Source organism: Vulpes vulpes, chromosome 5 (assembly GCF_048418805.1).
Source record: "Vulpes vulpes isolate BD-2025 chromosome 5, VulVul3, whole genome shotgun sequence".
NCBI lineage: Eukaryota > Metazoa > Chordata > Mammalia > Carnivora > Canidae > Vulpes > Vulpes vulpes.
This window is the reverse complement of record NC_132784.1, coordinates 53,903,884-54,048,062: the sequence shown is the minus strand read 5'-3', so window position 1 is coordinate 54,048,062 and position 144,179 is coordinate 53,903,884. Positions and strand designations below refer to the sequence as shown.

The window sequence follows — 144,179 nt, the reverse complement described above, 5'->3', positions numbered from 1 at the left end:
TCCTAACATACCCAGATATTTAAACAAACAAGAAGGTTAAGGTAAAGATGTCAATTAAGTAAAAAGAAACATAAAAAGGCAAGCGATTTTGAGGAAGTATTTTGTCTGGAAAGCTGTGAGAACTGAGATGTGTTTTTGATTTTCCTTAAGAACGATGCTAACAGGATGCTTCCTGGTGATAACGACCGCTGCAGAGAGAGCAGTTCACCAGAAATGAATGCTGACAGCAGAAGTCTTGGATACATTTGGCGACTTCCTTCCACAACTGAAAAAGAGTTTGCTTTGCCTACGATCACCACGCACAGCTTGTTGGTGCTGGAGCACCAACCACCTGCGAGCACCAGCTTCTCTGGGCTGCCCTGTGTCATGATTCCTGGAGGGGTTCCCTGCCTTGTTTCTTTGTGTCTCTTTTTGTCACCCACAGACACCCAGGCATGTGCTCTTTGTCTCTTCTTATCAACACATCATCCACTGGGTCTGCCTCTCCCTGGGTCCCTGGATAATTTCTCTTCATATATTAAAGGGCTGACTTGACAATCAGCCACATCCAGGTCATGGAAAATTCTCTCAGAACTCAATGTCTTCAACAACTAGGTGGCATGAAGATGATACTGGATAATCAGGCTCTTGCTTTATGTTTTGCTGGAGATGATAATGGTATCATTCTGGACTGTGAGACATGTGTACTGAAGTGTGTTTACAACGTGTTTTAGTATTTTCTTGCCGAAAAGTATGGGGGAGCACGGAGTAGGGGGGTGAAATAACAATCATGAGCCCCAGGCAGTGCAGTGTGGGTGGGGCTGTGCTCACCGTGTCTGCTGCCTGTGTTTCTAGGAGCCGCCCCTCAGGAACTAGGCCCCCCTGCCCTGTACAGGTCTGCCCATGATGCTCGTTGCTCTTGACCTCACCTCCTGTCTCTCTTCTTTCTCACCCAGGCACAGGCCAGGCCTTCTCCTTCTAGGATTTCCTGAAGTGCCCGAGGGTGCAAACTGCTTGTTCTTACTTTGTAGGTGGGCTGACATTTGGTGATCTAAAAGATATTTTTGACATTATTTTTTTAGCAAGTGGTTAATGAATAGCTTCCTTTTTTCTTTCTTTCTTTCTTTCTTTCTTTCTTTCTTTCTTTCTTTCTTTCTTTCTTTCTTCCTTCCTTCCTTCCTTCCTTCCTTCCTTCCTTCCTCCTTCCTTCCTTCCTTCCTTCCTTCCTTCCTTTCTTTCTTTCTTTCTTTCTTTCTTTCTTTCTTTCTTTCTTTCCATTTAAGAGTGAGCTGCTTCTTATGCGGAGAGGGGAAACTCTTACACTGTTGGTGGGAATGCAAGCTGGTGCAGTCACTCTGGAAAAGTGTGGAGGTTCTTCAAAAAGTTTAAAATAGAGCTACCCTACGACCCAGCAATTGCACTACTAGGTATTTACCCAAAGGATACAAACATAGGGATTCGAAGGGGCACCCGCACCCCAATGTTTATAGCCACCCTGCGGCTGGGTGATGATATTTACCTGTCAGAAGACTTGACGGTACCTAAGTCTGTGTAGACGGGCCCGGGGTTCCTAACCTTACTCTGGCAGAGTAGACATTGTCAGGGCCCCATGCGTGTCCCTCCAACCTGTCCAGGAAGTCATTCTGGGGCAGTTCCCATCAGAGCCATTGGCTTCTTGTGTCTCTGTGTGAGGCATTCTCTGGCTTGGCCTGGGACCGTGACTGGCCTGCTAGTGTGCAGGCGTGATGTGCCTGAGAGGTAATGTTCCAGGAGTGACTCAATCAATGGGGACAATGGGTAAATGGTGAATGGGTAAATACTTGGTTTCCTCTCCTCTCTGGGGGTAATGCTGAGACGGACTCTTTGCCCTCTCTGGAGTCACCTGCTAGGACCAAGCCCCAGTTACCTGTGACTATATCCCTGCCTCATTATCACCACCTTCATGGTGTCTCTTCCCTTCCCTGTCTCACTTCCCCACTCTGGGGTCACCTGTCACATAAACTATTTGTACTTGTAGCCTCGTCTGAGGGTCGACTTTCAGGGGACACCTGTCTGGGACCTACAGACTTCTCATCTTTATAGCTGTAAGAATTGTCTATTTCCAGAAAGTATAATGATTGATCATTGCCTTTTACTCATCTGTGCATTCATTTATTGAGCAAGTATTTATCGAATGCTGCTGTGTGCTAGAACCATGACTTAGAGATACAGAGCTGCAAGGACCTAGTGGGTGGTCAGCAATTGCTTGGAGGAAGCGATGGAATGGGAAGGGTGAGGGACACCTCTGTCACAGCACATTCAGGGAGCCCAGAATGACAGGCAGACAAAATATAAAGTAAATGTACTTGGAAGGTAGTATTAAAAATAGAATGAGGTTTCTTTCCAAATAAGCACTGGAGTTGTACAAAGTCTGACTTTCCCTCAAACAAAATTTTCACTTGCAGTACAATCTGTTGCAATTATAATTGATATTTTGAGCCATGTCGCAACACAGGTTGGATTGGTACAATCATGGCAGGACTGATTGACCTCAGCAGGCATTTAGAAGGCAGCACACTATTGCCCCATCTCAATTCCCTGCACCACAAATGTGAGTATACCCTTTGTTCTTGGTGGCCACCACCAGTTGATTCAGAAGGAGCGTTGAGTTTGGAGTTGGAAATGGGCCTTAAGTTTGTGAGTGGCCTTTAACTGACCGTGACCTTGGGCAGTAAGTCCTGCAACTTTTCTCAGTCCAGATTTCTTGTAAATTATAAATTATAAAACCGTAAGATAATGGGCCAGGGATGAGCAGCATTGTGCTGCACAGAAGCCAATTTGAGATGAACGTGGTTTCACCTTCAAGAGCAAAGTGGTAACTTGTAAAATCAGGAGTTGCAACCCTGTGTCTGCAGTATTTGTGATTTCTTTCTCCTGAAATCAGATAGTGTGTTGGGTGTGGTGGCCTCGAAGACCTCTTGCAGCTTTAGAGGCTTGGCTATCATTATTCTAGCCTCAGATAATAACTAGAGTTTAATTTGACATCTTTTGAGATACTTGATATGTCTTGAAAATGATATATACAGGGTTACAAAAGAGATGTTTGGTTTTTTTTAAAAGCTTTTTTTTTTTTTTTTCTATTTGAGAGCTAGGGAGTGAGTGAACAAGAAAGAGCAAACATGAGTCAGGGCAAGGGGCAGAGAGGGAGAAGCAGACTTCCCACTGAGCTGGGAGCCCGACACAGGGATCATGACCTGAGCTGGAGGCAGACACTTAACTGGATGAGCCACCTGGGTGCCCCAAAAGTGATGTTTTTAATCTGTGACCTATATGTACCTTCAAATAGTTCTGAATATATCTGTGAACTTGGAGATGTCTCAGGTGGGTGCCAGGGCAAGTGAGCGATTCTTCTAGACACTGTCCCAGCTACACAGAGCAAGGGGTGCTCGTCTCCGTATGTATCACAGGGATCCACTGTGCCCACAACATCACGTTGGGAGTGATGAACTCCTTATCAGGCAGAAATATTTGCTTGTTTGATTTTTCCTACATCATACTTTCTTTCCTCTGGTTGTTGATTCACACTCAGTCCTATTTATAAGTCACGAGAGTTCATTCAAATGCATCACCTCAAGTCCCAAGGACCCATGCACACCAGAGCTCACTTTTTTTTTTTTAAATTTATTTACTTATTTTAAGAGAGACAGACACAACAAGCAAGAGGGACAGAGAGAGGGGAAGAGAATCTCAAGTAGACTCCCCACTGAGCACAGAGCCCACCTCGGGGCTTGATCTCACCACCCTGAGATCAAGACCTGAGCCAAAACCAAGAGTCAGGGATTTAACCAACTATGCTACCCACACGCCCCCAGAGCTCACTGTTTTTGAACACCACCTGCTTTAGGAATGTGTATTCTAGTCATTCCAAGTCAGCCAGGCAGGGTGCATGAACTCGGCAGTTTTACATTCAAATCTATTCCTCACGTGTCCCCTGCCCTCCCTGTGCCCTGTTGCACAAGAGCACCCATACTGCGTGTGCTTCCTCAACTCCTGAGGCACCGGCCCTGGCTGAGTTCTGTGAGCAGGGGCACCAGGCAGGAGAGCAGGGGAGGAGCAGGTGGCTTTGCAGTGGCCCGAGCTCTGCTGATGAAGCCCACGACGATCCCAGTTAGGCCTATAGCTTCCCCACCCTTCCATGCATCCATCTGTTCCTCCCTCTGTCAGCTTGCATGCCCTGTCTGGCCTCCTTGACCCCTGCTCTGCTTCTCGGTCCTTTGATCAACAGCTTAGCAAATCCACCAGCACTGATTTGATCTCAGATACTTTGCATGGTTTCTGTTCTCCTGATTGGACCCTGACTGATGTGGGGGTGGTGGTGGTGGGGTGAATTAGGGCTTCATTCTACACTTGAAGAAACAAAGGCAGAGATCACATATTTAAGGTGTAAGAAAGGTCAGACCTAGGGCTTCTGGCCCCAATGCCAGAGATATCCTGCAGCCCAGACCAGCTCAAGTCCAGTTGGACTGAAAGTTGGACAGGAACCATGCAATGTCACATGTCCTGTAATATTAGAATTCCAATGTATTGGTTTAGACACTTAGAATGATCTTTTTAAAAGTCAAAGTGAGAGAAATGTAGAAAGTACCTTGCTTTAGTTACGTATTTGATACATATCCCTCATTATCAGCAAAAGTGGGCTTTGAAATCATATTTTTGAAAAGGTCATGGGACGATGAAATGCATATAGGCTGTGAGATATAATCACTTCTTGAAGTAGCTTTTGAGCATTTCATCTCATGCCATCCTCCATTCTGGGAACAAGGCCGTGGTCACCACCCCCACCCCCTACCCTGGCAGCGTCCCGTCCCGGGCTGGGCTGTCCCACATCTGGTGGCCCAGTGTTCTTAAAAATGATCATTTCCTCACTAACTAGGACTTTCAGCAATACCACCATGATGCAAGAACCATGATGCTCCTTTTACTTTTTTTTTTTTTTTAATTCTTTTTGCTCACTGTTTGGTTAAGATACTGGAGACCAGGGCAGCTGGCTGTTTTAGTTGGAGAGGCATGCAAATCCTGATCTTGGGGTCATAAATTTGAGTCCCATGTGGGACACAGCAATTACTTAAACAGAGGACTTAAAAAAAGAAAAAGAAAAGGAAAAGATACTAGAAATAATTTAATGCCCCAAAAGTATTAATAATTTTCTTTCCCTCTCTATACAAAAAAAAAAGAGCTTTACTAAATTAAAGTTTCAGAGCAAGAGATCAAGACAAGATCCAGAAGAAAAGAGAGGGTTTCCTTCTGGCACGGGTGTGTGTGTGTGTGTCTACAGTGCATGTATGTGTGTATTTTAAATGCAGTCTGTAAAGGTAGCAAAAAGACCAGTGTCTTATTAAATTCTGCTGATAAGAAAGTTGATTTTTGCTCTGTCTTTGTAATATTTGCAGGCTTGTGAATTGGCAATGAAACAGTTTCTGTGTGGATGGATAGATTACAGAGGCATTCAACGTGTCCCCAAATTCAAGTCTTAGAAATTCATTCCATGTTGTCTTAGAAACCTTTTATTTTATAAGACAGTATTTCAAATTTTCATTTTTGGCAACCAAGAAGGTTTGAAGCTGGGGTAATGCTACATTTTGATCACTTAGGGGGAAAGATTGAAATTAGATAAACTATTAATAAATCTTAGCATGAAAAGATTTGAGATTTTATTTATCCATGGGAGACACACACACAGAGGCAGAGATACAGGCAGAGGGAAAAGTAGGCTCCCTGGTGGGGAGCCTTATGTAGGGGCTCACTCCTGGGACTGGATCCTGGGGGCCTGAGCCAAAGGCAGATGCTCCACCACTGAGCCACCCACATGTCCCACATGAAATGATTTGAATGTAAAAGAGAAAACAGTAGTTCAGTGCAGCAGCCGGACATTTAGGGCAGAAAGGGGGAAGAAGGTGGGGGTCTTAAAAATTGATTTGTGTTGTTTTACATTATGATTTTGAAAGAGGCTCAGGACTAGTTAGGGATTTCTCTACTGGCTAAACTGGGACCCAGTCCATAACCTCTCTAGAAAAAGTTTTCACCCAACCCAGAGACACACAGCAGGACCATGTGAATACTCAAGTCTTTAGGGAGGAGTGTCAACAGAGAAGAATACATAGAGTAACATCTTGAATCATTCTCTGGGGTCCAGGAAAGGAAGGGAGCAGGCCCTGCTTCCACCCTCCGGGCCCCGGGAGAGTGTTTGGAGGGGACAGGAGGACAGCTGGAGGCTCTCTCATTCAGGCAGCCTGTGGTAGGGCCACTGTAGCACCCGCCGTCAGGCAGTCCTGCCTTGCTCCGTGTGGTCTCCAGAGTCCTTGGTCTGAATTCACCTCTTCAGGGGGATCTGACTCACATCAACCCCGGAAGGAAGGAAGTCCATGGAGTTCCCAGGGCTGTCTGATGTTAGTGAAGGCAGTGCTGGGATGTGTCCTAGTGGTCCTGTGGGACAACCCCAGTATTTTATAGCTGCTTTGTTCTAGGGCCTCTTATTCTAACTCCTGGTTCAGTGTCCTTCCATGGCATTTTTATGGTGGTATAGGGATGTGGCCAGAGGTCCACTTGAGGGGCATCTGCATGGGCTCTGATTGGGTGATGGAGCAAGCTTAGGCATTGGCATCTGGTTCTGTGCTAACCTGGACTGGCACCAGATGTCTGCTCTTGGAGCCATACTGCCAGAGTGGGGACGCTGGCTGTGTCCCTCACTCACCCTGGGTGAACTTAGGCAATTTGTACAAACTCTTCATGTCTTAGTTTCCTCTTTCATGTAATAAAATAATGGCACCTACATTTTAAGGTAATTGTGAAAATTCAGTGAGTTTATGAAAAGGGTTTGGAGCATTTCATGGTATTTAGTAAGCGTTCAACGAATGCTAGCTAGTCTCAGAGATTTGATAGTAAGGTAATGTTTGTCTAGGCACATGTTCTGTGCTAGAATTTTGATGAACTTATGCTGGTAAAGCCTAAATAATGAGCCACGGTTTCTGGAATACTCCCTGAAGCCATCCATGCTGTATCCACAATTGTACATGCCTTATGTTGTTGTTGAACAGCTTCATTGAGATACAGTTCACATACCGATACATGCTCTATTCTGAGAGTGGAAAATATTCTAAATCTGGAATTCTGGCCAAGACTGAAATAATATGACTATTATTGGACATGCAAATCTAAAAATAAGATTTCTTTTATATATTATTTCTCACAGTTAGAACCATGTCTGGTTACCTTGATACAGAATTATATACTCAAAAAGGAATATGAATTATGAAGCAGGCATTAGCTCGAATTAAACGTTTTTTAAAATTTTTATTTATTCATTCATGAGAGACACAGAGAGAGAGAGAGAGAGGGAGAGAGCAAAGATACAGGCAGAGGGAGAAGCAGGCTCCATGCAGGGAGCCCGACGTGGGACTCGATCCCAGGTCTCCAGGATCAAGCCCTGGGCTGAAGGCATCGCTAAACCGCTGAGCCACCTGCGCTGCCCCACGAATTAAACATTTTGTAATAATTCTGTTAATGTGACTTAAGTCTCTCTGCGGATCTTGAATTCTGAGTATATGCAGCATAAGGCAATTATATCACCTTACTGATGAATGTTTACAAGGAACTAAATAAAATTATTGGGAAGCACCCAGCATTGTTTTCATCGAATGCTTATTCTCATAAGCTGCTTTGGGGTCTAGCACTGACTTGAGCAGGCGTGAGCAGGAGCAATTCTAGTATCCCTGTTGACCAAATGGAACAGGCGGGCCTCGTCTTTCCCAGGCTTTTTCACTTCTACTGTTGGAATGACATGGTATTCTCTTTTGGTTATGTGTCACGGACTCATAAATAATATTTCCATATCACACAAATCATGGGGATTTTCTGGTAGAATGCCATTTCTCATTCTTCCATACTGGTTTGTTTTTGGTTGACAACACTCAAGATCTTCAAACATTTGCTCTTTGGAAAAGAAAAACTAAGTGACTCACCACTGGACATCTGCTGGTATCGCCCTGGTGTAAATGTCTGCACGAAACACGGCTGTCCACTGCATTCTACTCCCACCACCCCCATCATTGCTGCCATATATGCAGTAGAATTTTCCAGAAGAGATTCCTGAGTGCTCAGAGTCAATGAAAGACACAATTCCTACTAATTTCATGTCTGAGAGAAAGTGAGTTAGTCACTCCCAGGTCATGTAAGTATGTCAGCTTTTCATCTCTGAGAAGTTAAAAAATGCTCCTAAAATCTGACAGCCATGACCAAGTTCTTCTTATTAAGTTTTGACTAAAAAATTAACATATTTCAGTAAGGCCAAAGTCTACCTCATTGTACCTCATATGGAGTTTCTTATACATGAATAACATTATTCACATTAAAAAACTTGACAATATTTAAAACCTTACTTAAAACTGTCATTTCTTTAACTTCATTTCCAAAAGGCTTAATTTTTCTTGTCCTACTATTTTCACAGGAACTCTCGAATTATGTAAAATAACTGAGGCATGGTATTTTTGATTAACTATTAGCTGATTTAATTAGAACTGAGACTGTCCCAAACCGTCAAACACATTTCAAACGTTGTTTGAATTTATAGCAACTCATTATTATAAACTTAATATTGTAGAAAACGGACAGTAAACAATATTTCCCACAATTGGATTTCTGAAATGCAAATAAATCAGAGCAATGCATGTTTAACATCAGAAAGTGAATAGAACATAATGAATCTTGGACATTTTAGAGAGTGCTGGGTGCTATCCCGTATGTTTCTCTTATTACCGTGGGGATGGTAGGTACTAATTATCTCAATTATTCTGATGATAAGACTGAGCTTCTAGGGGGCTCAGTAATTCACTGGGTGACAGTTGAAGAAGGCTCCCTAGGAAGGAACAAGTCTTTCTGATCCCTGGGTCCTCAGCACTTGTTACAACACCTGAAGCCACGCTGTCAGAAGCTGTTGAGGGAAAGGTGTTTCTGCATAGCTGGTCTCAAGGGGCAGTGTTCTTGATTAAATTGCAAGAAAGACTGAGTTATGTATGTTCTGACCCCAGGGTGTTGTCTTTAAAAAGAAAACACAAAACAAAAGCCCAAAAACAAACCTCTCAAATCAGCTTATCTGTCATTTGGATACTAAATAAACACCGAGTTTCTCATATTGTTGGTACCGAAGTGAAATTGGGAGAACATGACCCTATTTTGGTTATAATGTGATAGGCAAGACTCAAAGCCAGAGTTTGGTGTTGGCAGAGTTGGTGTTAAATTCCTTGACAGTCGTATCCTTATCCAGGGTCTACAGTCTTAGTACTTGAGGCCTGTGGCTTCACTAACTGCCTCCAGGAAGCTGGTTGCGCCTTGGAGAAGTGACTCCTGATACCTACCGTGGGTGTGATGGAGGTCTGTGTGCTCCGTGAGAACCGCCCCCCTCCTCCTTGCCCCCCACCTGCTAACTTGCCCCTTATCTAGCAGATGACTCCCCTTGCCCCTGTCAATCCCGACTCCATCTTCATGGCCCTGGTGAATCAATGGATTCCTAAGACTGTGGTGAGTGGTCTGGGGGTGGTTATCTCCAAGGACTTTGCATAGCAGAGCTGAGGGGAGCCCTCCCCTGAGCTCCAAGGCCGTGTGGGCTGAGGGCCCAGAGTGTTGCAGCTGTTCTTGAGAAAGGAAGGGAGCCAGCTGCATTGAGAGAGAACAGAGCCAACTCACAGATAGAAGATTCCTGGAAGTGTCAAGGCCTGTCTCCACATCTCCTTGAGGCCCACCTCCATCTATGGCCTTCCTAACATTTAGATTCCAGGGGCCGTTATTATTTTCTTTAATGTCTAAACTTGCTTGCACTGATTTCTGATGCTGGATGCTCAATAAAAGACCTGACCCACACAAGATGAATTTCTCAGTCACAATGTCAGCTTATTCCTAGATAGCATCCAGATACCCGAGAAACTGAATTAGCAACTAGAAGGTGAGTGGGTGCCGGTGAGAAGGGATCTGGGTGCTGGGGGGGGGGGGGCGGGTCCCCTGGTAACTATGGTTCTCATGCCTGCGGGACATAGACGACAGAGCCTCACCTTCCGGTCCCCCTTCCTCCCTCCATGTGCCACATCACCACCCCTGCCCTGACACATTTCTTAGTGCAGCAACATCCTTCTTTGTGTAGACATCTTTTGAAAACACATTTTTTAAATTTCAACTTTATTGAGGTAAAATCGACATATAAAATTGTAAGCTATTTGAAGTGTCCGTTGAGGTGATTTGACATACACACACATTGTGAAAAGGAAAGGGGTCCCCCTCGAACTAGCCATCACCTCCCATGTTTCTCTTTAGTATTTTTGTGTTTTTTTTTTCTCTTTAGTATTTTTGGAGAGAACATTTAAGTTCTACTCTCTTAACAAATTTCAATCATACAATACAGCGTCACCAACCATGTTTTACATTAGATCCTCAGGCCTTCTTCATCTTATAGTGGAAAGTTATGTCTCCTCATTTCTCCTGGCCACCACTTTCCTGCCCTCTGTTCTCTTAAGTCTAACTCTTTTGTAGAGTCCACAGGTAAGTGACACCATGCAGTATTTGTCTTTCTCCATCTGACTTATCCCACTCAGCATAATACTCTCAATGTCCATCGATGTTATTGCCAACACAATATGTGAAAGATGCTCCACATCACTCCTCATCAGGAAAATGCAAATCAAAACCATGATGAGATAGTACCTCACACCTGTCAGAATGGCTAAAATCCAAAACACAAGAAATAACAAATGTTGGCAAGGATATGGAGAAAAGAGAAGCCTTGTGCACCATTGTGGGAATGGAAATTGGTGTAGCCACTGTGGGAAACAGTAGGGAATTTACTCAAAAAATTAAAAATAGAAATATGATATGATCCAGCAACCAACTTCTGGTGTATACCCAAAGGAAGTGAAATCAGGATATGGAAGGATCATCTGCACTCCCATGTTCACTGCAGCATTATCCACAATAACCAAGACATGGAAACAGCCTAATGTCCGTCAACAGACGAGTAGATGAGGAAAATGTGATATATATATACTGGAATATTATTTAGCCATGAGAAAGAAGGAAATCCTGCCATTGGCAAAAACACTTATTTTTATACTCATCAACTGTTCAATTACATTTTAAGATGCACTGTTTTCTGAAGATCCATAAGAAGTTTAAACTTCTCTTTCTCCAATAGTTCACTTTTTTTTTTCCTTTGGCCAAACAAAATTTTTATTAATAGTACTACACAAGGAATATGTAAACTCTTCTGGGAAAAATTAAAACATTGCATTTGAGTCAAGTTCTATTTTTCTATACTCTAGCCCATCTTCTTTTCCCTTTTGAGAGTTAATCAAATAGTTCACTTTTAGAAATATTCTCAGAATGTACTTGATCTTTTTTCCTGGTATGTAGATTCATGCTAACATTCTTATCAGACTGATATTTGATTAAACCATTTCAAAGCTTAGAGGGATCTGGGGCATGTGGCTGGCTCAGTTGGAAGAGCATACAACTCTTGATCTCAGGGTTGTGAGTTCACGTCCCATGATCCGTATAGAGCCTATACATTTGTATATATATACACACACACATATACACACACACACACATATATGTATATATATATGTATCTATTTCTCAAAGCTTTGAGGGACATAAACTCCAACTTATTTGGGTATATTCTTTATTTTTTAATGAAAACTCAATATAAGAACTCTTTCCCCTCAGCAATGCATGGAATCCATAAAGCGAAGGCGCCCTATTTGGGAACATGTCTGTTGCCAGAATTTCATTGACTGAATGGTGCATTAACTCTCACGACTCTTGTTCATGAGAGAAACTCTTTTTGGGAGCCTTTCACCATTATAAATGCTTTAATGGTTCGATTATAACAAACTATAATTATTTCTTGATACATTAACTTGCTTTCACTAGTACCTTCTATATCTGGGTATGTTTGCATTTTTAAATAAGTTGGATACTTTTCTCTCAGAACTTAGGGGTCAATGCAGATGGCTCTTGAGCATCCTGTGAGCGAATGACTGAAGTGCATGCAATAATATTGATTTCAAGTAGAAGCTACACTTGAGTTCTTGAAGCAAAGCTTTCAATGGGGAACTCTCCCTGTTTTGCAAGTGCGGTGCCCCCCACATTTGCTCAGCCATGCCAGCTGTGGTGGTCAGCTCTACTCTGGGCTCTGCCTCTTGTATCCTGGAGCTCTCTACTGTCTTGGCTTTCCCCAGTGTTGATCGATTGTATTAGGTGCTTAGGCACAACACACTTGCAGCAACCCTATTTGAGAGTGATGGTGGAAATGCACAGTAGTCACTTGGTTTTGCTTTCTCAGCCTTGATTTTCCCAAGGATTCCCTCCATGGCTGCTAATGCCCCCAACCTTGGCTTTGCTACTAGGACCACAATGGTGTGGCTCTTGCTGGAACTTGCCAGAGAAGTCAAGGCCTCCTCCAGTCCCACGGCTGTGAGTGTGCACAGAGCCTGTGGGGCGCCGACCCCCAAGCTCCGCACTCTCACATCTCCCGGGCCCAGCCTGACCATATCTCCTGCTTTTGCACCATCATGATTGGAATGATGCTGCATCGGCTCCCTGGGGCTGCTGGGACACAGAATCTCAGCCTGGGCGGCTCAAACTACAGGAATCTCCTCTCCCAGGAGGCTAGAAATGTGAGAGAAAGGTGTCAGCAGGCCTGGTTCCTTCAAGGGCTAGGAGGGAGAATCTGTGCCAGGGCTCTCTCAGCCTCTGGGCTTTGCTGACAGTCTCTGCAGTTCCCTGGTCTCAGCATCAATCTCATTTCTGCCCTCATGATAACCTGGTGTTCTCCCTGAGTGTGTGTTTGTGTCCAAATGTCTCCTCTGTAAGGACAGTCATGTTGAATTACGAGCCCACCCCACTCCAGGATGACCTAGTCTTAGTACATTAAGTCTGTAACAACCCTATAAATATAGTCACATTCTGCATCCCCCCAGATGAATTTGGGGGACATACAATTCAAGACTGAACAGATTTCCTATTCCTGGGACTCCACCTGAGGCCAGAGGCTTCTCTCCACGGTGACCTGTCGACTTTGAACTGATTTCACTGGCCCTAATCTTCCCTCTCTGAGGATGAACTTCTGTGTTCCGGAGGCTTCTCCTTTCCCCTACGGCAGGTCCACATCAGAGTCCAGGGCTAGGCTCCAGCTGGACTATCAGCTGGAGTGACAGGGACAGGTCACTGCTGCTCATCTTGAAGGGTCCACAGGAAGGGAGGTGGAGGCTCCGTAAGGGCCTTCTCCCTCAGTCTGTTCAAACCTTGACTTCATTTCTGGTGGACTGGAGCTTCAGTGGATCTTTGACAAATAGAGTAAATAATTTTCAGCAGATGAGGAGCTCTCTAGGTAGAATTGGGTGGCAAATATAAACACGGTTTTGAGATGTTCTCGTGGGAACAGCACCACCTGTAATGTGGCACCACCTTGGGGTTGGTCTTCAGGTGTTCCTGGATCCCACGTCATGGAATTTAGGATGCTAGAGCTCAGGGAGGTCTTGGGGATTGTCTGGCCCGTGAGAGTCACCAGAGGGCTGGGAGGAGGCTGGTGGCACATCCCTCTGCCATCTCTGATCAGGATGCTTGGTGGGCCATTGCCTTCTGCTCATCACCAGACTTCAGGGCCAAATTGGATGGGACGGGCCAGCAGAGGTATCCAGTCCCCAGTTCAGACCTAGACGTAGAGGAGAAGCGGACTGCAGCCTGTGGAATTGGGCTGTGCTTCTAAAATCAGATTGGTCAACACCCAGCTGCGCTCACCTTTGGGTTTCAGATGACAGTGTGGCTATCAAACCCTTTTATGAACTCACTTATGTTCCCACTCCCTGGGGGCAGAGGAAGGAAGGGGATGATATCTAACACTTAATAAGCATTTACTTATATAATCTCGTTTAATCCCCACAGCCAGCTCATGAACCAGAATTTATTACTGCCTGAGTTTCTCAGGGCTGCCCTTACAAAATGTCCCAGATGGGTGTTGAAAACAGCAGAGACTCATCCTCTCATCATTCCGGAAGACACAATTCCCAAATCGAGGTGTTAGCAGGGCCTGGCTCCTCCCAAGGCTCTGGGGGGAGGATCCTTCCTTGTTGCTTCGAGCTCATGGTGTTGCTGGAGTTCCTGTGAGTTTCTTGGCTCCCTCCAACCCCTGCCTTTTCTTCTCTATGCGTCTTCTCCTCACAGGGAGGCGAGTCCTACCTAATCCAGCGTGCCTACCTTAATTTACTTATTAATTACATCTGTAAAGACTCTAAGTCCAAATAAGACCACACTCACATATCTTTGAGTGGGGACAGAACTAACCCCCGGCAATGATCATCATTTTACAAATATACAAATAAGCTCAAGTTTGAAGCAGTGAGGTCGGTTTTCAGGTTTTAGTTTGCAAGACTGTAGAACCAGGACCCAAAGCCCACTCCGTCCTGGTTAGAGCCGCCCACCTGCACCACCGTGGTCTGCCTCTGTTCATGCAGCACACACCTATGCGTTCCTCCACGGCCAGCTCGGAACAGCATCCACCGCGGTCTGTTGCAAGGGGAGGTGCCAACACACCCTCCGTGGGAAGGCCAAGCCCAGGGGGCATCTTGTGAATACAGGATGGTGAGGGCAGCTTGCCCTGTGGTGCCCAGCCCAAGATGGGCAAAGCCCGTTCACAGAGGGGCGACGGAGCCTCAGGACCGGGCACGCTCGTAGAGCAGAGAGTAAACAGGGCCCAGGGCCTGGGCATCTATCGCTCACCTGGGCTTGCCACTTAACACTCAGGCTGATTTTAAATTCTTGGAACGGAAAGAGAAATTCTGCTTTGTGGGTGAGGGATAGAAGAACAAAAGGAGACTCATATCCAAGAGCCTTTTACTTCGTGTGTGTGCTGTTCAGCAAAGCAAGGGGGGAACATGAAGACATGCAATGGTTTAGACTCATTTAGTAAATGTCTCAGCAAATGCCTGAGCAGCTGTTCTGACCTGCATGGCACCTGTGGCCTCTAGAATAGGTTCCATCCTAAGGTGACAGGAAGTGGAGACGTTCTGATGAGCTTCCCATTCCCCTTCTCTGTTTCTTGCATCAGACATTTGGGTAATGCACACACCCCAAATTTCAATTGTTGTTTTCCCATAGATTTTTTTTAAGTAATATTTTTTATTTCTTCCCCATGGATGTTGGCTAAATTGAGTACTCTGTAACACCAGGCACTTAAGGAGAAAATAAGGAGATCTGTGCATTTGAATTCTATGGACAAAGATAGAAGTGGCACTTTCTGCCCCTGCCCTACCACCCCACACCCCAGGGAAGACCACGCAAGCATCATGCTTCCCTTGGGGAGAATGTGGCTGGTGGCCCACGCACAGCAAGCCTGGCCGCTGGACCAAGTGCGGAAGGTGGCAGTGGGCAGGGCTCCACCCCACCAGCTGAGTGTCCACTGCGTCTATAGAGCCCCCTCCTTGCTCCTGTCCTACAGACCTGCTTCTCTCGTATCTTCTCACAACATCAGGGGCTTGTGCCCTTAGCCCAAGTACCAGTGGCAGAAAACGTGATGGTGGTGAAATAAGATTATTATACCGAAACATGTTTTTCTTACCTGGCTATGCTGACTGTTGCAAAGTCATTTATTAATTGCATGTTTGATTTGACTTCTCTTCCCAGGGCGCAGATAATAATCACAGTGGTAAACATTTGTTGAGCCGTCCCCATGGACCAGGCACCGGCCGAGTGCTGTAGGTCTTGCTACCTCATCTTTATCCTTCCCATAAGATCTTGAGGAAGGGACTGTAAATATCCCTGTTTATAGACAGGCACCAGGGCTAGCCAGAGATTAAGGAACATCTTCCAAGTGTCACAGTTAAGGACTCTGGGCTTCGTGCTTTCAGATGCCATGAGGCTGCTTATACAGAGAGCTTTTTGGAGTACAAGGCGGCATCTCTTTCCTTCTCGTCATCCAAGCTAACATAATCACAACTGAATCTTTGGAAAGTTTCTATGACTCTCTGCATTGTCTGTTGGCCTCCAGACTAGCGTGTCAGTCTGGCTGGTCATCCTCAGCCTTCCTCCTCTTCTTGTGTCTCTGGATCTCCTTTCCAGACAATAAGGACCTGCAGTCACAGACTCTGGAAGGGATGATCCGCCCTCCTCCCTTGTCCCTTATGGTAGAGAGGCCCATCATCAACAGGTCATTAGCTCTGACATCGGTGGCCTGCGTAACTGTGTCTGGTGTGGGGAGTGTGCAGAACAGACACGTAGAAGGTGGGAGCTCAGGGCCCTTTTACCACTTCTGGACGCTCTTTGCCTCATGACAGACCGAAAATCTCCACACTTGACCCTGTAAGGCTGCTCCAACTGTACTCTGTGCTTTCTAACATTTGAAATATTTGGGGGATGTGAGCCTCTTCTTGGGACTTGACTACACCAAAATAGATGAAATTCAAAATCAGAGAGGAAAAGTACTGCAGGAACGAGGATCCCATCTTCACAGAAGAATAAGGAGGCTGTCTCTAACCGTGGGGTGCAAGCTCCAACCATCTCCGTCTTTGCCTCCCGGGCGGTGCACTAACTTTTCTTCTCTGGCAGCCCTTTGCATCTCCTTTATTATGATGCCCGTTGGATATTAGCAAAGTCTCAGCCTTCGTGAACTTGTTCAGACCCGGCAAGCTACCCTGAGCTTTCTGCAGCAAAATTTCCCTGTGTTGACGGAACAGGGTAGAGGTGTCAACACAATTTCAAAAATGTTTCTAAACACGGAGGTGACAGTGTTTCCAGGGCCCAAAAAATGATTCTTAGCTGGTGTGCAGCTCACTGGTCATGCTTGTGTGCTCATCAGCTCCAGCCCCGCTCTCCCGGGCTGCAGGGCCTAATCGCGGTCACACTGGGCCGGTGGTAGTCACATGCCATGTGTGCTGGACATGCATTATCTTCAGGCCTTTTACTGGGTCATATCGGCTTCCACCTTAACCCTCCTGGTCCTCTGAAGACACAGCCTATTGGTTTTACTACCCGAATGCATCTTCTCTCGATGGCAGATCCCCAGCCCGTGGCCCCCACTCAGCCCTGCTGCCTCAGCAAGCAGCCTGCCCCGGACCCCCCGAAGAACAGCAGTCCCTTCCCCTTGGCTCCAGGCGCTGCGCTGACCATGGAGGGTCAGAGGGACACTCTGTGAACACAAGAGGCCTGCCTTTAAGGGACTTACAGGGTCAACTTATCCTTTCCACTGTGGCCACAGAACTCTCCCTATGACAATGCAACTGGGCCTTGCTGGCCCCCTTCCTGTCCCCTGCCCCCCATCAGTCTGGGGGCTCCAGCTCCCCATCTGCCGGTCCCCTGCAGTGGCGGGCAGGGTCTCAGAGGCAGTCTGGGGTATCAGGTGGGAGCCCTTCCTTGCCAGCGGCCTCCCCTCCTGACGGGCTCTGTGGGCAGCAAGCCACCTACACCTGCTCGGGTGCCACCGTCTGCCAGGCCGTGTGACCCCACTGTGGCCAGGGCAGCTCTCTCCACTGCACCCCCAGGGCCACAGCCTGTCCTCCGAGGCCCTGGGCCGTGCAGCTGGGCTGGGTTCCGAGGGGCTGGGAAACCACTGTGTCTGTGTTACTGCCATCATCTGAGCAACCATGCCACCCCAGGCTCGGCTCCCAGAGACCCTGGGTTTTGGGCCTCACAAGTGGGTCTGGAGGGGGCTCACCCAACAGGTGTACCCTTCAGGTCCGCCTTCCCTCTGGGGGCCCTCATCCTATCTCATCCTCATTATCCTCTTCTGCTTACACTTCCACGGGTACCTCTTACCCTGACCACGGGCCCTTCCGGCCTAAGTGCTGAGCCCCGCGCTCCCCGAGGAGCATCTGCTTGGTCCCTCACTCTCATGGGTGATAGTGACCATCAGTTGGTGTCAGACATTTGTTTTCAGGTGGATGCCTACATCCAGTTGACTTGTGCCACTCGTTTACAATCCTGGGAGCTCCTGGGGACAGAGGGGCTGGCCCAAGGCCTTGGAGCTCAGATGTCCGGGGCGGGCCGCTTGCTCTTTGATCTGAGCTGGCCCAGGGCCCAGGGCCTAGGTAAATGGGATAAAAGGGAGTGTTCTGACCTTTGAATCGGCAGGAACTTTCCAGGCAGGCTCTGGTCTTGTTTGGTAATTCTTTCAGCTATCTGTTGTGCAAAACAGAAGACTTACCCTGTGGCACTAAGTAGGAAGAGCCCCACTGGCCACCCAGGCTTGCAGGGGCTCCTCAAAGGCAAGGAGTATTCCCAGACCCAGATACACAGCGGGGCTTTTGGGGAAGATAGATTTTTCTTTTACCCTTTTTAAAATAAAAAAATATCTTTTAAAGGGGCGCCTGGGTGGCTCAGTTGGTTTAAGCATCTGCCTTGGCTCAGGTCATGGGCCCGGGGTCCTGGTGATATAGTTTTGGAATGTAGGTGGGATTCGGTGGGGTGATGACCAAAAAAGAATTCTTGAGACATCTCTGGTGCAAAAGGGTGGTTTTATGAAAGCCCTTGGACAGGACCTGTGAGCTTGTGAGGGGAGGCTGATTCTACACTGGGGAGCTGGGGGAGGCAAGGAAGAGGGAGGTCTCCAAAGGATTTTCATATCTAAAGAAGACGCCCAGGATACCCGAGGCCTTGCCATTATCAAGTTAAGGTTGTTTTTCCCTCTAGCCAGGCATTCGCAGAAGACAGTTGGGAGCTTCCTGAGGAACAGGACACCCTGCCCACCTCAAGTCTCTGTCAGTGGGCTGCAGGTTATGAGGACATTTCATTGTATCTACATTTCCTTCCGGAAGCTAGGTTATTGATAAAAATGCTTTGTTCTCAGAAACTCCTAAGACATTTGTAAACTGAGGGAGACTCGTGTCTTGCAGATTGTGATCTCCATAAGTTAACTATTTGTTTTTCCTTTCCTTAGCTTTGGGGCAGCAAGGGGTACCTGGGGAATGTCCCACATGTCCCCCGGGGAGGGGGGGCTGGGGGGCTGCGGGGTGTTAGCCTCTGCTTTGTCCTCAGCTAGCCTGCTCCCTCATTGCTGGGATGGAGCCTCCCCCCATGCCCTGCTCAGCGGGGAGCCTGTTGCTCCCTCTCCCTCTGCCCCTCCCCCAGCTCATGCTCTCTCTCTTTCTCTTTCTCAAAGAAATAAAATCTTTAAAAAAATCTTTTAAAGGGATTTTAAAAGTTAAGGTCCTTATAGGGGAAAAACATCACAGTGGCATTTGGTAGGAAACTTTAGGTATCTTGGGTAGTCAGGTTTGGGGCATTTGCCCTGTGTTTTTGTTTTTTCGATGAATCCAATGGTGAACAAAAATCTTCTCTTTAGGAGAGGATGGGAGTGACTTGGGACTTCCTAAAGCTCAAGCAATCAACGCTTGAAGGGTAGACACTTTCCTACACACGCCACTTGCTCTTTCCTACACACTCACTTTCCTACACACCCCGCATGCTCCGTGGCTTCAGCTGACCCCTCAGCCCGAAATGCTGAGCAGTCTTGCCAGCGCCTGTCCTCACGCCTGTTCCCTGTTCCCACGCTTACCACCCTGTTCGCCATGAACTATTCATGCTTCTAATTTGTCCATTCTTAAAGACAAGGATTGAGTCTTTCTCGATGTGTTGGCCTCACCATCTGGCACAGACTCTTCTGGAGCAGAATGCTCCAGTTAGAAACAGTTAGATATTGTTCCATTCATGTAAATAGCTTTTTACTTTAAATTTCACTGGAATTACTAAGTGATCTTAAAATTTAAATAAACCCTATACAAATGAATGCTAAAGAAATGAATATCCTAGGAGGCCTGGGTGGCCTAGTGGTTGAACATCTGCCTTTGGCTCAGGGCGTGATCCCAGGGTCCCGGGATGGAGTCCCACTTCTGGCTCCCTGCAGGGAGCTTGCTTCTCCCTCTGCCTGTGTCTCTGACTCTCTGTGTGTCTCTCATGAATAAATAAATAAATTATTTTTAAAAACGAGTATCTTTAAAAGCCTATCCTAAAGAAACTGTCTTAAAAGGTCTTGGTAAATAATTACCAACTTATCCAACTTCTGGAGTCTGAAATTCGTTATAGTGGATGTCCATGGCCCCCTAGTGGCCCCAAAGAGTTAAAGCATGAATTTTAAAGCTCCGGAAACACTGAACTTTTCCGGAGATGACCACCCACCCGCTCAGCAGAGGGTTAGAAACCTACTATGTGGGGCCGAGCGAAACCACTTGGGGACCCGGACAGAACAAAGGCAGAAGACAAGGGCTTCGCGCAGCAGTGGTGTAAGCAACTCAGACAGTCACTTGGCCTGTTGTACAGTATCCTTAATACTATTCCTCTGTTTACAAAACAAAGAAAGGAAGCCCCCGAAGCCTGAGTGCTGGGGAGACAAAACTAAAACCAAGAGCTCCCCCTTCTGACCCAATGAGGTTCTGAACACGTTTGGTGACAGTTCCCGAAAAGTCAGACACTTAGGAACAGAGTGAGTCCTGTCTTCATCTTCATTGCTCATCTCTCCTTGGGATCAATGGAAAAGACAAGGATAAGAGTCGTTGCCCTGCATGTTTCAGAATATTATGAGCTGTTTTGGTTCCCTTTCCTCACCTTCTTTCAGATGGAATCGTTTTATTATTTTAGGCAGCTTATTCATCTGGATCTGGGAAAGGTGTTTGTATATGTAGGTTCCCATAAATGGCAGCTAGCACTGTCCTCTTTTCTCTCTGGGCCATGGGGGGAGAGTGATACTATTTCCCTGAAATAGTTTTAGAAATCAAAATTAATTGAAAATATCCATAATAATCAAAATATCACCATTTTCAGGGAAGGCAGTGTCATAAGACTGATTTTTCTTTTTGCTCTGCTTTCCAATTGGCTCAACGTGGCACCTGTTTTCTCTTCACCCCAAATGAGTTTTGTTGGGGATGCATTATCTTGGAGCAGCTAAGGGCCCAGCCGAGGTAGCTGAAACACCTGAGTTTCAAACCAGTTGCTCCTACTTACTAGCCACCTGACACTGGACACAGCTCATCACGTGAGTCCTTGAAAATAGACTCCTTACCCGCTGGGTCAGATGGAGCATTTGGAAGGAGTCCAGATTCAAAGGGGGAAAGGGTTCTGACCCACCCTCTCTTGCTGGCTTTGAGGATGGAGGCTGGGATCCAAGGAATGGGAGGGACTCCAGGAAGCTGGGAGTGGCCCCCGAGTGATAATGAGCAAGGGAACAGTGACCTTGGTCCTGTAACCTCAAGGATCTGAATTTGCCTATATCCCAAATGATCAGGGCCTCAGCAATCAGACAACAACAACAACAACAAAATGAAAGGCATCCAAATCGGCAAGGGAGAAGTCAAATTTTCAGTATTCACAGAAGACATGATACTCTGTAGAAAAGCCAAAAGACTCCCCCTCTACAAAAACGGCTACAGCTGATGCATGGACACAGTAAAGCCACTGATACAAAATCAATGTATAGAAATCTGTTGCATTTCTATACACCAAAAATGAAGCAGCAGGAAGAGAAATCAAGGAATCCATCCCATTTACAATGGCACTGAAAACCGTAAAATTCCTTGGAATAGACCTCACCAAAGAGGTAAAAAGATCTATACTCTGAAAACTATGGAACACTGATGAAAGAAATTACAGATGACACAAGGAAATGGAAAAACATTCCATGCTCATGGTGGGCAGAACAAATATTGTCAAAATATCTAGCATTGCTGACACCTTGATTTTAACCAGATGAGACTCATGTTGGGCTAATGATGAATACAGAACCGTAAGATAAAAGATTTGGGTTCTTTTAAACCATTATGCTTGTGGTAATTTGTTAGGATCACCAGGTGTAGAATTACCAGGTGTAGAAAACACAGTTTCCTAATGCTGGAAGCAAGGGTGCTGCTCAGAAACCATCGCCCATGGCTTGCCAACACCCACAGGTGCTGGTAGGTAATACTGGGAAGTGGCACTAAGTGGGAGTGAGGGGATATGGGTGGGCACCAATATTGTCTGCCAGTGTTCTTGTGAAAATGGGAACACACACACATGTGCACACACAAGGTAGGGAGGGACATGACAGCAGCAATCAGACATAGTCTTCATTTTTGGAGACCAACTAGGTTTGATTCCAGGATCCACTAGGGAATAACATAAACTGGACTTACTGTCCAAACTGTAGGATGTGTGTTGAGGGCTGTTTCAGTAGCAGATGGGAAATGGGTTGTCTCACGGACATCGTCTTACACTTTCGTTTGGACCGAATTTCAAATTGTCACTGATAAAGGACATGTGTAGTGATGCTGCCTAATTTCATAATGGTTTCTCTCTTTCTGTCTTTAGTTGGGGAGTTGGATCTATTGCAAAGAGTTAAATGAAACTGATGAAAAATGCAAGAGCAAAAAGTTCTAACAAACGTGAGACAGGTGGCGCCAGACTGTCTGCTTGGAAAGAAAACTTGAAGTAGCGCCACAACGCAAGCAGCTGCTTCCTGAATCCAGAAAGAAGCTTCAAGTAATCAAGTATGCTTATTAATCAAGTAATCATGCTCCTTATTTACAGCACCTCTTTCCCCTTCTCTTTTTGATCTTTTTTCTCTTTTCATTCTGTCATTTCCCTGGATAGTCTCAACCACTCCCATGACTTTAATATTTATTTGCCTTTTTCAAATCTTCATCCAATCTTTATATTATTTTTAATTCAATATTCCATAGTTATCTTAAAATGTTGTACATCCCAAATAGACTTAATTATCTCCCACCCCCAAATCCTGCTAGACTTAGCTCTCATCCTCTCTCACACGATCTCAGTCTCTCTTTTCTCCTGTGATGGAGGACTTGAGTCAGTTCATAAAAATCTGTGGCAATATCAAAGAGCAAAATGAACACTCGAATGTGGTCTGGCCAGAGGAGAAATATGAAAAGCCAGCACATAAGATGAGCCCAGAAACAGATGTTAAGTGGTCCTTTAAAATGGTAAGTGGGTCTCAGATTTAACTGTAAGCTTCCTAGTGCCCAAAGGGAATCTGGACCCACATTCAGGTAGGTGACTATTAGGTGCACCAGAATGCAACTAACTCAATTTCCAACACAGTTTCCTGTTGCAACCTGGGTGAAGTTTTCCCTGACCAAAGGGAGCCTTTTATACTGTGGCCCCTGCTGTCCTTGACCCTCATTCATTGAAACATTCAATTTCTTAGACCCTTTTTCAATCAGAGTGATGGTCTGACACTGGATGATGTTTTACAGGTAGATGGAGCTTTTTGAGATACAGGCAGAAGGGCCTGTCGAAGGCTTCTCTTTCCAAATAACAAGACGATGTTTTTAAGGAGAAGGCACCCCTGCATCCCCTCTGCTTGGGGCCATGTTGTGCCTCACGGTTACAACGACAGAGCAGGAAGATAGAAGGATCCTAGATCAGCAAGGCAACTAGAAATTTTGTGATTGTCCCTGATTGTTGACTTTAAACCTCTTTATTATGTGTGAGAATCACCTTGTTTAAGCCACATTTTCCCCCCAGGTTTTTCTTTTTTTTTTTTTTTAAGATTTATTTATGAGAGATACAGAGAGAGAAGCAGAGACACAGGCACAGGGAGAAGCAGGCTCCATGCTGGGAGCCCAACATGGGACTTGATCCTGGGTCTCCAGGATCAGGCTCTGGGCTTAAGGCAGTGCTAAGCCACTGGGGCTGCCCCAGGTTTTCCTTAAAATCAGGTTAGAAGAGAAGCAGAGACACAGGCACAGGGAGAAGCAGGCTCCATGCTGGGAGCCCAACATGGGACTTGATCCTGGGTCTCCAGGATCAGGCTCTGGGCTTAAGGCAGTGCTGAGCCACCGGGGCTGCCCCAGGTTTTCCTTAAAATCAGGTTAATTAACGTATAGTGTAGTATTGGTTTCGGGAGTAGAGTTTAGTGATTCATCACTTACATATGACACCCAGTGCTCATCACAACAAGTGCCCTCCTTAATGCCCATCACCCATCAAGCCTATCCCCCTGCCTACTTCCCCTCCCGCTACCCTCGATTTTTTTCTCTCTAGTTAAGAGTCTCTTATGGTTTGCCTCTCTCTGTTTTTACTTTATTTTATATTTCCTTCCTTTCCTGTACTTTCATCTGTTCTGTTTCTTAAATTCCACATATGAGTGAAATCATACAGTATTTTCTTTCTCTCACTTTTCCCCTTAGTGTAATACACTTTAGCTCCATCCTCGTTGTTGGAAATGGCAAGATTTCATTGTTTTTGATGGCTGAGTAATATTCCATTGTATATATAGACCACATCTTCTTTAGCCATTTATCAGTGAATGGACACTTGGGCTCTTTCCATGGTTTTAAGCCACATTTTTAAGGGTTTCTGGTCCTTGCAGCTGAGCATAACCCTAAATGATAAAATACCCCATGATAAATACTGTATTCGTTCCCCAGGGCTACCATTACAAATGACCATAAACTTGGTGGCTGAAAACAACAGATGTTTATTCTCTCAAGGTTCTGGAGGCAAGAAGTCTGAGGGGGAGGCATTGGCAGGCCATGCTTCTTTTCTTCCTCTGAAGGTTCTAGGGGCAAATCCTGCCTTGCCTCATCCCACTCCCAGTCATTCCAGGCTTCCCTTGGTGTTCCTTGGCTTGCATCCCTTTCACTCCCATCCCTGTTTCCATGTTCATGTGGCCATTTCTCTGTGTGTCATGAATCCTCTCCCTTTCTTACAAGGACACCAGTCATTTGATTTAGGGCCTACCTAATCCACTATGACCTCATCTTAATTAACTATATCTGCAAAAACCTTATTTCTGAATAAGATCACTGGCTGAGGTTCTGGCTGGACATGAATATTTGGAAGACACCAACCCACTGCAAATACCACATCAAACTTTGTGTGGATCCCAGACTTTTTGACTGCTGCCCATATAGGCAGGATAAAAGACTGTGGATCCTGCACACCACTCAATTTCCAATACTCATTGGAAAAAATAACTAGAGGAGAAAATTGGCAAACTGCAGTTGCCTCACTGAGGTCTATTTCACCCTCTGCGTGACTTGGGGACCATGCTGTTTGAGTTGATATAGACTCAAGCCCAGTTGTAGTTGTGAGCACTAACCACACAGTGATTGTTCAGGAAGCAGTAAGAATCTCTCCGTAAGCCATTCAGTGTGATGCCTTCCCCGGGGCCGTAAGGATTCAGGAGGGTGAATGGTCTGAACGGGGCTGTGGAAGTACAGCTTGGAGGGCAGGGGCAAGAGATGTTCTTTGTCTGTCTGTCTGTAAATAGGGAGGCAGGTGTCTCTGATACTGTTGACAGACATCTTCCAGGCTGGAGAAGGTCAGCCATGGGATCAGGTGACCACCTTGGGGGCCGAGGGAAGAGACTGGAAAATGCTGGGTCGCTGTTGACATTGGACTCTTGGATTCCACCCCACCTGCTGCCTGATATACCCCTGGGCCTTTCTGTTGGGTGAGCCAAGAATTTCCCCTTATTAAGCCAGTTTAATTCAGACTTTAAATTACTCACAATGAAAAGTATCCAAGCAGACATACTACCCCAGCAAGTTTGGGGGGGATTTAAGGTCTCAGAGCCGGGACCCAGTGGCCCATGACACACTAGATTTCCTGCTTCAAGGACTAATGACCTCCCTAAAATAAATCTAATCATGCATTTCCTCTGCGAACGAGTCCCCCATTTCCCAGAAGACAAAATCCAACATTATCCTGGTAGGTAAGGACATTCGCCAACTATCTTCAACGCCTGTCCTGCCAAGCTCCAGCCCCCCTGTCTCTAGATCCTGCCTCACTGAATTTCTCCCTATTCTCAGAACTTCTGGGGACTGTCCCTGGAATAGGCCTTTCATTCCAGTCACACAGGACTTTGTCTCTCCCTCTTCTGTTCCTAATCTGCTACTGTGCTGATCCCTGCACCATTGGATTGTGAGCCATTTCTCAGAAATACAGTATTCTTGAGAATGGTCTCCTTCTTTTTCTCTTACTTTCATTCTTTGTCTGCTCTCTGTGTCTCTGTGTCTGGTTTGTGCCCTACTTTAGCTTGGGTTGGGATAGGGGTCACAGACTTCACTCTAGTTGTCTCTTAGGAAATAGCTTCCAGGTCATACACCAGCCCACAACCTCCCACCATCGGGCAGGAGCTTCAGAGTTCAGACCACTCTCCCTTCCCATAGAGGAGATGCAGATACTGCAAGAGCCCCAGAAGGATCTACTTAAGGAATTATTCTTTCATATTTTGAAGAACATTATTATTTCTTCTTATATTTAAAAAATTCTCTTCAAAATAATTGTTTTTGGATTGGGGCTTTCAACTGTGGGAGGAGGCAAAGAGTGTAGATAGTCTTAAAACCCCCCCAGAGATTCTCAGTCAAATTTGTTGGCAGAAGAGAGGGCAGCTCTGTCCCTTCTCAGCAACTCCTTGTTTGGAAAGAGTACATACGCACTTGTATTTGCAAAGAACACCTCCTGGAGGATAGAGAGAAAATGCTGGATGGGGCTGTTGGAGGGGCAGGATGAGGGGCTGAAGCCTTTCCTGATTCTGAGAGTCCTCTGGCAACCTGTTCCCACTCCCATCCCCAAGCCCAATTTGGGGTCCTTGCCCTCAACCCCCATATATCCTTTTACATTTTACCAAGGCAGCAGGAGATTCAAAGTTGCTGAAAAATTAAAAGCTTTTTAAATGTCACTTCCTGCTTTTTTCATTTTTATTGCATACGCATTTGGCATAAAATGCCATGCCCGATATGAATACGTAATATTCATTTAATGAACAGCTGTTGCTTTTTCTTTTACTATCCTCATGTGTTAAGGTATTTTTTCTTTTTGTGAAGAGCTAAAGCAAATAAAGCCTTCAATTTATTTTATATGCCTGTTAAAAGCTAAATTAACAGTTGTTTGCACACTTGAAACTCTGTGATGGCCCCGTGTGTCAGCCCTTGGGCTGCCCCCAGGCCATAGAGCATGGCTGTGAGAGTTAGGGAAAAAAAAGATCATTCTCCAATTTAAAAAGTTTAATTTGGGATACTACATTTTCTCAACAGTAACAATTGAAAACACAAAATCATTCCATGCCAGTGATATAAATCAGATTGTTGAACCTAATTAAAAGTAGAAAAAATGAATCAAAATAATTAGGAACGCAGAGTCACTAGGATATAATAATCTGATGTATTTTTGTCTGTTTTTTTCTTTTTCTGACATTTCATGAAATTTGTACAGCACAGTGGGCAAGGAAGTAGCTGATAGTAAATTCAACCTCATGCTTTGCTGTTGTGATGATGATGTGACATGCATTTTCCTGACACTTCATTTATTATCCCCCAAATATATTTGATAGCATTTTTTTCATTTTCTTCTCTAATAGCTTTCAGTTTTTCATTTTCTGATCCTGAGTTTTGTCTTCTGACACCTGGCAAGTATTTTATCTTAGAAATTGTGACAATATAAGAATAGGCAACATGCTTCTAAATTTTAGCAGCACTTTATTATCATCTTGGTGAAATTTCCGTAACAATAAATAATTGCCATATTTAGTACATTATTATATATCTAATTTATATATAATACTTGCCTTATGGGTAATCATAGCAAACAGGGATGCTACTATGTAGTAATGAGCATCACAAGGAAAATGATAGGAGATTGATGTTGGCATCTCAGTGATGTCATTCTGGTAAGTATCCATAAGAAGTATGATATGCAGGGACGCCTGGGTGGCTCAGTGGTTGAGGGTCTGCCTTCTACTCAGGGCGTGATCCTTGGGTCCCGGAATCGAGTCCCACATGCAGGCTTCCTGCATGGAGCCTGCTTCTCCCTCTGCCTGTGTCTCTGCCTCTCTGTGTGTCTCTCATGAATAAATAAAATCTTAAAAGAAAGGAAGTATGATATGCAGCCTTATATCTGTCCATCCATCTTATAGCAATAGGAGGTGCATTTTAATCTTAAAATGTTCACTAATCAGTGTATCAGCTAGAATAGCAGCTCTTGTTTATCAATAAAATCTTTTGATCAATGTATTCTCTTCTGTAAAATGAAGTGTATATATATATATATATATATATATATATATATATATATATATAAACTGTAGGGTGTAAAATGAAGTGTGTGTGTGTATATATATATATATATATATATATATATATATATATATATAAACTGTAGAGTGCCTGGTGGCTGAGTTGGTTAAGTGTCTACCCTTGGCTTGGGTCATGATCTCAGAATCCTGGGATCATGTCCCTACATTGGGCTCCTTGCTCAGTGAGGAGTCTGCTTCTCCCCCTGCTCATGCTCTTTCTCACTCTCTCTCTCAAATAAATAAATAAAATATTTTTAAAAACCTGTAGATATATTTAGTGTTAAAATAATGTACTTTATTTCTATTAACAGATAGCTGTCATAATGCATTAATTTATGCATTTATGCATTTATGTTTTGTTAGAACAAGACATTTTACTGCTATCACCAGAAAATAGTTAGAAATAGAAAACATGCCCATTTTCAGATTAGCAAAATTATAATAAAGATGTAAGAAATTTCAAATAATGAACATATCCACAATGGGAATGGTAGCCCTTGGTGTGGCAGGCTTGTGGAGCTCACGGTGGACTCCTGTGACCTGCAGCCTGCCTGCAGCCACCCTGAGCTGCTTGCACCAAGCTCCCCTCCACCAGGACCTTTGCAGGAGCTGCACCTGTCCCTCCCATCTCAAATGCCCTCTTCCCACCCACCCCATATGGTCCCATCATTCTTTTGTCCTTGGCTTAAGGACAAAAGTAACAGTGCCCTTTAGGCTGAAATCTCCCTGCCCCAATGGGAAAAGTTCTTATACTCTGGTGATGGCCATTTTCTGGAATGTCTTTCCCCCCCTGGAATGTGCAGTTTCCTCCTGGACAGACATGGATTTCTTCTCATCTCTCTATTCCCAGGCGTTTGCCCAAAACATGGCGTGAAGTAGCAACCCAATGCGGAATGAATGAAAGAAGACTTTAGTCTACAACTTCCCTAGAAAAGTCTTGACTTTCATATTGATAATGACTTTTACTACTGGCTATTTTCAGCATTGATTTTGGATATTGCTGTTGAGCCTCTGAGTTTTCTCTGATTTTGAGGTATCCTCCATAGTTTTGACTGTAAGAATGGAAACTATAGTTTTTTTATTAAAAAGTCACTTAAGCAAGATGAATCAAACAATGAGATGCTTTTGCTAAATGCTCTGTGGATATACTTTAAAAAAAATTAAAGCTGTACATAGTGTATGAGAGAGAGCATGGGATGTGGGGAGCCAGTACCTGTGCTATCAGCTGAGACCTGGAGCCTCCTCTATAAGATGGAGACATGGTGTCAGGGGCCACTGTGATGATAAAGATGCTCTAAAGTAACGTGGAAATGCTAGTCGTTAGGATTTCTGTGACTCCTCCTCCTATCATTGTGATGAGTTAAATAGCACTGAATGATTACTTAGTAATTGTTACCACATTAAACATTCAGTGATCTTGGAAGAAGTGTTGTTTCCCTCAGCTTCAGATGATTAATGATTCACTTTTGTGGTGGTGTGTGTATTTGTTTCAGATCTTGGAGATCTGTGTGTGTGTGTGTGTGTGTGTTTATGAGAGAGAGAGGGGTGGCGGGGAGAGGAAATTCTTGCAAGTGTGTATGCTGAAATTCTTGCTGGATTCCTAGCAAGAGGGATCAACCAGGGAAGGCACTTTTTTAAAAAAAAGACTTGAAACTTGGACAATGATTATTTTTAAAATACTAAGAAAGTGGTCAGCATAGTTTGCATTGTGGGTACAGTGCCTGAGAAGACAGCATTCTGGGAAGGGAGAGAGATGTGCGTGGATGGAGTGATTTGAGTGTGGCTGACTCTGGGACTGGGCAATGTGGGACATGGGCATGAAAGGAAAAGTTAAAGTGTCTTAGAAGTATGAGCTAAAGTTCTGACATTTGACTTTGAAAGGCAATTTGGAACTACGGCTTATTTCTGAGCACAGTAATGACATTTCCTGAGGGATAATAATCAAGTTTTTAAATATTTTATGAACTACTGGAAAATATTTACATAATTTTATAGATTCAAGTCCAACCATGCTGAAAGTTTTCAGCTCCTTAGACTCAATAAAAAAAAAAAAGACTGAATCTAAGAGTATCTTTTCAAGGTAAATCTCTATTTACAGGAAAGACTTTGTTTTATCAGATACAAACACAAACTCAGGAGTTGGTCTATCACTGGGAAATAAAATATTACGGAGAATTTATAGAATCTGCCGTTGAGTGTTTGACTTGCCAGTGGCTGCAGTGGGAATCAGGGTTGCACCAACTTAATTTTTACCCAAGGAAAAACCTATTAGGGACTCCTCACAAAAATAAGGAGACACACTGTACATTTTAAAGGAGACTCTTGGGCTGGACTGACAATTAGGACACAGGGCTGTTACTGAGTCATCACCCAAGGGCTTCTGTCTAAGGATTTAAAATTCTTGCCAGAGGCTTACCAGAGGGGCATACACACCGTGATTGCTTTAGTTTCTTCTTATTTCAGAGTTTTAAGGGGAGAGGATGATCTGATTTGCACTTTAAATGCTCCCACTCCATATTGAGGGGAATAGATGGGAGAGAGAGGAGAGACAGGAGCTGGTGGATGAACTGCAGGCAAAGGGGATGAGTCGTGTTTATCCAAGAGGACACAGTGGAGATGGAGAGAAGGAAAGATACTTGGGGTATTCGGAAGGGACAGCTGGTAGCAATTACTGAAAAGTTAGATGGAGGTACAAACAAGGAAGGTGATGATGCCTTTTACCAAGATGGGGAAGGCTGGAGAAGATTTTTTGAGTGGTAGCAATTCAGTGCATTGCTTTGGACATATTACATTCAAGGTTCCTATTAGTTAGATACCCAAGAGGAGATGTCATAGAATCAGTCGCTGAAAGCATCCTCAGTGCAGAAGATAAACAAGATTCAGATATAAATGTTATTAAAAGCCATGGGACCAGAGGCAATCAACTAAGGAGAGAGCGTGCAGATGAGGAAGAGATGAGGGCTGCAGGCCAAGGCATGAGATTTTTTTTACCTTTAAAGGTTGAAGAGAAGAGGACAAACCAGCAGAGGGGATGAAGAGGGATAGCAGAGAGGTTGAAGGAAGACGCCCAAGAACAGCTTTGTGGAGGATGAGAGGAATTGTCACTGGCCACTGTGGCTGTGGCAGGTCATGTATATTAGCAGGCCAACAGAGGATGACTCGATTAGCCACAGGGAGGGGTTGGTGACCTTCACAAGAGCAGTTTTGGGAATTACAAGGAAAGAAAACTGAATGGAGTAGGTCAAGGTGAGGAGGAGCTGAGGAATCACTTTATTGCTTGTGCTAGATGATGGGCTCATCGGTGTCTTTATAACATTTTCCTATATGCCTGAAGAAATTTCATAATGAAATCATTTGACAATGAACAGTGTGTTATTTATTCTAATTTTTTTTCTTGAATTGCAAAATTCTAAGAGCTAAAATTAATTTAAAGGTATGCTGTAGGTTTTTGCCAATGAGACCTTAAGGTAAGTTGAAGAGGGAAAGAGGTGGGAGGAGCAATGTGGAGAGGGAGAGAGCAGAACAGGTGAGGATTGTCAAAGGTTATCATTGCGTACTGTATGGTAATATTCTGTCAGAGTATTACTATAGTAGCAGCAGGTATTGTCAACTCTGGAAGCAGAAAAATAAGCCTGAGGCCTAGACTTATAAACCCATATATATATTTTTTTTCTATGAATGCAAATGTTTTTTTTTTTTTTAAAGATTTTATTTATTTATTCATAGAGACACACACAAAGAGAGAGAGAGGCAGAGACACAGACAGAGGGAGAAGCAGACTCCATGCAGGGAGCCCCACATGGGACTCAATCCCGGGTCTCCAGGATCACACCCCGGGCTGCAGGTGGCGCTAAACCGCTGCACCACCAGGGCTGCCCCCATAATTTTTTTTTTTTTAACATAAATATATGGGCATCTAGGTGGCTCTGTTGGTCAAGCATCTGTCTTTGGCTCAGTTCATGTTTCCTGTGGTCCTGGGATCAAGACCCACATTGGGCTCCCCGCTTCTCCCTCTCCCTCTCCCCCTCTCCTTGCTGTGATCTCTCTCAAATAAGTAAATAAAATCTTTAATAAAAATTTTAAAATAAGCATAAACATTCAGAGGTAGAATAGGCTAAGGAACAGGATATCTTATTAAGAATTTTGATATGTATAACCAGATTCTCTTTCTTGAAGGGTGTCAGTTGTGATTCTCACCTGCAGAGAATTGGTGTATTTGTTTTGTCATACACCTTTGACAGCCTTCGGCGAATTCTTTAAAAAAAAGTCCAAATAATCCCAGAGAGGCAGAAAAGAAGAAACATAGGAATGAAAAAGAGACGAGACAGAGAAGGTCAGAGTGGATATACTAACGTGAAAAAGTAAATATCAAAGCAAAATGTATTCCTAGAGATAAATAAAGGTACTTCATGGTGATAAAAGGGTCAATTCAACAGGAAGACATGCCAGTTATAAATGTGTATATGCTCAATAATCAGTGAGGGTACAATTGACAGAGGTCACAGAAGAAGTAGATAATTCCGTAATATACTCTAAGATTTTAACATTTCTCTGTCAAACAGTTGATGGAGCAACTAGGCAAAAACCCAGGGAAGACATATGTAGAAGATCTGAGCAACACTATCAGCACGTGGGCTTCTTCGGTATCTCCATCAGTCGTCAGAGCTACAAGGATGGGTCCTAGCCTTCATGCTATAGGCTTCCTAAGATCCTGGGCACTAACCTACAATTGCTGTCCCTGTGACTTTCTGCAAGGTACTTCATCGCCCTGGGTCTTGCTTTCCTTGTTTGTAAGGGAAGGATAATAACAGTACTTACAGCACTTATACTTTATGTATTTAATGAGCTAATGGATAAGAAGCAAGGTAGCAGAATGCTTGGCGTATATAAAGTGTTTGATATATGCCAGTTATTAGTGTAAAATCAAACAGACTGCGTTTGGCTGCCTGGCCAAATCTTAGGGGATTTGTTCTGTTTTATTGTTGTTTTGTTATCATTCCCTGGAAATCAATCTGCCATGGAAACTGTCCTGGTCAATGCCTCACTCAGAGTTGCTCCTATATTGTTCCTGTGCCTTCTCGTTTCAGCTTCCCTCAGCAAGTCAAGGTGAGCTCACAGGTGTTTAAATATTTCAAAGAGGCCCTGGGTGCCCCATGCAAACCTCGAAACTTCCAAATTGCCTACATTTAATGTGCCACATAGGAAGGCACACGTTTTTACCTTTCCCGCATCACCCTGTTCTCACAGGCCTGGATGATGATGACATCAACTAATGGAAGAAGTCAAACTTGCATTCTTCACATTTTTGTGCTATTAGGCCTTTTAAAATGAACGTTGCTCCTCTAAATGGCTATTAATAGTATTCCATGGTATAGAGATCATCTCTAAGCTTAGTCCAAGGTCTTGCTTTTTAAAAGGAACTAAGTTGAAATGCTTGTAAACAGAAGAGTCCTTCTGTGTTGCACATCATCCCTCCTAAATTGGCAATTTGTATTTCTTCAGAGAAGAATAGCCAATAAAAGAAGTAAATAAAATAAAACAAATTATCCCTTTCAAGTCTGCCAGCTGTCACACTTTGAGAAGAACAATTTCCTCTTATTCTTCTAAGAATCAAGGCTCATTTATTTATAGGTATGCGTTAAAGAGTAATGAGGCAAGTTGAAAAGGATCTTCCCAAATACTCTGAGTGAAATGTAATGCATCATTGTTACCAAGGACTTGTAAAAATGTAAAGCCATTTCCTTTCATATGAGCAGTGAGACCAGCTACACTAGCTTTGCAGAAACCAGAGGAAAGAGCCTTGCTCTACATTCCTGCGAAATAGGAAATACCTGGTGGATGAGCCTCATGGTGTTGGGGGTGAGGGTGGGCCCAAGGTATTTCCAAAATGGCAGCTGTAGAGGGATAATCCTTAAGCCTCTTGTGGTGGAGGGTCTTTGGAAATTGGGAAGGGCCAATTCTCCTACAAAAAGCTCCGCCCATCTGGCTTGTGTTCTACAGTATGTCTCCCATACTTGGTTTCAGATTTTAATTCCATAAACATAAGTACAACGGGCTTCTTGAATGGAACCGTCAATATGTGGACTACAGCATGGTGGTTAACAAGTAGTGTGGAGCTTATTAAAGGGAAGGATGTTTACATGAATATAGTACTGGAGAGGTACTCTAATCTCTCCTCCTTGTAATTTGTAAATACAAATTACAATAGTCCTCTTCCAGGGACGGCGTCTGTAGGCGTTCAGAGTGGTTCAGCGTTTGACATACCGTCGTAGACTGTCCTACAATACAGCCTCTAACAAAACTAGGCTGTCCCGAACTCCTGGCAATAGAATCGTTTACCTTTATACCAAGAAGGTTGGGAAAGCGCCAAAGTCTGCATGTGGCGTGTGTCCTGGCCGACTTCGAGGAGTTCGTGTGGTGAGACCTAAAGTCCTTATGAGATTGTCTAAAATGAAAAACACGTCAGCAGGGCCTATGGTGGTTCCATGTGTGCTAAGTGTGTTTGTGACAGGATCATGCGTGCTTTCCTTATTGAGGAGCAGAAAACTGTTGTGAAAGTGTTGAAGGCACAAGCACAGAGTCAGAAAGCTAAATAAAAAAATGAGGATTTTTTTGAGTAATAAAAATCAAAAAGCTTGATCTGTTAAAAAAATAATAAAAAAATAAAAATTACAATAGATGTGTTTTAGAAGAAATAAAATAGAAACCGACATTTTAAAAATTTAATTAAATTAAACTAATTTATTTTTAATTGCTTTGATTAAAATTGAATGAAATTTAAATTAATTTAAAATTATGACTTAAGGGGCACCTGGGTGGCCCAGTCGGTGAAGTGTCTGACTCTTGGTTTCAGCTTAGGTCATGATCTCAGGGTTGTGGGATCGAGCCCCATGTCAGGCTCCGAGGTGAGTGTGGAGCCTTCTTGAGATTCTCTCTCTCCCTCTCCCTCTGCCCCTCCCCATCTCTCTCGTTCCCTCTAAAAAAAAATAAAGATAAAAATAAATAAAATTAAATAACAACTTGAAAGAAATATTTTCTCCAGTTTCATCATAAAAAGTGGCCCAGCAAGGGCAACACGACCATCACTTCTGTCCCAGAGTGATGGGACACCCAAATGTCATGTGTGTACCCAGTGCCCAGATTATGGTCTCTAATATTATTCCCCCACAACCAATGTTCCCAGAAAGTAATATATTCCATTGCGGGGGTCTCAGTGGTATCAAGACAAAAGTAGCACAAAGGGCTTTCTGCTAATCTAACTACAACACTGTGAGTGTCAAAAAGAAAATGACATCCTGAAATTTAAATGAAATAAAATGTGAAGTTCTGTGAATTTATAATGATGCTCAGAAAAGGAAAGTCAATATGAAATGCACCCAAAACTACTGCGGCTCTGATAGGGCATGTTTGGTTTGTATTGGTCTTAAAAAGTAGGGACACGTTTGTGTATATATGCACATGTGTGGTTATTGTCTTAGGGCTGGATGTACTTATGACGTGCAGAGGCATGTTCTTGTTTGGGAGCGTGGCCTAGGTGAGTGAAGCAGTGAAGCTCTAAACATAGCTTATTGTGTGATAGGCGGGATCCCTTGACAGCACATTTCAACTAGGATTACAGTATTGTCACTGGGTCAGAGGGACCTGAAGAAAGTAGGGAGTAGGGTTTAGTGTGAAGGCTGCCAGCAATCCCTAGAAGGACAAAGGTGAGTGAAGCAGGTGGTGGTGTTTGGGATGGCCTGGTCTTCCTAGGCCTTCCTGTCTGTGAGGCGAGGGACTCCTGCTTGGTGGCCCTGTGGGACGTTAATCCTAGCGTGCAGTCAGGCATCACCCTGTGTAGAAACGCATCTTTGGGACACAGAGGGGAGATTTATCTAGAATTAAGAGGAGTAGCTGGTGGAATCTGACGGACACTGAAACAGCAATGCTGTTTCAAGTTCTTTATCTGGAGAACATAGAGACACTTGCTCCCCATGGGGACTGGTCTCCCTCTGCTGGGTTTCGTGCTCCAATTCCTGCCTTCTAGTGTTTAAGTCTTTATTACTCTGCACCATCTGTTCCCAGAAGCCGAAGAGCGTTTGTGTACAGATGAGTGTGTTCCTCAAGTGAGGAGAACAGACAGCGGGCTGTAAATATTTTATACTTTCCAGGATCATTTTCTTTCAGAATATTAAGAATTCATGCCAACATTTGATAACGGGTTATCTGAAGGATGCTCTGCTTAGTCAAACATTTATCTTGGTAAAGGATGGGGAAAAAACTTGAATAAATGCAGAGCTGAGAATTCAAAGTGCTGTAGCCTCATGTCATTCTCGTAGAATTGCAACCTAGTAACAGAACTTTAAATGCCCCTTATGGCTGCTTTCCTTTAATATTTTTCAGAAATAATCTCCAACTTACAGAAAAGTTGCAAGTAAGTGCAATTGCAAATAACTCTTTTTTTTTTTAACACTTTCTGAGAATAAGCTGCTGCCCAGATGTCACCTTATTTCCAAGTTCTTCCGTGTGTATTTCCTACAAACAAGGATTTTCCCTCATTTGGGGGCTGAATTGTGTCCCCTTCAAATTCACGTATTAAAGTCCCAACACCTAGAACCTTGGAAGGTGACCTTATTTGAAGACACGGTCCTTGGAGGTAAATGAGTTAAATGGGCCTTAATCCAAAGCACTGGCGTCCCCAGGAGAAGAGAAGATCAGAAAGGACACACACAGAGGGATGACCACGTGAAGACGGGGGAAGAAGGCCATCAGCCAGCCTTGGAGAGAGGCCCTGGGAGGAACCGATGCCCCGACAGCCTGGTCTTGGGGTCCTGGCATCAGGACTGTGAGGACACAGAGGTCTGTGGTGTCAGCTGCAGCCAGGGCCATGTCTCCCACCTCCAGCCACAGTGCCCAAGGCCAGGAGAGCTGCCAGAGGCAGAGCACTGGCACCCAGGCCTTGCCACCATGTGGCCCTCAGGTCCCTTCCGAGTCCCAGCACATCCCACGTCCCTGGAGGGGGGTGGGCAGCATCAGTTCGGGGGCTCGGGCCACACTCAGCTGTCTCCTCTCTTCGCCAGGTGTTGGGCTGGAATAAGCTGCTGCCCAGATGTCACCTTATTTCCAAGTTCTTCCAAGTTCTTCCAAGATGATCTTGGACATCACAGGCCAGCTGTGTGGCTGGAGGTCTCCCAGTCCTGGTGTGGCTAACGTCATGGAAGGGGAGCCGTGTTCTCCTGCCTCTTCTCAGGGACGCGAATCTGCTTGTTCCTGGTGCTGTTCCCTGCAGCCGTGGGGTGAAGGTGGCACCTGCCAGGCTTCTCCCCGGAAAGTCACCCCTTCCCACTGCCGATGAACAACACAGAGTTGTGTGCGTGGGGGGTACCTCAGGCTGGGTAACTGTTTCCTTCCTCATGAAACATTTCTTCACTTATTTATTGGTGTCACTATGGACCCAGAGGCCCATTTGCTCAGTGGCTTGTCCTCCATTGTAATTCACTTTGATGTGCAAATGGTCCCAGGTGTGTCCCCAGCAGTCAGGCCATGAGGCACGAGGTGCTTTAGGTGTATTCAAGGCTCACCTGGCCTGTCCTGGAGCCGCCCATTTCTCCAGAGGCCCCTGCTGCCTCTTAGTGGGAACTGGACACCTGCGGTGGCAGTTGGGGTGTACACATATAGACACGGGGGCACACGCACAGGCTCACGTCTATATTTCTTTCCATATCCACCATGTGAATGGGCAGCCCAGGTTCTCATCGCTACCTCCACCCAGGGCCACCAGCACCGGCTCATTCCTGGCCTCCTCCTTTCTGTACCTGCTGCTCGCTGCTCTCTCCTGTGCTCAGAACCTGGCTCCCTTCCATTGCGTATGTGACAGCTGGACCATCTCCCCATATGTGACACCTCCTGACCCACCTGAGCTCCAACACCTCCCCAGAGGCCAGCCTGAGCTCCAACCCTGAGGCAGCACCACCCCTGCACTGGCCCCCTCCTGCCTGGAGCTCTGACACCTGCAGGCCCCTCATCCCTCACCCCTGCTCACCATATGCAGGGTCTGGCCCCCAACCCCAGGCCCCTTGTGGGCACCCTGTTCACCTTCACCCTGCCCCGGGCTCCCCATTCTACTTTCCGTACCCCGGTCTATGGAGACACCTGTCGTGTTTGGTCACAACGCATGGCTTTTTCTTCCATTCTCTTCCGTGAATAAGAATTAGATGCTTGCTCAAGGAGTTTCCCTTGTCACATCTCATTCAAAACCAGGGCATCCAGAGTCCTGTGACTCTGGTCTGGGTTATAAGACATCCATAAAACATGCTGGAGCAATGCCGCATCCCAGGGGTGACGAGCACCTGTAATGTCCTTGTCCTCTGTGGGCCACTGATGAAAGGAAAGAGCCACTAACACTTCCTGGGCACCTGGCCTTAATGAGATGTGAGCAGCATATGGGCAGCTCCTCAGGAGGCGAGTGCATGTGCCCAGCTGAGGGGCTGAATTCTTGGTTTTGTGCGATGTGGCATGATGTGACAGGGATGAGGTGCCAGTGGATTATTGCTTCCCTGATGTGCCACCTGGCGCCCGGTTCCATGGTGGCTACAATGCTCAGAGCGAGGACTCTGCATGTCCTTTGCAGCTGTCCTACGGAGCAGGTCTGCTCTCCCTCAAATGCCCCTTCCTGCCCCCGTCTCCACTGCAGCTGTGTTCTATCCCTCTAGCTCCTCCTCTTGTCACCTTATGTGTCTGGCCTGAGGCCCTACATCAGCTGATTTGAACTTCCCACCCAGCATCCCTTCTAGGATGCCTCTAGGATGCTCTCCTTCCACGTGCTTCCTTGAAAGTGTCCAGTAACATCCCTCTCGGTCCTTCTCTCCTTGACACTCCTGAAGGACATGCCACAGCTCCCCATCTGCTCCCTGGAGAGCACCCCTGTTTTGGCTTCTGGAATAGTTTCCTGGGGCCACCATCACAAATCACCACAAACTGGGTGGCTTGACGCATCAAGAGTCTTCTCTCGCTGCTCTGGAGACCAGAAGTCCCAAACCAAGGAGTGGACAGGGTTGTCCTCCCTCCACGGGCCCAGGGAAGGGTCCTTCTTCACCCCTTGCAGGTTCTGGGGGCTCTAGGTGCCCTTGGCTTGCAGCATCATCTCTCCGATCTCTGCCTCTGCTTCACACGACCGTCCTCCCATGTGTCCTTTTCTGTTTCTTATAAGGAGGCTGTCATTGGATTTAGGGCCCACGCTAGTCCAGTATGATATCATCTCCATCCTTACCTTAATTACATCTGCAAAGACACTAATTCCATAAGGTCACATTCTGAGATTCCATGTGAGCATGAATTTTGAAGGACATTCTAGCTCGCTACAAGGGCTGAACTGGGCTTGTCTTTGCTTCCCACGTCCATCCTGATCATGGTGTCTGTCAGACCATAGTTCTCCACCCCCAGACATCCCCTCAGAAAGATGGCCATGTTCATCCTGAGATCAGGGCCCGTAGAATACTCGGTGTATGCATATGAATGGCCTGTGGTTCTAGTCTCCAGGCCTGAAACCTGCAGAAGAGCAGTAGGCACAGCTGCCGGGCCCCTACCCCAGCACAGCTGACACTTAATCCAGCATGTCTAGTAGGATTCATTCTTGCACCATCCCTCTGTCTGCCACTGCCATTCAGGTCCACCTCCCAGCTCCTCTGGTGTGTCAGAGGCATCTGAGTCTTATAATTATCAAGGCTAAACTTATTAGGCCCATCTATGGTGTAGCAATTTGAGAATTTATGGCAATGAAAGAGAAGCCAGATAGCTCACTATAGGCTTACCGAGGAAGGAAACTACAGGGGATACTTTCCTTTTACGGTATATTACTTTTGGGTAAATTATGAAGTAAGCTCAGAGGAGCTAAATAATGTATTATTGTAAATTATTATGTTGTTCACAGCTGCAGTTAGAAAAAATTAAAAATTTTCTACTTTCCAAGTATTTGAAACCCAGGATGAATGGCTGTCACTAACTAGAGGGAAGGTCGTTTATATAGGACAAGTAATAAGAAAACAAGATAGCTTTTTTTAAAATGTTGTTTGATAAAGTAGGAGGGGGAGAGAGGACCCACTTTAAAAAAATAGTTACGTATTGTTGTGGTGGTGTTGAGATTTCTCTCCCATGTTCTCATTTCTGCAGGATTCTTTTGCATTTTGACATTGCATTCCTGCATTACATGCATTAAACTGTCCTTGGAAAATAACACTGAATTCTTGTTCTCACACATTCCCACTAGATAGAAAAATATGACATTGGTTTTAAAACATCTAGCCTTAGGAGTGCCTGGTGGCTCAGTCGGTTGAGCATCCGACTCTTGATTTCTGCTCAGTTCTTGATGTCAGTGTTGTGAGACTGAGCCCCCCCACCATTGGGCTCCACGCTCGGTGTCGAGTCTGCTTGTTCCTCTCTCTGCTCCTCCTCCTGCTCAAAATAAATGGATAAATAGAATCTTTAAAAAAAAAAAAAAAAACCTTCTGGGATCCCTGGGTGGCGCAGCGGTTTAGCCCCTGCCTTTGGCCCAGGGCGCGATCCTGGAGACCCAGGATAGAATCCCACGTCGGGCTCCCGGTGCATGGAGCCTGCTTCTCCCTCTGCCTGTGTCTCTGCCTCTCTCTCTCTCTCTGTGTGACTATCATAAATAAATTAAAAAAAAAAAAAACCTTCTAGTCCTAGTCAATGAGAATAGTTATCTTTTGGCAAAGGCAAGTTGTTAGAAGTGGTAATAGCAGATTATGTTTGAGCTGTGAGCTTCCCATATTCCAGACCCCATGGTCAGCTGGACATGTGTGTTTTGCCTCTGACCCTCATGCTTCTGGGTCTCAGGATCATCTGGAGGTAAATTGAGACTCAGAGAGATTAAGTGACATCACCCATGATGCTCAGCCAAGTGAGTGACGGGACAAAGATTTCATTCCTGTGTCTGGCTAGCTCTAAAGCCCATACCCCTAACTACTTGACCGTAATTAATTTACTAGTGTCCGAATCATAGTTTAACAATATCTTGATTTTTACAGTGCTGTCAGGATTTCTCAGAAGACTTCTTTCCCTAACAAGTGGGAGTGTAGGTTGTCTGATACTTGATTTCTACAATGTTCCTGCAGCTGTGTGTAGAAGGAAAACCACACAGAGGAGCGGTTTTCTGTGTCCTGTCACCTGGAGGGCCCCGTGCTCCTCATTCCGCACCCTGAGTGGGCGTGTGAGACCGGGGCCCTGTGCCTCACGCCTTGTGCTCCTGGATGGGAGCTCCTGTCCTCGCGCACACACGCAATCATAGGGCAGGAAAACAGGACTGCTATGACTTAAATCATCACGCACAAGAGTCATGGAAGAGAATGATGGCAGGAGGGATGTTATATGCAGAGTGCTGTGTGTACAGAAGGATTTCATGGCATAAAAAACCATACCTCCCATTCAGGCTGTAAGTTTTGGAACATACTTGAACCCTACGACAAGGCTTTAAAGCAGGCATACGAAACGGATTCAGCACTTCTTCAAATTATTCCGTTCAATATAATCTCAAACAAGGACTCTGAGTGGCATATTAAAAATGCTTCAGAGCTAAGAACTTATTTCCTTTCTGCTATGTAAATTATTTTGACCAAAAGACAGAATCTAATTAAGCTAAAGCCTTTATGCACATTAAACTAGTCAATCTTCCTCCTCATTCTGCAAATATGCTCAAATCCAAAGGCTGGTCTCCTATGAATTGTAACGTGCTGTTAGTTTCTATGCAACTTCATACTGTTGCAGTTTCCATAAAGAGCCAAGGGTGTTTTTAAAGTCCATTACAGGTAAGCAGAGAAATCACACCCGTGACTTCCCTCCGGCAGCCAGGCCACGAGGACTTCAGGGTTACATCTGTAAAAGGCATTAAGGTGGACAAAGGCCTGAACTGTTTTTTTCTGAACTCAAAAATTCCACCGCGGTTTTAACCTTGAGCAGATGGGTGATGGGGGCTGTCATCTGCTGTTGAATCCCTCTGGTTATTTCTGACCAAGGCTCCCTCTGTCACCTTGTCATGCTACAGGCACTGTCACTGTGGAGTGGAATCAGTGTGGTTTTTCGGGAGAGAAAAGATGCACCTCTATTAAAGTAAAAATTTCTTTTGGGGGGGGGTGTTAACTTGTGAGTTATATAGTTCATTACACACTATCACTTTTTGACACTTGGCTCTGAGTGGCTTTTTCAGTGCCTGGGGCACAGCAAGGCTCAGCTGGTGGAAAAGAGGTTCTGGAAACCTCTCCTGGCCCACAGTGTGCTACTTCTTCCTGGGGGCGCCAGGGGCCCCATGGAAGCTGCGTTCATGGCAACTTGTATTGCTCTCACCAGGTGAAGTAATTTACCTCTGTGGCAGGTTAAATGTCCTTCTTAAACGGAGTTACCTTCTGCATGCTGGTTTTTATTAAATTACCGCAGATGTCGTGTGAACAGATGGGAGCAGAGACCCGTGCAGCATGCTCCGCAGGGAGTAGGACCCCCATGTCCCAGTTCTTGGGAAAGAGCTGCTTAAATGTGACCCTGGTCCTCATCTCTCAGAGATGCGCATCTCACCATGGGTATTTATGCAGTCCCAGCTTGAGTCCTACCCCAGTAGGAAGATGCCCAATTTGAGAGACAAAACCAACACAGAAACCCAAAGAAACATAGAGCTGGCTAAGCTCTGAGAGCCAGGGGTGGCGTGCTCTTGGCCAACTGTTTCTAATTCACCCATATTACCTAGGGAACCCATTACAAATGAGATTCTTGGGTCCCCTAGCCGATTAAATGATGACCCCTCAAAAAAGATGCCAGTGTTCTAATATATGGACCATGTGATTGTGACTTTATTTGGGAAGGCTCTTGCAAATGTGATTAAGTTAAGGATCTTGAGATGGGGCCTCCTAGATGATACAGATGGGCTCTAAATCCAGTGACAGTGTTCTTCTAAGAGAAGAGAAGGGGACAGGCACCCAGGGAGGAGGCCGCATGACAAGGGAGGTAGAGACAGGACTGCTGCATGCAGAAGCCAAGGACGTGCACCACCGGGGACTTGCACCACTGAGGACGAGCACCACTGTCACAGGTAGAAAGAGACAAGGTAGGATTTTCCCGCTGGAGCCTCCGAGAGGCACGGCCCTGCCCAGCCTGGATGTCATGTTGCAGGTCTCGGTGTCCATAGCCGCAAGCCAAGTTGTGATCATTTGTTTCAGCGGCCGCAGGAGTCAGGTAGGGCCCACCCCAGGCCCCCTGAAAGCCATCCAGTTTCAAAAAGCTCTAAAGCTATTCTGATGAGTAGGTGATTTGTGGAAAAACCATAGGAGTCATTGGTCTGGCTCTGAGGTGCTCGAGCCCTATTGCACACTAAGCCCTCGGAGCACCTAACGTCGGGGATGCCCAGGCCACACTGCAGATGCAGATGCTGAGTCAGGTGGCCTGGCATGGACCCGGGCGTGCCCTCCCATGACTGTGATGTGCAGTAAGGTGCCAGCCTCTGGCTGCCCGGCCGCTGCAGGTGGAGACGCAGGTTCCTGTTGGACGTTCACCAGAGCCCTCCAGCAGCTGGCCTTGGAAACGGCCCAGTGCTGGGTCCTCCCGGCTCTGGCCACACTGCTTACCTGCTCCTTCCTGCCCTTTCTCCCCCTGCTTACCCCTTTGAACAGAGGTATTATTGACATACAGAGTGTGCAATTGGTAAGAACGCCTGAGATTTGCAGTTGCCTATATCTGCACAATGGTTACCCCAGAATGTTCTGAATCCCCTTGGGGCCAGTTCTCTCAGCCCCTAGAGTTACCCCCGCGCTATCACCTCTAGCAGTGAGATTGTGTCTCTGTTCCCCTCATGTAACCTGTCTTCGTTCCCCTGACTCTTCTAAATGGTTCCCTTTACTTGGTTTCCATTAATTCGAGCCCGACATACCTACGTGTAGTTTTTCTCCCCCCAAGATTTTACTTATTTATTTTAAAGAGAGAGAGGAAAGAGGAGAGAGAGAGAGAGAGAGAGCAGGGGAGGGGCAGGAGGAAAAAGAGAGAGAGAATCTCCAGCAGACTCCCCACTGAGAGTGGAGCCAGACCGGGGCTCGATCCTAGGACCCCAGGTCATGACCTGAGCTGAAACCAAGAGTCAGACACTCAACCTACTGAGCCACCCAGGTGCCCTCCACCCCATGTGTTGTGTTCTTGGTCTTTTGTCTCTCCTCGAGCTTCTTGGATTTGCGGGCTGTTGCTTTTCATGAAATGCAGAATTGTTTTTGGCCATTGTGTCTTCAGGTATTTTTATTCTTTTCTCTGTTCAGTCTCACCTCCCCCTCTGGGTTTCTCAGCTTCCATCCTTAAAGAATCATCTCAATGTGGACAAGTCCCAGAGCTGTGTCTGCATCCCCGACCTTTCTCCCAAGGTCTGAATTTGTGGCTGAATGCTGGGCGACTGTGTATCAGTGGCATTTCAGATTCTAAAACTGAACTTCTAATTTTACTTCCCCAACCTTTTATCCCTGTGTTCCAACATTTACATCCACTTTGATACCATCCTCCTCCTCAGATGTAAGGTTAGACACTTCAAGGCTGTGTTCCTTGAGCTGTACACATGTGCATATTCCACGTGTCCATGTGGTGTGTGTGTGTGTGTCTGTTGGGGGAGGTTCTGTTGTCGAATACATTTGCCTTCATTCTAACTTTCCCTTAGATGCTACCATTATAAATTGCCACATAAATGCCCTTACAAGTCCCGCAGCAAAGTTAAATTATCATTCAGCATTTTTCAAAATAAGTTAACCATAAACTCCTCTTTTCAAATAAGATAGAAAATCTGCTAAAATCCATGGAAGTGAATTTTGAGAAATATTACCACATGGCCATCTTTTGTTAATCTTTGTCCTATGAATGCTCCAGACTCACGAATTCTGCTTCCTGGTATCCCCGGTCTTTTTCTGCCTCAATATCCCCACTTTCATCACCTCTCATGATGACTGTACAGTCTCTGAGCAAGAGCCTCCCTCCTTTTAATGTTTTGCCTCTTTAATCCACTCTTCTCTTGGCTTCCAGAATAGTCTTCTTCAACACCAATCTCTTTCTTAAAAGTTTTGAATGGCTACCCTTTACTTGGAGAAGAGGGTCCAGGGTCCTCAGTCAAGGAGCAAATACTTTTCCTCATGGGCAGCCCTCCCAGCTTTTACCCAAGCTCCATCCCCAGGCTGTTATGGGCCAAGGTGGGGGCTTCTGAGGGAATGCAAGTGGGGCAGCAGGTTTCCGGGTAGGGGTGAGTTGGGCAGGATGATGGGGGTGGCGGTTGTGCCTGGGAGAGCAGCCTTGCGGGGACAAAGCCGAGCGGAGAAAGGACAGGACAGCCTGAGATTAGAACCAGCAGCAGGTGTGGAGAGAACAGGAGGATGGGGGGTGGAAGGCAGGGTAGGAAGGAGGGAGGAGCTGGGCGGAGAGGCGGCCCCAGAAGGGCTGACACAAGGCGGTGACTGAGACCATCACCAGGCGCTCCTTGGTGCAGACTCTGACCATCTCAGCAGGTGCAGCAGGGTGCTGGCTGGGCAGACGTTCCTCCCCCACCTGCAGCGCTTCCCTCCACTGAGCTTGTGGTCTGGCCCACCCATGGCTCCCCGTCACTTCATTTCTTCCCCAGGCCCTGGCCGATGGACGCAGTGTGAAGCCTTCCCCAATCCCAGCCCCGAGATGCTGGATGGTAAAGCTGCACTGCTTCTCTTAAGCAAAGTGGATCAAGTCCCTGGTCCTATTCACGGCACATGGACAATAAACATTTAAGGAACTGGTCTGAGAATGAGATGGGATCTTGGTGTTGGCATCAGAGGATCCATGGGATGCTCCGGATCGCTTAGGTGACTTCATGAAGTGGCTTGTTTCTAATTCTGTGCTACTTCCCACTGGTGAGATGCATCTTTACCTCTCCCGATCCAGTGAGACCCACAACATTGATCTTGCCTGATGTAAATCAACAAGAAGGGACGTAAATGTTTGTCAAGAGGGAAGGTGGCTAGACATAAGTCTCTAGTATAGTCTGTTAAGGAGAGAATAGGGAGAAGACGAGGAGGAGGCGGAGGAGGTAGGAGATGAAAGAGATGGAAAGTCAGAGGTGGTGTTGGAGAGAAGGGGATACAGCAGGAGAAACCGGGGGACCTGTGGCTTGATGGATTTTAAACGAGAGCAATCGTGTCCTGCTATTTCCTTGGGGCCTGAGCTGCTGTTTGAAGTCACACGGATAATGAGGTATTTGGCTCCTGTTTATTTTTCAGAGCTCCGTGCACACTGGAATCCTGACTCTAGCTGAGACTCAATAAATCTGGAGGTGCCCTTTGTATGGGAAGAACCCTGCAGCCCACTTCAGAAGCGTCCCCAGGATTGCCACCACAGGAACCAAATCAAGAATGCTTCAAAGACGGTTGCAATCGAGCCAGGCGCTGCACTTGCTCCCTTGGTCAGATGCCCCCATGTTATCCCCTGACGTGAGCGCTGAAAATCGCAGCCTCCAGGTGGCCCAGTTAATGAGAAACAAGTCCTTAGCAAACACAAGTCCTTAGCGAACACAAGTCCTTAGCAAACACACCGGCATTCCTGGATTAAGTAAATTGCGATAAAGTAAGTCAGTATTAATAACACAAATGATGATGCAGTTGCATTTGCTAAGGACAAAACTGAACACATTAACAATACTTTGAAATGAAAAATAATGAGCCTGTTACAATCTGTATATTATTTGAAACTATTGAAATGGCATACATCATTTTTACATATTTATGTCCATTTCATATATCTATAGGCTGAACACAAACTTATATCAATGACTGTGACATCTAGCTTAATTACACTTATCATTTTTATCCCAACTGTTGCTGAGGAAAAATAACAGCATTTCCTGGTGGTCTGTCACAACAGCAGCCGGCAGCTTCCAAGAAAAACAGTTGACTTTCATCATCTGTGCCAAAGACAAGGGGTCCTGTTTGGTTCATCGAGAAATCAATATACTCCTTTAGAGTCTCCTCTCCCGACAGAAAGCCCTGTGCCTCCCCCAGCATTTACTTGTTGATAGCAGTTACTTATCTCCAAAACAATACTGACAATTTTGCCTAAATAAATGAATGTTCCCACTGCTGCATTCCCGTGTGGCAGGAACAGTAAGTGAACATGAACAATGAGTTCCCATAAGGGAGACCCCTCTTGGGGCTAGAGCATCATTAGCATCAGACAAACATCATTATGGTCCTGCTCTTCGCTCATCATGCCGCCCCCCTCCCGTGACTTGATGGCACAGCTCATGCCAAATAACAGTCAGGGTGCAGTCAGCACAGGGCTGGATACCCAGGGCCAGGGATGAAGTCTGGGTTCTCCATTTGATGAATTTGACCTTGTCAACTTCATGGTTTTTAAAAAAAATTTTTTTTAAAAAGATTTTATTTATTTATCTGGGAGAGAGAGAGCACAAGTGAGAGGGGAGAGAGAGAAGGAGAGTCTTAAGCCAACTCCGTACTGACCTTGGAGCCTGATATGGGGTTTGATCCCAGGACCCTGACACCATGTCCTGAGCTGAAACTAAGAGTCAGAAGTTTAACCAACTGGGCCACCCAGGCAACCTAACTTTTTTTTTTTTTTTTTTTTACCTTTTTAATCCCTCAGATATCAATAAATAGAAACCATCCATGTTAAACATTGTTTCATTCATTCACATTTCCGTTAACTGTTTTTAATAAAAGCTCATCACAGATTCTGGGAATAAGGGGAGAGGATGGAAAAAGAAGAAGAAGGGGAGGCGTTTTATAATTTATCAGAGATCTTAGTATTATGATTATAAACCAGAGAAGAGTGGACTAATAGTTTTCTAGGTTGGGTGGGGGATCTGGAAATAGGATATTTGGTGGAAAAGGGGACACGGTGCCCCCAGCAAGGCATCTGGGTGTCAGGGAAATTCGGGGAGAGAGAACCTTCCCTGCGAGCTACACAGAAGCAACTGTGGCATCAGGGCCATGCAGTGAAAGGCCGGGTGGGGTCAGGCTGCCGCTCTGGACAGTCAACAGATTAATTGCAGCACATCCACCACATCTGATGAACACAAGTGGTTCTTTTGAGCTGCTTCTGCAGGAATTTTTAAGTAAATGGTCACAGCATTGGCACTGCAGTCAAAGAAATGTTTTACCACGAAAATAGTCTTTTATAAAAGAATGGAACTCTCTTTGGTCAAATCAACAGATGTGAATGCAGCCACTTACTGTGATTCTCGTAACTATTTGATCAGAACATTACTTTTCTTTGCATTTTCGTTCTGTCATATTGTGAAGCAAGTGGTCTCACAAGTTGGTTTTTCCATAAACCATTTTTTGCTGCCTTAAATATATATCTACCCCAATGAGCAGTGTGTTTTCCTTCCGCCAACCCCACTCCTGGGGGTATATCCACCTTCTAGAGGCATCAATTTGATGTTATTTTGGTTGTTATTGTATTTTACTGATGCAGGGTGGCTCGTGAACATTTGGGGACCGCATCCACAGATTTCGTGGCTTTCTGTTCCTTAGATTTGGCTTACCAGGAATTTTGCAGCTTTTCAGTTGCCTTCCAAGTCATGTGCTGCATTAGAATGATGGATGTTTCTAAGGCTTGGTTTTCACAAACATTTTGGGAGGACCTACTATTGTCAAATAACCCTCAAACTGGAGGTCCAAAAACGGAAGCGATGCCTTCTCTAACTGCAGTCTGAAGGGAAGACGAGACACACACTGGTAGCTGCCCTGGGTGGGAGCACCTTCCTCACGGCCTCACAGAATCCTTACAACAACCAAAGGCAGTTGTATTGTCCTCACTGGAGAGATGAGGAGGCTGAGCTGTGGAGAGACCAAGGGGCATGAACCTTGGCATGAAACAATGTTGAAACATCCAGGCTTCAGACTGCTGGTTCCAAGGTCACACAAAGCAGGTGGCTCCAGTCCATGCATTTGGTGGCCTCCAGAATGGTGAGTGGGTCCCAAAAGATAGGTCCACGTTCTAATCCCCAGAACCCGTGAATGTCACCCTATAGGGCAAAAGATGTGATTAAGATGAAGCTCTTGAGGCTGTGGGTTATTGAGTTCAGCCAGGGTCTCCATGGGAGGGAGCACTGCGGCCCTGGGCTTCATGCTCCTGCTCTGGACTTTTTTTTTTTTTTTCTTTTTAAAAGATTTTATTTATTCATGAGAGACACAGAGAGAGGCAGAGACACAAGCAGAGGGAGAAACAGGCTCCCCGCGGGGAACCCCATGCAGGACTCGATCCCAGGACCCTGGGATCATGACCTGAGTCGAAGGCAGACGCTCAACCACTGAGCCCCCAGGTGGCCCTGCTCTGGACGTTTCGTCATGACGTCTTGCAGGCAGGGAGCCCAGCATTGACCAGCTTCATGCCAGCCCATGGAGCAGGAAGGAAAGCGTTATTTCCTAGGCGGATCTCCCTCTGCGTGTCACCCACCCATTTCCAGGGGGTTCCGTCTGCATGTGGCGTCTGCACAGGACGAGGGCCGGGGGGGCAGCAGGAGGTGAACCGGGGTCTGGGACTCACCGCGGGTGGTTCCAAGCCCCTGGTGGTAGCAGCCCCTCTCCTTGCTCGGCACAGGGGGACCCAGGAGCGCGGGCGGGGTGAGTGAGGCACCCTGTTTCCGCTCCCGGGACTAACAAGGCCCCATGCTCCCCGTTGGTGGTGGTGGTGGGGGGCCTGCTCAGCCCCTGTGGCGAGAGGCTCACAGCAGGCAGTGCCCCAGGAGGAGCTCTCGGCCACGCGACCTTGTGGCCTGGGCTGGGGGGGACTTGGCTTTTCTGCCCCATAAGGGCCAGGGCCATAGGATAGGCCCGTGACCTGCTTCTTGGGTGGAACCTTACGGTCAGGAGATGGTTTTGGAAATGTCACCGGGGGAAGGAGACCTCTTGCCCATAAAAGCATAGCTTCTGGGGCTGCTTGGGTGAGAAAGGAATGAGCCCAGGGCCCACTGGGAAGCATTATGAAAATTCGAAGTAGCTGAGAATATTTACTAGGAAGACATAACGCAGGTCCTAAACCACCTGTTAGCAAAGCTTTTGGATGTCAGGGTATGAGGAGGTGAGCCGCTGGAGGGGGGGTGGAGCAGGGCGGGGGCGACCTGGGGAAGGACCTCTGTGGGGAGCTGCAGAGATCAGTGGGGGGGGATTGGTTTAGAGGGAGGAGGACCTAGGGGCACAGACGGAGGTCGAGGGGTGAGTCGGGGGGCTGGTTTAGAGGAAGGGGGATGTAGGGGTACAGATGGAGGTCGAGGGGAGACTTGGGGTTGGTTTAGAGGGAGGGGGACCTAGGGGTGCAGACAGAGGTCGAGGGGAGACTTGGGGGGCTGGTTTAGAGGGAGGGGGACCTAGGGGCACAGACAGAGGTCGAGGGGAGACTCAGGGCTGGTTTAGAGGTAGGGGGACCTAGGGGCACAGATGGAGGTCAAGGGGAGACTCGGGGGGCTGGTTTCGAGGGAGGGGGTACTAGGAGCACAAACCGAGGTTGAGGGGAGGATTCCGACCTCCCAGCTACAGCAGCTCTGAGCATCTGCCAGGCGAGGGGGCTGTGGGGACAGGGTAGGACGTGGATAAATCCTACAGAGACCGGGCACCTGGGGGGCTCAGCAGGTTAAGCAGCTGAGTCTTGGTTGGGGCTCAGGTTGTGGGCTCGAGCTCCGCGTGGGGCTCAGCGCGGTGTCTGCTCGCACACCCTCGCACAAATACACACCAGTCTTTAAAAAAAAATGAGGAAGAACAGGTAAGTAGCCAAACTCGTAACAGGGCTACAGTTCAGGCTACAGAGAGGACGAGAGACACAAGCAGAGGTGTGAGAGCGGAGAAGAATGGGAAAGTGGGGTTTGGTGCCTGCGGCCCGGAGACACTGACAGGGTGAGCGGGTCCATGGCCGAGACCAGGCCGCAGGACCCACGTGGCAGGTGGGGCACTCGGTGTCCACCCTGAATCAAGTCCTCGAAGACGGGGAATAATCCCCAGGGCAGTGCTGGGCTGGGGGGTCTGTGACACCGGGGCACCCTGTGCTTAATTAGGCTTCATCCGTGTAAATTTGTGGAGCGTGGTGGCAGGTGACCAGCCCGTCGGCACCGGGCCTGAGATGCGTCCTCCTCGCGGTGTCCTCAGGGCCAGAGGCCCTGTCGGTGAAGCGTCTGCCTGCGGCTCAGCTCATGGTCCCCGGGGCCTGGGTTGAGCCCCTGCTCAGCGGGGAGTCTGTCTCCCTCTCCTACTGCCCCTCGCCGCTGCTTCTGCACTTTCTCTGTCTCTGTCTCAAAATCTTATTTTTTTTTTTTTAAATTTATTTATGATAGTCACAGAGAGAGAGAGAGAGAGAGAGAGGCAGAGACACAGGCGGAGGGAGAAGCAGGCTCCATGCACCGGGAGCCTGATGTGGGATTCGATCCCGGGTCTCCAGGATCGCGCCCTGGGCCAAAGGCAGGCGCCAAACCGCTGCGCCACCCAGGGATCCCTCTGTCTCAAAATCTTAAAACAAGAACACTAACCCCATGCGTGGGGCCCACACCCTTACAGCCCAGTGGCCTCCCAAAGGCCCCAGGGCCCAACATCATCACCTTTGGGGGTTAGGGCTTCAGCATATGAATTTGGGGGGGGGGTACAAACATTTGGACATAACACATGGTGACTGAAGTTGTGGATCACAGTGTCCTCCTCCAGGCTCTGGTCCAAACTTGACAGTGTTTGGCTCTCGCATATCTTGCTCTGGGTTCGGGGCCTGTGCGCGTGAGGCGTCCTAGGCACCTGATGGGAGGAAATCCTGGTTGGGGACGTCGTGCATTTATTTTCAACTTTTTTGAGCAGTGTCCAGTGCGCTGTCCAGCAAGTGCCACTGGCTCCCCCCCCAAACCTTTAAGCAGTGGGTAAGGGCTCCCTGTCCATTCTCTTTTCTTCGTTTTTTTCTTTCTTAACATTTAAACAGAATGTTTTATTGACTTTAAGTCAGCTGGGGACAAAAACCTGTGTTTATGTTCTAAGACCATTCACTTCTTTACTGATTTCAAAGCGTTCACCCGTCTGGCAGATGGAAACGAGGAGCCCACGCTGCACGTTCCTGATTTCAGTGAGGCTGAGGGTTTTCTCAGAAGCTCCTCAGCTCCATGTGCCCTCCCTTTACTGTTAACTGTTCTGGGATGTTAACATGCCCACTTTCGCCCTGAGTTGCTGCTTCTAGCTCACTGGTTGTCTCCAAGCTCTTTGCAAGTAATCCTTCCTTTGCTATAGGTGCTGTAAAGTGTTCTCATTAGTGGCTTAATTTTTTTCTAAGTTTTTTTTTTCAAGATATTATATACTTATTTTAGAGGTGGAGAGAGTTTGAGTGGGGGGAGGAACAGAGGGAGAGGAACAAGCAGACTCCACGCCGAGTGCGAACCCTGCCTGTGGCTCAATCCTGGGACCCTGAGATCATGACCTGAGCCAAAATCGAGTCAGACGCTCAACTGACTGAGCCCCCCAGGTGCCCCTCTGTAATCTTTAAAAAAATTTATTTATTTATTTATCCATGAGAGACGTAGAGAGGGAGAGGCAGAGACACAGGCAGAGGGAGAAGCAGGCTCCATGCAGGGCGCCCAATGTGGGACTCGATCCTGGACCCCAGGATCACTCCCTGAACCGAAGGCAGATGCTCAGTCGCTGAGCCACTCTGGCGTCCCCTGAAGTTCCTAATCTTAAGACCAATCTTTTTCTTCATGATTTCTCATTCTGTGTCTTACAAGATCCTTCCCACAAAGGTCACAGGATGACCGAAGTTGTAAGGTGTTAATCTATGTGGGACAGACACTTGTGTGTTGTGGGGCAGATTCCACTCCCTTCCTCCCCACCTGGTACCTGACGCCCAGCGCCATTGTTGGAGCCTGTGACCGACCTCCGCATGGGTAGGTGTGTCCCGGTCTGCGACTGTCTGTCCCCTCCCCTCCAGTGAGCACGGCCATCTGGGCGGCAGGGCCCTCTGTGAGGGCGCGTGGTCTCCAGGGACACAAGCCCCCTCTTCCTGCGGCACAGGGGCCTCACTCACCTGAACCCAACCACCTGCCTCATCTGTTCTGTCCCTGTGACAGCGGTCACACAGCCGTGCCACTTTCTGGGCCTGCTATCACCCTGGCCACCACTCCCCCGTCTCCCCTCTTGTCCTTCGGAGACTATCCCACACCTAACCCCACTCGGAGCGTCTTCTTGGCTCATGACACACTCAGGCGAAGCAGCTGGGGACGACTCTGAACTTGTCCCCTCCCCCTCCCCCTGCAGACTTCTCTGCCCTTGTGCCCCTCCCCCCTGCCTCCCTGGGTTCTGCCCTGAATCCAGTCCCCTGGAACCTGGCTCTGTCCTTGTTCCTTTTCTTCCCTGCATTTCAGCATCTCCTCTCTTGCCTCCTTTTCTTTTGCATGTCTCCAGATTTCTTTCATATTTAGGAATCCTAGAAAAAAGACAAAACCAGTTCAAAGTGCAAACACACTGATACTTTACTTAGTGTCTGTGAACCACTATAGAGAATTGGGGAGGGGGGCAGGTGACGTGCCCTCCCCGCGCCGCCCGTGCCCGTGCGTGCTCCACTGGATAGCTCACCTCTGTCAGCCTCAGCTGCTTCCTCCGTGTGGGGCTTTCTGAGCTCCTTCTCTAGGCCACGTAGTGTCCTGAGCACCAGACTCGACTGTCCGGTTGCTCCTAGACCCACCACGTGGCTGACTCGGGGGCTCGTTTACCTAGATGCTCAACTTAGCATCTCCACTCCCTCTCCTAGTTACTATGCTCACTCCAGGTGGACCCGAGGGCTCTCCTGGGCTATTCCCTCTGCACCCACTTGGCCTCTACCCCCTAAACATGCTTCCACGGTACACCTTCTCTCGCTTCATCAGTGTCTGAACTGTCCTAATGGCCTTCATGCTGGCCTCCTCCCTGGCTCTCGTCCCTCCTGCAGCTACCAGTCCTTTTTTTTTTTTTAAGGTTTTATTTATTTACTCACGAGAGGGAGAGAGGAGAGAGAGAGAGAGAGAGAGAGAGAGAGAGGGGCAGAGACACAGGCAGAGGGAGAAGCAGGCTCCATGCAGGGAGACTGACCTGTGACTCAATCCCGGGTCTCCAGAATCAGGCCCTGGGCTGAAGGCGGCGCTAAACCACTGAGCCACTGGGGCTGCCCACCAGTCCTTTTCTGTTACCATAGACACAGTAGCTTCTGCTCCTGCTCAGTTTCTCATGTTCTCCGTTGCTACTGGAGAACCTTAACCCTCTTGTCATGTGATATAGTACCCCCCACCCCCCGCCCCACCGCAGCACTCCCGGGCCCCACAGAAAAGGACATTTCTAGTGCACAGGCACTTTACAGTCACATGACTGCACTCTTGGAAGTTAGGATCAGTTTTCTCCAGATCGCCCGTAGATACTTGGGATGGTGGTCCTGTCCCACAAATACTGGCACCAGGCTGTCTCCACGTTCCTTCAGCAGTGAGGAGGGACTTGTGTTCTCCAGGGGGTGGGGACACTCGGTGATGCCAATTTGTGGTTGGTGCTTGCACCTTACTGCTTGTTCAGCTGGACAGTGAGGTCAGACATGTGAGGTGTGGTATCTATACAGGCCTCTGCCCTGGTTGAAGATCCAATGGCCCCCGATGAGTGGGCGTGGGCTTCTCCCACTGCAGCCAGTGTTCCCACTTGCAGAGCTGGAAGTACGAGACACACTACAGTGCTACAAACTGTGGTGTATACAGCCTTTCTACAGGTGTGCTGAAGCATACATTTAACATTTGCATTTGTCACTTGAACTTCCTACAGTTCTCAAATGTTCTCACATGTTCAAGTCAGATTCCCAAGTGTGTGGAAGCAAGCAGCTTCTGACATCTGTTACTTCTGACTTTATTTCACAGATTTTACAGTTATACAGCATGAAACATAAAATATTGAACTTTTTGCTTATTTACATGGTGTAGTTTTTAATAACACAGATTTCTTATCATGAAAGATATTAACTAGAACAGAAATACTGCCCATGATCGATTCAGAGATACCATAAAGTATGTTCTTTTTCATGATTTGCCCTCTGTAAGAAATTCTCCACGTACGTGTATCTAAATGTAACTACTACCCAGTTACATTCACTTTTATGTGCTACACACTCTTTCCTATCTTATTCTACAGCCTTGGGAGGAGAGTGGGGAAGGGCAGAGCTGTGTGCCCGCACCACTCCACGTGTGCTTGGAAACCGTGCTTGCTGGGGTCCTGCAGTCAGCTCAGGATCGATTGTCTTCGATGATGATAGTTCTTCTAGGGTGGGGCTCAAGTTCAACAAATATGTATCGAAATTCATATTCGCCACTTTCTGGGTTCTGAAAAATAAACATATTTCTTGGTGTAACTTCTGTCCCCAGAGCTTATGACCTGCTGCATCAGAGCCCTTGATCCTCCTAAGGCCCCCTAAAGTTCCCACATGATCCCCACAAAGTCCACAAGGTCCCACAAGGTCCCCATACCTCCTTCACTTCAAGATGCACTGTTCCTTGCTTCCCAGGCTCGGAGCCCTCGATGTAGAACTTCACACGCATGTGTTTCAGCCCATCCTTTACATATTCAATAAAACTGCCAAGAAAATGGAAGAGCGCGGCTTAAACTTCTGTCACTTAAACAAGCGCCCGAGCTTCCTGAACACATGTGAATGGGTACCTGACGTGCTGTCTCCGTCCACGGCGTGTCGCCTCCCCGTAGCCCTTCACGGGCTCCCCAAAGATGCTGATGACCTGGTGGGACAGACTCGGTGAGGCCTCCACCCTTCAAGCTTCCCAGGGAAATATGTTCTGACAAATCAAGTGATTTTTTTAAAGAAAACAAATCATTAAGCCTGGGACCCTTTCAAAATGACAACTCCACTGATGAGAAAATGGACCAAAAAAAGAACTAGGCGAAAACCCTCACACAAGGATATATTTCCTGCAGACAATGGGGTAGGTGATTCTGCGGTGTGAGCTACAGCTTCAGGACAGGTGACTCCACTTCCCTCACAAAGACCGGGCACAACAATGGGGGCAAATGCTTAAATATACATTTGAATGTTTTTAGTGTTTTAGTGTATCTAATGGGGTCTAATACTCAAAGCTACAATAATAAGACAACTTTCTGAGTCACTAGAGACCGTGAAATAGAAGAACAAGTACAGGTTTCTCCAGCTATCCAAAAGTTGGCTTGACCACGTTGCTTTTAAGAAGCACCTACGCTAATACCTGTTTCTGCTAACTGAACAAAATCCAAATGCTTCTTGCTTCCATGAAATGGTGGCTGCGCCCTCGCTTTACGCTTCTGACTTATGAGAACTTTCGTGGGAGCGCACCACTTCCAGATGGCAGTGGAACCTGCAACAATCAACTGCTTAGAATAAGCCAGATCTAGAGGTATGAACCCGATTCCTAAGGGAAAACTCACAATGACATGGACATGCAGTTCTTCCTGAATTTAAAATGCAAATACCATGGAGCCCAGGGAAAGCGGTCAGGGACCTGCGCCTACTGAGGGCACCTGCAGCCTCATGCCTCCCCCTCATAGGGTGCTGTAGCACTCCTGGGTCTGGGTGAGAAGCCACCCGCCTGGTTTTTGGTGTTGTCTGCTGTTTTCCTTCAAGATAGAGGGATTGAGATTTCAGAGTTTCCACTCTGGCACTACAATGGCTGCGCTGGCTTTCTACCTGTGACTGGAAAGCATCACGGAAAGCCCCCCTTCTGGACAGGACTCGTAACAGAACATGGGCAGCTTTCCCATATGTCAGCCTCCTCCCAGGGGATGCTCTGGGCAGGCCGTGCTTCAGAGCATAAGCTTTGGAGTCACACTAACTTGGCCTCAGGTCCTGGCTGTACCATTCACAGCTCAGCAATCTCAGTTGTTACCCAATCTCTAAAGTGTCAGTCTCCCCTTCTGCAAATGGCACAGTCAGTAGTATTTAACACAAATGGCTTTCATGAGATCCAAGAAAGAGGATGTGCTGAGTGCAATGCCTGGTGCATAATGTGCCTTCAGTGTCAAGAACTACCATTATGATCATGGGGTCACTAAACTTTTTTATAAGACTAGAAACTTACCGCACGAGTTTAAAACTCTGGGAAGATCTAAGCATTTAACATCTATGACGATAAGTGACTCTCTTGTATAATAGAATGGAAACATCGCTACACAGACCTTTAGGTGGTCTTAAGGCATTGCAAGTACAGAACAAAGAGCTAATAACATAATCACAATCCAACCGTTATGACTTTATTATCCTATAAACGTCACTAGTCTCAGAACCAATATGTGAGTTCTGTCCTCCGACCCTGGCATCTTCTCTGGATCTTCACAGTGTGTGTGACTGCATCTGGAAGACTCACCTCGGGGTGTGATCTGCATTTTTCTAAGGCTTTCCCATAGATCTTATTAGGACTGGATGAAGAAAAAAGTTCTTTGAAAATTGTGTAAAACAAGCCACCTGCGAATTATAGAAAAAGAAGATCAAGCAAATCAAGAGCAAGACAAATGCTTAAACAGATTTTAGGGACAGACATTATACTTGCTGTGATCAACCTGTGACGGTGATTCCAATAAGCACCACTATCAAGTAGGTAAAATCTCTTCCAGCTTCTTTCACTGTAAAAAGAAAACACCGCTGAGTTAGAGGTGTGCCAGATGGGCAGGAACGCTCATGGCTTCAGCACTTCTGGAGGGTGAGATGTGGACCCAGGACCCTATGAGGAGGTCTGCATGCATGCTGGAACAGCTGCTCTCAAGCCTCCCCACAATTCAGAACCACCTGAAGAAAGTTTTCAAAAGAATCTCAGCAGAATTCTGGGCCAAGGAATTTGTATTTTAATTTTATTTAGTAGTATAACTTTAATACTTCTTTACTTTCTAAGATGACAAAACACTTGAAACAAGTGCCCCAGGCCCTCGGCGTGAAAACATGTTACAGATTTGGCAGTGCCGGTCACATTCTGTTCACAGATGAAGTGTTTGCTTTGTTAACTGTAGTCCAAGGGATCAGCATAGGCCTCAGCTCTTCCAGTCACCTTCCCACCAGGCTGCCTCCACTGGCAGAATGGAATTCAGAACAGGAATCTGCTTGGCCAGACAGAGCTGATAATCGGATGAACTTAGAATACGAAGCACCTGCTACCAACAGGTAGCGCTTGTTCGAACACAAAATGACAACAACATCTATGTAGTCTCACTTAGGATTTGTTAGGTATGTGTTACAATGTGATTGTTAGGGACCTGAGCCTTCTGGACTTTGGCTGTCCTGTAGAGTAACCACACACCATACACGGCTATGTGAGTGTTATTTTAAAGTTACGCTAACTTAAATACTCAGTCCCTCAATCACACTAGCAACATTTCAAGTGCTGAACAGCCACATGTAGAGACCTCATATGTATAGAACATCTCTGTCTCTGCGAAAAGTTTTATTTGGACAATGCTGTTGTGGACATTTTGCAAGACGTCACATTTGTCCATTCTATTTATGCCATCATATTCGTCAGAGCCCAAAGTAACAAGTGGCATGTGTGTCAGGAAGCTTGGTAAACACAGGTACACCAAATGTGGGGGATGAGGCCAAAAAACAGATCCAGAGCTCATCAATCACATGAGCAAAACCCTTAGGGGTATACTGCATGGGGCATGCTAAGGCGCTCCATCTCAAATAAAAGAAACTACTGCATCCTGTATACCCTAGTGTGGTGTGTGATAGGTTCCTTTGGACGCTGTGGGCAGCATATCCCACATTTGAGAATACTGCTCCCACTCATTCGCTGAGTCACCAGGAAGGCCGTCGCCTTTGAATGGGGTCCAGATCAGGACAGGACTCTGCAGCAGGACCCGTCTGCAGCGTAAGCAGCCCTGTTGCTGGAGCGACGACCTGACACACGCTGTTTGACAGTCTCTGCCTCTGCCCTCTGCATACAGGTTGTTCATTCATGCTGAACTTTTAATCATCCCTCACAGCCCTGTTCAGGCTATTGTGAATGAATGATCATGTATTTTACATATTCAACAGATTACAAAACAATTGCTAGGATACAGTTTTTTTTGTTAATGTTAAAAAGTATATATGCACTAAAAAAAAAAGTATATGCACTGAAATGACATAGAGCAAAATATTAACAAAAGTCATCTCTGCATGGTAAAATCAAGGTGTCTGAACTCTTTGCTTCCTTTTTACTTATTTTTCCACAAATTACTGTGAAATGAAGAAATAAACAATAAATGTTAAATTCATCATCTCATCTGTGAAAACCTGACTTTCCCTGACATAAAGACTTGTGCCTTCCGTATTACATATGTTCTATCACTTCCCGTGTCACTTGGAGGTAAACGGTTTTGAACACCTTTAATTCTGTAGCGTGAAGAGTCTAACTCAACATCTGGGCGCGGCAGTCATTCAAGAGCAGTGTTGGGCTGACCTACGTTGAGTAGGTCCCCAAGGATTATGCCTCAATAGTATTTCTTCTATTTATTCCACCCAATTACTCTGTATCTATTTTGTGTTCTCTGGTACTCTTTGCAGCAAACTACCATGTTTTCATTGTTTCACACTGTACCTACCTCCTCCTCATTAAGTGCATCTGTTTGTATACAGGAACTCTCTGGCACACCCGTTAGCATCTGCTCAAGTGTACGCAGAGGAAATGGAAGCTCAAGAACTACTGGTGAACGGCTGTTCTAAAGAGCACTGACCTGGGTACTAGGAAATTAAGATTAGAAGATGTGGCTTTAATTATCCGTTGTGTGAAACTGGGGAAGTGTGCCTCACACACAGAATTTTAATGTTTGAGGGAGGGAACAGGAAACTCAACTGTGGTAAACCACATCTGTGAAGTCTACTAACTTACTATCAAGTACTCAACAACGGTTAAGTTGTAATAAAAGCTGGGAAACATTTTCTCGCCACAACTCAACAAAGTCACCCAAAAAGCAACTTTGAAATCCGAGTTCAAGTCTGTGAAGAAAACTGTGGGTCTACAGTCTCAAACTCTGAACTGTGTTGAACGGTCCTACCTTTTAATTTGTGTGAGCCGTTTTTCTACCTTTAGCCCTGAACTTGTGCGAAGGGACCCTGCTCGCTCTCGCCACGTTTGCCGATAGACTGATCACTCCCGGTACCTTTCTGTGACGTTGAGACGACGGTTTCCCCTCTCTGGCTGTGCACGGACACTTGTTTGCTGCCGTCGTCTCCTGCCCTCTGGGGGCTCTGCCTCTGCGTCCAGATGGTTTTCCGGGTGACTCCAAGGATACTCTGAGGTCGTACCGCTTTCTTTGGCTCTCGCAGACCCCAGCTCAAGCCCGACGCGGTCTTCCAGCAAGCTCTGTTAAGCACTAAGTGTGGCGGAAACAACGGCTTCCCTGACGACCTGCACAGCTTCTCCGCACACCGCGCAGCTCGTAACAAAGTACAAATCATGATCACAGAAAGCCGCTCCGCTTTACAAAGGTGCCAGCGGGGAACCGCAGTGCTTCACTACCCAGTACACACCCAGCCAGAGTGTACTCAGCGCTACAGTCACATCGGTGATTCTGCACGGCTTGTTCGGCAAAAAAGTTAGCTCCCGAAAGAAGCCGTGTCCACCTCTTCTTCCCTTCTGTGCTCTTTCTACTAGAATTAAAGTGATTTAATTACCTGCCGTATTGACATTCACACACTACCCGCCATGCCTCTGCAAAGTAACCTGGGAAACCTCGGGGAGTCCTGGGAACAGTAGTCCGAGGCCCTCACTCCTCGCAGAGCTACCACAGCGGGAAAGGCATCAGGACTACATCTCCCACAGTGCAAGGCGGCCAGACAGCGCGTGGCCTTTCCGCCACCTTCCAGAGTTCCTTGCGCATGCGCTCCACCTATTTGGCGCCAGGGTGGGCGAGGTGATCGCTCAACGGGCGGCAATCAAATTAGCGATTACGAACTGGGTGTTCTTGCAGCCCTTTGAGAGGGCTGTAAACTGCGAAATTCCCAGTGTGACTATGGCTCTGCTGTTGCTTGTGGGGAAATGATGTAGCCTGTGCGTTTCAGTTTCCTCCCAAGGCCACCAGACGGGAGGCAGCACAAACTTCCCCAAAGCCAGCAGCTGGGGAGAGACGAGGTTGCTGCAGTGCCCCCACCAGGGACCGAAGCTCAGCGGCCCGCTTGGCACGCGGCGACCTCGACATCAGGCCGCGGGGCGTGGGAAGAAGCAGGGCCCGGAAGTTTCCAGAACCGCTCCTCGAGCCGGCGGAAGGGCGGGGCGGAGGCCGACCCGCCCCTGCGCACGCGCGCCGGCGTCGAGTGGGCGTGGCGTGGGGCGGCGCGCTCCTGCCTCCGTCGTCGCTCCGCCTTGGGCGCTCCCGCCGGGTCTCCATGGCGACGGGACGCGGCCGACTCCTGCTGCAGCACTGGCGCGGCCTCCAGGCGCTGCATTGGCCGCCGGGCGGCGTCGGCGCGGCCCCGGGGCTGGCCGGGGAGGCCCCCGGGCCCGCGGGGTTCAGGTGACTGTCGGGGGGCCGCGGGGCAGGGCGGTACCCGGCACCTTTCCCCCTCTAATTTCACTCTCGGCTGTTCTTAGTGCAGGAGAGGTCCAGAGAACCGCGGGAGGACGTCCCCTCAACTTGGAAACGTGCGGAGACCCCAAGTCCTGATACAAGTAGCCTAGCTCCCCCCGGGGAACAGGCTTCCTCCTTCCCTTCATTCAGTTGTAGGCGCCGTGGGGAGCTGGGAGCCCTGGAGCAGCGCCTCCTGCGGGAAGCGCTCCACCTGCGAGGGCAGGTGCACATCCCTGGTCTGCACCTGCGGGTCGCCACAGGGGCACCCGTTCAGAGCTCATCCCTAAAGTAGCTTGTCTCTTCTGGGGCCGGAAATCACCTTTCATTCTTTTTATTAGGCTCTGGAATCTACTCATCAAAAGGTTACCGATTTTCTCTCCCGCCCATGGTTCCTGAACCTCTAAGCAGATAATTCTGGTGGGCGGGTTGGTCTGGGAGTTTGTTTTCCTGGGGCAGAGCTTTCTGAATTTCGGATTTCGAGGCCTCCAGTGCCTTTCGTTTGGTTTCTTTTTACTCTTTCTTTTCTTCCTTCCATGGAGTTGGGGGGGGGGGGGAGAGTGAGGGAGAGATGGGGAGGGCAGAGGAATAGGGAGAGAGAGAATCTTAAGTAGGCTCCACTGTGAGACTTCATCTCACAACCCTGAGATCATGGTGGAAGCTGAAATCAGGAGTCCACTGCTTAGTAACTGAGCCACCCAGAAGCCCCATAGGTCTGCTAGGCAAACCCTGAAGGGATGCTTATTGATAGCCACTCCTTGGTATTCAGGCCCCTGATCCCCTTCTGCCTCTCTTCCTTGGCCACCTTGCGGCTGAAGGGTGGTCCTCTTGTTAAGTGAGAGAAGGCAACTTGGAGGAGATGGGGAAGGGGCAAGAAGCAGGATGCTGCAGCTATAATCCAGAAGGCTCTTTAGCTTAACTCCAAAGGTTGGTTGGTTTCAGAGTGAATGATCCAGTTTGTCAGAGGTGCTGTCATGGTCCCTTATGGTGAGTGGTCCCTAACTTTACAGCCATCATCTCGGTTAGTGTGCCAAGTGTAGCGACAGTATGAAGAGCAGTTTGCAACCTTGATGATTCTCTTTGCTTGCACGTCCTTGTGATTTGTAAGATACAAAGAACTCATGTGTATCATGCCTTCTAATAAACCAAATGTCTGTGTTTATGTAGAAAAAACAATTGTTATTTAACAATCGACAACTTGAATTTTGTTTTCCCGAATCTCCAGGACTACGTCCCATGTTCATCCAAGGGTCCATAACCCCGTCATGCTGGTTTTGGAAGTGGTGCTCTGCACCTTTGTATTATGGCAGTAGTTGGTTCTTGAGTGTAGCTGCAGTGCTGGATATACCGCAGGACTTGTGACAACTAAAATGGTGACAATACCTTCAAAACTTCTGTAGGAGCATTTAAATTTGAGGTCTGAACTTTAGATCAATTTGCCACTAACACTAAAATTAGTCTTTATATATAGAGCTCTGTCAGTGGGGAGCAGAATGATTTTTATGTGATGAATCTTCTATTACTTTGTAAGTTGAGTGAACATCCTGGTGATGACGTATTTAGAGTGCCTGGTAAGGGAGCCTGCTTGTCATCCTGTGATTTGGTGAGGTCTGCATTCTTTATGGGAAGGAAAATAAGCCGCTAAAAATGATTGCAGATGGTCTAAGTGGGTGGTGATTTTTATTGTTTCACTACAGAAAAATTAGATTTTAATAAGGAATCCATGGTTCCCTTTTTAATGAAAGATGTGAATATGTGTAAATATCATGAACTGAGAAAAATGGCAGCATATTAGGTTGGCTTAATTTCGACTTGATTTAATTTCTTTGGTTTATCATATATCAAAAATCAGGCTCAGAAGATAATTTTTTAAGGTAAACTTAAAAAATATTGAATATATTCAAGGCTATCAGGCAAAATGTATTACTCAAAAACATTGTTTTCAAACAAAATGTCATCTTACTAATTATGTCAGCTAAGTATGCGCTTAATTTTGTAGATCCATAAATCTACATGAGGACATGCATGCAACTTACTGATTTGTTAATTGTGTGGCCCTTGAAAATATGCAGTTGGTTTATTTTATGGAGAAATGGAAATGTACTTTCAATATACTGAAAACCATACTAATAGGATATAGAATATAATACGGTGAGAAGAGCTCTGGAAGGACAGTCAGGAGATGAGTCTCTTGGGCTCTGGGCCTCTGTCTTGGGACCTCAAATGAATCCCTGTGATTGCCTTGTTAGAACTTCGGTAATCTTTGATTTGTCAAATATGGACATATGAAATCTATTTTAGTTATGGAAAAGCAAAACAGCAACAGATAGGCTGTATTTCTCAAACAGGTGCCAGTGGGCAGGTAATGCATGGGGCATTCTCCTGCGATGTAAAATTAATGCAGTGGCTTTGGGGAAAAATGTTAAGTAGTTCAACTGTAGGTAATATAATCCATTTGTTATATTAGCACAGCCACCAACAAATTATCCAGTAAAGTGCATCATTTGTATTAATTTTTAAAAATTTTTATTTATTTATGATAGTCACAGAGAGAGAGACAGAGACAGAGACAGAGACACAGGTAGAGGGAGAAACAGGCTCCATGCACCGGGAGCCCGACGTGGGATTCGATCCTGGGTCTCCAGGATTGCACCCTGGGCCAAAGGCAGGCGCCAAACCACTGCGCCACCCAGGGATCCCTGTATTAATTTTTAAGATAAAGTAAGAGACTTCAAAGAACTTTTGAGCTCTCTGCAGGCTGTGCCCCCCAGATTTCAGAGCAGCTGGCACTCCACTGCACCTGCCTAAAGAAAGGATTGTGCTATCAAACTGTGAATCCAAACCTTGTGTATGGGATTTTCAGTTTTGAAATTAAAACAACAAAAATCCCACAGTTTATTCCATATTCAATATATTAAGAAATAATAGAAAACACATGGAGTTCTGTCCTTTCAGCTCTCCAGCCCCCATTTAAAAACAGCCACCCAAAAACCTCATAGCTTTTTGCAGCCACCACCCAAAAACCTCATAGCTTTTTGCATACATACAAAAATGTATATGGTCTTTTTTCCATACCTTCTTTCTTTGTGTGTGTGTTTACTTCTTCTCGTAAGGGACAAATTAAAAAATATTATGTGATATATCTTGATATAACCTGATTTTTTTCAATTCATAGGTTATTAATTTAGCAGGTATTTATCAATTGCCTCTCTATGCCAGGCATGTTGTGGGTGAACAAAACTCATGCAAAAGACCTGCCAGTGTGGAGCTTATAATTCCAGTGATAGCAAGCAGAGGAGATAAGATGTGTATGTAGTGAAGGATGGTGATATGTGCTGAGGAGAGAAATAAGGAGAGGGCCTAGAGTGTGTGTGGGTAGTATGGATTGGAGTTTTAGAGAACATGGCCAAAGGAATTGTCAGTGAGTTAGTGACATTTGCATGAATACCTGAAGGAGATGGAGGCATGAGCCATGCAGACACAAAGACGTAATGAGCTTGTTTCTATCTCAGACACTTTTTTCTGTGCTGAAAATGTCCATTTTAATTGGCTGAGCATTGTTCACTGTATGTAGCCACACTGTTGAACCAATCCCTATACCGACTCTGGAAGTTTGTCAGTGTAGGCAAGTCTGAGATGGACTTTCTCCAGCAACATTTTTGGGCTCATTTTCTTGCTTTGGGATATATTTGTACAAGTGAGATTCCTGGCTTAAAAAAAAATACATGTGCCTTTTAAGGATCTTGATAAACACTACCAGATTTGGCTTTCCTTACTGTTTATACCAATTTATGCTCCCAGCAGTGAATGAGATGTTCTTTATGTGGTCTTTGCCAGTTTGCTAGATTGAAACTGATCGATACAGTGTATTAATTTACTTTTCTTCGACTCCTGTGGAAAGGACTTAGGGTAATAGATTTTATTTCTTTTGACAATTTTTGATTGCGGAAACATGTATGGCAAAAAGCTGTTGTCAATTTACTAATGCTTTTAAACAAATTTATATTTGAGTGATCCCAGCAGTATTCATTTAGGTTAAAGAAGCCTTCCTCAGTCTTCATACAATGTGTAATACAGACTCTGGGAGTTCTTAGCATGACCATTCATACTGGCAGGGGTCTAAGGGTCACTGTATGGAAAATCCAGGCAGACAGTGGATTTGATGGAGGAGTTATAGGAATGCCTTTTACTTAAAACTTATATGTTAGAAACCTCTATGAACTAAAGATATTTGATCTTTGAGTATGTAATATAGGTTGGTATAGAATTTACAACAAGTAAACCAGTTAAAATAAGGAGTGCTCTTAAATCATTTAAAAATGTATATTGTTTAACAGTTGTGTTAAATGGTGCCCTCCCCCCCATTCACGTCTACTCAGAAGCTTAGGGTATGATTTTATTTGAAAATAGGGTGTTTGTAGATGTAGTTACAATGAAGTCACACTTGGTTAGGGTGGATCCTAAATCAAATGTGACTGATGTCCTTAGAAGAAGAGATGAAGACACACACCGGGAAGATGGCTGGGCAAAGATGGGGCAGAGATAAGAGTTAGTCATCTTAGTTGCCACAAGCTAAGGAAAAGCAAGGATTGTCAGCAACCACCAGAAACTGGAAGAGACAAGGAAGGGTTCTTCCGTAGAGACTTTGTGGAGGGAGCATGACTGTCCCAACACCTTGACTTTGGACTTGTGGCCTCTAGGACTCTGAGACAATACATTTCTGTTGTTCTTAGCTACCTAGTTTAAGTCAGTTTGTTAAGAGATTCCTAGGACACTAATACAATTAGGAAATTGTATTTTACTTCTTATTACTGTGTTAGAGCCAGGTCAGTGGAGTTGAAGATTTTCTCTTGTGGAAATCTTTGCTTAAATAATACTTTCAACAGAAATACAAAGATCTACTGCATAGGTGGAATGCTCTGAAATAAGGGGTGGGAGTGTTACAGAACTTTCCAGAGTAGGGCCTCTTCTGCCCCTCTCCCTCCACTTCCTGTTCTGGAACACACAGATTGCAAACCGCTGGTTGTGTCCAGCTTCTTTGCATTCCCAGGGACTCCCTGGCTAGGAGTCAGGTAAGACAAAAGGCACATTGACTGTCTTCTGCTGAAGCTGGAATGGAGAAGCATGGGCAGCCAGCGTTTTTACCTTGGCGAATTTGTTACCCTCCAGGATCTAGAAAGGTTTCCTGTGTTCCCCCTCTCCTGTGTTGACAACAGTGCCAGCATGCAGATGCTAGCCAGTGTTTATTGAGGGCTTATCATGGGCCCTTCATTATGATGTTTCTGAAGAGAAAAACCTATAAAGGGGGGACAGACATTCTCTGGATGCTCAGAAGCCCCTGGGGAGTCATCAGGCAATTTGAGTGCTTGTGGATGTGCACTTCATGGGGCACATGGTTCCACCGTAGGTTTCAGGCTGTGCTGGGTTGTGGGTGATTCAGTCCCATGCCTCCTAGGGGCAGGCCGTGCTTGGGTGCTAAACTCTTGGTGAACAAAGTACATCGTCAGAGCAATGACATACTGGTGAACTGGATGTATGGAATGGATACTCTAGATTTTAGTCACATGCTGGGTGGGAGGTGGGTCAGTAGTTTGGTTTGTGTGTGTGTGTGTGTGTGTGTGTGTGTGTGTGTGTGTACATGGTAAAGAAGAAGCTTCCAGACCTTCCCAAGAGAAGTAGCATATCCACCAGTAGCTCTGTCTGTGGGCTGCTGCCTAGAAAATGAGGGTTTTGGGCTCCATGCCTTACTGGGGTTTCAGATCCCTATCAAACTTCTGTCGAGCAGTGCTGGTTTTGAGGGTGATTTTAATAAAAAATTAGGAACTTCTGAAAACTGCATAAAATACACCTTATTACATTGAACCTTAAAAGCCATTGATTGTAAGAGTTACAATTTTTTTGTACTGCTAAAATGAAAAAAAAAAAAGATGGCCAGTTAAAATATATTCCATTGAATCTGAGATATTTAAAATGTGAAAAAAAAAATTGAGGATGAGTATTTGGTATTTCTGCAGCTGTGATTGCCAGAGCTAGGGTTGGATTCATCATCCCTTAAGACCAGCAAAGTTGTAGATTGTGTGGGCCGTTCTGGTTTGCAAATCTAAAGGTTTTCTTACCTGATTGATGCTGTTTTCATTAGGTTTCTGCTATGGTATTGTTGAAGCTGGCCAGGTGATACATTTTATGTTTATCCTTTTATTCCATTAAATAAGTCTTATTTAATATCTTTGATATGTTGAAAGCCTACAAAAGCAAATATTTAATCTTGTTGTTTACTTGATCTTAGTCAACAGGCCAGAAGTGATGAATCTTATGTTTAAAACATATCAGAGTAAGTCCAGTTACCAGGTTTACGGACTCAGGACATGGAATATTTCACAGTCTCTTGCCTGCGCCCGCCCTTCCTTCCTTCCTTCCTTCCTTCCTTCCTTCCTTCCTTCCTTCACATGATGCAATTTTACAAGGAGTCATTCTTGGAGTTTATGAATCCTCTACAGTTTTGTAGAGGGAACTGGACAGTTCGCCTGTCATGATTTCACTTTTCTGTGCTTACTTTCAGGAAGAGACCGGGCACCATATACGCAGGCACTGCCACCCTGAAGCAGTGCGCTAGGCGAGGAAGGCACTACAAGCAGCCCTCTGCTGACCATCCTGCATCTCTGGAAAGGTGAGTCACAGTAGTTGGTGCTCTCCTGGAGGCCCCAGGGGTGGAGCTTGTAGAGAAAGTTTCAGTGCTGTACATAGCAAGCTGCTGTTCTTAGCCGAGAATAGAATTGCGTAGGAAGAAAGTACAACATGGAGAGTTTGCTGTGAGTCATCAGCCTGTCACCACTGTCATTATTAGACTAGGTTTATGAAGTGAACTTCTAAAAGTGACAAGTCAATTTTCCTCCTTAAAAAAAAATTCTTCAAAATTATTCACTTTCTAGTTGATAAAGACCCTTGAAACAGTGGAAAGAAGATGAAAAAGCTCCAGAGGTCTCTGGATTTTTTTAGTGTTCAATGCTTTGGGAGCCCCTTGTGCCATGGCAAGGTTCTGCACTGTGACCTCGGCAACAGGATCTGTAGAATCCTTTCTTTGAACTAATTATTTGAAGTCGGTGCTGAGATGCCCATGGATTTGTAGTGCACTGACACTCGTGGGACCCAACCCTGTGCTGAGCATTGTGTGAAGCCCTAAAAGCATGGTGTTCCGGTAGACATGTACGGTGGGGAGAGTAGGGCTCACAGAGTCTGCACATTGCAAAATTCAGATTCAAACATAAGTTCCTTGTTTTCAAGTTTTGGGCTTTGACACTATAACTCAGCTCACAGAGTACATATTTTCAGTGTATTCTTTAAAAGAAATGAAAACCAAAAAAAAAAAAAAAGTTAATTAAGGACAGCAATTTAAGCTTTAAACCCTATACTCTGTGAATATGATCTGTCATCCAATAATGTGATGTAGGAACTAGAACAAATACTCGATTGGTTCATCCATCCATTAAACATTTGAGGACCTTCTGTGTACTAGATACTGTGCTCTGACACTTGGAGCTTCTTGGATTGTCCTGCCTCTCTCTCACTTTCTTCCTCCCCCCAACCCCCCCTCTACCTGCTGTGGTATAAAATGATTAGAATCCAGCACAAGGTAACCCAGTGGAAACCTTATGAACCATAATGAAGACTGTCTTTGCTCTCTACTATTCTAACTATGGAGTGGGGGGTTTTCTGCTTTTGCTTAGAAGTACAGGGAGAGCCCCCACCCCATTATGTTAGTCTGCTGGGTAGGGGGTGGGGGTTAGTCTCTAAGGGCCTTTGAGTAGGATTTTAGTCCAACTCAATAATTCTCCCCGGATAGGATTTGCCAGATACCACTCTGGAATGTTTTCTTACATTTTTTTTTGGATTATAATTATTTAAAAAATAATAACTATGAGTTTTTGTGAAATAGTTGAATCAAAATATGAAAACTATGTGCAGCAGGTCATCCCAATGGTCACAAAATGTGTTTTCTTGCAACTTTGCCATCTATGCATTAGCAACCTTTTGTCACTAAAAGCATCTGATTTATTGACTCTGAGTGTAAGGAATTTCATTTGGTGGGAGGGATTTAATTAACCCCAGGCAAAACTGCTTGTTTAAACCATCAGAGAGTCTCTGGTCGAATATCTCTGAAGCTTTTGAGTTGGGGTAGCTCTGACTAGTGACATGGGTCTGGTCTGTCTTGTATTCTTCATCTTTTCTCTGAGGGAGTCCACATCATTCTTTCTCAGTATTATCAGAATCTTAGGACTGATTATTTCCCTATGACACATTTTATTTTCATCATAATTAGAAAATTTAAAATAGTTGAAATCACAAGTGGAGAGATTAGGGGCAAGCCATTTTAAATTGGCCAAAGGGTCAATTCCTTTGGTTCCTCATCCCCTGGCCCCTCCCCTCTCCCCGTGACAGTCTTCTCTGGCTTGCTTTCCTTCAGCCTCAGAGAATGCAGCTCAGTGTCATTCATTTAGGTTATAAATGAAAAGGGAAAATGGAGTTCAGAAAATCTTACAGGGCTTGGAGTCTCTTCAAACCTAGAGGAAGGTCTTAAGTGTGAGGAAGAAGAGAGTATGTGAGGGTGGTATGGGGTAGGTGGAAAATAAGTGGGTATTTTCTATTCCAGGTCCTTTGTTTTTTTGAGGAGGACGAGGATTCTGTGGTTTATTATTATTATTTTTTATTAATAGCTAAGAATGCATTCTTTTTCTCTTATTTCCTTTTATCTCACCAAAGAATAATGCATACTTTCATGAGGGAGTAAGGAAATCCTGTCTCTTGATCCATTGTGTGTGCATATAAGTAACATGCCAAGGAAGTTAGCTCCCTGTACCCTTGAGTCTCTGGATTTGTTCAGGTCATGAGGATTGTGGTAGCCAGGACATTTCAGTTGAGAAACCAGTGTAAGATAAGGGTCAGTTTGCCTCTCGTACAGGAAGGGTGCTGCTCACCTTCTGTCTGGAGATGAACAGCCGGTGGTTTTCTGGTTAACTTGTAGCTCAAATGCTTGATTCTTCCCCTCTCTCAGTATGCCTTCAGAAATCTTGCTGAAGATCTTTTCCTACCTGGATGCTGTGACCCTGCTGTGTACTGGATGTGTGAATAGGCGCTTTTACCATCTGGCCAATGACAAGTAAGGAGAAAACCAGATCTCTCTGTCGTCTTTTGATAGCATTTTGATGGAAGTCATGAAAACTAGTAAGACCATTTTAACCATTTTTAATATTTAGGAGAATTAATTTTGAAAGTGTTTTTAGTCACAGATGTAATATGTCTAATGCTTTAAGTGATCAATTGACATTTTCAGTGATTTGTATTTATATGCTTAAAAAAAAAAGGAATACCTTTGCATGAACTGAAAAAGATCGAACTTATTATTGATGTAGCTGTTGTCTCATGTACGGAAGAATACATCTCTGTGTCAGTAGGCACACAAGTGGGTTTAATGTGGGTTCAAAGGAAAGAAGTGTGCCCTTGACAGTCATTCTAGAATGGACGCAGAGCAGTTTTGGTGTCTCTTTCTTAATGACTCTTAATAAGAGATGAAGACATTCACTAAAGCAAAGTGTAGCAAGGCATTGTTCACGAAAGAGGTCATTTAAATACCCCAAAATATAGCTTTTTGGAGGGTTCTTACTTTAAGGATAGAACTCCAATTACTCCATAAGCCAATAACTTATAAATTGCTTAGTTTCTCTTAATATCACCTTTCCCGACTGACTTTCACAGGCTCATGTGGTATAGGCACTGAGCCCTCATTGATTTGGGGCTATACCTCTAGTAATCTTCGTTTTGTACTTTAATTATGAATTATGTGCCTATCCCACATTTCTTGGGAGTTGTCCCTTAAAAATCTGAGCTTCTGATGAAATTACCCTTATGTTTATTTTCTTGTTATAGGAAATATCTTAATTGCATCTGTTGAATTTTATTTTATTTTTTATTTTTAAAAATATTTTATTTAGAGAGCGAATGCATGCACAAGCCTGAGCCAGGGGGCGGGGGGAGAAGGCAAGAATTTCAAGCAGGCTCCACCTTAAGCATGGAGCTTGACAAGGGGTTAAATCTCACTCCCCCAAGACTGTGACCTGAGCCAAAATCAAGAGTCTGGCACTCAGCTGACTGAGCCACCCATGCACCCCTGCATATGCTGAATTTTATTTGTAAGAGTCATAGTCTGATTTTATAGTTAGACTTCAAAAAGGGCATATTTAATGATTGGATGGGTAAACAATAAATGTTTTGGGGGAGTGTTTTAAGCATTACTTCTGGAGAGGGCAGGAGTACCTATTGTAGCCAGTCATACTGATGACTAATAGGGAGGCCTGTATGGAGGGTAGGGGTCTCCCTGAAGCCCTCCTTACATCAGCGGGGGCTGCCTCCTTGCTGCACAAGTCGCATCCCTCAGCAAGAGCACCAGGCTCCACCTGCGTGGAGGTAACGGGGAAGCGTGGGTCAGGCTGGATCTGGATCATCATGTGGGGTGTTTATTTTCCAGCACCCTGGGAAACACTGTTTATCAGAATATTAAATTGGCCCCATTTTGTCAACAGCTTGTTTGATTGAAGTTTTTCTGTGCCTGACTGGTAGAGTAGCTAAATATGTTCTTGTCCTCAAAATCACCTTTGTTTTTTAACGGGATGAGGCATTGGGTGATCAGAAATGAATGTGTTTGGGTTTTGAGTACTTGTTAAATGCATCTTATACTTGACATTTGTATTTTATCAAGTATCAGGTGGAACAATCTGCACAGTCTATTCTGTAAAATGTTCTGTTTAGACTTCACTTACAGTAAATACAGTAATCTAATGAGTTGAAAGTGGTTCTTCATACAGGTGTTGGGTGTAGTTGTAACTGAAGGTGTGTGGGGTTCGGGCTCCGCTCCTTCCATCCCATTTCCTCTTTTGTAATTCAGGAGTGCTGGCGCATGGACAAGAATTGAGTCAGCTTTAGGTCATGTGGCGCCAATGTGAGAAATTTGGGAACACTTATGTGGAGTAAAATGATGAGTAGAATAAATTTGAAGGAGATGTGAACAAGCTTTTATGTAAAGGGAGTTTTTAAAAATGCCTACTCAAGAGATTTTGGTGAAACAGTTTCAGATTTACCTAGATGTACTCAAGTAATCATCATTTTACACTCTTAGCTCACATCTGTAAGTCCAGAAATTTCTGAACTGAGAAAATAAACACCTTAGGGCAGAAAGTTTGGTGTGAAATGATTCTGTGGGGTGAGATATGATTTGAAAATGCATGCTACTTAAGGATGTCACCGGGGGTCTGATTCGGTGTGTGTTGGGAAGTGCGTGCACTGCCTGGATCAGGGAGACACGTCTGCAGGTCGAGTGTCCGCTCAGTGCACCTTGCTGTCGTGGTGGTGACTGGCTGGCCCCCAGAGTGCGTGGCATCTCCAGTGGATCTCAGGCATTGCGGGGCCATCCTCTTCTGCGGGCATTGCCTTCACCTTGCTGCCTTTTGGCCACTGGCCACTTCATCCCATGCTGAACTAAACAGAAAGGTAGAGACACAAATGAGCAGATTATTACATTTATTTCTGTAAAGCTCACTTTTTGCTGTTGGAAATGGACTTTAGCCATGGCTCAGTTCCCCCAAAGAAGAAGTTTGCTTCTTTCCCTGGAGGAGAGCATTGGCTCAGAGAGAGGTGTCTTGGGCTCCCTTGGGTCCCTGCCAGCTGCTGCTGCTCCCATGGCTTCTCCTGGGCCTCTCAGTGTGACAGGTGGGAGGAGCACAGGCTCTGCCTTGGGGCTGAATTTAAATTCAACCTTGCGGCTGATGGGCTCTCTGAATTTAGGCGAATTACTTGGTTTCTTCAAGTTCATCTCTTTGTCCCTGAAGAGGCTGAGAAGCACAGGGGATGGATGTGTGAGTTCTGGTTGAGGCTGTGAGGGTCCAATCCTGGGTCTTCTGTTTCCTCAGCATCCACAGACCCGTCTGGGCCACATCTTCACATTGGGGCCTCATTACATTGTCTGTCCAGTGGGGACAATGATAGTGGCTACTTCATGGATTTGTTGATGATTAAAGTAGTTGCTGTTTACCAAATGCTCAAATAATGCTTACCACAGTGCTCAGAAAACACTGTTGTTATTTTTTTCATTCATTGTGTATTTTCTTCTCTTTGTGCAAGCATTACATGTCCTTGTGGAAAAATTAAAACATAGAAATAAAAAACATTCAATTCCATTCTGCTGACATTTCTGTCTGTGTGTATGTACATATGGTTCCTTTCCGACCTTTATTTTTTTTATTTTTATTTTTTTAAAGATTTTCTTTATTTGTTCATGAGAGAGACACACACAGAGAGAGAGGCAGAGACACAGGCAGAGGGAGAAGCAGGCTCCACGCAAGAAGCCTGACATGGGACTCGATCCTGGGTCTCCAGGATCACACCCTGGGCCAAAGGCAGGCGCCAAACCGCTGAGCCACCTGGGCTGCCCCCTTTCCGACCTTTAAAAAATATATCTACCTAAGATAACACAGTAGGAGTCACCTTGTATATTTCTTACTATTTTTCTGTAATCTCTTATTCCATTATTGCTTTAGGACAGCAGTGGTTTGGATGATGCCAAATATCGTGAGATCACTCATTTTAACTTGACCCTGGGAAACAAGCTTTTCCTTTTAGTATGTGTTTCTGGGGTTGGTGAATCTGAAACACTTAACCTCAAACTGCAGTTCACTTTAACACATGAGCAACTGTAAACGTTTGATTTATTCATGGACTAGGACTATTTACAAACGATTGTGCATCTCTACGGTAATATATTGCTACTGCAGGTATATGACAGTGTCTCATAGTTAACATAGTTCCTCTTCTCCCCCAGTTTTATTTGGATCAGAATCTATTCAACTGCCTTTTCACCTAAAAGATCTAATTGGCAAGTTAATTCAGCAGAGAAGACCGCTGTATCTATGAACTTACTGTCGGTTGAGGATAAAGAAGCTGGATATTGGAAGAAAGAATATATTACAAAGCAAAGAGCATCTGTAAAAGCAGCGCTAGCACGGGTTCTCAAACCTGTCAACCCTTACACAGGCCTTCCAGTTAAAACCAAAGAGACCCTCAGGTACACAGCATCCTCTTGATCAGTGGGTATCGTGGTTACTTGCGGGTACTATTTAACATTTATACGCATGTCACTTTAAAAAGAATGATGGTGTAAACTCGGTATTGTGTGTATAAGGACATAGGTACAATTTGTACTGTGAGGGACTGTCTCTTGAGATATTCATGTGTTTCTGTGCATCTTATTAGCTATATAGTATTTCCATATACCATAGAAATGGTCTGAAGTTTTATGAAAAGCAGAAATAACTAGTAATCTGCTGTCATAAAGCGACAGCATCCAAAGCATCCTTGCTTCTGGGCAGAACTTTGCCTTGTCTGTGTTTTGCCACTTCTGAGAACATGGTAGATGTTCAGTGATTTTTAGATGAGGAGAAAAAGTCTAAAGAGAGGATCATTGATGAACTGAAAATTTGTGCCAGGTACTTTCTAAGAACTTCAACTTTGGCTTTTCAGGAACTAGATACTTTAGAGATGATGTGTGAAATTGACCTTAGCACTTTTTTTTTTTTCCTGCAGCAAGACAAACATTTTTAGTTTTTCTTTCTCCAGACTATCTGGTTTAGGTTGGGTAATTATATTGAAAGAAAAAAATGGAAAAGAATACATCATGCAGCACATTGACCTTTTGATAAATGATTCATCAGTGACAATTATATGGTATGGCAGAAACTGGCCACAGCTAGCCACATTGTCAACCTTAGATTTGTGTGGTGTGACGCCAGTTTTTATGGACCGGTCTAAACCCCCCTCCAAAAATGGGTAAGTACTAACTCAACAGAACCTTTGGATGAGAACATCTTATATGTAAATACTAGTTGCCATTAATCTTGTAATTTAAGAATACTATTAGTCTTGTACTTTAAAAATACCACCAGTGCATCTTAAAGGCTTCTTTTGCAATGTGGATCACTATAGAATAGAAAAAGAATGGATTTATAACATTTATGATTAGATCTAAATTTAGGTTCTTCACACCTTGGGTTATCTATAACAGAGAATAGTATTCTAGTTCACAAAATTCCTAGGTGATTTATGGGCTAACCTTTTGAGCCTTTTAGTTTTAATCATTTTAACACAAAGATATATAAAATTGCTATATCTTCCTTCATTAGTTAATGATACAGTAACCATTGGTTAAACATTAGGTCATAAGGTAATAATTCTTATTTATATGCCTTTCTGTTGAACTGACTGGATGTGGGACCTTGTGCAAGGGGCTTAGTCTCTCTAAGACTCTTAGAGACTTAGTCTCTTAGTCTCTGCTCAGCCTTCCTGTGTGTGTGGAATGGGGTGATGCTGGTGGTGAGGAGTATTTAGCATACACAACTGCTCTGAAGAAGATCAGAAGGTTTCAGTGTCAAGAGGCATCAGTCAGATAGATAGCTGTGTATCACGTTGCTGATGTGCATAGAGTCCTTACTTAGGGGCTCTGTCCTCAGGGGTTCTGTGCTGCATCCACATGCATTAGAAGTCTCTCCTCACTCCTCTGGTCATTAATCACTTCCTTCTCAAAGCCAGCTGCTGCTGGTTGTAGCGTCCTGATCTCCTGAGCAAGCAAGTGCACCTACATAAAATGCACAGCAAACACAGAGGTAAAGAGAGGTCATGGCTGCCTTCTCCAGGGCCAGTGTCCTGCGCTGGAATGCTTCCTTCCCTGCCCAGCATCCTTTGATGTTGCCATGGCATTTACCACCTCATTGTTCCTACCAGCCTATGTGCTGTGATTTCACCCTTGGTTTCTCTTAGGTCACATGTGTCCTTGGGATGGAAAGTGTTGTCATGGTGGGTCAGCATTCTTTCATGGCTTTCCTGGACACACACATTTTTACAACTTTGTAACCTGGGACCTTGTTTTAGTTTCCACTCTCTGGTGCTGATTCTTTGAGGATATTTTCAGTGATTACACTTATCATGCTGAGAATGTGAGAGCATTGGGCTTCTTGGTGATGATAAAGCCAGGCTTTAGCATATTCTGAAAATAACCTTAATGCTATGAAGAATGATATGTGAATGATTTTCCCTGATGATATTACTGTAGATAATTTGAAAGCATGTTTACTTTTTTAATTGGTACATTTATTTGGATAAATCTCTAAAATTTCATATGGTATCATGATGGACACAAGATTTTTCTCATGTAATATTATGTGCTGTGCAGTTGTGTTTGGAGAATCAATCCACAATCTCTGTACTGATTTGACTGAACAATACGTTACTTGTCATATCATGAAATATTATTTATAGGCATTAGGACATTATCAACATCACATTAAGATAGTCACTGAAGACGAAGTGGATAGAGTTGAATTGTAAAGCTCAGTTAAAGATCCTGTGCTCCTGAAAACTGCCATCTGGGTCAGGAATACGAGATACTGTATAGTGAGAGAAGTGCTAGAATTCATTGGGAAAATTGATTTACGGAATTTATTTCCAATAAAACTCAGTTTTATTGTAATGCTGGACTTCAGCCAGCATTTGATAAACTGTGCAGAACAGACACTGGAAGTGTTTTCTAGGAACGTGTTTTGATGGGCTCTTTTATTGCAAGTTTGAGAGTGAATGTGTTTATCATGCAGAAGTACAAATCCTTATCTGCATCTGTGACAGCAAAGGAGAAACTTGGGGATTGCTATTTGGGTCTTTTTTGTTCCTCCATGACAGTTTTTTCAAGAACAGTGAAAGCCTTATTTGAATTTTCCTGTAGTTTATACCATTCTAGTCAGACTCATTAAGTTTTCTCCTCTGCAAGTGTTCTCCGTTCTGTGGCCTATTCTATTCTTCTCCAAACTTGCGAGGAATGTTGGGTAGTTATTAGCCTTCATTTCTCTCTCTGTGGCCTGTGAGGCCAAGGCACATGAGGACTTAGCCTGTTCTTTGTGGAGTCTGTTTAAACTGCTCTGGAGCCATGGTGATGAGTATTCTCCTTTTGAGCCCATTGAAGAGTGTGAGAGGAAGGTTTTCACAACCTGCCTGACCTCATCTGTCCACACTAATGATCATAGAGGCAGTGACAACACCATTTCTGAGCACCTTAGGGTTGGATTTAAGGTTTGCTTGATGCTATACTTAGGTTCCTAACCCTGTGTTTTGCTTCTGCTCCATGTATTCTACCTATGTGGAGTATATTTTTAGGTCATACATCACACACATGCTTGCTCCCCACCACTCCCTAACAAGTATGGTTTTCAGCATAAAACGTCCTTTGAAAATTGAGGGAGGGACCAGGGTAGTCTAGAAACTGCAGATCTGGTTTTGATGCTTAAAGCCTCCTGGTCCCATGCCCCCACTTGGAAACAGTGCCACAGCTGAACTCCTTAGTTTTCTGATTCTTTTAGTGAATATTTGAATACATCTCCTGCTAGCTGGTGCCTTAGGTGCTGGAGGAGAATGCTTGAATGCCATGTGGCCCCAGCTCTTTAGGGACCCTCTTCTAATACTGAGCTGCGTTAATTGACCACTGTGATCTCATCTCCCTTATAATTTCCTGAACTATCTCTAGGTCCCTAGAAATGTTTCATTCCAGTTTTTAAGTCTTATGGTGAACAGCAGTGTTGTGTTTACACATCTGAGTTATTACTTACTCTTAGACACTGATTCTAATATAGAGTTCACAGTGGATCTCCTTCATGACAATACTCAGGGTTTTGGTTTAAATTCATTTCCTAGTATTAAAATTTTCACACTCTCTAAATTATTTTTGATAATAATTTTAAAAGGCATGTTATCTGCTTTCAGACAGCCTACTGATACCACGTGCTTGTCATTTAGAATATTTTGTCTTTGCTTAGGTGTTATTTCCCTTGGTTATGAATACATAGGAGAATCTGCTTTTGACTCTAGCATTGTGCTGGTTTCTGAGGGGAAGAGGAAAGAACATGGTTCTTTCTCATCCTCATGATTCTTCCACTTCTGACTGGGCTGTTGACAGTAACAGCAAGGAGGAGGAAAACATAATGGGGCAAGAAATTTGGGTGTATCCATTTTCTTTTTAGTTATAGGAGTTGTTTGTGTCCCCTGGCCCTCCATGCACTATTTCTTAGCAAGGTGCACATTATTAGCATGCTCTTCAAAAGTATTTTTAGATACCCTAGACAGAAAATTGATAACATTCCAGGTGTGAAAGCTCATTTCTCTCTTTCCTTTCTATGGCATGGATGTTTAAAGACCTCGGTGGCTTTCTTTAATTGCAAAGTACAATCTGAGTAACTTAACTGAATCCACCATGATTGGCTGGGACAGACTCATTCGGATCTTCTGTCTACACCCAGGCCTCCTGGTGGGGCTGTGGAAGGTAAGGTTGGAGTCCCTGCCTGCATGGTGCCATCTCCCTCCCAACTCCACATTTACTCATCATTGTGCAGGATGCCAAATGTGAGGTCCCTGTGAGTGTCCACTAACCTGGAAACCTGTTTTACGCTCTTACCGACTTCATTTTTCCAGCAAAATGACCCTCTGCTCTGTGGAGGCTACTCTGCTGTTTTGCTGTCCAGGATTACAGGCCACCTGTTCCTGCCTGCATGTTTTTGTTCACATTCTCTCTTCCACGTCATGGGAATCGCCCCCTTTCTCTTCCAGTCAATACATGCTCTGTTCTCCTCCTCTCATATCCTGTGTTGGCCAGAGTGTCTCTTACTCTGTGTTTAACCCAGGCGGCACATGTGTGTCTGATCCCAAGCATGTGATGTTGAATGTAATCTGCCCTTCAGGATACAGTGTCTGAAAACTTCTCCTTTCCCACTTGATGAGGTTTCCTTTCTCATGGGGTGAGGCTGTTGGCCAGTTCCCTCCTCTGGGGTTACTTTCTAGGCAGGCACTTTAGTGAAGAGCGTAACAGTGTGATGTTTCTCTGTACACTAGTTGTGTGGGCATCTGTGGCTGTGGTCTGTGGGTGTTTTAAGATAGAAGTTTACAAATGTGATTCTAAATTATGACCAGACAGAACCAAGATATACAGCATCATCCTCTCATCATCCTTTGCAAGCAGCCAGTTTTTCCATCCCTCCCTCACTGTGTGAGGGTGACTTTTGGCCCAGGCAGCACTTGGCCTGCTAAACATTTCCTGGACTTGAATTCATCAGTCTGTTGGCCCACATAGTTACGAGGACCCTCCTCTGGCGGGCTACTGGAGAGAGGTGCCTTGGATTGACCATTCTGGGTTACCCACACCAGACAGTGTCTGCTGTGAGTTTGGGGAGAAATGGATATCTGTTCCTCTACAGTCATATTTTATACTACTTAACCTGGTGGGTGAAACTCTTCATCCCCATTGGCTTTGCCAAGTCAAGTGGGTACTCAAGAGATGAATGTATGCCACTAATGCTAAGTATTTGTGGAATTAATCTTGTATATGTGAAGGTCTTACCAATATCATCTTTATCTTGGTAAAGAGTTTGAAAGGACCTGGAGCTAACATATATTTTCACAATTGTGTGTAATAGAGTGATTTGACATTTCACAAGTGCTAGGACATTAATCCTTTTGGTATTGCATGCTCTGCATATTTGGGTGAATTGTCCTGCTCTCAGTATGACACATAAGTCTTATTGGGTAGTAATAATGTATTAGCAGTAATAATGCATTCGTACTGTGGTGATCTTACAGTTGTAAGAAACGGCATCTATCTGTAACGTGAATGTGCTGTGATCTTCACAACGACCTTGTGAAAAATTAATATTTCAGTTGAAAAATGTATTCTTTCTAATTGACTTTTCAGAGGGAGGAAGAACTGGCTTTTGTTATGGCAAATCTTCATTTCCATCACCTTGTGGAGAAGAGCACATTAGGCTCAGCCACTGTGTATGTATTTATGTGTGGGTGTATTAAATTTTTGACAGTAAATATAAAGGATTAGAAGTTGATACCATCTTAATATCCTGAGAGTAGCTACAAAGATATTCTGTTTTTAATCAGTAGACACAAGCCAATAGGCATAATTACTTAGCTGTTGCTAAAATAATTGGATTATTCATGAGTACATATTTGCTTTATTTGTTCTGGGTTAAGGATTATGTCCCTAGTAGAATGTTATTTATGGGGGCAGGATAGCTTCATTACTGCAAGATGCCAGTGCATCAAGATGTTTCCTGTTCTTTGCATTAATGTGAGTTTTTATATCTTGCAAGGCACACAGACCCATGGCTGAATTGGGTCTGCAGATGTGTTTTGCTTAGTCAACATAGTACGTGTCTTTTAATGACTTTGAAGGTCTTGAGGTGGGCAATATGCTTTTCATTTCACTTCTGCTTTCACATTCATTTTTAAAATTATTATTTGAAAAGCTTCTGAATGCTTTTGAGTTTGTTACTTTACGTAGTAAGGTTTTTCTTACTGAATAAAACTTTGTTCATCATAGCTTTGGGTCTCTGCCTGGTTCCTGATCTATAGGTCTGTTGTTTGGTGCATTTTCCTGTTGAGCAGCTCCATTCTCTGGTTACTGAGACCTCTGAGGGGCAGAGTTGTCTTTGCCGAGCTGCTATCCTAGGCAGATCCCAGGAACGTATTCATCTGTGGTCATCTTGTGGATACTTACAGAACTCACTCCTTTGCCTGTTTTTATATAAGTTGGTGAAAGGAACACAAAGCAATTCTTTTGAGTTCCTGGTGTGGAAGGCTATTGGGAACTCTGTAGAGGATTGATAGAAGCTGGTGTTTGGACAGATGTTAATTTTTATTAAGGAGTATTTTCAGTTTAAACATTTTATCTCTGGTTGACAAATGTGTGTATGTTTTGTTTTGCTTTCTTTAGCCCCTACGAGCTACCTCCTCATACTCCTCTTTTGGATGACAACCCGGAGTATGGACTACATGGCTACCAGCTGCATGTTGATATGCACAGCGGTGGAGTTTTCTACCTGTGTGGTACATTTCGCAATCTCTTTACCAAGAAAGGTGAAACTAATTGACTTTTTGTTTCAGTATGAAATTAAAAGGTTAGAGACAATAAGGGACCTATTTTTATATTTGAGTTAAGAATTGTCTCTTCACTGATCATCTGTTGGCACTCTGTCTTCTCATACCCACACCTCATTCTAGGACTTGTGAAATACCATGGCCAGATCTAGTCTTTTTAGCTTCGGGCTCCATCTCTTTCATTACCACCTCTCTACCTTCTGGAATATTCACTACTCATGTTTTCTGATGATACTTTCCTTACTATTTTGCCCTGCTGTGCCTCTTCCTCTTACCCCAAACTTCTTCCCTTCTTTCTCAAAGGAATTTGGTAAGCTTGCCCACAGGGCCAGTGTAGCACCTGTCCAGGATAAGAATGAAGGGAAACCACCCTTCTGTATATCCTGCATCCATGTTTACCATGCTCACTAAAACTGAGACGGAGACTGGAGTAGGCTGAGAGGGAGGAGGCTCAGTTGAATGAAAGGGAAGAAGGAATATAGAATGCCCCCTGTTCTGCTTTGTCTTCTTGTTTCCTCTCGGTTTCATTTGTCTGTGTCCTGTAAACATGGAGGTTTGATGTACAGAATCATATAGATACAAGTTTAACATTTTAAAAAAAGATTTATTTATTTGAGATAGTGAGAGACAGCACAAGGATGTGGAGGGGCAGAATGAAAGAGAGAATCTTAAGGAGAGTCCCTGCTGAATACGGAGCCTGATTCAGGGCTCAATCCCAGGACCTCAGGATCATGACTTGAGCCAAAGACAGATGCTTAACAGACTGAGCCACCCGGGTGGCCCTCAAGTTTAACATTTTTGGTAGTAGTGTTTTATAGGGGAAATTTAATACTTTATTTGTGAATTCTCCAACATTCTTTCTTCTAATAGTTTTGACATCCATTACTAATCTCTACCTGAATCAATTTCTTTCAGAGTTTAGAAAATGGTGATTTTCTAATTATGTCAATATTTATACATTTATTAACTGAAATTTTATAAAGAATTTCCACACATCAACTGGTGAACTTCTGTAGTGGCAGGATAAATGCTCTAATCCTTTCTTTTCTGACCAGCAATGCTCAGATTAAGGAATTGATGTTATCATCACTTCCTATGGTGGAAATTATTTTGAGTGCACACTCTTCTTGTTGTTTAGGTCATTGTGGACTCTGCGTTTTTAATTTATTTAATAATTTATAGACAATTACAAACATTATTCTTTTTGAAGCTAAAATTGTCCTTAGTTTGATCAGTGGGCTCTACTTCAAGCTGGCTTCTGTGCTTGTTTGATACACCCCCATTGGTCTTTGAGTCTTTGCTTTTTGACTCAAGATTTCTAGGTTTTTCTATGCTTGTCGACTTTTTTTATTAGAATCATTTCAAATGTATATTTGACATTCATCTGAAGTGAATTGACATCTTTGTTGTTGACTTGTCCTACCCAATAATGTGATATGTCTCATTTAGTTCAAAAATACTTACGTGTCTTTTAGAGTGTTTCAGAATTTTCTTCATACTAGTTTTGCACATTTATTGGTAAGATCTTTAGTATTTCATCTTTGTTATTTCTCTCCCTTTGTATCTCCCAGTTGTTGTAATGTTTAATGCAGCTTTGGTCTCAGGCCACTCCTGATTTCATAGAGTAGGTTGCGAAGTATTCATACCTTTTGGATTTTTTAGATTTTACTTAGAATTGGTAGTAATTCCTCCTTAAAATGGTTGGTGGAATTCCCTCAGGAAGCCATCAAGGCCTGAAGGTTTCTTTGTGGGAAGGTTTTTAACTACAGCTTCAATTTCTTTTATAGATATAGGACTACTTAGATTATCTATTTATTCTTGAGTAAGCTTTGGTATTTGTGTCTTTTAAGACATTTGTCTAAATATTAATTATATTGAGATTGATCCGTGGTTGAGATTTTTGGCCTGCTCATTCTATTATAGATTTCTCCATGAATGTTTACCAAATGATGGGCATCTATGTGCATTATTTTATTGAGATTGCAAAAATGATGTTTCCCTAGTTACTTCATTCCTTGTATGCCTATTATGTAGGATCCTTCTGTAAATAAGAGTTTTCTCTTATCAACTGTTTAGTTAACTTAAATATAATTAATACAGGAAGGGCAAGGTACATGCTTGAGTCTTTCTATTTATAGTGATTAATGCTCTAACAGTCTTCAAAGATGACTTAGAGGGTTTTTTTTGGGGGGGAAGGGATATTATTATGAACTCCTAGATTAGAAAATGTATTTTATGTATTTTGGTCTATTTTCAGTCATTATTTCTTTTATTGTTATTGTGATGCTCAAATTGTCATCTTCTCCTGTGTTCCTTTGACATGACTCTAGTCATCCTTGGTAGCTTGCTTGTGCTCTTACATGACCAGATACCTAAGCTCATCTTGTCTGTTTCTTGCACAGAGGTGGAACTGTCATTTTTCTGAGGAGCTGTGCTTCCTTTAGTTCCCACTACACTATGGTATTTAGAAACCATAATCTGGACCCTAGAGATGCACCTTGCCCTTGGGTTTTCATTTCTTTTAGGGTTTTCGGTGGTTTTCTTGTATCTAACAAGTTTGTAGGTTTTATAATGGGAAGAAATCAATCATGCTTCATTAAAGGAAAGATTTTAAGGTTTTTAATTAACTACTTTGAGTAAATACTTGAATATGTTTTCTCATGCTGGAAATCTTTGTTCCAAACATCAAAATCTATAATAATTTAAAAATAGCAATATTGTTACAAATAACCCATTGAACATCCTTTTAATTAGGATTTTCCTATAGCTCACTATGGGCTTAAGATACATCATGCCAGAGAGTTAAGTTACCTGAAATAGTTCTTCTCTGTGTGATTATGCTACCACTTTGACATAGAATCAGAGTGATTTGTTTCAGTTGATTTTTTTTATTTTTCAGGATTGCTTTCCTTTTATTTTTACATTAAAAAAATTACATCCCACATTTACATGGTTTATAGTTGAAACTATAAAACAAGGAAGTTCAGAGAGGTTTACTTCTATCCTTGTCCTTCATCCCTGTTCTCTCTGATCCTCCAAAGATGATTCTGGATATTGGCCTTTGGTTTATTCTTTAAATGCTGTTTTCTGAATATATGCTATACATCAATGTATGTCTATTTCTCCCAGTGTTTTTTAAAGAGACATACTATACTCCTTTTTAATTTCCTTGCTTTTCCCCTGTTAGTAATATATTCTGGAGATTACTCTTTAGAATGACGTAGAGATTTTTCTCATTCTCTCTTTTTTAAACCATCTGTAGGTGGGCAGTTTGTTAATGGTTTCCTTCTGTGGGTTCCAGTCTTTGCTGTCACAGTAAATAAATAGCCTTCTTCATACATCCTTTTATATTTTGCCAGCTTGTCTTTGGAATACTTTTTTAGGGGTAGGGTCGCTAGGTCTAAGGAAAATGCACAATAATTTTGAAAGACACTGTCCAATTCTTGTTTATGAGGGGGTATTTCTAACTTAATAGGAAGTTAAAGCATTTTATTACTGGGGATGTTCTAGGTTTGTATTATGTGGTCATACAAGGCAGTTTAGTTAATAAACTTTCTATTCCTAAATTAGTCGGATTTTTTTAAAAAATTGGGAATGGTTCTTAAATGTCAGATACATCTTTGGGCAACTATTGATAATCATATGATTCTGTCTCCTTTATGCTATTAATGTATAAAATGCTTCAGTGTATCTTCTAATAGTAAGCATCCTGGAACCTCTGACAGAAGCTTCTCATTATGTATGCTTATTTCTAAGCTACTGGTTTCAGTTATTTGGTATTTAGTGTTTTTCCATTTATACTCACAGATTATTTATAGTATTGTTTTTAAAAATCTGTTTCTGATCTGGTTATAATCAGGTTTTCTACTTTTCATTGAATCATTTTTTAGTATTTATATGATTTCCTAGAAAGTCATCTGTTTTCTTTAGGTTTATTTTGATCTTTTTTTAGCTTTTTGAGTTGGCTGCTTAGATTGTTTAATTTTCAGGGTTTCTTATTTTTCTTCAGTGCTCTTTCTGCAGATCTTGGAGTCTGAATCAGGAAAGAACTGGAAGGTGATCTAGAGAGTGAGCCCTCCTGGGCTGGACTGCACTCTGCTCAAGGGTAGAGATACTGTCCTGGGAACAGTTCTCTCAGTTTTATGAAGGCATGAAAGTTCTGCCTTTCTTCTCGGTACTTCAACCCTTTTAACTTTATTATGTTATTTGAAATAGAGAATAAAATCTCATCCCTTTTTCTGGTATATCCTATTGAGGGTGCTACTAATGTGCAGCGGTCTATACCTAGGGTACAAATGCGTGTGCCCTCTGGCTAGTGTTAATTGAGGACGTCCTAGCTTTCAGTCTTTCTCATGAACATGATCTGTGCTCTCAAGAGCCTGTGCTGGGTCCTCCAGGGATTAGATCTTTTAGGTGGGATCTTAGATGGGTATGTAGAACTTCAGAGGAGAGGACTTACCCTCTCCTAGTTTTAAACAAATATAGCGTAACCTTGATGAAGCTTCGTGTGCATTCCTTATACAAGCAGTGCCCTTAATAAGGAAGACGATAGTACACAGCAGACTTGTGGGCGCTCATTATAGGTTCTTACCGAATGTTTTATATTTATATTAATTATTCAACTTAATCTTCACAGCAAGCCTGTGAGTTGGGTAATATTTTCTCTCGCGTGTTACTGGTGAAGTGGCTGGAACTGGTCTTGTAGGTCAGTTCTCTAATTACATGCAGCCCACGCATGGCAGAGCCCCATCTGCACCTGCACAGACCAGTCTCCAGAGTGCGGGTCTGAAACACTGGGCTGCACTGTCTTCTGTATATCTGTACTTTCAGGGGCATGCTTCTAGAATATGTGTCTTGTGTGTATGACTCGGTCTGTCTTTTCAAAGCGTTTGCGTCATAGAGCGATTAGGAAGGGCCTTTCTCTGCCAGCTCGTGGGGCGGCCCATAGCCACTGTTCTGTTAGTGCTGATGGCTCACAGGGAAGGCCAGATGATTATCCATGACTGAGAGACTGAGGAACATGAAGGAGGATGGGAAGCTGAGATGGGGATAGCTCACTTTTCATCTGTTTTCACAATTAGAAAACACATTTCCACGGTGAGAAGACAGCGCAACTGAGACACGTTTCCTCTGCATGTGGTTCTGTGATGAGGAAGCAGCAGAGGGCGCCGCCGCCATCAGCTTCCTCTCACATTTTAGAAAAGTACAAACCAGAATGTCCTTTGCAGTTTTTGAGAAACTCTCCTGTGGTACCATGTGGTATATTTAGTAAATTCTGGCTACGTCATTGCAGTTAGGAACGACAGCTCTTTGCCCTGTGTTTTAAGAACACTTTCTCTCTCTGTCAAGGATAAAATGCTTTATCATCATGTCCCTGGTGTTGAGGTGGCTCTATCCACTGTTTGTCATTAGTGAGACCCGAGAAACCTGCCTGATTCTAACGAGGCCATCTGCAGGGAGTGGCAGGAAGTAACTGGGACAAGGGAGGATTTATTTATCTGATTCATTCATCGACAAATGATTATTGAACATGTGTGCTGGACACAGGGCATAGATGTGTCAGGCATGGTGCCTTTCCTCCTCAGGTTGGTGCTGAGCCAGGTGACAGGCACATGTGGGGCTCTAGGGATTCTGGGCATCCTCAGGAAGGGCAGACCAAGAGCAGTTGGGAGTGGGGTAGAGTGACCAGAGCAATGTTCATAGAGGTCACTGTAAAGGGGTCCAGACTGGTTAGTAGGAGTCATGGGGCATGGAAAGGGTACAGCTTTAAATGTGACGTAACTTACAAACAGAGCCTGAGTTTGGTGATTGTATAGGGTCATTTCCAGTATTCCATCTTAAAATAAGAATTCTGAGGATGTACCAATTTAGTCCACAAATTCATTGTAGTTTTATTAAAAAATCCCAGTGGGAATTTATGATATATCTTGCATAGACATACTCATGTGCATATGGAATGGCTGACAAAATTTTTGTTTTAAAATTTTAATTGTGAGATAAGTTCTTTTCTATGTATGATGTGTGTACAGACCATGCAGAAAACAGTAAAACCCATGTAGCCACTACACGGTTTAAGAAATGGACCGTTGCCAGGGACTTTGAAGTGCCCTGTGTCTCTCCTTCTGGTTCTGTATATTGTGTTAACCACTGTTGTGTGTATTAACTGTTCCCTTGCTTTTCTCTTATTTTTTTGTAATTAATCTTCTTTGTATTGTGCACTGACACTGAGAAATGCATAAGACAGGTTATCATAAAGCAGACACTTGTGTGATCACCATCCAGATCTTGGTTAAATTTTGAAGATGGATAGTTAAAGGGGACTGGCCTTTGCTCATTTAAACACACTGACCGATGGTGTATGGTGCCCCTAAAATGAAGCAGAATAGCTATGCACTTCTCTCGCAGCTCCAGAGTCTTTTAACAGATTATTCTCAGAAATGTGAGGCTCACAGCACAGCAATTACCAGCTGTTTTAATGAGTTATACCATGATATACCTGTGTATCTGAGTTATCTTCATCCTTTGGAGGATGTGTATGTTTCTTTAGAGCATTGGTGTAGAATATGTTGTATAGAATCATTTGTCTCAGAGTGGCTGAGAGGATCTTTAGAATTGGCTCTACAGGAAATATGCATAATCAGAGAATTCATGCCATGTTTAGACTCAGCACAAACCCAGTGAGATATCAGAGTGAGCACCGGCCAATTGAGACGCTCTACCTCTCTGTCACAGTATTTTCTCTGAACAAGATAGCCCTTTGTTCTGTTTTCTTGACTCTGTCTCATGGACTTTGATACACGGTCCTTTGGATTTTATTATTATTATTACAACTTACTGAAAAAAAAAAAAGCAGAAGACCCTGGTTAGTTCTTGTGCCTCGAGTGAGATTCCTGATACTCAGAAGGTATCGGGCCAAAGCTCTCTCAGTGGGAGATACCCAGGATGAGCAGTATGTCGGCAGCCCACAAGCAAGGCCCCTGCATTTGGCAGGGCTGTCCTCCTCATCCACTCGAGGCCATACCTCATGCTCCTTGACTTTGGATCCCAACACTGGTCTGGTGAGCTGAGTTCTTAGGCTGGTGACTGCCCAGCCCTGCTGTATTCTTCACCTGCCTTCACCCTTTCACATCAGAGCAGGCATTATTCCAGTGTGCTCAGGATTAGACTGGGGCCTCATTTTATAAGATATTGCTCAAGCTTCCAGACATTATTCTCTCCCAGCCAGACACTGTATTGAGGGGTAGGACTTTCTGCCTCCCCTACCTCCCAGTGAATAAAAGATCTGTGTCCTTTCTTCTTTCCCTAAAGGTTTGATTCCTTCCCCTTGGAACTTTGTCATATTCCTCCCCCAAGAAACCTGGAAAGTTTTCTCTTTGTATTTTTATGTGCTCTGCCACTTTGACAAGTCATGACTAGATTCAGAGTTTTCTAAAAAGGATCCATATTATCTCTCTTCAAAGAAAAATTTATGATCCCTGTACTTGCACATACTTGCTACCTGCTTCTTTGTGTATTGTTATTAAAATCCAGCTAAAAGGTGGTTTAGGAGAAGAAGTATTTTTGTCACCTGACATGGATTTATGAGAGGCAAGGGGTGGGAAAGATAAACAATGAGGCAAATACCAAAAGAGGGGTTTGTGAATGAAACTGTGAGTTAAGCTTGTAGAAGTGCCTGCTGTGTGTTTATCTGTGTCCTGTTCTTTGGGAAATGTGGATGCGCTGCTGGCATTGGGTCCCAGAACCAACCTCAGCTTCTGTGACTCACTGGGAGGAGCTCGCAGGACTTAGGATATAATAGTATTAGTGGCTACGACTTATTACAGTGAAAGACTGCAGAATGAAATCGGTAAAAGGGAAAAGGTATGTGGGGAGGGACAGAGGAAAGCCTTCTGCAGGGCAGTCACCTGGGATGAGCATATTTTCTCCCAGAATGAATTGTGAAAACACGTGAAAGTCTGTCTGCCTAAGTTCGTGTAAAGACTCGATGCCCAGATTTCTTAGTGGTGACTTGTCACGTAGGCACCCTCTGTCTGGCACTGCCAGCCTCCCAGACCCCCAGAGGGAAGGATGTTGAGCATAAATCACGTGGTTGATACAAGCTGTTTGATGCAGTGAGCCACTTGTGTGGGTTAGGAAACATGAGGTGGGTACACATCTGGAATCCAGGTGCCGGGCTAGCTAGACCAGTAGGCCTCCCTGAGAGTAGACTGTTCTGGGGCTGCGGTGCTGACTGCTCCATTCCATGGTCTGTGAGCGCTTCTGTGAGAGTGTGGCACAACCTGGAAGGAGCATGCAGGAGATAGTGCAGCTGCAGTTTTGAAGTGTAAATAGAGCTTGAAAAAAGGCATGATCAGCAATGCAAAGTATGAGGCAACATGTATTTTTTGATCTTTGTATCAAGCTAATTATTACCAACTTTCAGAAGCTGAATGAAGGGGGTTTTGCCTAGGACAGCAGACTGTAACCTTTTTAGCAGGATTGGAAGGGAAAGTGATAGAAGCAAAGGGAAAGGATTTTTAACATGTGCTCTTCTGTCCTTTGACTTTTTGAGTTGTTATAAAAATGCATTTAAAACCTAATGTCTTTTTATTATAGAATTTGAAAATTCTGAATATATAGAAGTTTATAAAGAAGCAAATAAAAACTACCAAGGACAACCTTTGTTTATATTTTGATCCATTTTCAGATATACAGCTATATTTCTATCCGTGGACCACATTTTGTGAACAGTGCCACACTCTGGTTTTTCCCTTTACTATTACATGGTGGGCATTTCCCATGTCACTGAATTGTTTTAGCAAATTTGATCTTGAAAAAAAAAGTTATATGGCCTCCCATTGTTTGCTTTTTATCATGATCTATTGACCCACTCATCCTAACAGGCATCGGTCTCAGTTTTTCATGATTGCAGCGCTATTGTGATGAGTGTTCTTTTGTAAAATGTTTGATGATTTGAAAGGTGAAAGTGACATATGATTGTTTCACATCTGCATGTCTTTGAATATTAATTTGAATACAGCAGAGGTGGGTGGTGGGTAGTCTGTGTGTGGGGGCATTGTCACAGGACCCACCTCGCTGCCGTCCCTCACCGGCACGTGGCTGTGGACACTGTCAGTGTCCTTGCTTGCAAAGTGTGGCCACGTCAAAGCCTGCCTTCCAAGGTGTCTGAGGGCCAGGGTGGTAATAGAGGCACCTCCAGGAGGCTTGGCCTGTACTGCTGCCCGTGAGGCTTGTTTTTATATTTCTCCTTTAATTGAATTTCCATGTGCTTGTTTGGTTGGTCCTGTTGTTTCTACAACTTCTAGGAGTTGTATTCATTGAAAATATTTTCTCCATTTTGTATTTTGCTGTTTAATTTAGTGTATATTGTTTCTGAATTGCTTTGAGGTTTTCAGTTATATGTAAACATAAAACGTACAAAGCCTATGGATTCCCAAACCCTTCCCTCTTAGGACTCTTTCTGTTGAGAATCGATGCCCCTTTTGTTTCCGTACCAGGCGAGAAGATATTTCAAGCTTTACTTGTATATATTTTTAACTTTGTTTATTTATCTGTATACCAGTGTGGGGCTTGAACTCACAACCCCAAGATGAAGAGTCACATGCTCCTCTGACTGAGCCAGCTCAGTGCTCTCTTATTTTGTTATCAAATTATGTGTCCCTCCCCCAATATAAAATTTCTTACTAATGAATTTTTCCCTAAGTTTTCTCTGTTATTTTAATCTAGTTATTCTTTTAGGTGTATTTAATAATCACTCAGCCAGATTTTAAAATACCTCGTTTGGATTTTTTTAAAGATTTTATTTATTTATTCAGGAGAGAGACAGAGAGGCAGAGACATAGGCAGAGGGAGAAGTAGGCTTCCTGTGGGGAGCCTGATGTGGGACTTGATCCCGGGCCCTGGAATCACACCAAGCCGAAGGCAGATGCTGTGCTGCTGAACCACCCAGGTGTCCCTCTCATTTGGATTTTGATCAGATTTGCATTAAATGTGTATGTTAATTTGGAAGGCATTGATCTCTTTTCTATTTAGAGTTTCAGATGCTCTCTCTCCTTTAAGTCTCTGTCACTGCTCTCGGGAGTAGTGTTCTCTGTGTGGACCTGCCAGTCACTGATACTCCATTTTTGTGGTGCCGTTGTGAGTGAATTCTTTGAGATTATGTTTCTGTGATCTGTTAGATTCAGGCTATATCCTACAGAGTTTCTGCAGTATGCTCTTCATTAAAATACTGATTAAATAATACATGTGCTGTACTTAACTCTGTAAGACACAATAGGAAGTGTTGAGGGGAGAAGAAGAAGGTATGGGTTTCAGAAACTTCTTTTCCCTCCAGAAAAGTGGGGTTTCAGCTATTCAGCAGTAGAACCTGATAAGCCCAGATGACCTCTGTTTAAAGAAATTCTACTTTTAAAGTTTTAATAGTTTGTTTCGAATATTTTTCATAGGTAGCATGTTATCTCATTTTTATAGTTGTGATTCCAAAAATAAATGACTTGTTTCTTCTGTTGATACTAATTGCTTTCTGTGTTTCTAGGTCGATTATTCTCTCTCAGCATTTATCATAACAGGAAGACATTAGAAATAGTACAGTCCTGAGTGGTGATTACCTATGAAAATTAGAACAGATAACTCCTCACAGCATCTTCCAGCGGTTGTTAGTACGTTTTTCCTATTCTGTCCGTCTGGTGACCCATTATGAAAAATCAGCATTATAGATTACTGTTCGCAGAGCAGGAGAACCCAGATCTCCATACCTTTTAATGCCAGAGCTCTTCAAGAGTGTACTTCAGGGATCCCTGGATGGCGCAGCGGTTTGGCGCCTACCTTTGACCCAGGGCGTGATCCTGGAGACCCGGGATCAAATCCCACGTCAGGCTCCCGGTGCATGGAGCCTGCTTCTCCCTCTGCCTATGTCTCTGCCTCTCTCTTTCTCTCTCTGTGTGTGACTATCATAAATAAAAAAAAAAAAAAAAAAAAAAAAGAGTGTACTTCAACAGTACTCCACCTGGAAACAAGGCCACGTGATTGTGGGACGTGGTACAGATGTGCAAAATGAAACTGTAGGGTTCCTTGTTAAAAATGCAAGGATTTCAAAATGGCAACAACAGAGCCCAGGCTGCGCCCCTGAAGTGGGCCCTGCAGAGACACAGCTTGTGTGAGGAGCTGCCTCAGGCTCCCGAGGCCTCCCTGCAGCTTCTCTTCATCTGCTGGTCTGGACTCTGGCTTCTGTGTGACTTTTGACCTCAGAGATTTATTTTTGTCTTTCTGGTGATTTGCATTTTAAAAATCATTTAAAAGGAAGGGTATGAAGTCTTTGTTTATATTTTCACTTTCAAGGATATTGTTTAAATAATACATTTAGCTTTTTTCATAGATTTTTATTAAGGCAATTGTGAAAATAGAATCTTAAAACAAGCAGCTGGAGGCAGTTACATCTAATAAGAAATGTAAGAAATGGGTTTTCTCATTTTTTTCCCCCAGGGTGGAGTTAGTGGTTAGAACCTGAGCTTATCAGGACATTGAACTTAGGGCCGCCTCTGGGGTCACCAGCATGTTACCATCTGTGGTTCCTGTGCCTTCAACACACCTCTTTGGGTTTCTTCTTATTTCTTCTTCTTTGTTACCTTTCTGGCATCATTTTCGGGGCCTGGGCTACCTTTCCTTGTGGCCCTGTGGTTTCCCTGCGTCAGTAACTAAAACACCACTAACCTTGATGTTGCTTCCCTGACTCGAATGCTCCCTGGGTCCTTGGGGGAAAATCACAAGTATGTGTCTGTTGGTGCTGTCCAGTGTTGACTCACCCCTGGTTGCTACTCAGAAGTCTTTTAATTAGCCCTCTTTACGTTCCCTTTGTATTTCATGTGAGGGCTGTTTGGATATGATCACAGTCATCTTCCTGCTCTGTTCATTGTGCTTGGGCTCACTACCTGCTGTGCTAAGAAAAACTGTCACCCCTCTGCTTCCTGATCATCCTCTCTCATCTGCCATCACATTGTCACTATATTACAGTCTCTTTGTATTCTTGTTTTTTTTTTTTTTTCTTTAGGGAAAAAAATGTCCCACTTCTTTCCAAAGAGTATATCCCAATTTCTATTCCTAAATATATCTGCTCCTACCTCCTCTGGAACCTGTATTTAACCATTTGTCTCTTAGCATCATCTCAAATCTGTTTTCCCATCATCTTTTTTTCAATTCGTGTTTTTTTGATTCAAAAATTATTTTAAAAGGAAAAAACACTTGCATACAGATCAGAAAAAATTGGTTGAAAGCTACGGAAAACCTAACCTAAAACTGGCTTAGCAAAAAGGATTCGTGTAGAAAAATCCAGGGGGAGGTTTTATTTCAAACAGTTTGACGCAAGGGCTTGTTGCCTGTCAGTGGGGCTGGATATGTCTGGACACCCTGTCCCTCTTCGTCTCTCCCATTCTGATTCTTCCTGCTTCACTATATTCTGAGTTATACTTCCTCCTTTGAAGGCAGCTCTGGCTAGCCCTAGATCTCATGTCCAAGTCTAAGATCCTCCCTTAAACACCCCCTCCCCAAGTCTCATTGCATCTCCTTGGCTCTTGTTGGCTCAGAACTCATCCTGCCTTAGTCATGTGTCAGGAGGATGGGATGCTCCATATCTGAGCCTGGCTGCTATCATCTAAAGTATGGGGACTGACGTGGGTATGTGTCTCAGAGGATATCAGAACATGCTTTGTGAGAGAAACAGAACAGGTGTTGAAGAGTCCAAAACAAATATCCATATACCTTCCCCATAAACATGTCTGGAAAGACTAGTCTGGAAAAAATGATGCATACTCAGATTGACTGGACTGTTAGGAAATTGCCCCCCTGGCATGGAAGATAAAATCGGGTCTTGTGAAAAATACATCTGAATTTTTACATCAATAGGAAAAGCATTTTGAAACACTATTGAATTAATGAGCACTGAGCTTTTTAAGAGTCTAGGTACATACTTTATCCTGTTGAAAATCAAGTTTATTGTCAGCAGTACCAGGAACAGTACCAGCAGCAAATGTAGCCTGTTAGGGTTCTTGCTGGTTGAGAGAAGTGGAGGGTCTGTGGCTCAAAGACTTAGGGGATTTTACTGATGTTGCCACACTCATCAATTCAGGATTTGGGAGGGATGTTGTCCTACAGATTTGAAAGTTCTCCTTTTCCAGTATCCTTCCAACACAGCTCCAGTTCATTTCACTCATGCTGCCAGTACAACGAGTGAAACCAGGGAGAAAGTTCTGATCCTCCTCACATTCAGAGATGACCTCTCTTTTCATAGTCCGTGATCTGTGTCTATTCTTAGCTACTTAAATTTCATGTGTATCAGGGGTTTGGAAAGCAATGGAAGTATCTGAAAATAATCAACTGAGAAAAAGAGAGAAGCTCTGTGTTTACCTTATCTAATATAAGATGCTGAACAAGGAAAGAGGGGGAAGTACTCAAGGTTTTCTTGTCTGAGAGCCTATTCAATTTGATCATTAGAGTCTGATGACTTTTCTGTCTTGTTCTCAGTTATTCCTTTATAGTGTTGGTGTCTCTGCAGCTTTAAACTGTTAATACTTGGCGGCAAATATTTTTGAGTTTGTAGGGTCTTCTTTCTTCTTAAATACTCTCACCTGAGAATTGTGTACTGATGTCCCATCCACATGTCTGTGTCACTGGTGTGTCACTGTGTTCACGTGTTCTTGTTCCTCCGGCAGTCTCTCAGGTGGTGCTTTTGGGCCCCACCTTACTTAGTGCCTGCTCCTCAGGGTGATGTGTGCAGTGGGCTCCTGTTGCCTTTCCTGCCTCAGACAGCACTACTGTGATGTAAGCCCCTTTCCTGTCTGCCTTGGGAAAATCATTCAGTCAACCCAGTCAGTAGTCCTCTCTCTGAACCTTCTTTTACTTCCTGCCTTTTCTGGGTTCTATTTATGGGGCAAAAAAAAAAAATGAATTCTAATCATAGCTAAGAAATGAGGAATGTTATTAGTAGTGCCATTAATCATGCCGTAGAAGACATGACCTTTTTTCTTAAAGACTGTAGATTATTTTAGGAAACCTTGAATATGCAGAAACAATCCAGTATAATTAAATGTTCAGGTGTTAGAACATTAATGTTAGCAAGGGTTAGAAAAGGAAGAGATTAGCGTAGGCTGGAAGGTGCTATTAGCCATAGAGGTGAATTTTGAAGTTTTGAGGGACTATATTCCCTCAGGGAAGAGGAAGACGATCTGAGGACACAGATTTGCGCATTTCCAGGGTTATGGGTTGGATAGGAAAAGAGCAGCTAGTTGTAATAAGCAGAAGGGGGTCTTCAGAGGAAGGTTGATATAGCTGCTAACAGCTAACGTCTATTGAATGTTACTTTTTTAGTAACATCTTATTTTGATGGAATTTCCAATGTAGAGAAATTACAAAAATAATACAAGAACTCCCACATATAATTTTCTGATTTTTTTCACCATAGATTAGTTTTGCTTGTTCTACAACTTTATATCAGTGGGATCATACAGGATGTACTCTTTTGTGTCCAGATTCTTTCAGCGAAATGCCTTGAGTTTCATTTATACTGTTGCAAGTATTGCTAGTCATTCCTATTTATTGATGAGTACTATTTCACTGAATGAATATGCCACAATTTGCTTACCTGTTTTCCTATTGATGGACAGGGGATTTGTGTTGTTTCCTGTTTGGGGCACTTATGAATAAGGCTATTACAGAACTCTTGTGAAAGTCTTTTTTTTGTGGACATAAGTTTTTTTATTTCTCTTGCCAAAATACCTAGTACTGGAATCGTTGGTTTTGTAGGAGGTTTATGTATTAAAAATTATCATTTTTATGTATAAGAAAATTCTATGTATAAGAAATGGCCAAAATATTTTTTTAGATTGTTTGTACATTTTCTACTCCCACCAGTGTTGTATGAGTGTTCTGGTTGCTTTATATCCCAGTCGACGTTTGATGTTATTAGTCTTTTAAATTTTAGTTGTTCTGTCGTGTGGGAGTAGGATCGATCATCAAGGCTTTGATTTGCATCTCCCTAATGGCCAGTAGTGGTGAGCGCCTTTTCATGTGCCTCTTGGCCATTTTCATATCTTCTTTTTGAAGTGTCTACTAATCTTTCCAACTTTTAAAAATAATGACTTATCTGTTCCTGAATTATAGGAATTCTTTATGTATTCTGAATACTAGTCCTTTGATAGATAAATGTTCTACAAAATATCTCATCCCAATCTGTGGCTGGCTTATTAATTTCCTTAATGGTATTTTTAAAACATTTTTTTATTGAAGTATAATTGATGTATAACATTATATTACTTTCTGTGTCTGGATTAGCTCACTTAACATAATGTCCTTTAGGTCTATCCATGTTGTTGCAAATGAAGGATTTCCTTTTTTGTAGCTGAATAATATTCCTTTAGTGTGTTTGTATGTGTGTTACATATTTTTTGATATGATTTTTTACATGTGTATTACATATTTTTCCATTCATCCATTGATGGACACTTGGGTTGTTTCCATGCCCTATTGTAAATAGTACGGCAGTGAACATGAAGATGCAGAGGTTTTTTTTTGACATAGTGATTATATTTCCTTTGGACAAATACCCAGAAGTGGAATTGCTGGATCATGTAGTAGTTTTTAAAAAGGATTTTTGAGGAACATCTATACTATTTTCCATAGTGGAAAGTATAAATTAGTGCAGTTAATTACCACTGACAGTGAGGGCTCCCTTTTCTCCACATCCTCACTAATACTTGTTATTTCCTATTTTGCTTTTCAATAATAGCCATTCTGACAGGAGTGAGGAGATATCTCAGTTGGTTTTGATTTACATTCTCTTATGATGATTTATGTTAAGCATCTTTTCATGTGTCTGTTGGCCATCTCTATGTCTTCTTTGGGAAGAGGTCTATTTAGATTCTCTGTCCCTTTTTAATTGGATTTTCTTTTGATATTGAGTTTTATGGATTCTTTATATATTTTATATATCAATCCCTTATTGACTATATTATTTGCAGATATTTTCTCGCATTCAGTAGGTTATCTTTTCACTTTGTTGATGGTTTCCTTTGCTGTGCAGAAACTTTTTAGTTTGACATAGTCCCATTTATTTACTTTTGCTTTTGTTGACTTAGTCAAGGAGTTTATGTTTTTTTTTTTTTTCTAGGATTTTTATGGCTTCTGGTCTTACATTCAAGTCTTAATCCATTTCGAGTTAATTTTTGTGTATGGTGTAAGATAGTGGGCCAATTTCTTTTTTTTTTCTTTCTGTGTGGCTGTCCCATGTTCCCAACACTATTCATTGAAGAGATCATCCTTTCCCCATTGTATATTCTTGCCGCTTAATAGTATCTTTTCATGATTAGGAGTCGCTCATTTTGATCAAATCTAATTTATTAGTTTTTTTTATTTCGTACTTTTTTTGGGGGGTTTAAAAACTTTTCCTATTCCAAGTTATAGAGATGTTCTTTCTTCTGATTGTATTATGGTTTTAACCCTTACATTTAGGTCTATGATCCATCCCTAATTAATTTTTGTGTTAAGTGTAAGGTAAGGGCTGAGGTTCATTCTGTTTTTCCATATGGATAGTAAGGTTTTTTTTTTGTGAAAAGACATTGTTTCTCATTGAATTATTTTGATGTCGTTGTCAAAATTCAATTGTTTATAAAAGTGTTGGTAGGTATTTAGATCCATCTATTCTGTTCTGTTGATCTATCTGTATGTCTTAGAGTGATAACACGCTGTCTTGATTGCTGTACCTCTATGGTAAGTCTTGAAGTCAACTTTTTTTCTTCTTAAGATTGTATGGCTCTTTTAGGTCCTATTTCCATTTGAATTTTAGAATCAGGTTGTCAAATTTTATTATTTACTTATTTTTCTATATTGATTCTTTATAAATTATTAAATTCCTGCTGGGTTTATGATTACGATTACATTAAATCTATAGATCATTTGGGTAAATAGATGCATTTATAATTATTGAGTCTTGTAATCCATGTACATGGTACATATCCACCTTCTGCTTGGCAGTAGGCTTGGCTCTTTAGATAGAGGAATAATGTTGACGTAATGCATGTAAGGTGCTTAGCATATTTAGCCTGGGAGATGTATTAATCTATACTGTAATGTTAATATATATTATTAGTTCCATTAATCTTCACAAAGCCTTATAAAATACTTTCTATTCGTGTCCTTATCTCACTTAGCTTAGAGCTTGAATGTGGTTACACAGCTAGCTAGTAAATGGCTGGGCAGGGTTTGGAATGAAGCCTATCATGACTAAAAGCCATGCTTGTAAGTGAATGTCACTGGAAGCCAAGGGCAGTGAGCCTTGAATTTAATTTCTCTGCATTTTGGGGATGGCCTTATGCTTTGTAGGTTAGAGCTGGAGTTACCAGAATTTATTCTGACTGGTTGAAGCAACGGAGGAACTCAGTAGGGGTATATTAGCTCAAGTGAAGGAACCCAGGCCACTTATGACTTAGTTCTAGGAAGGTTGAGGAGGGGAGGTGAGTAAGCATGAGACTCACAATGGAGGAATTGACACAAATTTGGGGGAGCCATAAATGATTCTCCAGCATATATTGTCTGCTGATTTATAGATTTTTCTCTATTGGCAGTAATATGAAAGCAGAACTTTATGAGAATTTAAAATATTACATGCTATATAATATATGTTTATTAAGTATTATAAATTTTTAGTATTTAAGCAAATAAGTAATTATGTTTCCTCCTTTTGTGTATGTTTTAATTTATTATATAATTCTATATTATATTAATCTATTATAATAGACACATACTGTTTAAATCATGTCTCTGTCACTTACCAGTGGCATGACCTTGGGCAAGGTACTCTTAATCTCTCTGTATATTTCTCTCATCTGTGAATTCAGAAAACTATAATACCTAATTTATAGTAGGATTTTAAGATATTCTAGTCTTTTAAGCTACTATAAAGTGCTTAACACAATGGTTGGTGTACAGTAAGTACTCAAGAATATTGCCTATTTTATATATTTAACATAGAACATATGTGCAGATTGTTTAAATGTAGGGTAAGCTTAAATAGCCTTTTTCTTTTAGAGATACAAGCAGAAGGAGTTCGGACCTTTCAAGATACTGCAAATGTTAAAGTTGTTCTTAAAATGGGAGAACATTTGGTAATAAAATAACAATAGTCTTTTTGCTTCCACAGAGATTTCATGTTTATTAGCTTAGACAATTGCCATTGAGATGTTATTGGCTGTTGTACTTTGGGGTCCATTTTCTGCGGTGTCCTGAGGACAAGCCACATGGAAAATGAACTCGTGGTTTTTGTATGGCATCGTCTGGCTGCCAGCACACATGCCAGCCGGTTGGAGGTCTCTCTTGATTTTGCACATGGCTGTGCAGTAATATAGAGCAGAGCAGAGCCACATCTGGTCCATTCAGAATGTCATTACTGTGTCTCCTCTGAGGCTTGGCTTTTCACACATTTCCTCCATGCTTCCATTGAGCCCTGCAGAGGTGACAGTGGAGCTGTTGCCTGGGAAGGGTCAGTGTCTTTTGGCATTCATTCCTGCAGCAGGGGAGAGGAGGAGAGAAGCTGCACTGTTGTTGCTAATTACTCAGCAGGAGGGGACCTGTGGGCTGTCCCTGTCCTTGGTACTGAAGGCCTCACAGTGCCCTCCTGTGGGGCTGGAAAGCTCCAAGGGGCTCATTACGTGTCCCCGAAGAGGCTGCTGGCAAAGTGGCCTGAGACTGTGCTTCAGATGACACTGTGTAGAATTCTTAGGGTAGGGCTTTGGCTCTACTTTGTCCCTTGAAATAACTCACCTAAGGTCAAGGAACCTTTTTCTGTCCCCTTCTTCTTTCCCCTGCGTGACTCACCTCTTACCTTTGTTGAGGTGTCTCTCTCTGAAGAGAGCTTACATCCAAATGGAGGAGCTCTTATGTTGTCCTGCATGGTGGTCATGTTTCAGGGTAAATGCGTGAAGCTCATCATCACAGGAAGCTCGGCAGTGCATGCATAGGCTCTCTATGCATAAGGGCCTTGGAAAGTGGATTTGTGTGCCTGGGTTGGGATGAGCCCTTGCCAATGGCTATGTTCCCCTTAGTCCACGGTTAGCTAATCAGAGGAGGGGCGAGGCCTCTGGTCTCATGCTGTTGGTAGCATGGGCATGGATTTCTGCCTACTAGTAAGCATGTGAAAGATGTGTGTGCAGGGCTTCTTGTCTCTTCCATACTCCCCTGCTCTCAAACTCCTCATTCCTATGAACATTGCCCTCCTTGTTCCCTTCTGTTTAATGTCTGGGCCACTCTGGCATCTGCTCTCTTAGAGGCTCCGTACCATGATTGCTGTTAGCTTAATCAAATCAGAACTTCAGCCTCCTTAGCAACATTGGCCTCCATCAGTGACATGTAACCTCCAGGTTCACCCCAGGCATCTCCCCCCACTCACTTTTGAGATCATGTTTCCAGCATATGCACTTGTTTCTCTGTCTCTGGAGAACAGCTATGCTACCAGCCTCAAGCCAGATGCCTGCATCCAGGACTTGGCCATATGAGGCATTCTCTAGGAAGCAGCAAGCCTAAGGACTCTTGACTTGTCCTGCATTCGCATATCGTAATTTTAAAAATCTTAAAATCTTTTCAGGATCATAATTTTAAAAATCTTAAATCTTTTCAGGATCCATTGAAAATGGATATGTGAAGCTTGTTGTTGTACGTTTTAAAAATAACACAGAACACCTACCTCTTATTGGAAAAGTTGGCCTTTCTTGGAGAACTGATCTTTTCAGTGGCTGCATAAAGGTAATTTGTTGTTTTATTTTCTTAATGGAACCTGATTTCTGTCTTTGTATATTTCTTTTTTCTTTAATAATAAATTTATTTTTTATTGGTGTTCAATTTGCCAACATACAGAATAACACCCAGTGCTCATCCTGTCAAGTGCCCCCCTCAGTGCCCATCACCCATTCACCCCCACCCCCTACCCTCCTCCCCTTCACCACCCCTAGTTCGTTTCCCAGAGTTAGGAGTCTTCATGTTCTGTCTCCCATTCTGATATTTCCTACCTATTTCTTCTCCCTTCCCTTCTATTCCCTTTCACTATTATCTATATTCCCCAAATGAATGAGACCATACAATGTCTGTCCTTCTCCGATTGACTTATTTCATTCAGCATAATACCCTCCAGTTCCATCCATGTTGAAGCAAATGGTGGGTATTTGTCATTTCTAATGGCTGAGTAATATTCCGTTGTATACATAGACCACATCTCTTTATCCATTCATCTTTCGATGGACACCGAGGCTCCTTCCACAGTTTGGCTATTGTGGACATTGCTGCTAGAAACATCGGGGTGCAGGTGTCCCGGCGTTTCATTGCATCTGCATCTTTGGGGTAAATCCCCAGCAGTGCAATTGCTGGGTCGTAGGGCAGGTCTATTTTTAACTCTTTGGGGAACCTCCACACAGTTTTCCAGAGTGGCTGCACCAGTTCACATTCCCACCAACAGTGTAAGAGGGTTCCCTTTTCTCCGCATCCTCTCCAACATTTGTGGTTTCCTGCCTTGTTAATTTTCCCCATTCTCACTGGTATGAGGTGATATCTCATTGTGGTTTTGATTTGTATTTCCCTGATGGCAAGTGATGCAGAGCATTTTCTCATGTGTGTGTTGGCCATGTCTATGTCTTCTTCTGTGAAATTTCTGTTCTTTTCTTTTGCCCATTTCATGATTTGATTGTCTGTTTCTTTGGTGTTGAGTTTAATAAGTTCTTTATAGATCTTGGAAACTAGCCCTTTATCTGATACGTCATTTGCAAATATCTTCTCCCATTCTGTAGGTTGCCTTTTAGTTTTGTTGACTGTATCCTTTGCTGTGCAAAAGCTTCTTATCTTGATGAAGTCCCAATAGTTCATTTTTGCTTTTGTTTCTTTTGCCTTTGTGGATGTATCTTGCAAGAAGTTACTGTGGCTGAGTTCAAAAAGGGTGTTGCCTGTGTTCTCCTCTAGGATTTTGATGGAATCTTGTCTCACATTTAGATCTTTCATCCATTTTGAGTTTATCTTTGTGTATGGAGCAAGAGAGTGGTCTAGTTTCATTCTTCTGCATGTGGCTGTCCAATTTTCCCAGCACCATTTATTGAAGAGACTGTCTTTCTTCCAGTGGATAGTCTTTCCTCCTTTGTAGAATATTAGTTGACCATAAAGTTGAGGGTCCACTTCTGGATTCTCTATTCTGTTCCATTGATCTATGTGTCTGTTTTTGTGCCAGTACCACACTGTCTTGATGACCACAGCTGTGTAGTACGACCTGAAATCTGGCATCATGATGCCCCCAGCTATGGTTTTCTTTTTTAAAATTCCCCTGGCTATTCGGGGTCTTTTCTGATTCCACACAAATCTTAAAATAGTTTGTTCTAACTCTCTGAAGAAAGTCCATGGTATTTTGATAGGGATTGCATTAAATGTGTAAATTGCCCTGGGTTGTCAGTGTATATTTCTGACACTGCTTTTAGAGTCCTAGTTTTACTGTTCTCATGTCTAAAGATATGTGCATATTCTCTTAGCTGTTGACAGCTGATTGATTCATTCAACAGGTACTTGTTGAGTACCTCGTGTTTTTTGTTGAGTGTGGGGGAGCAGGAGCAGTGGGTAGCATGCAGCAGCATTTCTGTGCCTCTGCCCTCCCATGAAGCCCCTCTGTCTGTGTTGTGGAGAAGAAGTAGAGCTCTAGGTTGGATCAAACAAGTAGCAGTTACTCAACATCTTAATTGCTCTTATACCAGGATACAGATATTTCCTTGAAACCCTTCCTTGAACAGTTATATCAGTTTGTACCTCACCAAAAATTATGGATGGGAGAGTTTATTTAGTGTTTGGGAGTTGGCATGGACAGAGGGAAGAAGAGGTGGAGGAGGGTGAGAGTCCTTGAAACAGTTCTGTTTTCTTCTGGGATCTTGTGCCCATGGATGCTGGGGTTCTTGTTCTCCATCTTTATTTTGTTCTCCATCAGGATTTACATATTCCTGGTGAGCCCGTGGGATCTATCTTGAGTAACTTTATTCCACCATACAAGTATAGACACCTTGTGAGAATAGTTACCAATGATGATTGAGACTGAGAGCAGTGCTATCATTGACTGTTAAAATCAGTTAATTATCATTAAGTATTATCTCTTGAGCCATTTGCTATTTGATAACAATGAACTGCTTTATTGATTCTAGTTATTTGTAAACAAATATTTTAATTTTGGTACAGATTATTTTTATCATATACATAAGAATATTGTTTCACATCTTTAAGAGCACAGACTTGTGTTTTTCAATGGGTCTTATAAAAATATGCACTAAAATAAAATGTTAAAGCCAGAGTAGACCTTGAGGTCCAAGAAAGGTAGAATACAGATATGAAAGACTTAATGTGTCCATGTGATTATAAAAATGATGTCATTTGTTCTGTGTTTTTTTGTTATTTGGAGCAGGATGAGAGCAGGGGGAGGGAAGTGTAGTAATTCTACAAAGAAACAAAGCTTTATCCCAGCTCTCACACACAGCCTCTGGTGGGACTTTATGTCAGGTAGACTAAGCTGTGTAACAGACCATCCTAAATAGCATTTTTGCTGCAAATACAGGGACAGATTTTTTACAGCAACCAGAAGCTGAAGGTGCAGCTTCAGAATGAGCTCCAGGCAGTGATTCTATAGGTCGCTTGACCAACGTGACTCATGTGTGCAGGTTTCCTACAGAGTAGCTTGATCTGCAAATGGGGCTGTGGGTCCTTGAAGTCAGGCATGAACTGCCTGTCCCCACACACTTTTTCCCTGCAGTTCCCTCTCCCAGCTGGGCTTTGGGAGGAGGTGGAGCGGGGCTGCACAGCTGACCCTCCCCTGTGGGCCTGCGGTTCATGATTTGGGGTTTGGTAGTTAAGACTGAGATGTCCTCAGAGTTTTTCAAGAAAAAAAGTGGAGGTAAGTGATGTCCTGTCCCTTCTGTTTGCTGCACAGATCAGGAATTTCCCTCAAGCATCTGATCAGTGTAACTATAGTGAAACTCTAAAACATGTGTTAAGAAATTGCTCTAGAGTTAAAAATATTTCATAAATGAGGGTAAATGGTAAGAAAAAGTTTCTTATATATACATAACTATTAAAAGCCAAAAAGCTAAATCTCCTATTTGTTGTGGAGATTGTATAAGTAGTGTCCCGGATGGAGCCTCCTGACACTGTTGTTCACACCATCAGGGACAGGTCGGTTTGAAAGTGTCACCCACATCAGTGATTCTGGGTCCAGGCCAGAAAGCAAAGAAGCGCTATGAATGATCATGATAATGACAGATGGAGGAGCTGCTGTTGCACTGTGGTATTTGATGTGGTGTGTGGTCTCACCGGTCGGGAGCTGAGGTCCTCCTGGTGTATTGTCGCCAGAGGATTTCTTTCCATCAGAGGAGTGTGAGGGCTGTCAAGCTAACGCTTGCTGCCACTGAGGCCATTCAAATCATATGTATCTATCTGTAGCCTGATGCCTAGAGTCCAGCGTCAGCAACTCATCATTTTATACGGGGGATTACTCAACCTTAAGCATTTTTAAAAAATCACGTTAAAAACTGATCAGTATTTTTTTTACTTTTTAAAAGTCAGATTATGATCTCAAATACATTTTAGAGATGCCTGCAGTGGCTGCTGTTGGCTATGAGTCCACACAGGCCAGCTGCTCTATAACTGGTTGCCATGCTGTTTTATAAACTCGTTTTGAGTAGCCAGGGTAGTCGCCCCGCTGCAGTCTTCAGTAGAATTCAGTGTAATTCAAAATGAAACACTCTCCTGCTCTGCCTTCTCTCCATTCCTATCAGAAGTGCTGGTTGGTGGAGTTTCCTTTGGTAAGGCTTTTCTTATACCTGTTCCTAGTGCTTGGTCCTTTCATGCCTTCTTTGGCATTTTTTTGTGTTATTTTAACATTACTTCTAAATCTATGTGGAGCTTGGTATCGGTTGTAATCCAAGCTAGATATTTTAGTATAACTGTGGTTGTGCTTTATGCAAGTGAAGTCTGCTGATGGGTGTGTCACAGTTCAGTGTGCAGTGGTGGCTGTGCCCTCCCTCCCCCCAGGAAAGATGCCCTAGCAGGTTTGCTGGTGGTGCTGCAGTGACCTGGGTGATTCCAGGAGTAAGCACCTTGGGAGGAGCCCAACGCCCCACTCCTTGCCCTTGGACTCTGCAGAGTTCATTGGTCAGTGAGGGGTAGGTAAGAAGAACAGACTTACTCCCTTAGGGAAGGTGAGTTCTGCCTACTGCATAGGTGTGCATGTTTCTAGAACTTTGTGCTGAAAGAGATTGATTTAGGGAAGGGTAGTTGGAAACATATTTCTCTTGAGGAAAAAGGCAGAACGTGAGTGGGGGAAGGTTGGGGGGTGTCTAAAATACCTCTCCTCTCTCCTTGCCCCGGCCCCCAGGATGGAAGTGATTTCTTATGGAGAAGGGACCAAATGGAGAAGGAGCTGCCTTGTGCAGACACAACTCTGTCTGGCAGCTGAGGGGCTGAATGCAGCCAGAGTAAGCCATTTGCTGAGGAGTGCAGGGCTTGCGAGTGGCATCCTTGTGGAAGAGTTCTTAAACCTCTTGACTGCTCCTCCTGAATTTCCTTCTCCACCTCCCTCTGGAATGTTGGGGCAGCCCAGGGTGTCACCTTCTCCTCCATGGTCTCCTCCTTGCTCATGGTTCTAGCCACTGTGTCTGTGCTGTTGGATTTTGATGAGGTTTAAAGTAACAAAACCAAGAGACTGCTAAACCAGTAGTTAAGATAATGAAGAGCCCTGGGGTAAAGAAAGGCGTGGGTCCACAGGACTGCTGACTGGATGTATTATCTTGGGCATGACATGGAAGCCACGGAGCTTCCTTCATCAAATGGCCATAAAGGTAGCTATTTATTCCCAAAGGACTCCTGCTGCCTGAGCACAGAGACACATTTTAACCCCCCGGAATGGCTTTGGTCCCTCTGTTCTCAGCCCCCATGAGCCCTCCTCCGTGGTCTGTGAACTGTGGTCCCTGCTCTGCTAGAAACAGAGGGTGTGGTGGAATGGGCTCTCATTGGGCTGATGTGTACTGTTCCAGGACCTGGAGAGGCATTGGAAGCAAGGTCTAGTGTTGGGCTCCTCAGGCTGCCCTGCTGGGTGGCCCCCACCTCATGTGGTCTGCTCTTTCCACTGTCAGGGCTGAGGATGTTTCGTGTTCGCCGTGTCTTCACTCAGGTCTCCTCCAGAGGTGGGAACCACTTCACATCACTCATTTACTAGACCATCTCAAGTTATTTGTTTGTTTTTGACTTTTGGAATGTTTGTATTTCTTAAATTTCCCTATGAAAAACATTTTTTGGAGTCAGGACTCATTTAGTCCAAATGGTGAGTGCTCTTGGCCATATTTGATTGTGTATAGATCTCTGAAAGCAATGTTTATGCTGACACCTATAATATTTTATATATTTCTCTATGTAGGTATCTATAATACCTGTATCTATAATTAGGTTGATATTGATAGGTTCATTTTATGCTGATATCTAAGAGTAAGCTTTAAATTCCAATTAATAAAACACTAACACAGGGCACAAGTCATGGCAAAAAATGAGCCAAGATTTTAGCCTTGATACTACTTCATAATTTCTTGAGATATATAGTTAATTCTTGAGTATTAAATAAAGTAGTAGATGTAAATGCTTGGATTAGCATCTGACAAATAGAACATGTTAAAAAAATATAGCTAATGTGATACACTCATGTTCATTTCATAGCAGCAGCATTCACAGTAGCCCAAAGATGGAAGAAACCCAGGTGTCCCCCGGCAGGTGCATGGGTAGCCACAACTTGGTGTCCAAATACCATGGAATGTTGTCTCCTGGAAGGAGATTCTAGCACATGCTACAGCATGGGTGAACCTTGAGGGCATTATGTTAAGTGAAATAAGCCAGACACAAAAGGTCAAATACTGTAGGATTCCACTTGTATGAGGTACCATACAAGGTACCAGTTTACAGAGGCATTGAGGAGAATGGTTGTTCTCAGGGGCTGGGGAGATGCAAGGAGGGGCAGTTATCGTTTCATAGGTTCCAGAGTGTCGGTCTTGCAAGATGAAAAGAGCTCTGGGGGTAGGTGATGCTGATGGCCACACAGCAGTGTAAATGTGCGTAATGCCCTAAGCTGTACGCTTAAAGATGGTTACAATGGCAAAGTTTTGTTGCATGTGTCTTCCCACAATTAGAAAATAAATTTAAAACTATAGCTCATTAACAATAATCACTATCAGCATCTCCCTCTGATTCAGGTCCCCGTGGCACTTGAGATGCAGCTGGTACTTCTCCCCAGACCCTGCTCTTCTGCAGCAGTGGGGGAGGGAATAGGAGGTTAGCACCCCCTTCTCCCTCACCCTCACCTCCAGATACCAGATTCTGCTCAGTGTCAGTACTTCTTCCCTCTCTGCCCTATGAGTTACTACAACCGACAGTTGAGGGCTCTTAGCACCTCTTCACTGGCATGTAACAATCACCATCATTCCCGTGCTGTTCTCGCTGCCTCCCCACCCCGTTTTATTGCTCTTTTGTGTATCGGACGTGCGTTTATTGGCACAGGTGGAGGTGAGGAGGGGCAGCCAACCTGCCACCCTCATGACCCTGTTGCCCCCCAGCACCCAATTCCTGAGACTTTCAGAACTTCTTGCTCTCACAGTCTTGGTGTGGGCCTTGCCTTGTGTAATTCTGCTCTCTCTTCTCTCCTCCCTCCTCTTTCACTTCAACCTTCATGACGAGGCTTAATTTATACATTTATACATCTATTACTTAAACTTGTAAATCAGGTCCAGTTGGCCCTTTTGTCCTTTCACTTATGAATATTTATGTTTATTTTGTAGAGTTGTTCTATAATGGACATAACTCTTTTGGACGAATATGGGAAACCCTTTTGGTGTCTCAGTTCCCCTGTTTGCATGAGATCTTCTGTACCCTCTGATGGCCCTAACTTCTTGGGACAGACTTACTGTGTTGACTATGTGGACTCGGAAGGCAAAGTGCACGTGGAGCTGGTGTGGATCAAAGAGACAGAAGAATACTTCATCGTGAGCCTGGTCCTTTACCTGAAGATAGCAAAAATAAACCACTGGTTTGGGACAGCATACTAAGTATTGCCTGGGGGTGGCAAAATATTGCTGCTGTTTGTTTATTTTGAACTAACTGGTTTTGTTCTTGGTGTTGGAAATTGAAATAAAGCAGTTATCTGTTTGATGCTTTCTTCTTTCACATTAGAAATTATGATCCCTGGGCCATTTTAAAGTTTATGTTCAGAGAATTTAAGTTAAATTTTAAAAACATGAAATAGCAAATCCCAATGAAAATTCATATAAAATAAGAAAAAAGATACTTCTGCCCTTAGAATTTAAAAGACAAGGAATTCTGCTTAAGCATGTGATCATGGGATCACTGTGTGTATGTGTGTATGTGTATGTGTATGTGATCACTCCATGCATGTGTATGTGTGTGCCCACGTGTGTATGTAGGTGCACATGTGTGCGATCACTGTGTGTGTGTGTGTGTGTGTTGTATGGGTAGAAGGTTTTTTTTTTTTCTTTATTGGCTAGAACCCAAAATGCAAAAGTGTATTTAAATATGAACTTCATGGTATCTGTTAAAATGAGAAAGTGCTGTATTCATGGCATTCAGCAGCTGCATTATTATTTAATGAAACTAAAGGAGACAGGTGCCTACCTCACAAGGTAAGATGTATCTGAAATCATCAGAAGCAACTGTTACTGCTTAAAAGAGCAAAGTGTGATACGAATGCAGTGAAGACTCCCAGCTTGACAAAAGTGGAGACCAAGATGGATGAGTTAGTGGTGAGCACATCCTCTGCACAAGTGTTTTAAGAGAACTGACAGATACTTGGGCTTCATATAGGGATAACATGTATCGAAGCATATGTGGTTCTTTTAGAGATTTGGTTCTAAATTAGTTTTATGTTGTATAGATTATTTTTTGATCATGTTTTTATCTCCCACTTAAGGTTACTCTCAGAAGTGATTTCTGAAATGCCATGTTGCTCCTCCTGCCATGGGGGGTGGGGCATGGAGAGTGGTCCCCTCCTCTCTCTTTTCTGTTCTCATCCTGAGCTATCTGGTCAGCTGTCTCTCTTGAGGGAAGGGTCTGTGTGAGCTGCTTGAAGACAGCAATAAAAGATCTGGGACAGATATTAGGTTCTTAGCCAAAAAAATGTGACCATACAAAGGACTCCTGCCCTGAAGCTGTCCCTGCCATCCTGACCTCTGGGGCCTTGGGCCAGAGCCCTGGGAAGGGAGAAATCTGAAACCTGGGTCAGAGTGAAGAGCAAGGACGATGTTATTTTGTGGCACCACCAGAAGGGTGTACAGCACCTGCCCCATCTGGGGGAATGTGGAGGCAGTGGCTTGAGTCATGAAGAGGACCAGGTGTCGGGAGAAGCCACATGTCACTTGCAGGATAGAATTGGAAAGTGTGTGGTGACACCTGGAACTCATTGAGTTAAACGGTAGAGGGTATAGGTGTCCTGGAAATGTCGGAGGTGCAGCAGAGCCTGAGACAGAGCAGAGCACTCTTCTCTTTACTCCCAGGTGAGCAATACCTGGATGGAATGAGAAGCAAAGTAGTCCTGTGATGACAGTACAGTGGGGAAACTCAGGCCGGGGCATCTCGTTATAACTCTTGTCCACATTGAATTGAATACGTGTGTATCTGCTGTCCTGTTTCCTCTGTCTCTAGCATCTAACAGGATGTCAGTCTCATAATAGTATTTGTTGAATCAACCAATTATTATAAGGAATATACCAGGAGCTTTGGGAGCATGAAGGAAGCATCCATCCCAAGAAGGATGAGCTTGGGAGCCCTTCACATCTGAGTTGACTTTGGGCAGTTCTGGGGGAAGGGGAAATGAGGCCAAGGAAGGCATTCACGGAGCCATGGCGTTTGTGAGTGTCTCATCAGAGCGCGGTGTGCACACCACACAGCACCAAATGGTGCCAGAAGACTCAGCCCTGCCCTCACCTGCTCTTACCTGGGTCTGGGATAATATTCAGCTTTTTAGGGCTGTTTCTTCTTAGATTTGCCCCCATATTTCTAAATAATACTCCTTTGTGGCTGTTTCTGGATTTGTCAGTTTTAGACATCTATTGACTTAAGGTAGATAAAAATACAGCTTTTCTACTCCAGCCACCTCCTCTCTTGCATGATACCAAATACACAATTTTATATAAGTCATTATGGTTTGTTAATTATGACTGCAGTATCATTCCCTGAAGAGTCACAGAGAGTAGTAGGATACTTCTTTCTTTGACAACTTTTTATTTTTCTTGTATAAATTATTGTCTTCCTCTTTTTCTTGCACAGCTTTAGTAAACCTTAAATTTTCCAAGAAGTTGAATCTTTCATATGTTGGTCAATTTCTTCAGTATTTTTTCTAACTCAATATATCAAATAATCTACAAATTTTGTTTTTTTCCCCCAGGCTATTTCATTTCCAGAGTTCTGCCTCTGCTTGCTTTTAAACTTCTTAGCCCTGTTGGACAACTGTCATCCTGGGAAGTTCCTGTGGGAATCTTGTTTTACGGAGTCTTGTCTTCCTCTTTCTTAATTTATGTCCCCCCCCCTTTCTTTAGTGGTGCACATTCTCTTGCAGCTTTCTAAGAAAAGTGACGTGGGAGACAATTTTGGATGCATGAATTCTGAAAATGTCTGATGGATTTAATTTGGGTTTAAATTAAATTAGAATAGTTTAATTGGGTACAAACTGTAGGATGACAAATATTTTCTCTTAGAACGTGGAGGCAGTTTTCTCACGCTTGTCTATCCTAGCATTGTTGATGTTGTAGTGCCATTTTGATTGTTCTTCCTCTGTATGTGACCTGTTCTTTCTCTCCTCTCTCTGGAAGCTTTCAGAATTTACTCTTCTTTCTTGGTATTTCAAAATTTCAAGATAATGTGCCTTGGAGTAAATGTTTTTCATTCATTATGGTCATTATAAGAGTTTTTGTACTTCAATATTGGATTAAAAGAAGAACATTTTCTCTTTTTCTGTAGCTTTTATTAACTGTCATCCTTTTTGGATTGGGTTTCTCATCTTTTTTAAAAAAGTTATATTTTATTGGAGTTCAAATTGCCAAAATATAGCATAACACCCAGTGCTCATCCCATCAAGTGCCCCCCTCAGTGCCCATCATCCAGTCACCCCTACCCCCTGCCCACCTCCCTTTCCACCACCCCTTGTTCATTTCTCAGAGTTAGGAGTCTCTCATGTTCTGTCTCCCTTTCTAATATTTCCTGCTCATTTTTCTCCTTTCCCCTTTATTCCCTTTCAGTATTTTTTATATTCCCCAAGTGAATGAGACCATATAATGTTTGTCTTTCTCCGATTGACTTATTTCACTCAGCATAATACCCTCCAGTTCCATCCACGTCGGAGCAAATGGTGGGTATTTGTTGTTTCTAATGGCTGAGTAATATTCCATTGTATACATAAACCACATCTTCTTTATCCATTCATCTTTCGATGGACACCGAGGCTCCTTCCACAGTTTGGCTATTGTGGACATTGCTGCTAGAAATATCGGGGTGCAGGTGTCCCGGCGTTTCACTGCCTCTGTATCTTTGGGGTAAATCCCCAGCAGTGCAATTGCTGGGTCATAGGGCAGATCTATTTTCTAACTCTTTGAGGAAACACCACACAGTTTTCCAGAGTGGCTGCACCAGTTCACATTCCCTCCAACAGTGCAAGAGGGTTCCCCTTTCTCCACATCCTCTCCAACATTTGTTTCCTGCCTTGTTAATTTTCCCCATTCTCACTGGTGTGAGGTGGGATCTCATTGTGGTTTTGATTTGTATTTCCCTGATGGCCAGTGATGTGTAGCATTTTCTCATGTGCTTGTTGGCCATGTCTGTGTCTTCCTCTGTGAGATTTCTGTTCATGTCTTTTGCCCATCACACTCTTTTTGAACTTGGCCACAGTAACTTCTTGCAAGATACATCCATGAAGACAAGAGAAACAAAAGCAAAAATGAACTATTGGGACTTCATCAAGATAAGAAGCTTTTGCACAGCAAAAGAAACAGTCAACAAAACTAAAAGACAACCTACAGAATGGGAGAAGATATTTGCAAATGACGTATCAGATAAAGGACTAGTATCCAATATCTATAGTGAACTTATTAAACTCAACAGCAAAGGAACAAACAATCCAATCATGAAATGGGCAAAAGACATGATCTTTTCCATCTTCTATCTTAGCCTATGTTCTGCTTCTGGAATATCATCTCAATTTTGCTTTTTAATCTGTTGGATTTTTTTTTTATTTTGATGATTTGGTCAGGCTTTTATCAGAATTATTTTTCTAGTTCCTTAGAAAACATTTTATACTTGTCTCATAATGCAATATTTTCCTAAAACAAAGGGGTTGGCAACCCCTTTCTGTGAAGGGCCTGATCACAGTTGAACTTTTGTGGGGACACACAGTGCCTGTTGCGTCTGCTCAGCTGTCCCACTGCAGCGTGATGTCAGCTAGACAGTGTTCACGTGGATGGGCCTGCTTGTGTTCCCAAAGTCCCCACGCCATAGTTTGCAAGTACTGCACAAAAGTCTCTGAAGTTATTCTTCGTTTTCAAAAAACTTTGCATCCTTACCATTTGGCAAACCATAGCTGATTTTTTTTAGGAAGGGATCATCAATGGATGCTAAAATTCGTGGGTGAAAATATGAAGAACAAGATAGGGACACAGTCTCAGAGCATCTTGCCACAAGGTACTTGCTGATACAAAAGAGTATGTTCACAGTGGAGGAACCTGGAGAGATAGCATGTTAGCCCATCATCCCACTGTTCCCCTCTGACCAGATGCCTCCACCTCACCCTAGGCACACCGTGATTGCATGCTTTGCCATGAGAAGACCCTTCCCACCCTGCCAGGGCGCCAACATATACCTCAGTGCCCCCCATTCCTGCATGTGCAACCTCCTCATCTCACATGGGCCCAGAAAATTCACAGTAGGGCCACCATTTTACAAGATTTACAGAGTCTTTTGATGCTGGGACACAACATACTAATGCTGGGTTAGGTGAAAGGCAGTTTCATATGAGAGAGGCAGGGCCATGCCAGGAGTCGTGCCCGAGGACAGGGTGACAGCACGCTGCAACTTCAGGGAGCATCTTACGAATGAAAAGCCTGGTACGTAAAGCTAGGTTTTGAAAGCTCCTGTAGATTGGCAAATTGGAATAATCTGAGCTGCCCCTGGTGGTCTGGGGTCTGGACCGGGGGCTGCTTGGGCAGGTGCATAGTGGCACTGGATGGTGAGAGCCCCTCTGGTAAAGGAGTTGGGTGGGATGTGGACTTAATCAGCCACTTAGGAAGGGGACTGACCTACCTGTAGCCTCAGGACTGGCTCAGGACAGCATTAAGAAAAGCCTTAAACCAAATAAAAATCAACCGTATTACAGCCACTCCTCTGCATGGATGTCCTCACTACCCTCCTTAAGCCCGTCCTCCCTCACCATGCTGCTTCAATTGAGGAGCCTTCCTCAATCTGTCTGGAAGGTGTGGATCCCCCATGCACCCACTGCAGGTGCCCACCTCGTTGGACCCAATTTCATGGCTGTAGGAATCACCAGTGGGGGAAAGGGAGATGTTTCTCAAGAGCTAAAATATATTAGTGTGTGTCGTAAATGCTCACACATGTGCCCAACATAAATAATAAACCTTATAGGGGGCTGGCCATTTTAGGATTGTATGTAGTGACATTAAGTTTTCAGACACCTAAGATAAAAGCATTTACTCATCATACTCCCTTGTCTAAGAGGAAGCCTTTTGACTGCAAAGCAAGAGGCATTATGCTGGATGTCTTAAATACAATGAGAGGATGGAGGCTTATGGAGCTATATCAATTCGAGAAAAGTAACAGGTGCAGACTCTTAATTATGCAGTTGGCAAAGGAAACAAGTGCAAGTTACACCCATAAAAGCATACCTACCAATAGTGTAGAGTAAAAGGGACATATTCTTATTTCAGGTGTATTCTAGATACAAAATCTTGCTGATTTAAAATCAGACCAAAGATCTGACCAGCGTTCTTAAAGATGATCTTTATATGTGACCTGACTGTGGCCTCATTGTCATTTCACCTCTGATAACTCTGGTTAGTTACTGCTGCAGAAAGAAAATGCTCACATGAGAAAATTATCCTGCAAAAATGTTTTCTAGTGCTCATAAGGTAAAGGATGTGCCTTTAAAGAGCTGATGTTAAGGAGTGGGTCCTGCACACCAGGGTACGTTTCGTATGTGAGATATCACATCAACTTCAGCAAAGGCTGTCTTTTGTTGTCTCCTGGGGCTTCAAGGAAAAACATTTGGATTTTCCTTGTGCTTCCACTAGACAAGACCTGGGCTGCAGAAGCCCCTGGGGCTGAAAGCCACTTGCACTGAGTAGAGCTCAGTAGGATTAAGCACAGGGCAAGAAAGGGGGGCAGCAGGTGCCTGGAGAGCGGAGGAGCAGCTGAAGGCACCTCTCCCACTTTATAGCTACAGGGTCCACCCAGCGGACAAGGTCCACCAGGCTGTGGGCAAGGTCGGGGAAGAAAGCTCATCTGGGCACAGCTATAAACAGTGACGGGCCCAGTCTTCAAAGCAGGAGAAACAAGGATACTCAGGCTCACACACCCGTCATTTCAGGTGTACCTGAAATTATAGTTTGTTCCTAAAAATGATGCACAAGGATGAGTGGGTGCTCTGAGAAATGCATAATACGGATTTATCTGTTGAATGTCAAGTTGTAGAGTCTTACCCGACTGGTTCAGCCTCAGCCTGGACAGCTGGCCTTAGTTAACCATCTCATTTACCTTCTGGCCTCTTGGGGGTTATAAAATGAACTCTGGGAATTACCCTGAGGACAACTGTTATGTTAACTGGCTGACACACAGTCATATGACTGAGTCACAGTGAAATGGGTATTAAAAAAAGTACATTCATTTTTATGTGTCTAATTCCGACATGTGCTCCTACACTTGAGATGAAACACCTGTGATCTCTTGCTGACTTGCTGTGGGCTGGGGAGAAAGTGAGAAATTCATCATGAAATAATAGCTTTCATTTTAAAAATTGAATGCTTATTGTGTGCCAGGCACAGCCTAAGAAACTTTAACTGTATCTTTGAAAATCTTAGAAACCTGGGGTGCCTGGGTAGCTGAGTCAGTTAAGCATCTGACTGACTCTTGATCTCAGCTCAGGTCTTAATCTCAGGGACATGAGTTCAAGCCCCATGCTTAAAACAAACAAACAAAACAAAACCTTAAAAACCCTGTGAGATAGGTGGTGTGCTAACATCGTTGTACAATGAGGTGCTGAGGTTCAGAGAGGTTAAAAGCCCAGAGGTGGACATCTGGTAACAGCTAGGATTCACCTGTCTTTAAAGTCCATACCTAGCTGTTGCTGCACACTGCTACATACTCCATGACACTTATTGTGGGAAAAGCAACCTACAACTCAATAGCAAAAATAACTTGATTTTAAAAATGGGCAAAAGACTTGATAGGCATATGGCCAACAGGTAGAAAAATGGCCCATATCACCAATCACTAGGGAAGTGTAAGTCAAAGCCACAGTGAGGTATCACCTCACACCTGGAAGGATGACTAAAATAAAAAAAACAAAAGATAGCAAATGTTGGTGAAGCTGTGGAGAAATTGCAACCCTCATGCACCATGGTGGGAATGAAAAATGGTGCAGCCGCTGTGGAAAACAGGATGGAAGGTCCTCAAAAAATTAAAAATAGGGATACCATATGATCCAGAGCTATCATAATCCCATTTCTGGATATATATGCAAAAGAAATCAAGATCTTGAAGAGGTTCCTGCACCCCCATGTTCATTACAACAGCCAAGAGATGGACACAGTCTATCTATAGATGATGAATGGATAAAGAAAATGTGGTGTATATGTAAAGTGGAATATTTCTCAACCTTAAAGCAGAAGGAAATCCTGCTGTATTGGATGAATGTTGGAGACCGTATGTTAAGTGAAGTAAGCCAGTCATAAAAGGACAGAGTGTCTAAAATAGTCAAGCTCTGAGGAGAGGAGAGTGAAACAGCCGCCAGGGCCTGGGGAGGAGGGAAGTGGGGGAGGTATTCAGTGAGTATAAAATCCCAGTTACACAAGAGGAGTAAACTTGAGTGATCTGTACAACACAGTATCTGTATTTTACAATATTGCATACATAAACATTTGTTAAGAGGGTAGATCTCATGTTAAATGTTCTCACCACAATTAAAAAAAAGGAGAGACAACATGGGTAGTATTTCCATGCAGAAGCATCTCTGATGGGCATTCAAGGCACCGTACTTTTTTTTTAAGGTTTATTTTTTATTTATTTTAGAGAGCACGTGGAGGAAGGTCAGAAGGAGAGGAAAAGAGAATCATTAAGCAGACTCCTGCTAAACATGTTGCCTAACACGGGGCCTAACCCCAGGACCCTGAGATCATGACCTGAGCCGAAATCTGGAGTAGGCCACTTAACCAGCTGAGGCACCCAGATGCCCCAGGGCACTTATTCTTTTAAAAACAAGACCTTCTCTTGTTAGGAAACGTATTCCCTCTCTTGATAACTTATTTTAAAAAAGATGTGTTTATTTTGGGGAGAAAGAGAGAGAGAGTGAGTGAGCATGAGTGGGAGGGGCAGAGGAAGAGGGAGAAAGAATCTCAAGCAGACTCTTGACTGAGCACAGACCCGGATGTGGGGCTCACTCTCATGACCTCATGACCGTGAGATCACAGCCTGAGCCCAAACCAAGAGGCTGATGCTTGACCAACGGCGCCCTGCAGGCGCTCCCGTTTTGATAATTGTTGCTAAGCATTCCTCTCTGTGTTGCACCAACGCCTGAGACTAAATAACTGTCAAAAATAGAATGTAACTCCTGGGCCAGAGTTCCCCTGACCAGAGGTGCATAGTGTACATCTGACCACCTGGCTCCACCACTGGTATTTTAAAGGGGGGCTGAGGCAAGGACTCAGAGGTTGAGCATCTGCCTTTGGCTCAGGGTGTGATCCCAGGGCCTGGGATCGAGTCACACATCGAGCTTCTTAATGGAGCCTGTTTCTCCCTCTGCCTATGTCTCTGCTTCTCTCTCATAAAAAATAAATAAAATCTTAAAAAAAAATAAAGGGAAGCTGAGGCCTCCCTTAGCATCAGCTGAGCTGTTGGAGTGATCTCTGGTACATCTCTTATAGGATTTTAGTCAATCATGGATAACTGTCCCCATGGGAAACAAAAGAAAAATCCTACTATGTGATGTATGTATAAGTGAAGCAGGATATTTGTACACTAGCATTTTAGCTGCAGAGATGTTTTGGTTGCACACAGTCTTAGGAACAGTAGCCTCGGTGCAAACAGCCCAAAAGAAGACTTGTGGTCACCGAAACCTCACATAAAAACTTTAGACCTGGAATAAATAAAAAGAACTGAAGAAGACACTTAGTGGCAAAAATGTTAATGTGTAAAATTTAATAGGGACCAAAAAAAAACATAAATGAGTCAGATTGGTGTTGTGAACTGTACATGGAAAGGGTTTGGCACTCCCAAGGGGGAATGGCTTGCACCGTTCACTCATGCCATCTAGAGAGCCCATCAAAGGGTTGTGTTGGCTTAATGGCCTTTAGCGTTGCCATAGTTCTGAGGAAAATGTTTTTATTGATAAATAGAGACTAAATATCCTCAGGGTCAGAACGACGGGGTTAAAAACATTCTGTATTGATTTAAAATGTCAAGCACTTCTTAGCTGCAGTGCATTTTAAGTACAGCAAAAGTTATACATATATATATATATATTTGTAACAGGAACTAGATGGAAAAATGGACAAATAGATGCAATTTGATTTGTGGAAGTCATGGAATTATGAGTACATTTTATGTGTAATTCTATTAATGTCGCTATAATGTAATAAAATATTTAAAAATCTGAAATTTAGTTTGCAGCTGCACGAACTCTGTTAAATTCGGATGTAAGTAGACTCCAGAGCCTGCAAGAAAAATCATTTGATCTTTTATTCACATCCAGCTGACACCCCGGTAGTCCTCTGTTGCTCCTGGTTCTTGTGCTTTTCCAATACATCTGGATTCCTTGCCTTTGATTCGGGCACAAGAAATTGTGGCTGTCATGGAAGGAGATTAAGTGGTATCTCTTACAGACTCAGAAACCCTGGCCACCCATCTTCCCAGAACACGATACTTTCTTTCTGTAATAGGATCCCATTGGCCACTGTTGCACAACTCAATTGCTAATTTGCCCTATTATTTGTTCTGCCCAAGTGGAATGAGAGGTCATGCAAGAGAAATTTGTCTCTGAAGCGGCCCTCTAAAGTGACTGTGCTGACGTGTCTATTTACTACGCGCTCTGTGTGCAGCGAAAATAGGCCCGCGTGATGCCCGACCATAAATTGTAGGCTCTTCTCTCTCACACAAGGAGATAATTACGGTACATTTATAACTATGTTTTACAGAGATCCTCAAAGCTCTGCACAGGAAAAAGTCCCCAGATGGCAAAACTTTGTTTCATTGGGGGGCAGGGGAGCAAAATGGAAAACCTTCCACATGGTAATAGGAAAAGGTGAAAAGTTTCCTTCCGGAAGCGGACAGCCTAATGTCATCTCATGGATTTATGTTACCATTCACATTTATTCCTCGCGGGTGTTATTAAATTAGGAAGTATAGCTATGCATTTTAATCACTATGATTTATGTTAAAAACCTAATAGCGGCAGAGAGCATCACTTCTGTGTATGACATCCTCCCTGCCAATCTGTAGATGCTGAGCTATGTGAGGAGATTGTTCCCTCAAGACCCTGTATGGGCTTGGAACTTGGATAGAATCCTGAGGATTGCCTTCAGGTCTCTTCAAATGTTTTGGATCGCATGAAAGGGGTGAGATTATTGTGTAGCTGGTGAATGTAAACTCCGTGCTTCAGACTCCAGTATGAGTTCTGGGGTTTCAGATCTGTGAACTCTCCTTGCACTCCAGCAAATACTTCACATTTAAGTTGCAAGTTCTTGCTTGTACTTGATGGCACTCATTCTAACTCATAGGTAGGAAACCTTGACCAGTGATCCAAACATGTATTGTGCATCTGTTCAGCGTGGGGCCCTGATCTGGGTGCCATGGTTTCTAAGATGACGAGATTTGCTCGCTCCGAGATAAAGCAGATTGCACGGCTCACCAGGATGGGAGATGAGGTCTGGCTGCAGTGGAAAAGATGCCTAATTTTGTGTCTTTAGTAGCTGCTCAATAACTATTTGTTGACCTCAATTACAAGTGTGGGCAGTGAAATCCATCTAGATGACATTGCCCCGTAGCTGTGTGATCTCTGGGCTGAGATCTTACACTGAAATGGCAGGTTTTCTGCCTCTGCTGGGACGTTGGTCCTCTGGGAACATCAGTCTTAGCTTGCACTGTCTCATGTGATAGTGGTCCTCAGACAATCTCCATACAGGTGGGGTCTGTCTCTGGGGTCTGTGGTGGATAGTCTAATGCACCACATTGGCCAGGCTGGTATACTAACTTATACTAACTGAGGTGCTGCTGTGAAGGCATTTTGTAGAGTAACACAATCCTTTGGCTGTAAGTGAAGGAGATGGCCCTCCACTATCTCTGTGGGCCTCATCTTTCACGTAAGAGTAAAAACTGAGGTTTCCCCGAGAAGAAGGAATTCAATCTCCAGACTACACATCCACCCCTGCCTGATGCGTCTGCAGTCTACGGCCCTGCCCGGTGGGTTTTGGACTTAACCAGCCCCCACAGAGGAGTGAGCCATTTCTTAAAGTGAATCACAAATAGGCCTATTTCCTGTTGGTTCTGTTTCTCTAGGGTGGGCACCCTGACACCATGTCCCTACCACCCGCTGGCTGGGCCCTCCCCTTTCTCTGTCATCCTTTCTTCCTTCCTCTTGCTGCTCGATGCCCACCACATGTCCCCTGTGCTTGTCGCCTACACCACAGCCCCACACAGCCCCACAGCCTCCTGAGGGCCTGTCCTGTGCTCCGGAGCTGCTCTTCATGCCCAGAATCACATTTCTCATGTAGGAGGGCCTCAGGAGGGGGTTGGGAGATTAGATTGAAGTGGGGGTTTGCATCTGAATTGAGGGAGACTCGTTAAAACTCTGATTTCTGGGTCTCACTCCCCAGAGTTTCTGATTCACAACACCTGGAGTGGAGCCATGACTCTGCATTTCTAATGCGCTCCCAGATGAGACCAATCTGCTGCTCCCAGGACCCCACTTGGAGAACACCTAGCCAGTCTCCAGGCAGCCACACATAGCTGACCATGTTATGAGAGCCTTAGGAACCAAAGCAGAAGACAGAAAAGAATTTTTTCTTAATTCAAGGATAGAGTGAGGGGGGGTGAAGAAGGTGATGGTCAAAAAGATCAGGGGTGAGGGAGCCATGGAGGAGACCAAGCAGGGGACAGTCCTACAAAGGCCTAAGGAAAGAGAAGTAGAGGCTTGGAATAGAAGATTTGCCCTCTAGGCAGGGCTGGTGCATCTTTTTGTTCATTATCCTAGCTCATCAGACTCAGTAAGGACTCGCAGACTAGACATACAAAGTCCCTCTCAGAAGTCATGACCAAATGTTAAACTCCTGTGTAATAGTATTCTGTTAGGACAAGACTTTTCCTTCTCGTATCTGCTCTGAACCCATCAGATAATATTTGTACATTTCGCTCTGAGAAACTCCTGCTAGCAGAAGGAGTCTCAAACACGTTCGTTCATTCATTCATTCATTCATTCATTCATTCACAGAACACACACTTCCAGCCTTGAGCACATGGGAGACATTGTTCTGTTTTTGCATGTTCTGTATATCCCTGTTCCTCCTTGCCTTCAAAATATGCACAGCCTAGCCAGGGGATCTCGTGGGATCTGTGATCTCAAAGGAGGGATAGTTTGTGCTCTGGCTGAGCCAAGGAGTCTACTACTGTCCTGCTCACAGTCTGATGGAGCAGCACTGGCCGCCCTGGTGGGCCATCCTGGGGAGGGGAATGTGCTGTCTCATTGGATGGAGGAGGCTGGAAGTAAACATTCCAGGTGCTTGATGCCAAGAGGTTAATGCTGGTCACTGAGTCCTTCCAAAATGAATATACACTGCTCTTTGAGTGGGCAATTGTGTACTTTCTGGATGGTGAGAATCTGCATGCTGTGTATAACCCTGAATGGAGTTCACCACAGAAATAAATGAGCAATGGAAGTCAAAGCATCTGGTATAGTACGTGCACAGTGCAACATGACAGGGTCACCCTGTGTAAATTTGGAGGGAGGTAGAGGTGGGTGTGGATTCAGTAGCTCACAATGGCAAACATGTAATGTAGCTCTTACTGCATACTCCCCCAACCCTCTCCTTCCACCAGAAACATTAACAGCATTCATTTTCTGGGAAAATATTCCCTAAGAGTTCTGAATCCTAAATTAAGGCCACCAGGAATCCAGCCTCAGATAGAGAACTGTGTCCTTACTGTCCCATTGGTGCAGTGTGGAGGATGACAAATCACATGGTAATGAGAGTAGAAATTCCTTGTGGAGCTTGTGTATGCCCTTGGAGAGTCCAGTAGAGGACAAGGTCTGATCCTGAGAAATACAGGAGAAGCCACAGCTATGATAGACTGAAGAGAGCTGCTTTTATTCAGGCTCCTTCTCAGGTTATTAAATCCAGTATGACAAATATTTACTGAGTACATAGCAGGTACAAATTATTACCTGTCTCTACAACATTTACTCTACCGAAGTCTGTAATAAAATTTATCTATGATTCCACAGTAATTGCCCTGTTTTCAACCTTCAGTGTCTATTTAACTTGAAGATACACCTAAAATTTCAGAGCTCAAATTAAAGTTCTGGACACCTGTCAGTGAGGAAATTGAAACTCCCCATGAATTAAAAATGGGTTCATAACTCTGTTTTCCACTTGCTGTATTGGAATCTTAGAGAATTTGTTCTGTGAAAGGAAGTCAGTTGTGCCCATCCTGGGATCGGAAATCCGGTATATATAGCAACCAGCTGCAGATGGTATTGAACACTGTGGCGCAATTCTCTCCCTCCTCCTCAGCAGCTAAACTGTGAGCGCATCTGAAGGAAGACATTAATGTGTGGATGAGGAAGGCAGGATGCAGCTGAAACCATTCAATTTTAGAAAGTTAGGAGCATTGAGATTGCATCGAGGTTAGAGTGTTTACTGTAACCATCTGGGCATTGAAAGAGTGGATGCACCCTGCTTCTCACTTTGCTGTTCACTTTCACAGTGACCTTCAGGATATCATCTAGAAGGGAATCTTGCTGACCGAGATAGCATGCTAAATAAAGCCCACAGAGAGGACATGTTGAATTGATGAAGCTTCATTCTTCATTAAAGTTTGCAAAGAAAGCGATTACAGTAACCAACTGATATCATCCTTCACATGGTAGGCAGTCAACAAATGTCCAACTCCAGTGAATTCGTCGAAGTGAGTGCAATTATGCATGTCTTCCCGACTTGACTCAAATAATTAAGCCGCTAATATCCGTTAAAGAAATGGTGCTTTGTTTATCTGACCAGGCCAGTTATTTTTAGAGGCAGATGAACCCTGGAGATTGTGCCCCAGTCTCTGCTCACAGCACATTTCACGGCTCTATGTCCGGAGAAGTTAATAGCTTTGGTTTTGGGAATGTAGTTTTTGTGAAATTCCTTAGCCAGAGTTAGCCTCTGGGAGATGTATGTGATTGGGATGGAATTCACCTAACAAACATTGGGATAAGCCCTCTTTTAGCAAAATGTGAACCTTGCAAATGATAAATCACTGCTCCTGTCATTTGCAGAATTACCTTGTAGCCTATTAGCTCTATAGACTGTGAGGCAGAGGGAAGACGAGATTTTGAGTTGAGAGAGCCTGTCTGTCTCTGAGAATTAAAAAAGAGATGAGTAAACACTGACCTATGAGGATGATGTTTTTACATACTATGCCCTATAGCTTAAAATACAAGATAAAGATAAATTGAGATCATGGAGTACTACTATTTAAAATAAAAGCCAAGAAGCGGCTAAGGGACATGACAAAAATGAAGTAATTGATGAATGACTCCTGCTTGAAAAGTAAATGGGATAATTTTCCTAATACATTGCATTCCTACAATCTCTCAGAATATTAGCGTTTGGTGAAAATAGCTCAGTCTACTTTCTTCCCATTGAGGGAAGTGACCTTTCTATGGATGTTGGCAAGTTTCATTCCAGTGGCCAGTGGTCATGGAAACAATGAAATACTTGCTTTCAGGAGGCCACAAGAGCAAGGATTTGTGGTAAATGTACTTTCCTCCCATACTAGAGACAACCCAGGGTTGGAGTTTCCCTTGGGCAAGATACACATGTGAAAGGGAATCTGTTTGCTCTGATAATTATTCCTATAGAAGCATTTTCATTTTAAAAAGTGCTATGTGACATCCATCTTCCTGTACTGAGGTTAGCAAGCCTGACTTGTGACATGCTGGACAGTTAATTAGGACACGAGGGTGAAGCTGCTGCCCGACCTGCTGCTGCTGCACGTTATGAAAGAATGCCCAGGGGTCTTATTTTTTTCCTCCCAAAATTGAAAGAGACTTCTTAGATCATTGAGGAGTATAAAAGCAATACAGACTTTTGGTAAGAAGCTTGAAAAGTACAAAATGAAGTACAGTGGAAAATAAAAGCGTGTAGATATAAATGATATTAACAATGGAAAAAAAAGGGCAAAAGTACTGATGTGACAGAGATTGAAAATATGAGAAGATTATGAATTAATTTATTCAATGGAAAACAAAGAAAACATGATTTTTTGAGGAAAAGTACAACAGAAGTTGATTTAATAAGAAATGGAACATATGAATGAAATAAAATCATTAGAGAGATTCAATAATCAAAGCCCCATCTATTAAAAAACCCTCACTAAGTTTAAAGAATTTAAAACTGATTTTTCACTTTATATTACTCTACCGAAGTCTGTAATAAAATTTATCTATTATTCCACAGTAATTGCCCTGTAAGAACCAAATAATACCAACATTTTGCCAACTGTTCTGGAGCACATGAAAACAGGATGTTCTCCAAATTCATTTTTAAACAATTAAAAAATCTTGTAAAAATTGTCAATTATAGAACATATAGGAAAACTGCATGAAGGAAAAGTGTACAGATGGCTGAACTACGGTTCAAAACCCTGCAAAACCCCCACCCAGTACTGCCCTCACCCCATGGGTCCCCAGGTGCCTTTCCAAGGAAAACTCTTTTTTCTCTCAAGATAACCAGTATCCTGACTTTTAGGTTATCACATCCTTATTTTTCTCCATACTTTAATAATCTAGGTATGCATTCCTAAATGCCTTAATTTTGTCCATTTGTGAACTTTGTGTAACTGTTTTGGATAAAAGTCTGAGGTAGTGCAGGAAGGCTGGAGAAAGGGAAAAACGTGATTGGAAAGAACACTCAAACTATTATTTGCAGATGATATGATTTTCTTCATCAAAACCCCAAGCTAACCCATTGGAAGACTATTAAAATTAGAGACTTTATCAAAGCTTCTGGATAAAAGATCCATGAGTAAAATTCAGTTTATTTTGAAAATCAATAATTAGAAGATTTAAGTAATGTATTATTTGTAATTGCCAAAACATCCACCCCAAACCAAAACTAACAACTCTATGGCTCTTGGGAACAAACTCAACAAAGGATCTGTAAGACCCTTATGGAGAAGACATACAACTTTCTCAAACGACATTAATGAAAATGTAACTAAATAGAGTTACCATTTTTGTAGATAGAAAGACTCTAACAACATCATCGGTTTCCAACAAGTTAATCTACAAATGCAATCTAATTGCAACCTCATTGGAAAAATGTTTTATAGTTGGTAAGACAATTAAAAAGCCAAATGGAAAACTATAGGACTAAGAATGGAGAAGATGATTTTGAGAAAGAAGATAGTACACATACTTCTAAGATTTATTTTGTAGCCATAGTAATTAAAACAGTGTGAAATTAGCTCAAGGGTAATATATCGATTTACAAACACATAAAGTCGGGAACCCAGAAACAAAATCATGCATAACAGAAACAATTTATGGTTAGGTAGAATTATAATTCAAACAAGAAATGATGGACTCTTCAATAAATGGTGACAGGGGACCATTGGAGACCCATATGCAAAAGATTAAAATTAGACTCCTTATTTGGGAGAAACGAGCCAAATAAATAAAATCATGAATAAAAAAGAAGAGATCACAGCCAACACTGAAGAAATACAACTTTTATGTGTGTGTGTGTGTGTGTGTGTATATATATATATATATATATATATATATATATATATATATTATTCATGAGAGACACAGAGAGGCAGAGACATAGGCAGAGGGAGAAGCAGGCTCCCCATGGGGAGTCCGATGTGGGGCTTGATCCCAGGACCCTGCCGTCACGACCTGAGCTGAAGGCAGATGCTCAACCACTGAACCACTCAGGTGCTCCAATACAATTATAAGAGAATATTATAAGCAGTTATATGCCAACCAATTAGGCAATCTTGGAGAAATGGATAAATACCTAGAAAGCAAAAAAAAAAAAAAAAAACAAAAAACCTAGAAAGCTATAAACTACCAAAACTGGAAGAAATAGAAAACCTGAATAGACCCATAACCAGTAAAGAAATTGAATCAGTAATCAAAAATCTCCCAACAAACAGGAGTCCAAGGCCCGATGGCTTCCTAGGGGAATTCTACCAAACATTTAGAGAATACCTATTCTTCTGAAATTGTTCCAAAAAGAGGAAATGGAAAGAAAACTTCCAAACTCATTTTATGAGGTCCAGCATTACTTTGATCCCAAAACCAGACAAAACCCCCAACTAAAATGGAGAATTACTGATCAAGATCACTGATGAATATGAATGCAAACATTCTCACCAAGATACTAGCCAAAATGATCCAACAGTACATTAAAAGGATTATTCACCATGACGAAGTGAGAATTATTCCTGGGCTGCAGGGATCATTCAACATCTACAAATCAATCAACATGATACACCACATTAATAAAAGAAAGGATCAGAACCATAACATCCTCTCAATAGATGCAGAAAAAGCATTTGACAAAATACATCCTTTCTTGATAAAAACGCTCCACAATGTAGGGATAGAGGGAACATACCTCAGTATCATAAAGGTCATATATGAAAAACCCACAGTGAATATCATCCTCAGCGGGGAAAAATTAAGAGCCTTTCCCCTAAGAAATGAGACGTCCACTAGAAGTTCTGGCCTCAGTGATCAGACAATAAAAAGAAATAAAAGGCACCAGAATTGGCAAATAAGAAGTCAAACTTTCATTCTTCGCAGATGACATGATATTCTATGAAGGAAACCTGAAAGACTCCACCAAGAAATGGATAGAATTGTTACAGGAATTCAACAAAGTTGCAAGATATACATACATGGATGTGGATGTAGATGGAACTACAGGGTATTATGTTAAGTGAAATAAGTCAGAGACAAATATCACATGATTTCACTCATATGTGGAATTTAAGAAACAAAACAGATGAACACAGAGGAAGGGAAAGAAAAATAAAATAAGATAAAAATGAGAGGGGGCAAACCATAAAAGACTTTTAAGTATAGGAAACAAACTGAGGGCTGCTGGAGGGGAGATGGATGGGAGGGGGATGGGGTAATTGAGTGATGGGAATTAAGGAGGGCACTGATGTAATGAGCACTGAGTGTTAATGCAACTGATGAATCACTAAATTCTATCCCTGAAATTAATAATACAGTATATGTTAACTAAACCAAATTTAAATAAAATTTAAATAAAATCGAATTTAAATAAAAAATCAAATTTAAATTAAAATTTTAATAATTAAAAACATGAAATTAGACTTCCTACTTCACACCATACACAAAAGTACATTCTAGGGAGACTGAAGACATAATCAAGATTTCAAATTTGAAATGAAAATATCGGAGAATATCTAACCTCAGTGTAGGGTAGGATTTTAAGTAAAAAGACAAAAATAACACAAACACAGAAGAAAGTCCACATCAAATTGACTACATGTAAAGGAAACTTCCATTCATAAACAAATGAAAAGACAAACATGGACTGACATATGTTTATAAAACATATAGCTGGTGAATGATTAATATCCAGAGTGTATTAAACTCCTTGAAAGCAATAAGCTGAGGACTAGAAACTCACTAAGAAAATGACACAGGATATGAATAGACAAGTCACAGGGCAGGAAGAATGGACAGGCACCAAACACAGGAACAATAGTCCACCTCACTAGTCATCAGAGAAGTTCAAATTAAAACCTGAGATACTATTTTCTGCTCTTCAATTGGAAAAAATATAAAGATCTAACAATTCGAAGTTTTAGTTAGAATGTGGAGCCTAGAAACTGATATATCCTGCTTGTGGGGGTAAAAATTGGTACAACCACTTTGGAAAGCAAATTTGTATTCTCCAGTAAGTTGAAAATTTGCATACTCAGCAATCTAGCAATTTTATTTCTAAGTGTGTTATCAAAAGGAAGCTTTATGCACATGTGTATAAGGAGAGATATGTAATGTTTTGACACTGTTGTTTGTGATAGCAAGAAATGGGAAAAATCCTGTATGTTCATTCATCAACAAGAAAATGAATTTTAAATCTGTGGAATATTTATAAAACATTAATATTATACAGCAGTTTAAATGAATGAACCAGAGGTACATGCATGAATGTGGATAAATCTCAAAAACATAGCATTACAATATGATACAATTTGTATGAGGTTTAACATCTTCCAAACCAACTACCATATATTTTTATGGAAACATGGATTTATAGATAGTGTATTTAAAGTATTAAAAATATGCATGGGAGTGACAAACTTCAATTCAGGTGAGTGGTTATGGAGGGAAAGAAGATAAAGGGACTAATACTTCAGCTGATATGAAGCCAATATTGGCAAAATATTAACTGGCTAAATGATATGTAAGGATATGTTTGAAATATTTTGTATCGAAGTTAAAACCATCATCATTATGTGTCATGTCTCTATCTATACATCCATCTACCCATTCACCCTCTATCTATCTATCTATCTATCTATCTATCTATCTATCTATCATCTATCTATATCTAACTATCTGTATCTATCTATTAAGATCTTCAGTGTTCCTTAGAAAGACATTACATATTTATAGACTTCTATTAAAAAGTGATTTCCTGATCATACTGTAATGTATCTAAAAAAATCTTTGCAATATATAAATTTACATACACCTGTAATCTCATTTAATGTATCAGTTAGCAATTCTCAAGAACACTGTGAAAGAACAAAAAGTGGGTGGATGGAGGTTGCTACCTCTGACTTTCATACAATCTCCACCTAACCCAAGCCCTTCCATGTCAATCCCTCATACCTAAAGGGCTGAACAAAGGATTGTGAGCCTAAATGAACACTCAAATACACAGGCACACCTTGAAGATGTGGTTTAGTTCCAGACCACCTCAATAAGTTGAGCATCACAATAAAATGTGTCAAATGATTTTTTTGGCTTTCCAGTGCATATGAAAGTTATGTTTACACCATAGTAAATGCAATAGTATTATGCCTAAAAACCAATGTACATACCTTAATTTGAAAATACTTTATTGCTAAAAAACGCTAACCATTATCTGAGTTTTCAGTGGGTTGTAATGTTTTTGCTAGTGGAGGGTCTTGCCTCAATGTCGATGGTTGCTGATTGATGAAAGTGAGGGTCAATGAAGGTTGAGTAACAGTGGCAATTCATTAAAATAATGTAACAGTTAAGTGTGCCATGTTGATCAGCTCTTACTTTCATGAACAATTTCTCTGTAGCATGTAGCATTTTACCCACAGAACTTCTTTCAGAATTGGAGTCAGTTCTCTCAAACCCTGTTGCTGCTTTATCAACTATGTTTATAGGATTTTCTAAATCCTTTGTTGTTATTTCAATAGTTTTCACAGCATCTTCACCAGGAGTAGCTTCCATCTCAAGAAATCACTTTCTTGGGTCATTCAAATGAAGCAGTTCCTCACCCGATCAAGTTTTGTCATGAACTTGCAGCAATTCAGTCCTATCTTCAGGCTCTGCTTCTAATTCTAGTTCTCTTCCTGTTTCCACCACATCTGTAGTTACTTGCCCCACTCAAGCCTTGAACCCTTGAAGGTCATCCATGAGGGTAGGAATCAACTTTATCCAAAACTTCTGATGATGTTGGTGTTTTGACTTCTTCCCATGAATCACAATTTTTTTTTGAGAGACAAAGAGTTAGGGAGGGGAGGGACAGAGGGAGAAGGAAAGGGAGAGAGGGAATCTTAAACAGGCTCCACATTCAGTGCAGAGCCTGACTTGGGGCTCAATTTCATGACGCTGAGTTCATGACCTGAGCCAAAATCAAGAGTCAGTGGGGAGCCACCGAGGCACTCCAATCACAAATGTTCTTAGTGGCATGTGGATTGGTGAACTCTTTCCAGAAATTTTTCCACCTACTTTGCCCAGATCCATCAGAGGAATCACCATCAATGGCAGCTGCAGACTTAGGAAATGTATTTCTTAAATAATAAGACTTGAAGTCAAAACTACTCTGAGTCTATGGGCTACTGAATGGATGTTGTGTTAGTAGGCATGGAAACAACATTTATCTTACTGTATATTTCCATAGAGCTCTTAGATAACTAGGTGCATTGTCAGTAAGCAGTAACATTTTGAAAGGCATCTTTTTTTCCTGAGCAGTAATTCCCAACAGTGGGCTTAAAATATTCAGTAAACCATATTGTAAGAAGATGTGCCATCATCCAGGCTTTGTTGTACCATTTGCAGAGCAGGGGCAGAGTAGATATAGCATAATTCTTAAGTGCCCTAGGATTTTTGGAATGGTAAATGAGCATTGGCTTAAGTTTAAAGCCACAGCTGCATTAACCCCTAACAAGAGTCAGCCTGTGCTTTGAAGTTTGAAGCCAAGCATTGACTTCTCCTCTTCAGTAAGGAAGGTCTGAAATGACTTCTTCCAACAGAAAGCTGTCTCAAATACACTGGAAATCTGTTGTTTATTGTAGCCACCTTCTGTAATGACATCAGCTAGATCTAGATAAGTTGCTGCAGCTTCTACATCAGCGCTTGTTGTTTCACCTTATACTTTTTTATGTTATGGAGCCACTTTTCTAAGCTTCAGGAACCAGCTAACTTTTCTCCTGCAGCTTTCTCATCTCTTAGCCTTCACAGAATTGAAGAGAGTTGGGGCCTCTCTCTGGATTAGGATTTGGCTTAAGGGACAATCATGGTGGGTTTGATCTTCTATCCAGCTTTCTCCCTCTCAGCAATAAGGCTGTTTTGCTTTCTCATTTGTGTGTTCACTGGAGTAACACTTTAATTTTCTTCAGGAACTTTTCCTTTGAGTTCACAACTTGGCTACTTTTGGTGCAAGAGGCCCAGCTTTCAGTGTGTCTCAGCATTTGATATGCCTTCCTCAACACGCTTACTCATTTTTAGCTTTGATTTAAAGTGAGAGAGGTGTGACTCTTCTTTTCAATTGAATACTCAGTGGCCATCATAGAGTTATTTATTGTCCTAATTTCAATCTTGTTGTGTCTCAGCGAATAGTGAGGCTGGATGAGAGGAGACAGTGGATAGAAAGCAGTCACAACACAAGCAAAATTCATTAAGTTTTCCATCTTATGTGGGTGTGGCTCATGATGTCCCCAAACAATTACAAAAGCAACATCAGAGGTCAGTGATCACAGATCACCATAACAAAGATAATAATGTACCACATATTCATCAGAGAAAGACAATCATTATATGGTTTCACTCATACGGGGAATATAAAAAATAGTGAAAAGGATTATAGGGGAAAGGAGATAAAATGAATGGGAAAAATCAGAGAGGGTGACAAAACATGAGAGACTCCTAACTCTGGGAAATGAACAAAAGGTAGTGGAAGGGGAGGAGGGCGGGGGGTGGGGGTGACTGGGTAATGGGCACTGAGGGGGGCACTTGACAGGATGAGCACTGGGTGTTATACTATATGTTGGCAAATCAAACTCCAATAAAAAATATATATATAAAACAAAGATAATAATAAGAAAACGAGTTTGAAATATTGCTAGAATCACCCAACTGTGACACAGAGACTCGAAGTGAGCAAATGCTGTTAGAGAGATGGTGCTGGTAGGCTTGCTCGACGCAGGGCTGCCACAAACCTTCAATTTGTAAAAAGTGCAGAATCTGTAAAATGCTAGGAAGTGAAGTGCAATAAAACGAGGTATCACTGTAAAAAACTATGATTTGAGTTTTAAGATACAAATTTATCGGGCCAGGAAGAGAATGCGATTACAAACATTTCCATTACTTGCTTTGACATCTTTTCCTTCAGGTATTAGTTCACCACACATTAGGCTACACTAATAGTCACTTACTCCTTGATTTTAAGAGAACTGCTCTGTGTAGCTTTCGAATTGATGGAAAGCAAGGAGTAGTCTCTGCCATGAGCAAGGAGCCAGTGATGCACAGCTGAGTCTTGAATTCCTGTAATCAGAGCTCTGCTGTCACTTCCAGATTTGACTGGGAGGAACTACAAAATCTCATTAAGACAATTATGGCCCTTGAGTCACCCTGGGGCTACTCATTATTATGTACCAATTTGCAAAGTTGTTTTAGGTGATGGGTAAGTCAAGTAGGCTTGTTGTGAACGCTGCGCATGGCATGGCTCACTTCCTTCTGCTCTCTCGTTGGAATGTACTTCAAGGGCATTAGCATCAACTTTGGACTCTCAAAAAGAGGCCCGACTATAGGACTGTGCTCAACCTTGCAGTAGGAAGATGAAAATTTAGGTGAAATTTTTGGAACACACTTAACCTAGTGTCTGTTAGTAGCTTTCTAAAGCTCCCAAAGATTCTTCTCTTAGTCACCAGCACAAACCAATACTGGAAGTGGGGTGTTCAGCCCCCCAGGGAGGCATTCACCACATCTATTTCTGCATACAGTTGGGAGGATCAGTCCTCTTGGAGGAAGGGTGATGATGACGAGTGGAGGCAGGCACACAGGATGTTTGGGCTCCTTTTCCTACTAGGATACTGACAAACCACAGTGCCTGGCACACAATCAATACCCAATAAAAATATAATTTACTCGATGAATAAATGAATGAAAATCTGTTCTTAATCTGCCATCATAATTCGACTTGGTTTTACTAAAAGTCACTAACATGAGTAACATGGATTCAATATTTCTGAACATACTTCAGCCTATTGTACTGAGCTTGGCAAGTTCTTTAACACTCCTGCACTTTATGTAGGTCAAGGAGATAATTGCTATTTAATACTTGAAAAGCAAATAGATGTCATGGATAGTGAAGGCCAGCCTGAGGCTTTGCAGTTATAGCCTTATTATCCTAAGTCTCCATTTTATTCTTAGACTTGTCCTTTTGGTTCTGACCATGTGTTTGCTCAGTGTCAATCAGAAGGCCCCCTAAAAAAATGTGGAAAGAATAAACACAATTGTGTCTCTAGTGGGCAGGTGCTTTGGAAAAGATTAAAACATTTTATAAGTGAAAGGCTTTGGCTTTATAATTTGGATCACATATTTTATTAGTAGCCATGCAAAATGGAGAATCACCATCATTTGCTTTTGGTTGTCAAGACTTGTGAGATGACAGGCGTGAGGAAGAGAAGGGGCTTCCACTGGGACCAGCCGTGGAGGGAGGTCAGCTGGAAGCAGGGACAGAGGAGGACCTTATAAGGGAAAGGTTATGATTAAAGCTCCAAATCGAGGAACTTTGGACCTCAAAGGAAATTGTCTTTACCCAACCCCCCCGGCCTTTGCATTTTAGCTATGACTGGTGAGTATACTGAAATAAGTTACTTTAGAAAGCTGCATTTCACTGAGAAACTGCACTTGACCAACCTGTAAAATGAGGAGGATGAAGTGGGAAGCAGGAACACTTTGGAGTTCAACAAATCCCGATTCAAGTCATAAGCTTGTCAGTTACCAGGATGTGATCAGGGCCACATCCTTCCCTTCTCCCATCCTGGGTTCACCATCTACCAAACAGAGATAGCCCCTGCCACATGGTGGGGAATCACTGTCACGCCATCACATGGGTAAGACACCTATGGGAGGTGCCTGCTCTCTGGCTATTTCCTCTTCCATGGGGACCTTCAGAAATTGGAATGGATGTGAGGCCCGAAAACAAGGTGAAGGGAGGAACCAAGACTTTTGTGACCTGCAGATGACCCAGCGCTGGGCTGAGGGCTTCACATGCAGATGAGTTGTGTGTTTGTTTCTGTGATGGAAGAGTGGAGGGGTACACTTTGAAACTTTTACTTCAGCTTTTTCAGTTATATTAAAATGGAAGCCAATGGCGCTGTGTTTCTATTGTATGTGCCAGACTTCTAGAACTGTCTCTGCTGTGTGATGCGAGTGGGACAAGCCATTCTGCTTGGGCCTGTACAGGTGCAGGAGGAAATGGTAACTTGTGTGGGATCCGAGGCTCCAGGGACACTGGAGGTGGCACCATGTTTGTGCAACTACATCACACAACTTCCTGGTTGCACCAAGCTCTGTAATGAGCACTCTGAGAATTTTTGGAGGCATATTTTCATGAGACTACATTTCTTAAAATATATTTTATGACTGCTGTTTATATGGGGGTATGTAGAGTGGTCTGCCTGTCTTTGTTGGGTGCAGTCCTCTTCTTCTTGGGAGACATGAAAGTGAAAGTATGGAGACAGCTCCTGCGCCAGTGGAGGAAAGGAGACACAATGATGACAAGTAGGAAGGATAGCTCTGTGCATGTGCGTGTACGCATGTGGTAGAAAACACACCGATGTCATTGGAGAATAGAAGAGGACATATAAATAAGAGAAAAGACAACATGGTAAAATTGAAATGGCTGTGTGGACTTCACCAAACATTTTCTCCCTAAATTTTTAGAAAAGTTTTTTTTTTTTAATGAATTATTTAAAGACACCTGTTTATTTTGAAGTCTTGGCATAGTCATCTGAATAGGATAGAATGGAGAAGAAATTGTGATAGAGATCAGATAAGTCTTAAAGCTGAGTATTTCTCATGTTCAAGAAAAATCACCAAGAGTCCTTCAATTTTGGTTTTCATTGCAAGTGGCCTTCGGCCTGGAGGCAGGATAGTAGAATGGTTAAAGCATTGATTTTGGCACCTGCTTCCCCTTCACTGAGTAGCCTTGTGCATGTGATTTAATTCTCTGACTCCCACTTTTGTCATTTGTAAAATGTCGTCTGTATAATGACAATAGATTCTTCAAAGAATCACTTTATTAAATGAAATGGGAAACACGTGGCCCGTTATTAATGTCCGACTAATACAGTTATTATTTTTCTGTATTATACTGGGCAGCATATCACAATGAATTGTGTCTATGGATCATGACTTGGCTGCGCACCTCGGTGACATGGGCTGGAATGCGGTTGCTGAGCAGAATTGGGAAAATTCTTCAAAGAGGAGAATCCGGTCCTCCTCAACACCCGTCTAAGGTCAACTTCCTTTTCCCACCTCAGAAGGACTGAGAGAACGAACACCCACTTCTCCATGTGGTAGACTGGCTCCTGTGGCAGAAATAAGACACTCGTGTTACCACGCACCTCTCCAAAGTCTGAGCAATATATTGTTGCATACAGAAGCAGCCTGCAATCTGAAGGAACCCAATATTTGGATAGTTAATGGAAAAAGATCAGTTAAGTGGGGGGGAGGGAAATCATAAGGAAATGTTTGCATGAATAATCTAAATATTTTAATTTAAAACATAAGTATGTAGCCAGGTTTTTTTTTTAAGATTTCTTCTTCTTTTTAAGATTTATTTATTATAGAGAGAGAGAGCATGGAGAGGAGGGGCATAAAGAGAGGGAGAGAGAGTCTGAAACAGACTCCTCATCCAGCGTGGAGTCCGACACATGACCCTGAGAACATGACCTGGGCCGAAACCAGGAGTTGAATGCTTAACTGATTGTGCCACCCAGGGGCTCCTTGCCAGTCTTTTGATACAGGATCAATCTATTCGTTGACTATAGGTTACAATTCGGTGTCCTCTCTCTTGCATAAACCGCAAATGTATTACACAACCTATAATTTTTAGTTTTGATTGTTTAATGTGGGTTGAGAACTTAAACTTGGCAGAGCAATCTGAGTAAACACAGTAAATGCTATCTTTATTTTTAGTTAGCTGCAGAGACTTAGATTCCCCTGATACCTCATGCCGTGGTCTCTGCAAGGCCCTTCAGTTTTAGTCTACAGTGCGGTTATGACCCCCATGCCTCAGACACCATAGTGTGTTGGGAATCGGTTAACCTTGGATGACAGCGGTCTCCTCTGTTGCCTCTGCCACAGATACTCATGCTTGTTGATCAGGCATAGGTGTACAGGTATCCCTGTCAGACCTTTGATGATAGTGATTGTTAGCGTTAATTTCCCTACATGGTGTTGGTCTATATATCCCACTCTCTTTCTTGCTTTTTTCCTCTCCACTTTTTTTGATATCTGTTCATACTGCTGAGTATATATCTGGTTTGTTGCTTTTAACTAGACTGTCGTGATCCCATGGTACACATATTTCTTGTTTATTCCCCTAGTGATAGACAGCATATCAATCATCTCCTGCTATGTTACAAAATGCCTTGAAGTCTGTGCCCTACAACGGCTGTTTTACCTGCTAATGATTCTGTGGGACAGCAGTCAGAGGACTGAGTGGTTTTCTGGTCTCACTGGAGGCTCCTCGTATGGCTGTGGTCATATGGTGGCTCACCTGGGGCTGAGTGATCTAAGACAGCCTCACCATCATGCTGACCATCCACGGGGCTACCTGTTCCAACAGGATATTCGAGCCCTGACACTGCTGTTAGGGCTGTCCATGGGTGTCCTATTGCCAGGAAGTGTCACCATGATGATTGTGGAGTAGTCACTAGACTCAAAAACTTAGAATTTTCTGTAAAATAAAACTTTAAAATTACTTATTTTTTAATTGTTGGAAATGGTTCATAGTTATACCTAGCACATAATTTGCTGAATTGTCACCAAAATGGTCACTCTTGGTTAAAGAAATTATTCTCACTTCCTGAACTTCTGTGGTGCCTGCTTGTCACTAAAGTCTGTAAGGAATGATGAATGTATCTATATGAGAGTTACTATGAATATGACATTAGTTCAAGTAGAAAATATGAAAAGTTTGGGCTTCTTCCTTTTTTTACTTGCTGGGCCATTTGTTTTTTCACCAAACTCACCCACTTGGCAAACATTTATTGAATGCTGTTTTGTACTGGACTATCGGAAAAATGTAGTTGAATAAAACACTTTGTTCCCAGATGGAAGATGTGACATGTTCTTAAAGAATGATAATACAAGGCAGCGCCAGACGGGAATTTTGGACAAGTGCTGTAAGACTTGGGGGAGCAAGCGTTTTCTTCTAGCTGGAAAGGAAGGAACTATTATTATTAAGCAGGTAACATGTGTTCCAACCCTTTGTCCGTGTAGTGGATGGACTCTGCACATATGAAGGTCAGAGGAAGCTAAGAGGGGACTTCTTGGGGGGTAGAGTGAATGAAGGCCTGGAGTGGAGATGGGGCACAGCACACTCATGAAATGGGAAGTGGGTAGGTACATCCATGGATTAACAAGATGGGAGGGTATGGATGGGTTGAGAACAGACCCCAGGAGCCCTGGGCACCAGTAAGCCATTTTGACATTACTACAAGGAAGTGGACAACAACACAGCTTTTTAAGCAGAAAATGATGTGATAGAAATTCTGTTGTAAGAAACTTAATTTGAATGAATTCAGAGTTTGTTTAAAGCTCCTTCCTGAGGTGGGGAGACTGAAAATGAGCTAAGAAGATCCTGGAAAAACACAAAAGTGGGGAGATCTCCTAGTGGGTAAGGTGGTGCTCCAGGATGACCCTCCTTGGTTTCCCTCTCTGTTTTCATCATTAGTGATCATATTGCTTGTTTATGCATTTACATGTTTAAAGTTTGCCCCCACTTCCATTAGAATAGAAGCTTGGGGACCTGGTCTACGTCATTTGTCCTCAGGGCCAAGAATGGTGCTGCACAACAAGAGGCAGTCCTTGCTTACATTTAGAGTTAATCGAGATTCATTGAAAACAGAGAGGTTAAAAACATGCAAGTCCTCATTTGACTTGATTTTCTCCAGTAAGATTGGGCTTGGGGATGAATATGGAGAAATATCTACTTTGTGTATAGAGTTGTGCCATTTTCAAGTACTCATACATTTTATTTATGCCTCCCAACAGCCACAAAAGCAAATCTGAAAGGCAGACATTCTTTCACCCAACGTTTATTGAACACTTACTCTCTGCCTGATGATACATTATGTGTTGTGCAACTGAAGGTCTCATAGTATGATGGAGAAAACCAATATGGACAGAGGACTGTTATACAATATGTCTATGTTAGTTAGTGTTCCCCAGAGACACAGAGCCAATAAGATGTGCATATATATAGAAAGAGATTTATTATAAGGAATTGACTCACATGAGTATGGAGGCTGAGATATCCCAAGATCCTCAGTCAGCAAACTGGGGACCCAGAAGAGCTGATGATGTACTTCTAGTCTGAGACTGACAGGCTCAAGACTCAGGAATAGCCAGTGTTTCAATTTGAGTCTGAAGGCAGGAAAAAAAAAAAAAACAGTGTACCAGTTTGAAGACATTCAGGCAGGAGAAATTCGCTCTTACTCCAGAAAGAGTCAGTTTTTTTGTGCTTTTCAGATCTTCAACTGATTGGATGAGGCCCACCCACTTGGGGAGGGCAATCTGCTCTACTCAGTGTCCTGATTTAAATGTTCACTTCCTCCAGAAACAGCCTCACAGACACGCTCAGAATCATATTTGACCAAATGTCTTTGCACCTCATGGCCCAGTCCAGGTGACACATGCAGTTAGCCATCATGATGCCCTTTGTTGCTATAGAGATGTGATCTAGGTTCCACTCAAGCTAATTCCTTCTTGAACAAAGAAGGCTTTGTAAAGGAGTGAAATAGAAATAATTGACAGATACTACAATCACTTCTATTTTTTAAAGGAGGAGAGATAGATTTGGGGAGATTAAATAATTTCCCACTATAAACAGACAGGAAGTAATAAGGCCAGGAGTTGAGCCCATGTATTCTGATTCCAATTTTGTATTTTTGCATTATGTTGAATAAGCAAATTGGAGGAAGAATTATAGGATACTGCAAGAACATCCAGTTACACCTTAAGCTGCCAGAGTGATCTGTGAAGGTCATTTTAGAGTCATGGTGAGAGAGGTCTCCTTCCCCTGCCCCCCATGCCCATCAGCCCTATCCCTGTGCTGGTTGTGGGATGGGCAGTGGTGGCCCTTGGTACTTGGAGTTTTCCAATTGTCCTGGTTTTGAGGTAGGTGAGGATCTACAGCAGTGATATAACAGAGTCGTAACTCCCAGTTGTAGGCAAGAGGCCTTGGGGGTGTTGGTAAGTGTTCTGTGCAGTCTCCTCCAGAAGTTCCACTTCCCATGTGCATCTGATTTATGCTATGCTGTTTCTGTGGACTGGTTTCCCTGTGGACTTTTAGCTCATGCCCACTCATAGCATCAATAAACGAGTGGCTTTTGAGTGCGAGACGTGTCCCCACCTCTATGTGGGCTTATGTGGTCAATGCCCAGAATAATACAGTCCAGGTACATGCTTTTTAACTTCCAATTCAAACTCTTAAGGTAAAAATAAAATCCTGTTGGCTCACCCTGGGTCAGGTACCCACTCTGGCACAATGCTAGGTATCTCCTAGAGCCACCCCCTAACTCAGAATATGGGTGATATTTTAAAGAAGGAATGGGCTAGCCAGACATCTCCAATGTGTTTCTACTAAAGTCCTCCCTCTGACTTCCTGCTGGGACCCCAAGATGCTTATCTCAGCAGTGAACTGATTGTGTCTGGGTTTTCATCATGCTCCCCCTGGGAACACCGGGATTATGCCTCCTCTTTCTGGCCACTCACAGGGTCCTTGAGAAGCCATCGTGGCCTACATGATGTTAAGTGCATCCTGCTTAAATATTGCTGAACTATAGGAGGAGAAAAGTACATAACCTCCACTCCTGAATCTGCAGTCAAATCACTTTCAATGCTGTTCTTGCTGTGGATTTTCAACTGCCATCTGAAAGGAGTGTTAGTCATCTTAATAACGTGAATTAATCATAAGCCCAGCCTGCTGGACAATATTGCAATCAAAACAACAGAGGCTGAAATGTTCCAGCCAGAATGAGAACATATGAACATAGCTTAACTCAGAAATACTGCAGCTGCATCCAACAGAGTTCCAATCAAAAGAGACTTACAAGCCATATCTAAAATTTTTTGGCTGTGAAAAGTGCTTTTGTCACTAAAGGGATGTCAGCACTGTAATTTCAGGCTCAAATAATGAAGAGAATAACAGTAATTATGGACATTTTGTGACCAGAACACTTCCAACCAAATGATACAGTTGAAGTTGTATCTTTTTGAACCAAATGAATTCTGCCTTCTGTATCAATTTCTGAAGAATGTAATTGTTATTAATAAGACATTAACAGGATATCATTTCCTTCAACGGTAACTTGATCTCTGTGTAAAAGTGAGTTATTAGAACAATTAAGAACTGTATGAAAGTCTATGGTCTAGAGATGATTCGGCGTTTTTTTCCCATTGCTGGCATATTTGATGCTTTTGAAAAATGTGTCCATCCTTCCCCCCGCCCCCCCCCCAATCTGCTTTAAATTATATGGGAGTTAAAACTGCCCCTTTGTTCTTTTTGAAGATTTTTACAACAACTTGCTTTTGGGAACGACAGAGCGACTTTAGAATTCTCTTTATTATTGACCCAATCGTAAGACTTAGCAGAAAAGAACAGAAGGCACCATGGATTGCAAGCCAGGCGCTGGGTAGATGCTTTCAGATCATGCAGTTTATCCTCATAGCACCCCTGGAAAGTAGGTACTGCTCTTCCCACTTGTACGAATGAGACAAATGAAGGTCATAATGAAGATAATGACACTTAAGTGATCTGACACTAAAGGCCAGCATCTGCCTTCTGGAACATTCCTTCCCCTCTGCCTGCTACAGTTATAATTAGTCACGAAGCAATTGAAGTCTCACTTAGGTCACATGTGCTCTCACACCCATACACTAAGTTCAGTGTGCTACAGACAGGGCAGGCGGCACGGGCATTCTGCACCCCCAGCCCACACCCTCTCCTCCATAGAAAGACAACCTGAGCAGGGCTCCTGTCCTGTAACAAATCAGCCTCTAGCCATCAGCGGCCATAGGAGCCCTTCTGGGACATGGCAGGACTCAGCACAGCACTGGGGGGAGGACCCGTGCCACACTGGTTAGGTGGTGCTCTCCGCTCCTCGTGTCACGGCTGTGCTGTCTCTGAGGGAGATGTGCTGACATTGGAGGTTAGCCAGTGAGGCATCTGCAGAGACGGTTCACTGGTGAAAACAGAAGAGGTGGCTCTCCTGCAGCAGGAGCTGCCCCGGAGTTGCCTGCGGGACTGGAATCCACCTCCCCTCCCCTTACGGCTCACCTAGCAGGTAGAGACAGGCCACAAACACCGGTGCCACTGGAGCTGGGGCCAAAGCACTCAATGTCACAGGACTTGGGGAGGGCCCGGAGTGGGATCTCCCCCTGGGGGACAGATAAGGAGGGGCTTCATTACACATTGGTGCACAAATCTGTGGGCAGGTGAGTGTGGGTGTGAGCATGTGTGTTCCAAAGAAGGCTTTGTCGGTGTCCTGGTTCTCTGAAGGCCAGTGTCACTTTTCCTTTTCCTTTGAAATTGCCCTTATCCTCAGTAACAAAATCCACCTCTTCCAGCACAGTTTGGGGCATCTGTCCTGTGACAGGAGTGTAGGGGGGGCACGCAGACCTGCTCTCACCCCTTGTGATCCCCAGCCTCAAGGAGAGACTAATGTCTCCTGTTCATGATCCTGTCCATGAGCAGGGAGCTAGTAAGATCCTGCCTTCTTTTATCCTCCCAGAGATGGGAGAAGGAGAGAAGGAGGGTGCTGGCAAACTGCAGACACCTTGGGGGAGAGCCCAGAGCACCCGGCTGGTATGGGGTCTGCAAGGTGGCTGGCCAGGGAGCATCGCAGAGGGGCCACGACCACTCGTCTCCTCTTCCTCAGGAGCAGGTCTTCCTGCAACCTCTCTGCTTGAGGCAGCTGTGCATCCCGGTGTCCCCGATCCCAAACCTATGCTCATTCTTTAAGCCCTCTTGGCACTCATCTGGGAGCCAAGGCCCTCTGTTAGGCCCCCTCTCCTGCACCGTGGTGAGCTCCTGCTCTTTCTCCCTTTCTGAATGAAGCTGAAGAGAGTCGAGGATAGGCGAGCTCGCAAGAAGTGCGCAGTGTCTACCCCGGACTGTCCTGGGCCAGGGGAACCTGACCGCCGGCCCCACGGGGGGGGGGGGGGGGGGGGGGGGGCAGCCGCGTCCGCGTTCCTCAAGCGGCCACGGCGCATCAAATTCGCTAACAACACACACTCCCCTAGGCAGGAATTGAAATTAAGTCCTTGTCTATTTAAGAACTCCTGTGTTACAATCAGGATGGTGATATGTGATGGTGAAGGACTTAACCTCCGTCCTTTTGGGGGTGCGCCAGGGGCCGGCTGTCCGGGTGCCGCCCGCGCGCTCACCACCCAGCAGGGGGCGCTCACTGCAAAGGCAAGAGCGTGGCCGGGGGCGGGGGCGGGGCGCGGGTAGACCAGAGCCCTGGGTGGGGCTCCTCTTCACCGCCCCTCTTGCAGTAGGTCTTTCAGCTCCCCCGACAGGTCCAAGGGGGATCCCTGGCTTCTTGGCCTCAAGGTTTGTTGACAGACTGACTAGGTTCCTAGGCGTATTTTTTCCTGAAATGATGCATATCTAAGTCACAGGGAACTGCATAGACGTGCACCTGGTGGGCGGTAAGATGAGTGGAAAGGCAGCAGGACTCCTGTGTTGGGAGCTCTCGGGGAAAACGTTAGGACAGGAGGGGCACCCCCCGAGGAATGGGCTGGTGTGACCTGTGCCGCCCGGGGAGCCCGCCCCTGAGCTGGAGGTGATGGGGAGCCCGAGGCTTTGAGCAGGGACTGGAGGTCCGAGTGCAGTGTTAGGGTGATTGCAGGTGAGAAGGGGCGGGGGTAAGTCGGCAAGCTGTGGGCGTGTTCCAGACGGAGGAGACAGGTTTGCGAGATGTTTTGGAAATCGAGGGGACAGAAATTTAATTAATTAATTAATTAAAAAAATAATAAATTTATTTTTTATTGGTGTTCAATTTGCCAACATACAGAATAACACCCAGTGCTCATCCCGTCAAGCGCCCCCCTCAGTGCCCGTCACCCATTCACCCCCACCCCCTGCCCTCCTCCCCTTCCACCACCCCTAGTTCGTTTCCCAGAGTTAGGAGTCTTCATGTTCTGTCTCCCTTCCTGATATTTCCCAACATTTCTTTTCCCTTCCTTTATATTCCCTTTCACTATTATTTATATTCCCCAAATGAATGAGAACATATAATGTTTGTCCTTCTCCGATTGACTTACTTCACTCAGCATAATACCCTCCAGTTCCAACCACGTTGAAGCAAATGGTGGGTATTTGTCGTTTCTAATTGCTGAGTAATATTCCATTGTATACATAGACCACATCTTCTTTATCCATTCATCTTTCGATGGACACCGAGGCTCCTTCCACAGTTTGGCTATTGTGGCCATTGCTGCTAGAAACATCGGGGTGCAGGTGTCCCGGCGTTTCATTGCATCTGAATCTTTGGGGTAAATCCCCAACAGTGCAATTGCTGGGTCGTAGGGCAGGTCTATTTTTAACTCTTTGAGGAACCTCCACACAGTTTTCCAGAGTGGCTGCACCAGTTCACATTCCCACCAAAAGTGCAGGAGGGTTCCCCTTTCTCCACATCCTCTCCAATGTTTGTGGTTTCCTGCCTTGTTAATTTTCCCCATTCTCACTGGTGTGAGGTGGGATCTCATTGTGGTTTTGATGTGTATTTCCCTGATGGCAAGTGATGCGGAGCATTTTCTCATGTGCTTGTTGGCCATGTCTATGTCTTCTTCTGTGGGATTTCTGTTCATGGGGACAGAAATTTAAAATCTGGCTTCTGTTCCCCTGAGTCCTCCCACGCCCCTGCCCCCGCCCCCACCCTACAGGCCTGCACTGTCTTCCTCTCCGCCCTGCCCTCCTGCCGGTGCTGTTCCTCATCTGGCTTTCCCCACCTCCCTGCTCCTGCCTTCTTGGACACCCCCTATGTCCACCAGGCCTGAGCAGACCTTGGTTCCTATCCTGCCCCATCATTTTATGCCTCTTAATATGATGATAATGACTTCTTTTTTAAAAAAAAAATAAATTCAATTAGCCAACATATCCTACATCATTAGTTTCAGACATAGTGTTCAATAATCCATCATACAACACCCAGTGCTCATTGCATCCCATGCCCTCCTCAGCGCCCATCACCCAGTGACCCCATCTGCCCACCCCGTCTCCCCTCTAGCGACCCTCCCCATTTGT

At 43.6% G+C, this 144,179-nt stretch overlaps 2 protein-coding genes and 1 pseudogene across 6 annotated transcripts; 2 read left to right on the top strand and 1 right to left on the bottom strand.

Moving 5' to 3' along the window:
* The first annotated feature begins 12,369 nt into the window (after positions 1-12,369).
* On the top strand, positions 12,370-34,696 carry LOC112919250 (large ribosomal subunit protein eL34 pseudogene; annotated as a pseudogene).
* Positions 34,697-54,896: 20,200 nt separating this feature from the next.
* On the bottom strand, positions 54,897-60,931 carry TIMM21 (translocase of inner mitochondrial membrane 21). Its single transcript, XM_025997747.2, has 6 exons — positions 60,172-60,931; positions 57,598-57,660; positions 57,405-57,502; positions 55,717-55,790; positions 55,527-55,632; positions 54,897-55,382 (listed from the first exon to the last, which is right to left on the bottom strand). Exons 1-6 carry the CDS (start codon positions 60,467-60,469, stop codon positions 55,287-55,289), a joined length of 735 nt encoding a protein of 244 aa, XP_025853532.2. The 5' UTR covers positions 60,470-60,931; the 3' UTR covers positions 54,897-55,286.
* A 312-nt stretch (positions 60,932-61,243) lies between these two features.
* Positions 61,244-108,828, top strand: FBXO15 (F-box protein 15). Of its 5 annotated transcripts, none has more exons than XM_025997744.2 (10): positions 61,244-61,524; positions 68,135-68,242; positions 70,625-70,729; positions 74,441-74,683; positions 75,235-75,444; positions 78,850-78,976; positions 80,399-80,481; positions 81,431-81,573; positions 101,252-101,376; positions 108,459-108,828. In XM_025997744.2, exons 1-10 carry the CDS (start codon positions 61,397-61,399, stop codon positions 108,723-108,725), a joined length of 1,539 nt encoding a protein of 512 aa, XP_025853529.2. In that variant the 5' UTR covers positions 61,244-61,396; the 3' UTR covers positions 108,726-108,828. The 5 variants fall into 5 exon arrangements, with proteins under 5 accessions (XP_025853529.2, XP_025853528.2, XP_025853530.2 ...); XM_025997743.2 differs by having other exon boundaries at positions 75,202-75,444; XM_025997745.2 differs by lacking the exon at positions 70,625-70,729 and having other exon boundaries at positions 75,202-75,444.
* The last annotated feature ends 35,351 nt before the right edge of the window (positions 108,829-144,179 follow it).

Bases quoted from the DNA above. Each gene is read 5' to 3' on its own strand.
- TIMM21 (XM_025997747.2), bottom strand. From the start codon at position 60,469: ATGATTTGTACTTTGTTACGAGCTGCGCGGTGTGCGGAGAAGCTGTGC. The intron at 57,503-57,597 runs GTTGATCACAGC...TATAATTCGCAG, and splicing joins TATTGGAATCACCGTCACAG to GTGGCTTGTTTTACACAATT. The intron at 55,383-55,526 runs GTATGGGGACCT...TTTATTTTTCAG, and splicing joins TGCATCTTGAAGTGAAGGAG to AACCCAGAAAGTGGCGAATA.
- FBXO15 (XM_025997743.2), top strand. From the start codon at position 61,397: ATGGCGACGGGACGCGGCCGACTCCTGCTGCAGCACTGGCGCGGCCTC. The intron at 61,525-68,134 runs GTGACTGTCGGG...GCTTACTTTCAG, and splicing joins CCCGGGCCCGCGGGGTTCAG to GAAGAGACCGGGCACCATAT. The intron at 101,377-108,458 runs GTAATTTGTTGT...TTTATTTTGTAG, and splicing joins TTTTCAGTGGCTGCATAAAG to AGTTGTTCTATAATGGACAT.